Consider the following 144179-nt stretch of genomic DNA (forward strand, 5'->3'; position numbering starts at 1 on the left):
TACATGGGAGAACAGGGGCAGCCAGATACAACTGGGGGGGGGGGGGGCTATGTCAGCTGAGGCGAAGGATGCTTCTTCGAGAGGGAAATGGAGAAGGCCTGGGTCAAGCAGGAGGGTTACCTTTCACATCAGGGTCGCGCCAAGGAAAAGGGTTCGAGGTCTATACATGGGAGAGGGGGTGCAAGATACGCGCAGGAGGGAGGCTAGGGATTCCAATGGGTAAAAAGGCCATGGTGCCTAGAATGGCTGTACATATGTATAGGGGTACGGGTTTTTACTGGCAGGGTGATATAGTCAATAATTTACAGTATCCATGGTGCTCACAAGGAGGGGAGTGGGAGAAGAAGGGAAATGACTGCTGTCTATGTACATCGATTTTTGTCAGATTTCACAGAAGTGCATCACAAAAAGTGAAATACTGGTGGCACTGGGGGCTTGCAAATCTGCCCCACTAAGTTCGACAACTTTTCGTTTTTCATTTGGTGCATGTTATTACTATAGTCACTATTCTGACATACAATTGTTCCATTGCATCACACACGGTGTAATTAACCCAGATATTTAACAGAACTTTCTCAAGTGGCCAACCTTTCTTGGGGGAGGGGTTTAAGGTTCGTTGCACAGAGATGTATGAGGAGTTACTTCACTTGCCGCACTATTTCATTAGAGAAGAATTAATCTGTAGCTTTAGTCCAACTGGGTTCTAACCCTGGGCGTAGTTCGCGTCGTAGCGCTACGCGAAGCTAAGTGAAGTGCACTTTGCACTACGTGAGGTAAACGTAGCTACGCAAACTGCGTAGTGCACTGTGCAAAATGATGTTCGCACTGATTGCACAGTGCAGACAAGCATCCGGCACTGTGCAATCAGTGAAAACTGCAACTTGCACAGTGCAAGTGGTCGTTTTCTGCTGCTCGAGAAGATTTCTAGTTGAGCAGCAGCTTTCTTAATGCGGACTAGTAGTTTCTCATCGCGAGCAGTCGCGAGCATACGCGACCACTCGCAATAAGAAACCTGACCTCCCCGCGTTGAGAATCTCGCCAGGAGGTTTATTTTCCATGCTCCCGAACTTGAACAAGGAAAAAGTCTTGTCGGGATGTCATTTTGCTTGCTCGCGGACGCCAACTTGACGTTGTGAGGAAACAGAAATTTTATGTGGTCAGTGTGTCCCCCCCTCGCACCCTATCCACGTACCTATGCCCCATGTATGTCCATGTTATCATGTAATTCCCTTTCCTTGCCTGTCACAATAATGCCCCTGCATTTCCGTCTAATGTTAGCATGTCAGTTAATTGGCCTTCCATGAATGAAACGTTAATTCTGCACTGAGGCCTACGTTGCCAATGCATCTACATGGTACACGTTCTTAAATATCGAGAAGCGTTTTTGTGGCCCAGCCGAGCCAGGCCCTGAATTCAGGCTCCGAGCCTCTTCTGACTCTGAAAAGCTGAAGTTTAGGTATGCATCCCTGACCTCTCCCTTACTTCCTGCTCAGCCGAGAGGTGCCCAGCCTGGCCTGCCTGCCAAGACGGTATTTTGCCTACAGTTATCTGCTCAGCCTCCGCAAAAACCCATTCCAGTCTAGTGAAGGAGGTAAACATATTCCGCCTGAAGAGCATAGGGCCTAGCCTTCCTGTCTCCATGCAAGTGATTTACTGAACCCGTTGCCATAGAAGGCCCATGCCCCACGCAATACACAAAGAAATATATGCCCACACTAGCATTTAGTGATGAACGGCCTTTTACTCGAGAGACCTTTACTTCAGACAATACATCCTCCAAACACAAGATATCAGATATGCCAAAGGTGCAGGTCGTTCTGACATCCCAGACTCCAGACTCCTCTACTAGTGCTCAAGTCAACTCCCCCCAGCTCTCCCCAGTTACACGTCAATGTCACATCATGACCAGTTGCGCGCACATGTAGGGTAAAGGTTTCTACTGACCCTGCAGACCTCCTCTATGCATCCACCCACCTATGACACATCTATGACTCATCAAGTGCACACCTACGTGTACGCCTCCTTACACGCCTTCTTTCACGCCCATGTGTTCTTATCTCTCTCTTTTCACTTGCTCCGCCTGGAGTGTTCCGCCTACCCTATTCATTCCAATTGTATGGTTTTACTATATATAATGTGTGATGTTAATAAAATGTTAGATATCCCTTCCTGAACCTTAGTGGTGATGGAACCCGATTCTCAATGACTCAAGTCATTTGAATTAAAACCCTTTTGACTCAGATACCACGGACTCTGCCTCTCATTTTATGAGCTATCCTTATTCTTTATTAATGTATAGAAACTATGTCCGGGTAATTTTATTTACCACATAATTCTGGCACCCGAATAGGGACGAGTCCCCTTCCCCACGCGCCGGCGATGTAAGCGCAGCCCCCTGACCCCTTCTATAGCCGTGACGGACCCATTCTGTGCACATCCGCGGGTTTTCCTGCTAACTCCCTCAGGCCCACGGAGGAGATGGAGACTGCGACCTGGCATCCACACGAGGCGGTGAGGATTGCGGACTATCCCGACCAGAGCCCAAGCCGAGAGAGCAAGGTCCGAGGTATCCAGAGGCCCACCTGTTCCGAGGCGCATGCGCAGTAAGAAGCCATAGCAGTCCAGTCCAGTATCGAGTTTCCGAGGCCTTCAGTTTTGCTTCCCGGTGAGTACCGTTATTGGGAACGCATATAGACGGGTTCATTTATTTGAGCCCGGTCAAGACGGGTCTGGGTACACAGATCCGGTACAGACGTGTCCATTTAGGTGGATGCGGTAAAGACGTGTCTCTTTATGAGACCGGTATGACTGTACTGTTCTAGCAGTGCATCCAGTACTTTATGTTAGGATTTTCTAGAATTGTGTTATTCTATGTACTAGTTATTATCTGTTTCTGATGTTTTAATGTCGTGGTATGAATGATTGTTTACAGTCTATTATTGTGCTTATTGTGTTTTCGTTCAAGCTAGTTCAAACATGCCATTGTTTTCGAAATTACGTCAGATAGGAACCAGGAAAGGGATACTTGAAGAGGCAGTTCCCGTTCCGCCTAGGGACACTCCTGGACATTTTATGTACCACAAGCATGGCCTAGATGCCATACTGTACTTAGATTTATGGGTGGATTACACGAAGGATCTGGAAGAGAAATATAGATGGCCTGTCTCAGGGACATGGGATGCTGATTGCATCATGAGAGTAGAGGAAGCACTGTGGAAAAAGAAAGCTAGACAATCCCAGAAAGATGCCATAGAGTTGTGGCTTAAAGAAGCGCATAGAAGAACAGAGAAAGAAATTCAGAAAGCAGAGAGAAGTAGAGAAGCATCAGAAAAAGCCAAGGAAAAAGAGCTACAAGAAGAAGGTGAACGGGTTAAGGCAGAACAATTAGATAGACAAAGAAATGCCCTTATTAAAGGCATGCATCCCATCCTCGCCGAGGGCCTACCTAAAGTGACCCCGGAAGTACCCAGTAACTTGCCGCCACCATTGATCCCGACTAAACTCCGTAGTCATAAACAGACCGCAGCGGACATTTTTCTTTCCTCCTATCTAGACGACGCTGCTCCAGAATATGTAAATGAAAATTTACCTCCTCCCAACCCTATCAATGTCACCCTCCCTACCAATCCGTTTCGCCCAGCACCCGTAGTACAAGATCAACCCGCATTACCAGCGACAGCGCTGGCAGTCAAAGCCGATTCAAGCCTAGGCGACTCAAGTCAAGGAGCATCGGGAGGGGGGCCCTCTAGAGATATACCGCACACACCACCACCGATAAAACGAACACTACGAGATTTAGCACTACAACACACGCCGAAACCAATGACATTAGCAACCCTTAGACAGTCCCTCACTGATTGTATATATGATCCAGTACCAGGTGAGGGCCCAATGCTCATATACTCAATACGATTACGACGTGTTTCAGACTATTTGATTACTCTACCAGGTATGAAGGACCATTTAGACAGAATATACCACTTCATTAGAACGGGGGGAGGATCAGAAAATATACATGAGGCCATGGCAAATAGAAAAGTGGAGCTTCAACGCATGCTCTTACAGTTTTTGGTTAATTGTTTGATCAGGGAACGAGACCAGCCAGATAAAGAAGTAACTAAAGGTATGACGAACTGGAGTGACAATATAGCTATTGGTAAGCATGATACACAGAATAGAGTAGAAAGCATGTACAGGAAAATTCGTAAAGAAATACTTGAGATACACAAGAAAGAACAGGCCGAGAAACAAGCCGAGGAAGAGGATGACGAAGTCTCAGAGGACGATGATGCAGTAATAGGAGAAATGAATAAAATGAATTATGTAGGTGGGCAAGACCGTTTGATAGACCCATACGCCTAGATTACAATAAACGTTCTCTCTCCCCAATACCAGAACGATATTCCCTTGAACACCTATTCCAAGCTACTGAACATGCACTGAAAAAACGAGTAGGTAGTAGCGAACTTAGTACTATGCATGAACAGGAACTAGCCCGGTCAGCAGTTCAATGGGCTTGCAATTCTAACATATATAAAGATGATATAGTAGCGCAAACATTTTTGAGTCTTCCTCCAGAAGAACAGCGTTTAGCTGGTATTTACATGATTCAACATCTCATCACATTGTATGAGAGTCAGCATTCTGATCCAGGTCCCTTGTATAAATTATTGGACGATTTACTCCTAGCAAGATGGAGAGGCCTAGGTACCGAATTAATTAATGTAATTCTAGATCAACGCCATAAGTACTTGACTTTTCTGACCCCGCACTTGATTCCTGTCCCACACCGAGAAAGAAAGACCTTTTACATAGACAGACAGAATCCCCTACGAGAGGTTCATCCCGTTAGAACTGACGCGGGTGTGCTTCAACGAGTATACGTTTACACACCCTTGACGAAAATGGAATTATTGGAAATGAAAAAATTACTGCCCTGTCACGATAAAGACCCAGCAGGGTTCCACTGTGAATTAAAAGACATGCTCCGCATGGGGGAGTATACATACGCTGATACGATTAAAATGTTGAAAGTACTGTTACCAGCAGGCATTTACGAAAAGCTTAAAGAAAAAGAGTGGGAGGTGGGAGAGAAAAAGATTAACTGGACAGAATTAGAAGACGAAGATAATACACGAACCCCTGGTACTGGTCTCGGGGACAAAGCTAAAGAATTACCCGAGCTATTAATACAGGTTTTGCCGAGATTATTAACTACTAAAAAGGAAGATTGGGATGCTATTTCAGCCTGCAAACAGAAACAAGATAAAGACACTAGTGATTTTTATTCTAGATTCGAAAAATGTTTTCTTATTAATAGTGGCCTGAAGACAAGTAGTGAATCGTACCCACATCTTTTTGTGACCAAATTAGTAGAGAATTCCTTGCCCCAGATCAAAAATAGAGTACTGAAGGTTGAGAGTACCTGGCAAGCAAATAGCCCTTCCCAAATGTTACAAATGTTGCAGTACCACCAGAACCGAATTAGAGAAGAACAGGAACACGAAAAGAGACGTATGAAAGACACGAAAATGAAAGTACTAGTTGCTCAATCAGTTCCAGCCGACGGCCAGAAAAAGGGCACGGCACCTGTCAAAGGGAACTGTAACTACTGTAAACAGCCAGGTCACTATATAAATGAATGTGCTGTCCTGAAACACAATATAGCTACAGGCAAGACGAAAGAAAGACCGCGTCCTCCTAGACAGGATCACATCCCGCAGAACACGCAAACTCCACAGAACACGCAACAGACAGTAGCTGTACCCCAACCCATTGCTGCCACACAACATGTCACACAACAAATGTACCAGTATGCACAGTCAGACTACCCAGATTATCAGCAGTACTCATGAAACAGCCTAGAGAGGGAGGTTGGCTTGCCCCTTATCGAGGTTCCTGTAGATCAAGAGGGTCCCTATGTACATAGTTATGTATTGGGGAAAGACAGAAAATTTCTGATTGACACAGGGGCGAGCAGAACTACCATCAGTCATGACCAGGTTCTAGGGGCACCCCTCTCAGGCTCACAGAATATTTCCCTGGGATTTTCAGGAAAGCCTATTGTTAACGAAGTGTCAAAGCCAGTTTCCCTAGAAGTTGGTCCATTGTCCCGTACTACAGACTTGTTGCTTACGAAATCATGTCCAGAAAACTTGCTTGGTATAAAAACATTGAAGGAACTAGGAGCAGTGATTTGTTGTTCTCCGGAAGGAGTGAGATTGTTTTTACGTGATTTTAAAGGACATTATGTGTTGAGAGATTTTGACCCCAGACTCCAGAATGTACCACAGCATTTATGGGCCCAAGGTCCGACTGATGTAGGTTATATGCACATTACACCATACCGTGTCACACTCAAGCAAGGAGTTGTACTGCCACGAATCCGACAATACAAGTTGCCACCTGATGCTGTAGTTGCATTACTGAAAATTGTTGACGAACTTATTGCACAGGGAGTGGTTGTAGAAACTGACTCAAATATATGTAATTCTCCTATCATTCCGATTCTTAAACGAACTGACCCAAATGCACCACCGGTTTACAGATTAGTGATTGACCTTCGAGAACTGAACAAATGCATAATACTGCAGTACCCAGTGGTCCCAGACATTTCTTCACTATTGACTACAATTGATTCCGAAGCAGTGTTCTTTACTGTAATTGATCTCAAGAACGCCTTCTTTAGTGTCCCGATCCATCCGGAGAGCCGATACCTCTTCGGATTCTGTTTAAATGGCCGAAGCTTCAAATTTGCAAGGGCTCCTCAAGGGTTCACTGAAAGCCCCAGTATTTACAGTCAAGCATTGAAAAGACAACTAGACAGTATTCACATGCCTACTGACACTGCACTGCTCCAATACGTTGATGATCTTTTGATCACAGCACGGACAGAACGAGACTGCGAACGTGCATCACTGACAGTCTTATACTTCCTGGCAGAAAAGGGGCATAAAGTGTCCCCTTCGAAGCTACAATTCTGTGTCCAGCAAGTTGTGTACCTTGGTCACTTGCTGTCCAAGAGGGGTAGACAGTTGACACCTGACCGCATTCAGTTAATTGCACATCTTCCACAGCCCAAGACACAAAAGGAAGTACGGGCCTTCATTGGCCTCACTTCTTACTGCAGACAATGGATTCCCCAGTATGCATATCTAGCGAAACCACTCATACAGTTAACAACACAGGAGGCAGCGACTTCGACTGTCCTCCCTTGGACTCAGAAAGCTCTATGTCAAGCACCAGTTTTAGCGACACCATGTTACAGCAAACCTTTTACACTTTTTGTCACCGAATGCGATGGCACAGCATTATCTGTTCTTACACAAGATCAAGCAGGATAACACAAGCCTTGTACTTACTTTTCTAGTACATTGGATCCAGTGGCCCAGGCTCTGCCTGCGTGCCTAAAATCAGTCGCAGCAACAGCTCTAGCAATCAGACAAAGTGACTCCATAGTGTTAGGACATCCCCTGACAGTACAGGTTCCACACTCAGTGGAAGTTCTATTGAACAGGACACAGACACAGCACCTGACCATAGCAAGACTGACAGGATATGAACTGACATTGTTCCAGCCACACATAGAGATCAGACGTTGCAATATTCTGAACCCTGCTACACTTTTACCCTCAAGCACAACAGACCCTGCACCACATGACTGTGTGGATGTAATTAATACAGTGACTAAGCCAAGACAAGACTTGACAGACATTGCATTACCCGACCCAGACCTGACACTTTATGTGGATGGTTCATGTATGAGAACAAGCACAGGAGAGTTAGTGGCCGCATATGCAGTAACCACCGATACTGAAGTCATAGAGACACAACGAATTGACACCCTGTCAGCCCAAGCAGCAGAGCTCGTCGCTCTGACCCAAGCCTGTATACGAGCCAAGAACCTGAAAGTAAACATATACACAGATTCACAGTACGCATTCGGAGTCGTACACGACTTTGGTGTCCTTTGGCAAGAAAGAGGTTTTCTGACCTCTCATGGGGCCAAGATACAGCATGGTCCCCTCATTCAAGCTCTGTTAGATGCAATACACTTGCCTACGGCCATAGCCATCATGAAGTGCAAAGCACATACTAAAGTCACAGACACTATTTCCCAGGGTAACGACCTGGTAGATCGAACAGCTAAACTTACAGCCCAGACTCGAACAGATATTCCAACTGACACGACAAAGACTGAAGTATCATCACTGACAAATTGCATGACAGTCAGGGATCCCTTACAAGATGTACTCGACATACAGACACATGCCACTCCAGACGAAATCAAGAAATGGACTGAACAAGGAGGGGTCCAGACAGATCAGGGATGGATGACAAAAGGCAAGGCAACATGGTTCCTCCCTGACTCCATGGTTCAAGTTATTATTAATACAGCACACAGTCCAGCACACTTAGGAGAAAAAGCCATGTTAGACAGTATACAGAACATCTGGTTCAACAAGCATTTACGTGCAGCAGCGAAACAGAAAGTGCGTACCTGCATGATCTGTTGTCAGTTTAATCCAGGCAAAGGCATTCCCGTGTAACAAGGTGGATTTCATCCTCCTGACCACCCTTTTGAAGTCCTCCAGATGGATTATATTCAGATGGACAGATGTCGAGGATTCAAGTATGTCCTCGTAGTTGTATGTGCACTATCCAGATGGACAGAAGCGTACCCAGTCCCAGATTACACTGCTGTGACCACTGCCAAGCAGTTGGTCCATGAATTCTTCCCGCGATACGGCTTGCCCCGTGTCGTGTACTCAGATAATGGACAGCCATTCTCTTCTGAATTGATGAAACAAGTATCTCTTCTGTTAGGGTACCAGTGGAAATTCCATTGCGTACGACACCCAGAGGCAGCTGGTCTCGTAGAGAGACACAATCAGACTCTCAAAACTAGGTTAGCGAAGGTCTGTGCAGAAAAAGGCGTGGATTGGATGGTAGCCTTACCGGTTGCCCTCTTTTACATGCGTATGGTAGCTCATTCCAGAACCGGATTATCCCCGTACGAGGTGGTTTTTGGTAGACCGCCGAATATGTGGGGTACGCCTATGCCACGTAAAATCACCGATGTTGACAGTACTATGCTGACAGATTACCTGTCTTCCTTGATGTCTGCACTACTTTCTTGTCGTTCACAGGTTGCAGCTGCCTTCCCGGACAACACCCAGGTGAAGTCACACGCAATTGTTCCGGGAGACCTGGTGTGTGTCCGCAACTTTGACCGTTCAAGCCCTCTGGAGCCCCGCTGGCGTGCGCCCAAATTAGTCTTGTTGACGACGAGGACCGCCGTCAAGGTCGAGGGACGAAAAGGATGGCTCCACGCCCATCATGTGAAGCGTTTCCATGGACTTGATTCAGTAAAGGACTCTGAGAACTGTCCCGAGAACATTGATACTAAACTCCCTTTGCTAGAAAAGACTCCTCAACAGGAATATAGACAAAAGTTACGGTCTAGTAAGTCAGACAGCGTTTAATTGTTTAAGTCCCCCTCGGGTGAAGCGGTTAGACAGGTTCCTGACATGTATAAGATCGTAGACCCAAATAGTCAGAGAGATAGGCAAAAGAAAATGAAAGAAAAATACTGCAAAAACTTACGCAGTAGATGCATAGTAACTCTGATCATTATGTTTTTTCTAAGTATATCGATTATATGTATAAGCTTGACGCTACATGTTTTCTTTCCTCCTCTTGGTTCACATATACATTCTTCCTTCAATGACACTGCAGAGCACACATTCAGCGACCTGCCACCCCATGAATTGTCATATCGACTAGCACTGCGCAACAACACTTTTATTCGTATGTTACACCATTCTCACCAGACCAGCAATGTTACGAATTGCTGGGTATGTGGCCGACTCCCACCTTATCAGAAAATGAAGGGAGTTCTGCCTCTCTTTCCTTATCCGTTTTCGCACAATGGTTCGTGCGGAGCATGGTTTGCTTTAATGTCATCACTAGACAGTAAGTCCACAGTTTACCAGGACGATTGGATATGGGGAGACCTGAATACAGTTATGAATAAGGCATGTTTTCCAGACGAAGACGGTCTTCCCCAAAGAAAAGGGACCGATCTAGAAAATGAAGTGTACGAATTAGGGTATGTTTCCCTTAACCTCATGATTCTGAACGTCCAGTCCGAGACCAATACAGGTTCACCGTTTATAACAGTCTTACCAGTGAAAGGTGAATTATGCGTTAGGAAAAATGGTTCAGTGCACCTAGGACACAGTGATTGTAATACTGTGGTCGAATTCAATGATAAAGGAAAGTCTACTTTCAAAGCTTCCCGCCATTCCTATTTCATTTGTGGTCAGACAGCTTATGTACGTCTGCCCTTAGACTGGGGTGGAACGTGTTATATTGCGTTCCTATTGCCACCTGTTTTTCTAGCCCCACCCCATTATCATCGAGATTCCCAACTCGTACATGTAAGACACAAGAGGGAGATCGAGTCCCCAATTGTTGATCAGACTGAGACAGCATGGGAGCAATATACAGATTTCAATAAAGGATTCTTTTTCTTCGTAGGTCCCGTCCAAAACAGTAAATTAATACGCAAATTAACCAGAACTTTGGAAGCAGTAGTGAACAAGACTACTTTTGCCTTAGGTAACTTAACCGAAGAGCAGTCTGCTATGAGACTTGTTGTTCTTCAGAACCGCCTTGTTCTTGACGTCATCCTGGCCGATAGGGGTGGAGCTTGTAGAGTGATCGGCTCCAGTTGTTGTGTGTTTATTCCTAATAACGCACCATCAGTGTATGCAGCAATAACAAGACTCCATAAGATAGCTCATCAGATACACCAGAATCCAGGCACCTGGACTTGGTCCGGTTGGCTCTGGAGTGTGATATCAGCCTGGGGATGGAAAGTATTGTCATACCTAGGAATAATACTGATCATAGTATTCAGTTGCTGTCTCTGTCTGCAATGTGGCCCAGCGATTTGCGGCTTGTGTGCCACTGCTTGTATTCCCCGTCCACATTCATGTTCCCGTGCACGAATAAAAAAAGACGAGCAAATGATGCTATATGAACAAATGGATGGACTCATGAAAATAGATGTATCCTAAAGGGCGCAGTAGGGGACAAGGAGGGAATGAGGAAACAGAAATTTTATGTGGTCAGTGTGTCCCCCCCTCGCACCCTATCCACGTACCTATGCCCCATGTATGTCCATGTTATCATGTAATTCCCTTTCCTTGCCTGTCACAATAATGCCCCTGCATTTCCGTCTAATGTTAGCATGTCAGTTAATTGGCCTTCCATGAATGAAACGTTAATTCTGCACTGAGGCCTACGTTGCCAATGCATCTACATGGTACACGTTCTTAAATATCGAGAAGCACACGTTTTTGTGGCCCAGCCGAGCCAGGCCCTGAATTCAGGCTCCGAGCCTCTTCTGACTCTGAAAAGCTGCAGTTTAAGTATGCATCCCTGACCTCTCCCTTACTTCCTGCTCAGCCGAGAGGTGCCCAGCCTGGCCTGCCTGCCAAGACGGTATTTTGCCTACAGTTATCTGCTCAGCCTCCGCAAAAACACATTCCAGTCTAGTGAAGGAGGTAAACATATTCTGCCTGCAGAGCATAGGGCCTAGCCTTCCTGTCTCCATGCAAGTGATTTACTGAACCCGTTGCCATAGAAGGCCCATGCCCCACGCAATACATGAAGAAATATATGCCCACACTAGCATTTAGTGATGAACGGCCTTTTACTCGAGAGACCTTTACTTCAGACAATACATCCTCCAAACACAAGATATCAGATATGCCAAAGGTGCAGGTCGTTCTGACATCCCAGACTCCAGACTCCTCTACTAGTGCTCAAGTCAACTCCCCCCAGCTCTCCCCAGTTACACGTCAATGTCACGTCATGACCAGTTGCGCGCACATGTAGGGTAAAGGTTTCTACTGACCCTGCAGACCTCCTCTATGCATCCAGCCACCTATGACACATCTATGACTCATCAAGTGCACACCTACATGTACGCCTCCTTACACGCCTCCTTTCACGCCCATGTGTTCTTATCTCTCTCTTTTCACTTGCTCCGCCTGGAGTGTTCCGCCTACCCTATTCATTCCAATTGTATGGTTTTACTATATATAATGTGTGATGTTAATAAAACGTTAGATATCCCTTCCTGAACCTTAGTGGTGATGGAACCCGATTCTCAATGACTCGAGTCATTTGAATTAAAGCCCTTTTGACTCAGATGCCACGGACTCTGCCTCTCATTTTATGAGCTATCCTTATTCTTTATTAATGTATAGAAACTATGTCCGGGTAAATTTAATTACCACAGTTGAGGACTGCGAGCAAGCAAAAAATGACCGCTGCGCTTGTTTGCACTGCACTACGTGCAATTCGCGTAGTGCGAAGTAGTGCAAACTTCGCAAACTACGTGAGCGTAGCGTAGTACTTCGCCCAGGGTAGAGTTGAGAGATCAGCTTTCACGTGATGTCATGGCTGGCTTGCCCCTAAGAGGTAGTGACTAGGGTAGGCATAACTCACAAAATTCCAAGTAGCATAATCACGAAAAATTACCCAAAGATCCTGTGTGAGTACCCAACATTGCACCAGAAGAGTAATTCTGCATTTAGCCCTATTTTCCTAGCGCAAAAAATGGATGGAAGGATGCATTTTGGATAAGAAAAAGCGCTAAATACAACAGAACATGACTAGCAGCCAAAGTAGCCACTCACACTTGCTAAATGTGGCCTTGCTGGAGCACTTTTTCCCCATATTACTCTTAATTATGCAAGTAGGTGTAAGCGCGTTATTATCAGTAATTCCACTTCAAAGAGTAATAGAGAATTTTCCAAAATAAATCTGATTACTTTGGCATAATTGATATCCATCTATGCCTAGTTGAGACAATGCTTTTGTCTAAGCAAAATTGTACTGCACTTATCGATAACAACAATGTGGACTGGCAGGAGCAAGGCAATTGTCATCTTACTGTGTGAAAATAAGAAGCCCTTCACAATAGCTTCCACCAGAGAGGAAGCTTAACCCATTCCCCAGACAGTACTACTTGGAAAAGAGTGGAATTCCCCCAATCTCAAATCAGGCCTGGTATTCTCACATTTGGTTTCTAGGTCCTGGATCACTGGGCCTCATTGAGTCAGCAGGGGTACCCAATTCATAGACCCAAGGAGAAGAGCAAGGCAGCAGTGAGGGTCCTTGTGAGGCTCTAACTATGGCTCAGCCTAAGCCAGCCATGGAAGAGTATCTGCAGGTAAAGCAGAAGCTAGAGAAGTTGGTGAATAAATTCTCAGTCTACAGACATCAGCAATTACACACTGCAGGAACTCAATGATTAATTGAGTGCCCTACACATGGGGCCTTGCAACTACGAGGAGGGGTGAGAGTAATCTGTTTGCCAAAATATGAAATATCAATAACTGCAGAGTACCTGTGGTCAACAACGCTGAAGGCACAAGACTGTTGAGCTTTCGGATATATGTACAAAGGAGACCCTTGTTTCACACCTAAACATTAAAGACTCATAACTCAAGCCATGGCGAAGAGACTACATAATTCTTTAGGTTATGAGTGAAAACAGATGATCAACATTTGCCAATGTGTTGCTGTACTAGGGCTTCAAAATATGGGATAGTGTCACCTCTAACTTATCAGCAATAAACAGCACAGTGGTGGAATAGACGCTTGAATTTATATCCGTCACTAGCAATTTGTCAGGGCCACATTCCAGTCCATCATTAATTGCCCACTTTGTTGCTCTCTACAGAGAACCTTTATGGACCTGGTATGATAGGAACAGTCCATCACAAACTGCAAAGCCAGGTTCCCTAAAGCCAGGGCATTCAAGTACATTGTTTTATTTGCCCACTATGTCGCTCCAAACAGAGACAGCCACCTGCAAATAATATTGGTGCCAGCATTCACTTTATCACTTGAGAGTTGCATTTAAGGAAGTGCAACCAGTAAGCTGTCATATGGTATTTATTTATTTATTTATTTATTTATTTATAGTGTTTTATATAGCGCGAACAAGACCCGTGGGTATCAGAGCGCTTAACATAGGGGTAGGTTACAGATTGCAAATATAATAGAGTTGTACATAGCAAACATACATGAGGTAGATATGTGGCTGAAGGGGGGTTGATTACATTTATATATTCATCAACATGTGCAATTAGCAATAAGAGGTGAGTAAGGCTTAGTATATGTCAAGGACAATGTAGACAAACAATTGTGAGGTAGGGGTTATATAATATCAGATCACACAGCCATGAGGTAGGGTTATATTGTTCGGGTTGAGAGATACATTTATAAGGATCACCTAAAACTGAGGTAGTTATTAAAGTACGGCCAAGGCTTGTACATGGGGACAGTCATTTGTCAGTTCTTGATCTTCCAAATCCTCGAAACAAGTACCATCGTTCTTATAACAAAATGTTTATACCAACGATCAGTGGGCTTCTCTATGCGAGGTATTTACTCATCATGTGGCTCTTCAATTCCTGTTTGAATGATACAAAATTTTGGATCTTCCTTATGCTTGGAGGGAGTGAGTTCCACACTCTGGGGGCAGCTCCAGAGAACGCCCGGTCATATGTCTTTTTCTTTCGGAAGAAGGCTGGTCGCAGTAGCAGCTCCTTGCCGCTTCTAGTTGGTCTGTTACCTCCCGATAGCTTAATTTTCTTTGCTAGGTATCTTGGCGTGTTGAAGTGAACCGCTTTGTGGGTAATACACGCCATCTTCATTTGGATTCTGTTATAAGTTCCATGCTTACTGTGCCTTTAGACTCAGGGGGAAATTTATCAGCCCCTGTGCATTTCTCTTGCACCACACAATGTTATTCAAGAGTGAATCAATGTAAAAAATATATTCCAAGAAGCCAGACAAGGCCACCTTGCGTGGCCCTGAGGGGCTTTATACATATTGAGTAATGCAATAAAACGCAAATTGCTGTGTTGTATTACTTTGTTCAAGGGAACCATTTTCATAGGCGTTGCTTGGGTGTTCCCACACAACTTCCATGGATTTTGATACAACCCCAGAATTACCAGAAGTGGTAGATCTGGGAATGCACCAAAAACCTATGCCTCCACAGGTGAGGTGAAAATTGAAGAAATCTAGTTCTTGTTTTTTCCTCTCTCTACATGTGCTGCATTCTGAAGCATGCATAGAAAGAATAGAACAGCCTCAGGGAATAGTATTTGAGCAGGAAGGTGCCATTTCTTGCACAAAAACAATTGTCACAGTCTGCCTTCAACGCAGCCTTGTGGACAGCTACAAGCGACGCAATGTATTTGTTCTTTTCTATAATCAATAAAATAAATGTGAACAAAAACAATCCTACTTACTTTCATCATGGTGCAATTTTGCCTGGGTTGGCCCTATGCAGCCAAAGTACTTCAGCGTCAGGCAAAAGGCAGTAATGCACTGTATTGACTTAAAACGGTGCATTCCTGCCCTTTCCTGACATGGAGTGCAGTGTAGCAAGGTGAACTACTGCACTGCACTGCATGACTTGTCCATAAATATGGTCTTCAACCTGCACCTCACTGATGCAGCACAAAAGTCTAAACCAGTCTGGGGTTGTTTGGGTTCCATACCTGGAGAGGGCTATATCAGCTCAAGCTGTACTGTTCCTTTTAATCACTTGGAGGAGGGGTTGTCACGGCACTAGCAAAGAAAATAGTGGCAAGACACATGCTTGAAGTTGGTGGAACTACTGGTGAAAGTGGGAAGTGGATTGTAACCTCCTAAGGAATTGTGGCACTTATTTTACAATTTAAACACTGGCAGCTATCTCTCACCACTAGCAACGTAATAGTTTACTCACTATTAAGTTCATTAATTTTGCAAACATTTGATAGGTTCTAGTTCAATATACTAGTACTCAATGCTGAAACTCACATACTTCACTTACATTCTTTTTTTTTAATTTAATATTTTATTGAAAGAAAAGCAAAAAAAAAACACAAAAGTAGAGTCATCATCAAGTAAAACAATCACTACAATACAGAATCCGAGAAAATGGGCAATACACAAAAAGCACATTAAGGATTAGTACCCCGTCGAGGTCCAGCCTTATCCATAGCCATAGCCACAGTGGGGGAACTACAAATCTCGCCTCTATAGACATTCCAGTGTCCCCACTTTTTGACCCATTTCTTAGGGTATTTCCTGGTCTTAAATACAGTTTTTTCAGCCAGCATGCACCTATCCATTTCAGCCACCCAACCCACCAGGAGAGGCTTCCGTGGGGCACCCCATTGCATCACCACTGCACGTTTCACCAACAGAAAACCCAAGGCCACCCACTGGAGCTCGACCTCGGTGAGGTCAGTGGCACCCCACACGTTGAGAATCCCCTCCTTAGGGGAGAGAGGGATGGGTTTCCCTACCGCATCCGTCATTTTGCGAGTCGCCCTGTCCCAAAACTGCTGGGTAATAGGACATTCCCACAGGACATTTCTCTTACATTCTTGAGGTTTATTCCAAACACATGAATTAAGATTGCACTGGGAACATATGCATGATCGAAATCAAAAATTCTATCTTACATAATGACTACAGAACATTCAGGGGATGCCTTCCTGCACAAAAACAATCCTTAGAGCCATAACCCTCTTTCTATGTGTATATTCTGTATTTCTGTGTTTTTTGTCATTGTTTCATTTATTTATCATACCAGTTCATTATTAATTTGTCAGTCAGTCAGTCAAAAAGCTTTATTATGGGTTAAAAACCATAAAAGCAACAATACATAATTACATAAGACTACCAATTGATCACCAGTGAGCAGCAATAGATAGTGTACATAAGTAAACAAGAAGCTTAAAACAATAAATAGTGTTTAAAATAGTAAAAACAAGTAAAAACAGCCCACTCAGAATGGTATTGAAATTCCCTAGTAAATGCAACGGGGTACTACACAGTTAATTAATTGGGGCAGTTTACTGCTTGAGTTTGGCTCTTCTAGAGCAGCACATGGAAAACAGGTATCTGGAGGTCGCAAACACAGTTAACGGGGAAGGGTCGTATTTCAACAATCTATACACATCCCTGTAATCCCTGAAGCCCCTGGACTTGCATAGCCGTAGGATCCATTTGGCTCTGGCCGTGGGGTATGAAGAGCAGAAAAGCAGAATGTGCAGATATGTCTCTTCGGCATGTCCACACACCGGACATAGGCCAGATGCATAATGATCCATTGACCACTTGTTTGTTACTGCCCTTACAGGTAGAGATCCATGTCTAAATTGGACATACAATTTCTTCGCCAGAGGGGGCTGAATATCGTCCAAGAGTTTCTCAAATTGGTACCTATCCTTAACTTCTAGGAAACTGCTTGTCAACCTACCCAGAGATGGTCTTGATGCCATCTGTTCCAATCGGAAGTGGCTAAGTACTGTGACCAGCGTCCTCTTAGGTGTCGTGACAGAAGAGGGTGCGGGGAAGAGCGACAGATCGGCCTTCCCCAAAGCCAGGCATAGATCTTTAACATGCTCTAACCAAGGGATTTTTCCCACACCCCTTAAGGTCAATAGGTAAGTAAGTTCCTCCCGATAGCTTGAGAGCTCAGGTGTGGACCAGAGTCTCTCCAGTACAATAAAGGGCGGTTAGGGATAACTTCATGTATGGGGACCAGACCCAAGTCAAGGCATAGCGGAATCAGCGGTGTGCTCTTTGGGAGTTTCAGCAGACGCCTAATGAAACTATTCTCAGAGGATGAAAGTGAGGAGGCGTTGGTGTGGCCCCATAGCTCTACACCGTAGAGCACCCCACCTCTTGCTTGTGCTTTATAGAATTCTACTGGATCTCCCACGATTTTAGATGTGCACTCATTATGCCACTAGCAATTTGTCATGGCCACATTCCAGTCCATCATTAATTGCCCACTTTGTTGAACTGCAGTTTTATTTTGCCCACTATGTCGCTCCAAACAGAGACAGCCACCTGCAAATAATATCGGTGCCAGCATTCACTCTATCACTTGAGAGTTGCATTTAACCCTTTCGATGCTGATGACGAGCTCAGCTCGTCATCACCCACGGGTGTCGTGTGCTGATGACGAGCTGAGCTCGTCATGGTGCCACTAAAATGGCATTTTCCAGCACAGGGGGGGAAAACGCCCAGCAGCCATGTGGTTAAGGAAGTGCAACCAGTAAGCTGTGATATGTGATATGAGTTCCATGCTTACTGTGCCTTCAGACTCAGGGGGAAATTTATCAGCCCCAGTGCATTTCTCTTGCACCACACAATGTTATTCAAGAGTGAATCAATGAAAAAATATATTCCAAGAAGCCAGACAAGGCCACCTTGCGTGGCCCTGAGGGGCTTTATACATATTGAGTAATGCAATAAAACGCAAATTGCTATGTTGCATTACTTTGTTCAAGGGAGCCAGTTTCATAGGCGTTGCTTGGGTGTTCCCACACAACTTCCATGGATTTTGATACAACCCCAGAATTACCAGAAGTGGTAGACCTGGGAATGCACCAAAAACCTATGCCTCCACAGGTGAGGTGAAAATTGAAGAAATATAGTTCTCCTTGTTTTTTCCTCTCTCTACATGTGCTGCATTCTGAAGCATGCATAGAAAGAAAAAAACGGCCTCTGGGAATAGTATTTGTGCAGGAAGGTGCCATTTCTTGCACGAAAACAATTGTCACAGTCTGCCTTCAACGCAACCTTGTGGACAGCTACAAGCGACGCAATGTATTTGTTCTTTTCTATAATCAATAAAATAAATTTGAACAAAAACAATCCTACTTACTTTCATCATGGTGCAATTTTGCCTGGGTTGGCCCTATGCAGCCAAAGTACTTCAGCGTCAGGCAAAAGGCAGTAATGCACTGTATTGACTTAAAACGGTGCATTCCTGCCCTTTCGTGACATGGACTGCAGTGCAGCAAGGTGAACTACTGCACTGCACTGCATGACTTGTCCATAAATATGGTCTTCAACCTGCACCTCACTGATGCAGCACAAAAGTCTAAACCAGTCTGGGGTTGTTTGGGTTCCATACCTGGAGAGGGCTATATCAGCTCAAGCTGTACTGTTCCTTTTAATCACTTGGAGGAGGGGTTGTCACGGCACTAGCAAAGAAAATAGTGGCAAGACACATGCTCGTAGTTGGTGGAACTACTGGTGAAAGTGGGAAGTGGATTGTAACCTCCTAAGGAATTGTGGCACTTACTTTACAATTTAAACACTGGCAGCTATCTCTCACCACTAGCAACGTAATAGTTTACTCACTATTAAGTTCATTAATTTTGTAAACATTTGATAGCTTCTAGTTAAATATACTAGTACTCAATGCTGAAACCCACATACTTCTCTTACATTCTTTTTTTTTTTATTTAATATTTTATTGAAAGAAAAGCAAAAAGCCCCCACAAAAGTAGAGTCATCATCAAGTAAAACAATCACTACAATACAGAATCCGAGAAAATGGGCAATACACAAAAAGCACATTAAGGATTAGTACCCCGTCGAGGTCCAGCCTTATCCATAGCCATATCCACAGTGGGGGAAGTACAAATCTCGCCTCTATAGACATCCCAGTGTCCCCACTTTTTGACCCATTTCTTAGGGCATCCCCTGGTCTTAAATACAGTTTTTTCAGCCAGCATACACCTATCCATTTCAGCCACCCAACCCACCAGGAGAGGCTTCCGTGGGGCACCCCATTGCATCACCACTGCACGTTTCACCAACAGAAAACCCAAGGCCACCCACTGGAGCTCGACCTCTGTGAGGTCAGTGGCACCCCACACGTTGAGAATCCCCTCCTTAGGGGAGAGAGGGATGGGTTTCCCTACCGCATCCGTCATTTTGCGGGTCGCCCTGTCCCAAAACTGCTGGATAATAGGACATTCCCACAGGACATTTCTCTTACATTCTTGAGGTTTATACCAAACACATGAATTAAGATTGCACTGGGAACATATGCATGAATGAAATCAAAAATTCTATCTTACATAATGACTGCAGAACATTCAGGGGATGCCTTCCTGCAAAAAAACAATCCCGAGAGCCATAACCCTCTTTCTATGTGTATATTCTGTATTTCTGTGTTTTTTGTCATTGTTTCATTTATTTATCATACCAGTTCATTAATAATTTTCAGTCAGTCAGTCAAAAAGCTTTATTATCGGTTAAAAACCATAAAAGCAACAATACATAATTACGTAAGACTACCAATTGATCACCAGTGAGCAGCAATACATAGTGTACATAAGTAAACAATAAGCTTAAAACAATAAATAGTGTTTAAAATAGTGAAAACAAATAAAAACAGCCCACTCAGAATGGTATTGAAATTCCCTAGTAAATGCAACGGGGTACTACACAGTTAATTAATTGGGGTAGTTTGCTGCTTGAGTTTGGCTCTTCTAGAGCACCACATGGAAAACAGGTATCTGGAGGTCGCAAACACAGGTAACGGGGAAGGGCCGTATTTCAACAATCTATACACATCCCTGTAATCCCTGAAGCCCCTGGACTTGCATAGCCGTAGGATCCATTTGGCTCTGGCCGTGGGGTATGAAGAGCAGAAAAGCAAAACGTGCAGATATGTCTCTTCAGCATGTTCACACCCCGGATATAGGCCAGATGCATAATGATCCATTGACCACTTGTTTGTTACTGCCCTTACTGGTAGAGATCCATGTCTAAATTGGACATACAATTTCTTCGCCAGAGGGGGCTGAATATCGTCCAAGAGTTTCTCAAATTGGTACCTATCCTTAACTTCTAGGAAACTGCTTGTCAACCTACCCAGAGATGGTCTTGATGCCATCTTTTCCAATCTGTAGTGGTTAAGTACTGTGACTAGCACACTCTTAGGTGTTGTGACAGAAGAGGGTGCGAGGGGGAGCCACAGATCAGCCTTCCCCAAAGCCAGGTATAGATCTTTAACATGCTTTAACCAAGGGATTTTTCCCACACCCCTTAAGGTCAATTGGTAAGTAAGTTCCTCCCGATAGCTTGAGAGCTCAGGTATGGACCAGAGTCTCCTCCAGTACAATAAAGGGCGGTTAGGGATAACTTCATGTATCAATCAAAGCATTTGTATAGCGCGCTACTCACCCGGAGGGTCTCAAGGCGCTTGGAGGGGGGGGTCTGCTACTGCTCGTACAGCCAGGTCTTGAGTTGTTTCCTGAAGGAGAGGTGGTCTTGGGTCAGGCAGAGGTGGATGGGGAGGGAGTTCCGCGTTTTGGCAGCCAGGTAGGAGAAGGATCTTCCTCCCGTTGTGGCTCTTCGGAAGCGGGGTACGGCGGCGAGCGCGTGGCTGGTTGATCATAGCTGGCGGGTGGGAGTGTAGAAGGTCAGGCGGTCGTTGAGGTATCTGGGGCCTTGGTTGTGGAGAGCTTTGTGTGCGTGGGTGAGGAGTCGGAACGTGAATCTCTTGCTGACGGGGAGCCAGTGCAGGTCTCTCAGGTGTCGGTAGATGAGGCTGTGTCGGGGGATGTCCAGGATGAGTCTTGCTGAGGCGTTCTGAATGCGCTGGAGCCTTTTCTGAAGTTTGGCTGTGGTTCCGGCGTAGAGGGCGTTGCTGTAGTCCAGTCGGCTGGTGACGAGCGCCTGGGTGACCATCTTCCTGGTTTCGGTGGGGATCCACTGGAAGATCTTCCGTAGCATGCGTAAGATGGGGAAGCATGACGCGGAGACAGCGTTGACTTGTCTGGTCATCGAGAGGGAGGAGTCCATGATGAAGCCCAGGTTGCGTGCATGGTCCGTTGGTTTGGGTGTGCTGCCCAGGGCAGGGGGCCACCAGGAGTCGTCCCAGGCGGAAGGTGATGATCCCAGGATGTGGACTTCCGTCTTATCTGAGTTCAGTTTTAGGCAGCTGTTCATCATCCACTCGGCAACGTCTTTCATCCCTTCGTGTAGGTTGGTTCTGGCGGTGTGCGTGGTCGTTGGTGAGGAAGAGGATCAGCTGGGTGTCGTCGGCGTAGGAGATGATGTTGAGGTTGTGTTGGCGTGCGATGGCCTCGAGGGGGCTCATGTAGATGTTGAAGAGGGTGGGGCTGAGAGATGATCCTTGTGGTATGCCGCAGATGACTACGGTGGCCTCTGATCTGAACGGGGGGAGGCAGACTCTCTGGGTTCTCCGGCGAGGAACGAGATGATCCACTCCATTGCCTTCTCTTGGATTTCGATGTTGCTGAGGTGCTGCACTAGGGTGCGGTGGCAGACAGTGTCGAACGCTGCGGAGAGGTCCAGGAGGATGAGGGCCGCCGTTTCCCCGTTGTCGAGCAGGGCTCGGATGTCGTCGGTGGCTGTGATGAGGGCGGTCTCTGTGCTGTGGTTGGCTCTGAAACTGGACTGCGAGTGGTCGAGGGATCCATTCGTCTCGAGGAAGGCGGCCAGCTGTCTGTTGACGGTTTTCTCGATGACTTTGGCAGGAAAAGGTAGGAGCGAGATGGGGCGGTAGTTTTTGAGTTCGGTGGGGTCCGCTGAAAGTTTCTCCAATAGGGTGCTGAGTTCGGCGTGCTTCCAGCTCTCTGGGAAGGTGGCAGTGTCGAAGGAGGCGTTGATGATGTCCCGGAGATGGGGTGCGATGATTGAGTCGGCCTTGTTGAAGACGTGGTGAGGGCAGGGGTCGGTTGGTGATCCGGAGTGGATGGAGTTCATCATGCGGATGGTGTCTTCGGTGTTGATCGGGGTCCAGGCGAGGAGGGTGGTGGTGGGGGGCATTGGTGCGGTCGTAGGAAGCGTCAGTTGTGTGCTGAAGCTGTTGTGTATATCTGCGATCTTGCTGTGGAAGAACGAGGCGAGCGAGTGGCAGAGGTCTTGCGATGGGGTGATGTCATTGTTTCCGGCGCTAGGGTTCGAGAGGTCTTTGACGATGTTGAAGAGTTCCTTGGTGTTGTGGGCGTTGTTGTCTAGTCGTTCCTTAAATGCGGTTCTCTTGGTGGTGTGGATCAGCTGGTGGTGTTTTCGGGTGGCGTGCTTGAGGGTTGTCATGTTGTCTGTAGTCGGGTCTCTGCGCCAGGCTTTCTCGAGGGCACGGCAGTTCTTCTTGGAGCTCTTGAGTTCGGCGGTGAACCAGGATGCTTTCTTGTTTTCGGGTCTGACGGGGGGGGTCTTCCGTGGAGCGAGGTCGTCTGCGCAGTTGGTGATCCATCTTGTGAGGTTGTTGGCGGCTTGGTTGGGGTTCGCTGATCTGGCGGGAGGGTTCTGGCTCAGGGATTTGGCGAGCTGGTCGGTGGTGATCTTGTTCCAGCATCTGCGAGGAGCCTGTTGCGGGTGGTGGTGGAGCGTGCTCCTTCTGAAGCTGAAGTGAACGCAGCTGTGGTCTGTCCAGTGGAGTCCGGTGGCGTGGCTGAAGGAGATGTCCTTGCTGGAGGAGAAGACGGGGTCAAGCGTGTGGCCGGCGTAGTGGGTGCGGGTGGTCACCAGTTGCTTGAGTCCGAGGTTGGTGAGGTTGTCCAGCAGGGTGGTAGTGTTGCTGTCGTTGTTGTTCTCTAGGTGGAAGTTGAGGTCCCCTAGGAGGATGTAGTCAGCGGAGGGGAGGTCGTGCGGGCTGATGAAGTCGGCGATGTCTTCGCTGAAGTGTGTGCGTGGTCCCGGGGGTCCGTAGATGAGGGTGCCTCTGAGGGTGGTCTTGGGGTCGGTGTTTATCTGGAAGTGCAGGTGTTCGGCGGCTGTGAGGGTGTCGTCAGAGTTGGTCGTGATGCGGATGGTGTTCTTGTGGACGATGGCGATGCCTCCTCCTGTTTGGTTGACGCGGTCCCCCTGGGTGATCTTGTATCCGTCCGGGATGGCGATGGCGATGTCGGGCGCTGAGGAGGCGTTCATCCAGGTTTCCATGAGGAAGGCGACGTCTGGAGATGTGGAGTCGAGGAGGTTCCAGAGCTCCACGGCGTGTCTGTGGACGGAGCGGGTGTTGAGCAGGATGCACCTGAGGTGGTTGCTACTGGAAGTCGGCTTGGTGGGTGCGGTGCAGGTCCGGATGCAGGAGAATTTGCAGGATTGGCAGGTGAAGGGTCCGTGGGTGCGTCCTGGGGTGGCTCGGTGGCAGCTGGGGATCCGGCCGGTGTTGAGTGCGTTGAGGGTGGCGGCCTCGTAGGTCCGGCTGGTGGGCTGGCATCTGCGGGGGCCAGGGGTTTTGGCGCTGGGCGCGGTCCAGGGGCGGACGGGCGCAGACGGGCTTACCTTTGGCGCACCTTCCGCGCACAATCAGCGCGCCCGCTGCACGTCAACGCTGCGCGTATGCATGCCCTCTGCCATAAATGGAGAGGGGACCAGACCCAAGTCAAGGCATAGCGGAATCAGCGGTGTGCTCTTTGGGAGTTTCAGCAGACGCCTAATGAAACTATTCTCAGAGGATGAAAGTGAGGAGGCGTTGGCGTGGTCCCATAGCTCTACACCGTAGAGCGCCCCACCTCTTGCTTGTGCTTTATAGATTTCTACTGGATCTCCCACGATTTTAGATGTGCACTCATTATGTACCTTTAGAATGCCTCCCGCTGCTTGGGCCAACTTCATATTTGCCTTGGCTATGTGGGTCCCCCATTCCATTTTATCATTCAGTGTTACCCCTAAGTGTTCAAAAGTGGAGACTCTCTCAAGGGCCGTACCATCCATATGGGGAAGGGGACAGTTCGGGAGTTTAGAGTTAAAGACCATAAATTTGGTTTTAAACAGGTTGATCTCTAGGTTTCTTAGTCTGCAAAGGAGCAGAAAGCCTCTAATGTTGGCTGAATACCTGTTGAAGATTAAGATAACAGAAGGGTATCATCAGCAAACATCAGGGCTGGTATCTTTCGAGCTGCCAAGCTTGGAGAATCTAAGTCCCACGCGTCCCAAAGATGTTTAATTAACCCATTAAGAAAAAGTGAGAAGAGCGTGGGGGCCAACACGCACCCCTGTCTCACTCCCTTTTCCACCGGGAATGCGGCCGAAAGCTCCCCATTCCTCCCGTACCTCACTTTTGCAAAAGTACCCTGGTGTAATCGTTTGAATAAATGCCACAAGTAGGCTGGAACACCCATCTCCAACAAAATGGCCCATAGCTTCTCCCTCTGGAACAGGTCAAATGCAGATTGGAGATCTACAAAGATCAAATACAAACTACCAGCCCCCAAAATCACCGTCTTCCAGAATACCATCTGTAATCTAAACAGTTGGTCAATGGTGGAAACTTTTGCACGAAAACCCGCTTGTAGGGAGGTCAGGATGTGGTGATCGTCCATCCAACACTGCAACCTTATTAAAAGAATATGGCCAATAATTTCTGTAAGACGTCAATAAGACTAATGGGGCAGTAGGGGTCCAGAGGGGATGCCTTTTTATGGATGGGAATGATCTCCGCGCCCAGCCAGGTTAGAGGAATTTCCAAACCCAAGAGTATGGCATTAAAATATAGGCACATGTAAGGAACCCAAACCTTCTGCTCACTCAAATACAGGTCTCCCGGTATGCGGTTAAATCTGGGGGCTTTCCCTGTGGCCAGACTTTTAAGGGCGCCCTGAGTTTCCTGCAGGGTTACTGGAGAGTAATCCGGGTCAGTAGTGATCTTTGTGTCTGGAGCAGATGTAACTAGGTCTGCTATGGTCACAGTATTGGCATGCGCAAAAAGGGGTTTCAAGTGCGCTATCCACACATCTTCACTCAAATTAGGTATTATGGCACTCGAGCCCTCGGACGAACCTGATCTGACCAAGTTCCAAAATGCCCTGTAATCACGTCCATCTAGGGCGTCTTTTATGTTATCCCATCTGCGGGCCTCCCATTCTGCTTTGGACTCCACTGTAATGCTTTTGTAAGCGAATCTAGCCGATCTTGTACTCTCGAATGAACCAGTTTGTAAAATGTGTTGGATGGCAGATAGATAGCAAAATAAATGCAATATTCAAAATAGCAGCGCTAACAGACCTTATGGCAAAATGTTGGACTTATTTGAATCTGTTTAGCGATTTTATCATATATATGCACATCGTCCGATATTTAAAAACATATGATTCATCTAAATTAGAGATGTAAGTTAGATACAGATATATTGTTACTGTTTTAAGTCAGGTATATCATCCTTATTCAGAAAGAGTGAGGGTAAGCAATGAAATCGGGCATTGCATTAATCACAGTTTTAGCAGCTATAGACAATAACATGAAACCAGATAACTTCAAACAGTATGATTTAGATGAGGTATTTCAAGAAAGTCTTCTTTGGGCAGACTACTTTAAATTAAAATTGCACATTTCCTTACCTGTTTTTTTCTGCCGCTTACTCCCCGGTCCACCACGAGTATGCCCGATTGCTGTGGAGGGAGCAGTGGTCTTCCAGTCTATCTTTCTGGAGGTGCCCGTCCGCATCCGACCGGGGCCAAGGGCCACAACCCCTGCCCCTTTTTCTAAAATGGTTAAGAAATATTCCCCCAGTCTTCTATATGGTTTGCGAAAGAGACCAGAAGCTGACTGCATTTCCTTCAAACCTGACCGCCCCATTTCCTCATGCCCCTGCTATAATTTCACCTGCAATTATTTACACAAGAAACCACAGTCACAGCATACTATCACCCGGCTGAATTACATTAAACAATCATCAGATGGGGAACGAACTATCAACACCCAACCTAAAGAGTTTACATTTCTTAACCTAAATTGTAGATCCCTTGCCAAACATAAGGAGGGTATCTTTGATCTTCTTTACAAATCAAAACCTCAGCCAGATGCAATTTTCCTTATGGAAACATGGTTACACGAAAGCTCTGACCCCGATATTGCAGCAGCCCTACTGCCAACCTACAAAATTGTTAGAAAAGACCGAGGAGATAAAACCGGTGGCCTTTCAACCAATACCCCCGATACTTGATGAAGCACACTGTGAAGTGGTGGTGAAGTTCTTCATCGGAAAAGTAGAAAAGATTTAGGCAGAACTTGAGACGGCAACTATTAATAAGGAACAGCACATAATGAAGCCATCCCCCACTCTTGACTGTAACAACCCAGTTGGGCTCCCTGATTCGGGTTCTACTAAGAAAATAACAAACTGGCAACCCTTAGATCCTTTGTCTTTTAATGCTATCTTAAACAGTCTCAAATCAGGCTCCCCTAATGACCCACTACTAGTTAATATTTTTCAAAAACTAAATTCCTCCTCATTAAAGGTCATCACGGAACTACTTAATGCCTCACTGAGGGAAGCCATCTTACCAGCAGAATGGAAACACGCAATGGTTCTTCCCCTCTTGAAGAAACCAAATGTGGATCCAGCTGAGCCTTCCAACTTCCGCCCGATTTCCTTTCTCCCTATTTTTTCTATTTTCTAAGATCCTCGAAAAACATGTGAACCAATAGCTTACACGGTTTGTGGAATCCAATAACATCTTACATGGGTCCCAATCAGGCTTTGGAGCCGGATACTCCACAGAGTCTACTCTCTTAGGAGTTACAGAAACAATACGCCAGTATCTGGGCAAAGAGGAAACTGTGGCACTCTTTTTATTAGACCTGAGTTCCGCCTTTGATACGTTGTCTCATCTTACCCTTTTAAAAGCACTCCAGTCCCTGAGAATTGTTGGATCCGCTCTGGATTGGATTAAAAACTTTCTTACCAATAGGACTTTCCACGTCTTGTCCCCATTGGCTTGTTCCAAGACCTATGCATCTCCTTATGGAGTACCACAGGGCTCGATACTTAGTCCTATGTTATTTAATCTTTACGTCAGCCCTTTAGCCACCATTGCGGAAGAGGCTGGGTTGTCAATCGTCTCTTATGCAGATGACACCCAGCTTCTCTTCTCACTTTCTGCCAATGAAAACTCAAGGTTTTCATCCTTACAGGTAGGGCTGTATACAATCGCCAGCTGGATGCATTCTAACTGGTTAAAGCTAAATGGAGGAAAGACAGAGGTCTTGGTCATGGAGAAAGATAAAGATCTCTGGGGCCTGCACCATTGGCCGCCAGAAATGGGTGAACTACCTAAACCAGTGCAAACTGTACATAATTTAGGCATAGTGATTGATGACTAGCTGACTATGAAACAGCAAGTAGCTAAGACCACATCTATTTGCTTCACTAATTGCAAATGGCTCCGTAAGTATTATGAATGCTGCCTGAATCTACTCAAAGAACGGTTATCCAGGTCCTAATCATGTCGAGTCAGGATTATGGCAACATCCGATATCTAGGAGCGAATAGAGAGTTAGTACGCAAGCTCCAGGTGGTACAGAATTCTGCGGTCAGGCTACTTCGTCATTTACCTAAAACATCCTCCATCACAGGCACTTCGCTTAATCTTCACTGGCTCATGATCGAGCACCAGACGAAATAAAGGCCATATGCTATAGGCATAAGATTAAACTTGGCACAGCACCACATTACCTACGCTCCCTAACCCAGCCATATCTTCCCACCCGCCTACTCCGTTCTTCATCCCAAGCCAATTTCCTAGTTCCCAGATTTAAACTTTTGCGTATGGGCGGACGCTCATTCTCTTATCTGGCCCCAATGCTGTGGAACTCACTACCCTCTCTACTATGCCACGAAGTCAGCCATAAAAGCTTCTGCAAAAGCCTTAAGACATGGCTATTCAACCAGTAAATGCAGTCCTCTCAGTTTGCAATTTGTCCTGGGTGCCGGGAAACCTCCGGGTAGCTGTGCGCCTTATAAATGTTATATATTATTAATAATTGTTAAACAGCATGAGAGATGCACCAGGATTGGTTGGAGTGGGCTGGCTCAGTGCTCCTATAGGCACTAGAGGCCTGTGCCTTATCTCCACTCAGCTGTCTAAGACAGCTCAGGTGGAGAGGTTTTAAAATGCATATGTTAGGCTGCCCATAGCACAATCACAGGCACAGAGTCTGAGGACTGTCTCAATTTGCAGTCGGTCTCACATAGACTTTAAAGCAGCTCAGTGAATACTATAAAATGGTTCAGGCAATCCTTAATTTGTAACGAAAGTGTAACTCTGACTTTGGAGCTATATATTGAGGTACCGGATGAGGAATCCAGGTGGGCCTCATCTTGCGTGGTCACAATGCGGTTTTCAGGGCCTTCCTAACTACATATTTCTGAGTTGGGGTTGACGTGGAGTTCCCAACTGGTTAATTAGTCAATAAAGATGCAATTTTGTCTATATACATGAATGTATCATTATGGAAATTAAATGAAAAAACAAAAATGTATAGAGGGCACAAATTCCAAATGAGGCGTCAAGGCACCATAACAGGAAGAGCTCAAGTGAGACTTGTGGGACACCCCCGCGCCGCACGGCCACCAGCTGCTGCGTGTGCCCCCAGTGCCTGCCTCTGACTCAGCGCCGGCCTCGCTGCCGCCTTGAGCGCTCCCCTTGGTTTTTGCCCGTTTTTGACTGTAATTTGTGCTTGTTTTCCTTCTGTGCCTTAGATCGTTTTCTCACTGCTTTTCCCCCGTTTTTGACCTAAATTGTTGCCTGTTTTGTTGCTGTGCCGTGCTCTCCTCGTGTTTTGTCCTCCATTGTGCCTGTCTCCTTCCTGCTTGCCCGCCTACCTCGCCGATCTCCCTCCCCGCTTCCCGCCACCGCCATAAGCCCCGCCCCTTTCTCTTCTGTTCCCTCCCCGCTCCCGCCTCCCAGCTGCTCCGCCCACCCGCGCACTTGGCCTTAAATGGCGACCGTGCGACGCAGGTGAGTGTGACCCACTTGTGGGACACCCCCGCGCCGCACGGCCACCAGCTGCTGCGTGTGCCCCCAGTGCCTGCCTCTGACTCAGCGCCGGCCTCGCTGCCGCCTTGAGCGCTCCCCTTGGTTTTTGCCCGTTTTTGACTGTAATTTGTGCTTGTTTTCCTTCTGTGCCTTAGATCGTTTTCTCACTGCTTTTCCCCCGTTTTTGACCTAAATTGTTGCCTGTTTTGTTGCTGTGCCGTGCTCTCCTCGTGTTTTGTCCTCCATTGTGCCTGTCTCCTTCCTGCTTGCCCGCCTACCTCGCCGATCTCCCTCCCCGCTTCCCGCCACCGCCATAAGCCCCGCCCCTTTCTCTTCTGTTCCCTCCCCACTCCCGCCTCCCAGCTGCTCCGCCCACCCGCGCACTTCGCCTTAAATGGCGACCGTGCGAACGCGCAGCGGTCACGCGCAGCGGGCGCGCCGATTGTGCGCCGAAGGCGCGCCAAAGGTAAGCCCGTCTACGCCCGTCCGCGCCTGGACCGCGCCCAGTGCCAGGACCCCTGGCCCACGAGGAGCCCGACCGACCCGCCTGACGTACTCCACCGCCACCCTCACCGCACTCAACACCGACCGACTCCCAGAATGCCATCAAGCCACCCCGCGACGTACCCACGGACCTTTCAGCTGCCACGCCTGCAAGTTCTCCTGCACCCGGACCAGCCTCGCACCAGCACCCGCCAAGCCGAACACCAGCAGCACCCACCTCAAGTGCATCCTGCTCAACACCCGCTCCGTCCACAGACACGCCATCGAACTCTGGAACCTCCTCGACACCACAGCCCCTGACGTTGCCTTCCTCACGGAGACCTGGATGAACGCCTCTTCAGCTCCCGACATCGCCATCGCTATCCCAGAGGGCTACAAGATCGTCCGGAGGGACCGAAACGCCAACCAGATGGGAGGAGGCATCGCCATCATCCACAGGAACACCATCCGTCTCACGACCAGCACCGACAACACCCTGACCAGCGCCGAACACCTGCATTTCCAGATCCACACCAACCCGAACACCACCCTCAGAGGCACCCTGATCTACCGACCCCCTGGACCACGCACACAATTCAGCGAGGACATCGCCGACTTCGTCAGCCTGCATGCCCTCCCCTCCGCTGACTACATCCTCCTGGGAGACCTCAACTTCCATCTGGAGAACAACAACGACCGCAACACCAGCACCCTGCTCGACAACCTCGCCAACCTGGGACTCAAGCAACTGGTGTCCACCCCCACCCACCGCGCCGGACACACACTCGACGCAGTCTTCTCTTCCAGCACAGACATCGACTTCAGCCACGCCACAGAGCTTCAATGGACGGACCACAGCTGTGTCCACTTCACCTTCAAGAGAACGACGACCCACCACCACCAACAACAGGCCGCCCGCAGAAGCTGGAACAAGATCACAGCAGACCAGCTCACCACCTCCCTGAGCCAGCACCCTCCAGCTAGCTCAGCGGACCCCAGCCAGGCCGCCAACAACCTCACGAAGTGGATCAGCAACTGCGCGGACGAACTCGCCCCACTGAGGACCCCGCCTAGCAGACCCGGCAGCAAGAAGGCCCCTTGGTTCACCGACGTACTCAAGAGCTCCAAGAAGAACTGCCGAGCCCTCGAGAAAGTCTGGAGAAGGGATCGGACACCGGACAACAGGACCTCCTTCAAGCTTGCTACCCGGAAACACCACCAGCTGATCCGCGCCGCCAAGAAAACAGCATTCAAGGACAGGTTGGACAACAACGCACACAACTGCAAGGAACTCTTCAACATCGTGAAAGAGCTTTCCAACCCCAGCGCAGGAAACAACGACATCACCCCATCGCAAGACCTCTGCAACTCCCTCGCTTCATACTTCCACAACAAGATCGCGGACATACACAACAGCTTCAACAACCAACCAACGCACACCATGACCGAACAACCACCCCCCACCACCACCCTCCACGCCTGGACCCCGATCAGCACCGAAGACACCATCCGCACAATGAACTCCATCCACTCCGGATCACCGACCGACCCATGCCCTCACCACGTCTTCAACAAGGCCGACGCTGTCATCGCACCCCACCTGCGAGACATCATCAACACATCCTTCGACACCACCATCTTCCCTGACAGCTGGAAACACGCCGAACTCAGCGCCCTACTCAAGAAACCAACAGCGGACCCCACCGACCTCAAGAACTACCGCCCCATCTCGCTCCTCCCGTTCCCAGCCAAAGTCATCGAGAAGACCGTCAACAAGCAGATGGCCGCCTTCCTCGAGACGAACGGATCCCTCGACCCCTCACAGTCCGGCTTCCGAGCCAATCACAGCACCGAGACCGCCCTCATCGCCGCCACCGACGACATCCGAGCCCTGATGGACAATGGAGAAACAGCGGCCCTCATCCTCCTAGACCTCTCCGCGGCTTTCGACACGGTCTGCCATCGCACCCTAGTACGGCGCCTCAGCAACATCGGAATCCAGGACAAGGCGCTGGAATGGATCATCTCCTTCCTCGACGGAAGAACACAGAGAGTCCGCCTACCACCGTACAAGTCAGAGGCCTCCGAAGTCATCTGCGGCGTCCCTCAAGGATCATCTCTGAGCCCCACCCTCTTCAACGTCTACATGAGCCCCCTCGCGGCCATCGTACGCAAACACAACCTCAGCATAATCTCCTACGCCGACGACACCCAGCTGATCCTCTCCCTGACCAACGACCCCACCGCCGCCAGAGCCAACCTGCACGAAGGGATGAAAGAGGTAGCCGAGTGGATGACGACCAGCCGCCTAAAACTGAACTCAGACAAGACGGAGGTCCTCATCCTGGGCCCCTCACCCTCCGCCTGGGACGACTCCTGGTGGCCTCCCGCCCTGGGCACCGCACCCAAACCGACAGACCATGCACGCAACCTGGGCTTCATCCTGGACTCCTCCCTTTCCATGTCCAGGCAAGTCAACAACGTCTCCTCGACGTGCTTCAACATCCTACGCATGCTACGGAAGATCTTCTGGTGGATCCCCACCGAGACCAGGAAGACCGTCACCCAGGCCCTCGTCACCAGCCGACTGGACTACGGCAACGCCCTCTACGCCGGTACCACCGCCAAGCTCCAGAAGAGACTCCAGCGGATCCAGAACGCCTCAGCCAGACTCATCCTCGACATCCCACGAACCAGTCACATCTCCGGACACCTGAGAGACCTTCACTGGCTCCCCGTCAGCAAAAGAATCACCTTCCGCCTCCTCACCCACGCACACAAAGCCCTACACGACCAAGGCCCGAGCTACCTCAACAGCAGAGTCAACTTCTACGCTCCCAAACGCCACCTCCGATCAGCCAACCACGCCCTCGCCGCCGTCCCCCGCATCCAAAGAGCGACTACAGGAGGAAGGTCCTTCTCCTACCTGGCTGCCAAGACCTGGAACTCCCTCCCGACCGACCTGCGCCTGACCCAAGACCACCTCTCCTTCAGGAAGAAGCTGAAGACCTGGCTGTTCGAGCAGTAGCGGCACCCCCCCCCCCCCCCAGCGCCTTGAGACCCTACGGGTATGTAGCGCGCTTTACAAGTGTCATTGATTGATTGATTGATTGAGAAAGGCCCAAAATGAAAATAATCTCATGAAAAGCACTGACAAGCAGTTAAAGAATTAAGAGACAAGTCTTAAATGCTTTCCGAAAACTGTTATGTTCCTGCAGATCACTAATATCAGTTGGAAGGGAATTCAAAAGTTTTGCTGCAGCCTTGAAAAATGCCCTATACCCCCCTTGGTCTTCTTAAATTTAGGAACAACCACAAGATTATAGCTAGGCAAGCGAAGATGTCTGGTAGGAGTATATCTCTCAAACTTCTTAGTCAGTCCTCTGGGACCAATATTTTGCCCTTCCCTATGAAAATGCATAAGGCCTTAAAGGTAATGTGTTTGTTAACTGGTAGCCAATGAAATTTGGAGATCTCTGCTGAGACTGATTGGTATTTGGGAATTCCAAGTATCAAACTTGTGACCGTATTTTGAACTAACTGAACTTTAGCAGTTAGAGATTTATTGATCCCAAATAAAGTGCAGTGCCGTAGTCTAGCCTATAAGAAATCACAGCCAAAACGTCCTGCTTGCATCCTTCCAGAGAGCAAAAAGGAAACATCTTCATCAGGGTCCAGATAGACCATAAACAAGTAGACACTGTACAGTTAACCTGATGGTTGCAGCAGCAATTCTCGAAGGACCTTAAGTCCTGGCTCTTTGACTGAACCACAGACATTTCACCCCACCCAGCGCCTTGAGACCCTCACAGTTGAGTAGTCGCACTATATAAGATTACAGATTGAATGATTAATTGATTGATTGAATGATTAATGGTCAAATGATATCTTGGTATTCACTACTACACTTAAGATTTCTGGCTCAGTCTGCTGGGCTAGGCAATGCCCCCAGTCTTTTTTGCTACCAGGAATTATTCCTGATGGAGGACTGGTTGCCAAAAATCAAGACCTCAGTCTGAGGTAATCGGTGCTCATACAAGTCGCTAATGCTTGCTTGCAGTTCTTTAAGTTGGTAGCCCTAACCTCAATGTCCTTAGTGAGGATAGGATAATGTGTGTCTAACCAGCATAGGATAGGGCCAGCAATTTCTACATTTCGTCATTCACTCAATACATTTGACAAGTAGTTTGAGATTGGTGCTTGCTCAACATTTTCAGAAACCTTTTCAGAAACCCCAAACCCAACAACTGTTACCAGACTTCCGTTGCTGAAGTATTACTGCCGACCGTTAGAAAATGATCCAACACGATGGGTATGCAGTTCCTGACAGGTGAACGGATCCTAGGAGTATTAAGTGTCAAACAATGTACACTGAACGTGGGGATGTAAAGGAGAATGCCTCCTTTCGGAATAAGTGCCCCCACACACCCAACCAGCTAGGTGTCATTCTTCTTCATAGGGCGGGCTCCCCGTCAGGTCGGTGATGCAATACCTGACGGGCTGCCTATGAGGGTCTTTTATTCCATGCTGTATTGGTGCAGTTGGTGTGAGGGGATTGCAGCACCGTCCTGATGAGGAGCACCCCCATTGATGAAGCATGACACCTAGCTGGCTGGGTGTGGGAGGGCACTTCTTCCGAAAGGAGGAATTCCCCTTTCCCTACCTACCTTCAGTGTACGTTGTTTGACACTCAACCTAGTATCTCTTCCCCTGTCAGGAAATTCATATCCATCGTGTTGGATTACTTTTGGGCACCTATGCTGGACCTTTATAAAAGCCCACAGTCTCTCCTTTTTTACTTGCACGTCAGAAAATGATCTCATCCTAAAGACAATCAGCTTTCAGTGGGACCAACCATCAGCTTCATCATAAATTACTTTTTCAGATTTCATCATACCCAATAAAACATTAGACCTAACAAAGACTTATTAACAGTTTAAAATAACCCTCAAAATAGCACTGTTTACAACAACAGTTTAATTTAGCGCTACATAAATAAAAAATGACCTACTTTCTAATAGAAAAAAAGTGTTTCATGCGCAGGCAATAATATCCTATTCATTTTCGCTGTGGAAGTTGCGCTGTTTATGTTAATCTAACAAGGATGAGTCAAACAATCCTCATGGAAACCAAGGGCCTAATAACGGTAAAAACAGACCCCAGAGCTCGGTGACACACAGGCCGCAGGAACACACACAATGACAACAACATGACAAAGGCCGTGCTCTTTTCGGGCCCGTACAGGGATCCCCCGGGCAGACGGACACTGTAGTGTTGCTGCCAGTGGGGTGTACCACTGCAGCAACACGCCCCCTCACACCGTCCATTCCATTGTTGCCCCTAAGGCGTCTAAGAGCTTTGGTACAGCCCTTACGTGAGCGTAACGTGAGGCTGTGAATAAAAGCCCGGTAAGCCTGGGCGTGGTCAGTTGGCTACTAACCACAAACGTAGCCTGTGTGTCCGTCTCATGCTCATTTCTAGGCCCCAGGCTATAACCAGCTCAGGACACTACATTGGCGACGAGGCGGTGGCCCCATCGACCCCACCGCGTGCTTATCACCAACGCGCCTTGTCTTCGGCGCCCCCGCTGCCCCGCAGCCCGACCCGAGCACCCTCGCTCGCAGCACCCCACCGGACTCACCCAGTCCGCCTCGCGGAAGCAGCGGCCCCGCCTACGGGCTTCCAGCGGCCCACGCTGCCCGCCGGCGCTCTCGCCCGGCTCCCGCCTGGCATCGGAGCCGTCCTGCAACCGCCGACATCACTGGGACAGGCGTCCCCCCTCAAGGTACGAGCACCGACGTGCCCCGCAGCCCCTGCAGCCTTCGCGCACACCACGGCCTTCGCGCCATTGAAGACGCCGGCCCAGCGCGACACCCCCGGTGTTTCCGCGCATGCGCGTTACGCGCTTCCGACGCTCCAGGGCTTCTTCTCACGCGTCTAGCGTGTCCTCGGCCCCGCAGGCCCTGCATTACCCCACGCTTCCGGCAAGCCAGCGCCTGGGTACATTTACTGAGTGCCAGTCATCCTCTCACGTCGCTGTAGCCTCACCACTGCTCCCCTGCCGGCCCAGCGCCTGGACCTCCTGGTGCTTCCTGCTCAAAGACCTCGTGGAAGCCACTCCGCCTTCCTTCCTTGCCTACTAGGAGTGCCCGGACGCCCCACAGTGCCCTGCCTCAGCCACCATGGCCAACGTACCTCCTCTGGAGCCCTTCTCCATCACAGGGACGCCCCCCTCGCAGGCTACGCGATGGCGCAAATGGGTGGAACGCTTAGAGAACTATTTCATTGCAGCTGACATTGCAGTAGCACGGCGTCGCGCCATGCTGCTACACCTAGGAGGGGAGGCTATTCATGATATCTCTAAGGACATCACGGAGGGAGACCCACCTCACACCTACGCCACCCTGAGGGATGCCATCACGAGGTACTTCGAGCCTTTCACTAGCGCAGACTACGAACGTTTCCTACTCCGTCAGGCTCGCCAGCTCCCTGAGGAGTCAGTTGATGTGTTCTACGCGCGTTTAAAGAAGCTAGCCAGCACGTGCAGTCTCCCGGACGCGGATGACGAAATTCGCGCCCAATTCATCCAAGGGTGTTCTTCTCTAAAGCTGAGAGAGAGAGTGCTGGAAACAGACGCCATGCCCATGCGCGATATCCTTGCTTTAGGACGCTCCAAAGAGCTCTCCAAGGCTCGAGCAGCCCACATGGAGCCAAGCCCAGCAGTCAAGATCAAGACTGAACCCGTGTGCGCAGTTAAGTCACAGCGTCCGGACAACCGGACGAGATCTCAGAAAAAGGACCCACCTCACCAGCCTTCCCGCGACCGATCGTGCATTTGGTGCGGAGGGGTCACCCCACACAAAGGCGCCTGCCCAGCCCAAGGAAAAATCTGCAGCGCATGTGGGAAAGCCAACCACTTTGCAAGCGTCTGTCTATCATCGCAGCGGAAGAAACAAAGCACCCCACCCAGGAAGGCACGACAGGTTGCGCCACTACCGAACACTTCCAACAGCAGCGACATGGACGACGACGAGGAAGACGCCGCGTCGGTCCATGTAGTACGCATGCTCAACACCCTGGCAGCCACGTCATCAAACGAGCCCATGTGCACCGTCCAGGTCCACAGCCAAGCACTCAGAGCCCTCATCGACACCGGCGCCACGATAAACCTGATGGCAGCTAGCGTGTACCAGTGCCTGGAGGATGCCCCCACGCTCCACCCCACCAGAGTGCAGGTGTTTGCCTACGGGATCAGGCGCCCCTTGCGCCTCTGCGGTGTATTCCGGACAACCGTGTCTCACAACTCCACGCAGCTGCAGACAAAAATCTATGTATCCCAGGAAGGTTCAGGATTTCTCCTCGGTTGCAAGACCGCCCGGGAACTTGGACTCATCCACTTTGCCCTAACAGTACAAGCACAGGGTTTAGATCACCTGGTCGCAGACCACTCCTCACTGTTTGACGGCATTGGATGTCTACGAGGCCCTCCCGTCCGACTCCACATCGACCAGTCAGTAGCCCCCGTAGCCCTCCGACACAGACGGATTGCGTTCCACCTCCGGCCCAAAGTGGAAGCTGAACTTAAGATGCTAGAGCAAGCCGGAATCATCGAGAGGGTTACCGGACCCACTCCGTGGGTATCCCCCATTGTCGTGGCCAAGAAGCCGAAACAACCTGACGCAGTGCGGATATGCGTGGACATGCGCATCCCCAACCTGGCCATCAAAAGAGAACGTCACCTGACTCCGACCATTGATGACATCATCGGGGAGCTCGCAGGATCCAAATGGTTCTCCAAGATGGATCTGCGGTCAGGATACCATCAGATCCCGCTGCACCCGGATTCGCGTCCCATCACGACATTTTCCACACATGCTGGCCTGTGGAGATACACAAGGCTCAACTTTGGCATTTCGAGCGCCGCCGAGGTGTTCCAGAATATCATCCACACCGTCCTCCAAGGCCTGGACGGAGTTCTAAACGTGAGCGACGACATCCTGGTGCATGCCCCGACCCTGGAAGAACACCTCAGGCGGCTCCAGGCCGTATTCAACCGTCTACAAGAGAGAGGTTTGACACTCCACAAGGCCAAATGCGAATTCCTGCGCAAGGACATAAGCTTTTTCGGATACAAGTTCTCCGACCAGGGTGTGGGACCTGACCCAGACAAAGTGCGAGACATCCACGATGCGCCAGCGCCCACCTCCATAACAGCGGTCCGCAGCTTCCTGGGCATGGTAACATACTGCGGACGCTTCATAAAGGACCTATCCGACCTGACAGGACCACTCCGCGACCTCACTAAGTCCAACACCACCTGGAAGTGGGGCCCGGAGCAACAAGAGTCTTTCAACAACACGAAGGCAGCCCTGTCAGCTGACACGACACTGGCCTACTTCAACCCACGAAACGAGTCACAACTGCTAGTGGATGCCAGCCCCACTGGTCTGGGTGCCGTCCTATCACAACGGCAGTCATGTGGAGAATGGGCCCCTGTAGCATACGCCAGCCGTACCCTCACACCTACGGAACAGCGCTACTCGCAAATTGAGCGGGAGGCCATTGCCATTCTGTGGGGGTGCCGCCACTTCCACATCTACCTCTATGGCCACCCTTTTTCAGTAATTACCGACCACAAACCTCTCATACCGCTTTTCCAAGGCTCCTCCTCCCGCCCACCGCCAAGGATCGAGAAATGGGTGTTACAACTGCAAGAGTTTCAGTTCTCCGTGGAGTACCGGCCCGGCACACGCAACCCTGCCGATTACCTATCCAGACACGCCCGGCCCGTCACTGATGCAGAAGCCGCCGAGGCGGCGGCCACTGAGGAATACGTTCGGCTAATCATCGAGAGGTCGAAACCCCGTCCCATGTCCCTTGAGGAAGTTTCCAGGGCCACCAAGGATGACGACTGCCTCCAAATTGCAATCCAAGCCGTCGAGTGTGGAGACTGGAAGGCACTCCAGAGCCCCGCGTCCTTCCGCACCTCTGACGCCCAAGCTGTCCTGAAAGCCCTATTCCTGATACGACATGAGCTGTCAGTCTCCACCGAAGGATGCCTCCTGAGAGGCCCCCGCCTGGTCCTACCCAGCAGCTTGACCCATCAGGCAGCCCTGCTAGCACACGGATCGCACCAAGGGATCGTCAAGTCTAAGAGTAGGCTCCGGAGCAAGGTGTGGTTCCCCGGGCTGGACAGAGCAGTCGAAGAAGTAGTCCACAGGTGCCCGGTGTGTCTGGCGACAAGCCTCCCCAATCCTCCAGCGCCAGTGGCAACCGAGGAAGGCCCCACCTCCCCGTGGGTACGGGTGAGTGCAGACTTCGGCAGCCTCCCTGGAGGAAAGTACATGCTGGTGGTGGTGGACGACTTTTCCCGCTACCCGGAGGTGGAAATCGTATCGTCTACTGCAGCCTCAGAAGTGATACCAAAATTTGAGAAAATAATTGCCACCCATGGCCTCATGAAAGAGGTCCGCACAGACAACGGCCCGCCATTTAATGGCAACGAGTTCACAGACTATCTCCAAAGCCAAAATGTGAAACACAGACGGATCACGCCAAGATGGCCGCAAGCCAATGGAGAGGTCGAGAGACTAATGAGGACACTGAATAAGACAATACAAATCGCAATTGCTGACGGACAGTGCCTGGAGTTAGCCATCTACCAGTTCCTCTGGGAATACCGCCTGACCCCACATTGCACCACAGGCATCTCCCCAAGCCGACTCTCTTTCAACCGTGCCATGGCAGACACCATCCCACATCACCCAGCATGGGAGCTCACCCCAAACCCGCCGAACCGGTCCATGGAGCAGCGCACCAGAACCAACCAAGAGGCATCCAAGCGGAGACGTGCATCGGACAGCTCGATACGAGTAGGAGACAAGGTTCTAGTGAAAGACCGCCACCCCGGAGGAAAGTTCCGCCTGCCGTTTGAACTACACCCATGGACTGTAATCGAGATCAAAGGAACCATGGTCACTGCTGTCAGGGATGGAGAGTCAGTCACAAGAAACATCTCGTTTTTCAAACAAATACCAGACCCTGACTCTGATCAGGACGAGTGGCAACCAACCTCCCAGACACCTCCATCAGGACCGGACGAAACTGGCGCTGCGACGGCTCATGCCGAAGATATCACCCTGACGACTCAAACCCCGGAGAATACTGAAGAAGAGCCCAACGTCAACGACAGCAGGAGCACAGAAGAGCCACTCCCAGCAACAGGAGAGGGCCGGAGCCAAGCAAGATACAGCCTGCGTCCGTGCCCCAAGCCCTCCCAGAGGTATCGTGACTTTGTGGCCCAGTGCTGGCGTTGAGTTGATCGAGATGGCTGACCCCGCCGAGAGTAAAGTAAGACTGTTCCATTTTTGTTTGATCTTTAAAGTATTTGCAGTTGCCATTTCTGTGCAGGGACTGATCCAGAGACTTTGAGTGGACTTTGTTTGCGCTCGCAACCAACCCTCACAGCATGGTTTGCTGACCGGATAGACTTTTGAACTGTTGAGTGTTATTTTCCTGTTTTGTTTATTTCTTTCCCCAGGTAAAGGAGGAATGTAGTGTTGCTGCCAGTGGGGTGTACCACTGCAGCAACACGCCCCCTCACACCGTCCATTCCATTGTTGCCCCTAAGGCGTCTAAGAGCTTTGGTACAGCCCTTACGTGAGCGTAACGTGAGGCTGTGAATAAAAGCCCGGTAAGCCTGGGCGTGGTCAGTTGGCTACTAACCACAAACGTAGCCTGTGTGTCCGTCTCATGCTCATTTCTAGGCCCCAGGCTATAACCAGCTCAGGACACTACAGACACCTGCTAAGGATTCCCGGAGCCATCTTTCTTAACGTGGTGCTTTGGCACCTGACGCGGTACATGGTGAACTGCGGTGTCCTTTTAAATGATATAATGCGATTGTATTTTCCAGCAGTCAGGGGTGACGCACTTAGCTCGGTGAAATGTCGAGGCGGCGGAGGAGTTGACATTGAGGGCGGTCGGGCTGAAAGCTGCTATTGGACAATTCTTCGTACATTTTCTCTGAAAGTTGTTGATGAATGCGCACGTTTGAGCGACTGGCACAGTAAGGAAAGGTGAACGAGAAATAATCAAATAAAAAAAATCACTATTTGCCAGTAAAATATTAGAAAAGGATAGGAAATCCTGCCTACAGTCAATCTCGCCTCTGTTGATATGATTTAGGTCCTTTATCCTGCCAAAGTCCTCCTAGCGATGCATCTTCACAAGTGAAATTCAGAGCACAGCGAGGACCGAAGCGGGTCCGGCTCCAAGCAGCGGGCTCCACCGGAACACCTCAACCCCGGAGGAGGCGGAAGCTGCATTGCACAGATGCTGTGGGCCGGGTCTGCCCCGACACATGGGGCCTCATTTATGAAAAGTGACGCATCGCTGCGTGAAAACAGCGATGCATCACTTTTCATTGCGCCCTCCTTGCCACACCAATGATGCGTCATATTTACAGTATGACGCATCATTGCGCAAGGAGTTACAGATACGTCAGTATTTCTGACGTATCTGTATGGCGCAAGTGTGACGCACGGCCTCATAAATGAGGCCCATGGTCTCTGACAGAGCTGGAGGAGATCTGAGACAAAACGCTGAAATAAGAAAACAACAAGCCGCAACTGCAATTAGAGTTACTGCCGGAGCCAGAAAAACATCTCTCGTTTGTAAAAAATCTGCACGGGTTTTGCGTGGATTATTTGTAGCTGTCAATCATTTCTGATTGGGCGCACGTATAAAGATTGGCATCTAAAATACTGTAACACAATCATATGCTTCAATACTATAGTCGCTCAGCAAGTATATTGCGAAACTCAACCTGTCTGCAGTATCCTGCCTTACAGTGCCCCCTTACCTCCCCCCCCCCAATCTTCATATCTTCAGTTCTCCAGATCCCCAGCAATGACAGTATGGGACAGTTTTATAGAACAGTACCCTTGGGGAGTAACAAAAACATCTCTTTGATGACCTCAAGGGCATAGGATGGCAACAGGTACTTCCTTCAAGTGAACACACCTTTCCCAGGACTCGCGAATATAGGTCCAGTTGACCTCTCCCCCCTTCTCTCAGGAAATACTGCGCTTAACTATCATTTAGAACATTTGCAAAGAAATAGCATCCAGGGCACAATTAGACCCGACCTTCGGTGGAGGGTGTGCTAACGCTCCCAGCAAAGTGTCCAGACAAGCATTTCTAGTTATGATGTCGCAGCTACCTTCCTAGCCCTTATATGAGGAAAAATACATGGGAAACAGTGCAATTTAAACATATTGGACAAATCTAATAGCATAATAAACATATTTTTAAGTAGAATTGACACTGGTACTAGCTTTCAGCTCATTGAAAGTCCATAAAAACGCTCCTGCCCCATTGTTGACTGTAGATACAGTTTTAGTTTACCCAATCGAATGTGAAATATTCATGGGAAAGGCCGCCCTTATGTGCAGGCCTCAAAATATAAGGCTTGGAAGCAGGGCTTAATTTGAGCTGGTAGTTGCAGGTGGACCCACTTGCACTCATTTTCAGGGCCCCACACATATTTTTCCTCATGAGAATTTGTTACAGAACAGGAGGCAGGAAAATGCAAAAGGTAGACATGAGGAAGAGAAAGATGGCAATACTGTGACAAAGGCAGAAAGCAAAGATGAGTAGTAACCTGCAAGAGTTAGAACGGCAGGAAGTTCCCTGTGATGGATGAAAGTGGCACACAGTCGAATCACGTCTAGGCAGCCTTGGTATTCTGCTCTCACAACATTTGAAATCGCTGTGTACAGTCTCCTGAACAAGACTTAGGGTCTCAGCATTTATTATTTTGAACATTACAGGCTGCTTAGTGGGTACAACATCTTACGTTTGGGGTGTGTGTGACTATAAAGTCTCACATTCAATTCCCAAATACTGTTCCTTCTTTTTGAGGTACGACAGTAATTGGGAGTTTTAAATGTCATGTCAGTATAAAATAGCCACATTTGTTTTTCTCTACCGCAAGGTCCAGCTCTCCTCTAGGTTAACATTGGGATTGCTATTTAAATGTAATTACACATCGGGAGCAGATAGAACATTGGAGTTAGGTGTTTTGGGACTCCCCAGTTTCAAGACACATCTTTTTGTAAAGTTGTTTTTTCAATTGCTGGTCTGAAAATACCACTTTTAGAAAGTTGGCATTTTCTTACTTTACCATTCTTTGCCTCTTCCTGTTTATAAATACTTTTTTGGTTAGGGAGACAGCTGGGCTTTGTGCATTCCCGCTAGTCAGTCTCACAAAGGGAGCTGGGGTGTGACATTTGCATCCTGATGGCCCATCATCAGGCTGAAGGGCCTTTCAGAGCTAGATTGAGAGGGAGATGCTGACACTTGCAACTGAATAGGAATGTGCTTTTTGCACACAAAGAGCTGCATACCCCTGTGTAATGTGTCTGGAGCCAGAGTAGGAAATACAGGGAGCTTGTGAACGTTTGGGTATTAGTAATTGATCCCTGACACCACCAAATCAGAACTATCCTGGGACCAAGGACATATTGCATGGAACAACTGCTGTGCTGCAGGAGGGACTGCCATTTTGCTAATTCGTCTTCTGTGTTGGCCTGCTGCCTGCTGATTTATGTACCTTGGGAGGGACTGCCACTTTGTAACTTGTTCTGCTGTGTTTGCCCGCTGCCTGCTGCTACTCGCCTGGGAATGAGAGGGGCTGGACCTGCTCTCTACATCCTTGAATCCTAAAAGTGCTCCTGGCTTGCCTCTGGTTTTCAGAAATCTAAAGGTCACAACGGATTTACCACAACTCTCCTTGTGCAGCTGGGCTCTGCAATCTGTGAGTCCTACCCTTGCTTTGAGGTCCCCTCTCCAGCCCTGTGCCTCAGAAGTGACTTCTGCAGCTGATTCTTGCAAAAAGCGACACATTATCTTGACTGAGTCAGAATTTCCTCTGAGTGGCTCGAAGTCGACAAAAGCGCCATCCAATATATCTCTACAGTGGGACCTGTCTGTGTCCAGTTGCCAGCCTGCCATCGATTGCGGTTGGCCCAAACTTTGACTGTGCATCGGTTCCTTGCGACCTCACGTAACCTTTTGACCACCATTGACTTCTAAGCAGTTTTTTTAGATTATTCTTTAACAAATTCATACCCGACTTCTACTTATTGGAATTATGTCATTTTGGTCTTGTACTAAACAGATGCCAAATTACTAGAGGGTTACCACAGGTTAACTTAGGTTGTGTATCTGACTTACCCTGACTAGAGAGGTGGCCTCTACTTGTACAGGGTGCATAACGCTGCCAACTAGAGACCCCATTTCTAGCACACTAACTCACAAACACATACTCACACACACATTCTCACATAAACTCAGTTTCACACACTCTCACACTTATAATCACTCTATCTCTAGTACCTTTTCATTCATTCTTTCTCTCACACTCATAGACATACAAACACATGCACACATACACACTGTCACTCACACTCCCATTTTTCAATCTGTTTTTATTGTGTTAGGAAAGATTGCCAGTTTGCTTCTGCTATACTTGTCTAGTCATTAGTGAAGTTTAATAAAAACACATCCTCTATATACTATTAAAACTAAAAACATATTGCTGTGTCAATTTTATCCAGAAATACCTTGCATTTTGGGATTTTCAGACCCAATTTACAATGTAAGAATAAAACTATATGTCCCTAAAGGAAGCATTATGGTGAATGGAAAGGCAGGGCTGGCTGAAGGTGTCACGTGATCCCCAGTCCAGCACCATACCACAAAGTCTCAGCCCTAGACTCCCTCCTTGCGCCATCCGACTTGCTCTGTCCACTCTCCTGTCTTGCACCAGCCCTTTTGTTGCATATGGAATTAGTAGGCATCTAGTAGTATGGTATTCTGTGGATGCCTTTGTAGAAATATGTGTGTATTCGTGAGAGTTGTGTAATTTTTATATGTGCAGCGTAAGAGGTATGCTACTGTAGGTGCTGGTGAATAATGTGAGTGAGTGCATCATGAGTGGTCCGAGTATAGGGTAAGAAATGTGCTGATGAGAATGTAGGGCTCATACCATCATCACCATCATCATCATTATAGAATATCACACAGGAATTGGAGTTTCTAATACATATAATGTATACATTTTGCCATTTCCTCCCAGATTTCCACTCAGACCTACAGTGCTCCCACCTTACTGGCAATCCTTATGGTAACTCCTGTTACTGACCCCATCAAGATTACCAGGGCACTCACAGTTCCTAAGATGAGTTAGAGTTAATTTTATTGGAACATATATGAGGAATGTGGAATGGATGTCTTAAGCATAATTAATCATTACATATTTAGAGATTGATATATATTTAGAATTTGGGGAGACAAAGATTAAACGTGCAAGAGGAAACAAGAATATCCTCTAAAGCAGAACAAAGAGCACAAGTAGTTGTGCAAACAGCAAGAAAGCAGCAATAGTGGCTGGGGAACTTTGAAGCAATTTGGGTTGTAAACTTAAAAATGCACCTAACAAACAGGCTGTTGACTTAAAGGGACCTTTAAGGGTTTTGCGTCAGATACATGTAGAAAACTTGGAGCATGTAGGGCATTTTAAAGTGCAATGGCAATTCGTTCAAAAGAGACAGATGTTACAGGCAGTTATTGTACAGAACCTAAGAAATATTCATGGAAAAATTCACAAGAACTGGCGCATCTCTGCATTTCAGCAGAGATGCCTCAGCTAAATTGACTGAAAAAAAGCCTTGTGCCACCATGGATGCATCGCATTTACAATGTGGCACACTGTGGCACAAGGATAGACAGATGCGTGATGCATCTTTTGGCGGAAAGGCAGCGCATTGCTGGAGTCATGTTGTAAGCACAACGCAACTCAAGCAATGGTCAGGAATGCCTATTCCCATCATGCTGCATCTCTCTTTATGCCTGCTGCAAGCAGGCGCAAATTTTTTATGCAGTGGCGTCATAAAAAGTGACTCAGTGAAATCACTGCGTCACTTTTACAAGGCTTCCTTACGGCGGAATGACCCCCCCTGCACACATTATACCTGACGCATGTATAATGTTGCACAGGGCTTTACAACGTGACGCATCTCCCTAGATGTTTGAGCGGAGGAAAAGCACCCCACAAAGAAAAGCCCAAGGCCAGAGCTGAAAAATAAAATAGTAATGAAGTGTACTAATTAGCATTTTGTTTTTTTTTAAACTGTCCCATCCCGAACTGAGTGCCAGGATAGGGTGAGGCCAGTGCTGCAGAGGGACAGTAGGGAGCTGTATATCTCTTTGGCATGTTATCTTGCGACCGCTAGTCAGACATGCATATTTGAAATATTCTCTAAATTAGTTGTTCTAGACAGCTGGGTCAGTGTAAGTGCAGGCCTCCAATGCTCTCGAGAGAGCTGAGTGAGACAACTCCCTAGTATCCTGGTGCTGTTCGAATGCTGGTGAGAGTAGCACTAGGATTGGTTAGGGGAGTTGGCTGGGTCTCGCATTGGAGCCTGCCTTTAGAGAATACATGAGGAGGAGGACATCACGTCATGCAGGGAAGTAAGTGTATTTTATTTTATTATGTATTTAGTCTCCCCCCCTCTTCCAAACTGCCTCTGTGTATCACTCCCAATTTCCCTGTACCTGTAAATCTTCCTCAGCTCCCCTGCTTCTTGTCCCCCATTCCTTCATTATTCTCATAGTCTCCTCTGACCACCTATTTCTTACTTTCCACCAGTCGATACTGTTCATTTTGCCACTACTTGCAAAAATGTGACAGTACTGGAAACGCCAATAGCGTTGAATTGCCAATTTTTTAAAACTTTTATGATCACGGAGTATAATATTTTGAACTGAAGTTCCAAACTATTATTGTACAATTATCAGTACTTAACCCAGTTGTTTTTTAAAATATCGATCTTAAAATCAATATGCCAAAATAATAGAGCCATAATAGCAAAAACTAAACATATCATGAGGATAATGGGTACTGGTACTGAAAGACCTGTGCATACCTATATGAACTTACCTCATTTATATTCATTGTTATGGGTATTGTAATTACAGTATTTTGGCATATCAATACATCAAACTCAATATTCTGGAGCCATACCACCTATGCCTCTTAAACCCAGCCTTGAAGGCAAAAGCACTCAATCACATAATCCTCCAGAAAAGAGACAAATTCAGATCTTTATACACAGAAGTCATTTTTAGGTCGAGCAGTCGAGACCTCTTGAATATACTTTAGTATATACCTACATGTGTATGTACTTTGTGGGCTCTGGTTAGGTCGAGCATTCAAGACCTCTTGTATATACTTTAGTATATACTTATATGTGTACGTACTTTGTGGACTCTGGAGTTCAGCCCTAGTACTTGTCTGCTTCCGCTTAGGCACCATTTTTTCTATTCAACTGCTTCTATTTAACTGTCTTGATAGACAACCACCAGTAGAGGTCATTAAAATACCAGAATTGCTTTCTGCTGGTTCAACTGCCTCTATTTAACTGTCACGATAGAAAATGACCACTAGAGGTCAGTAAAACTACTAGAGTTGCTTTCTTCTTAGGGACTCTATTTTTTTTATTTTTCTGGCAACTGCCTGTATTTAACTTTCTTGATAGAAAACGACTAGCAGAGGTCAGTAAAATACCAGAATCACTTTAGCATTCTCTAGATTCTTGTCCATAGAAATTGTCTTCCATCAGCACCTGTAGACAATATTATTTTTTTCAAATCTTATGTTTCAGTGATGTGCCCACTAAAAGCCCTAATTTATATAAAAAATAAAGCTTCCATTTACCACTAAAAGGCAATATTTCTCTCCATGTGTTACCATACCTGGCGTGTTATGCAGATTGGCGCTTACTTTCCCTCCATGTTAAAGAACAGTAGATGTTGTCAGCACCCAGACTAGTGTGCTGCAAAGTTAAATACGTATAAGGTCCCAAAGCGAGACCAATTGCATTGCAAATGCTTGTTTTTTAATTCTAAAAACGTACTCTGAAATGTATTCTGAAGGACAGCATGAATGGCAAGTTGCGTGCAAATGATTAAATGATGTTATCTCCTCATTGTATGTTGCACTTGTAGGAATTATGAATATTTAAATATGCTCTTAACTGTGCAGCAATGTTGTGCCGATTCCGAACATCTATCAGTTCAACACTTCTTGTTCATTGTAAAGAGTGTCCTTCAGTAATGAATATTTTATCAATTTAATAGGACAGCTGGAACTATGAAGATTAATTATGATATAAAAGTCAAAAGCTCAAAAGCAGATCTCGTATATGTAACATATGGAAATGACAAAGAAAGTGACAGAGTTTTTAAATTATCTTCGGTAGGCAAAGTCATTATTAGAAATAGTTCCCCAGTCACATGCTCTAAAATCATTTGACAACCATGAGATCTTTGCCATTGGCAACAATATGCCGTTCTCTACACCAGTGCACATAACAACTAGTAATTTCCTCATGCTGCTTCACATTTATGAAATATTTAAAAATGGTTTGAGGCAGATACATCTTGCAAGATCCTTTGTACAATGTGTAGAATTTTCGGAATTTAATGTTGAGAATAGCTCGCTCACAAAATGCCTGAACAACACACATTTTGTTTTTTGGAGTTTTATATAGTGCAAACTTGACTGAAGGTATAAGATCGCTTTACATAAGCACCTGTTGCGTTACACAAGTACACTTTTTATTTTGTATTTTCGTTAGGCACGGGAAGATTAAGAGATTTGCCCAAAATCACAGGATGTTGAGCATCCTTGCCGAGAATCGAACCCGGTTCCCAATATTTGAGGTCGAGCGCCCTAGCCGTTAGGCCCATAAACATCAGCTGGGTGGCATAAGTGCAGGGGGTGTTACCAGGGTACAGGTCCGAAACAAGCATTTATAATGCAATGGTCTCTGCATTATTAAAGGTAGAGCTATTGGCATTGCTCATGACATTTTTTTTCATTTTTATTTTTTAAACATAAATAAATGGAATTGTCATTTACAATGGCAATAGGTGTGCATTAGAGAGTAGTAGAGAGTATTCACGGACACAGAGCCACACACACAGAACGCCACACATACACAGAGAGCCACACACACACATAGAGCCCCACACACACACACACACAGAGCCCCCCACACACACACAGCGAGACACACACACACACACACACACACAGAAAGCCACACACACTGCGAGCCACACACACACACAGAGCCCCACACACATATACAGAGCCACACACACAGAGCGCCACATACAGAGCCCCCCCCACACACAGATCCCCCCACACACACACACACAGCCCCCACACACACAGCGAGCCACACACACACACAGTGAGCCACACACACACAGAGCCCCACACACACACAGAGCCCCCCCACACACACAGAGCCCCCCACACACACACAGAGCAACACACACACACACAGAGCCCCACACACACACACATAGCCCCACACACACACGCAGAGCCCCCCCACACACACAGAGTCCCACACATACACAAAGCGAGCCACACACAGCGAGCCACACACACACACATACAGCGAGCCACACACACACAGAGCCCCACAAACATACACAGAGCCCCACACACATACACACAGAGTGGTCGGGACTAGGACAATGCAGGTGCCTGTCACAAATCGGAACCAGGTAACAGAAAGCAAATGGCATTGGTTGGTTAAAAGCACAAGTTCCAAGTCAAATTCAAAGGTCAGAGCCTAAAGGGTAAAAACATAGGTCAAAGGTCAGGATAAATGAACATAAACTTATACCACAGATAAAATAGAACGTGGGAGGCCCAAACCGAAAGAATCAAAATCCAAAAATGTTCTCAAAGAAAGGTGACTGCTGAAACATTGGTAAAGGCAGCGAGTGTGGTGGGAGAGACATGGGAGGGGCGCGTCTAGGGGCCCGGGAGGGGCTGGCACAGCGCAGATGTCATTGTCATCTCGGAGTTGCAGTCTCAGACCCCAGCAAGATGCGGAGAGGGCATTATTGGCAACTGGGAGAGGCATCATTAAAGGAAGACCGTGGCTGTCCTCACTGGTGCCAGGCTCTACCCACACACACCCTCTGCTCGGGGGGCAAGGTCCGCCCAAGACGTGCAGCGGCGCCGCGCCCTGCTGCAGCAGTGCCATGTGTCCCGATGCACCCGGGCACCGAGACATGCAGACAGGAGACACTAGATGCACACATGGTGGGTGGGGGGCAGGTAACACATATGGGGGGCTGGTAACACAAAGACAGGATGAGGGAGGAGGAACAGTCAGGGAGCTCATGGACTAAAACACAAGGGGGGCAGGGGGTGCAGGAGAGAGCAGACAGACGATTCATAGACGGCATAGACAATGAGTGACACCAGTGACATCAGGCGTGAGTGTCCACACATGAGGCTTCAAGGATGAGGGAAGAGACAGGAGGCATGAGGGCACAGACAGGAGGAATAAAGTCAACAAGAGGCAAGAGGGCACAGACAGGAGGCTTGAGGGCACAGACAGGAGACATGAGGGCACAAACAAGAAGCATGAGAGCACAGACAGGAGGCATGGGGACACAGACAGGAGGCATGAGGGCGCAAACAAGAAGCATGAGAGCACAGACAGGAGGCATGGGGACACAGACAGGACGGATGGCGGCACAGACAGGAGGGATGGCGGGACAGACAGGAGGGATGGCAGCACAGGCTGGAGGGATGGCGGCACAGACTGGAGGCATGCCGGCACAGACTGGAGGCATGGCGGCACAGACTGGAGGCATGGCGGCAGAGACAGGAGGCATGCGGGCACAGACCGGGGGCAGAGGGCACATACAGGAGGCATGAGGGCACAGACAGGAGGCATGAGGGCACAGACAGAAGGAATGAGGGCCTAGACAGGAAGCATGAGGGCTCAGACCGGAGGCATGAGGGCACAGACAGGAAGCATGAGGGCTTAGGCAGAGGGCACAAACAGGAGGGATGAGGGCAGAGACAGGAGGCATGAGGGCACAGACAGCTGGCATGAGGGCACAGACAGCTGGCATGAGGAGGCATGCATGAGAACCCAAAGTCTGGAGTCAGGAACGAGCAGGCAGGAGACATACACAAAACCCACCGCCAAAGAGGAGAGAGTTAAAAGGAAGCAAGTCAGAGGAGGGTTCACACTTACAGGTAGACAACAGGGAGGAGGTGACAGGACAGACATACAGTGAGCCACAGGACGGACAAGACAGGATAGAGGAGGAAAAGGTCAAGGCAGCTGTACACCCTGAGATAAAGGGAACAAACAGCAAACACCAGGAAAGACGGAAGAAGAGGAGGCAGGGTGCCTGCTACCCAGAAGCACCCACAGGGGTCGTGCCAGGCCACACACACCAGCAGGGGCATCGGCGGGACACAAGGCCCGGCAGAGCAGGGCACACACCCGGGCAGGTGCAGCGGGACCCCCCCCAGACAGTGACAGCTCAGCCCACAGCAGGACACACCCAGGCAGAAGCAGCAGATCACACAGTCAGGACCCCCCGGCCGGGCACACCGGGAGTGGGTGACTTACCGGGGGCTTGGCAGTCGGCGCACACGTTGTTTCCCGGCCTCTGGATAAGCTCTTGTTCCTCTCATCTGCCATGGTGTCCGCGGGCGGCTGGAGGTGCCCCACTCCCCTCTCTGGTGCCTCCTACCTCCCGGAAGACTCTGGGCACAGGGGCTGAGGGCAGGCTGCAGGCTCCTCTCTCAACGCGGCATTACCTGCAGCTCCGGAGTGTACCCCAGCCGGAGCCCTCCTCCTCAGCCATTCAAAGTGCAGCTCACTGCTCAAGAGCGCCGGCTCTGCTCTAGTTCCGCATTCCTGGAGCCCCACGTTGCATAGAGCTGTCGTCAGCGGTGCGGCCAGGTAGAAACTCTTGCAGATGATCACCATGAGTCAGCGCTGCTGAGTCAGTGTGATGTCATAGCAAACCTGCGCTAAATGCCCCGCATGGTGCCTTCCTACCCACAGAGCCACAAGGGTCAGTCAAGCAGGGGGCAGGGGAGCAGCGCCATATTTGCAAAATGCTTACCAACTCCAAAGGGTAATAAAAACAAGTGAGCTCCGGCTGATCACCACATTCTTTCTCTGAGGTGAGGCAGAAATGCCTCGGAGAAAGCACCGTCATTTTGGGATTCGGGGGCGTGGTTTTCTTTCTTTCCTCTTCCCATTGTCTGGAAGCTAAAATTCCAGCCAATGGGAAGAGGAGAGAACGAAAACAAGAAAGAAGAGAAAAAACACGCCCTCGAATCTGGAAAAGACGGGGCTTGAACCGAGTGATGCCCCTCTCCTCCAATGGCTGGACTCCGTTTAGGAAGCCAGCCAATGGAAAAGAGGGGCGGGTTCAAGCCCCCTACTAAGAAACATTAAATCTCGGGCTGCGTGAGCACTGCTGCGCAGTGCAACGCTAGTCCGAGACCTAAAAAAGAAGTGGCGGGACGCTGACGTCACGACAGGAAGTGACGTCAGAAAAGGTGGCTTGCACCATCAGACTCATTGTTTCCCCTCGCTCACCCCTTAGATGAGATTGCATCAGAGAAGCCAACGCGTGAACAGCGTTCTGAATGATCCGATCTCGCCCCAGAGAAGCCAAAGAGTGAATGTGTGGCTCCATTTGCTCCAGTAATCGAGCTCCTGGTTAAATAGGTGGGGGAACCCGCGTGGTACCCTGACTCGAGCCCTGGGTGTTACATGCCCTGTCCGCGTTACTGTATCTTTTGCACGTGCTTTGTTAGGGTGGTAGGGTGTTAAAAACATTTTCCTTGCTTCCGTCACTTGAGGATAGCCTCAAAGAGTACTCAGTACACCACTGCAGCAGATCCTGAAAAAGGGCTCACACCTGACACATGGACCTGAGGAAGGACCCGATTGCTCATTTTCCGGCTTAGACTTTGGTGAGTTTTGTTCAACAACACAACCTGAGGAAGGACCAACCTGCTGTCAGAAGCAGCAGACATGGCAGGGGGCTTAGACGCTTAATTAATAGCACCACCAATGGGGTAGACGTTTCAGAGGATTTAGCCACTCCACCCATGTAAGAAGTGTGATTAAGTCGCGAGGAGGGAAAGTAAGACGTGTGATTAAGTCGCGAGGAGGGAGTTGTCTGAGTAAACACAAGAAATAATTTAAAGTATGCACTAGTGAAAGAAAATTAAGGATAAGAAAGTAGGGTTCATTATCTGTATAGTTTCATCCCTTTGTTAACAATGAACACACAGATTAGCTTAAAATGTTACTCACGAAAAATAAGGCAACAAAAACCTAAACATTTTTAAAAGCATGGCAAACATAAAAACATGCCTTAAAAAAGACTATGTCAGATTCACAAACAAAATCATACATTTACACCCAAAATTGTAAATGTATGCCTTTTGGGAATTTACAAACATGGTGGTATTCCTGTACATCTGCAACAGTCACAGCTTTTTAGGAGTAGTACTGGGAATGGTCATGTGACATTTTCCTATTTCTTCCAAATGGAGTTCTTTGCACCATACAACTCTGCATTGTAGCAAGCAATCCGCTGTGCATATTCATACTTGTTTTTTTAAGTTTGAGTTTATTAGGAAGCAAAGTGGGAAATGAAAAAACAATAAAATGATAAATTAATACATCAAAAGATAAAATAGTAAGCGATATACAAAACATGGGAGTAAGTGAAAAATGCAAATAAGTAATATAAATGGAAAAAACATTGTAAGCATAATAATACTCAGGAAAAGAAACAGAATTACAAAATATATCAATCATAAAGGAATACTAAATCAACAAGAAAATAGAAGGCAATGTGGAATTAGGGTGGTTTCTGTACATCATCAGATCTAGCTCTAGAAGTAGTGGTTGTGGAAGCGACTAAGGATAAGTAAGTGGTCAATGGAAGCCAAAGAAGGTCTATTTTGATTGCCAGTGAAATAGGAGAAACGTAAATAGTGTCAAGCCGATGATGGAAACAAACCGCGATCCACCAAGAGGGGACAGTGACATTACCAGCTTGTTTCAAATGAGAAGTTATGAGATGGAAAGCGATAGCTAGCAAAAGGTCCATAATTTTGCAGTGTTGTAAAGATTGGGGCAAAAGGTGGGAAAGAGTACCCAGAAAGATGTGAACAAAAGAAAAACGGACCTGAACATTAAAAAAATTCATAATTTGGGACCAAACACGTTCCCAAAATTGAAGAATAGGAGGACATTCGAATAACATATGTTTTAAATCAGCAGTAGGACAGGGACAAGACCAGCACGTAGAGGGTGTATGTGGTGAAAAAGTGGATATCGTCATTGGAGAGAATAAGGTCCGATGATAAATAAAAAAAAGGGTTTGTGTGATATTAGCAGCTCTAGAGGTCTTATGAATTGTTTACCATATTTTGTCCCAAAGAGGAACAGACCAATCTTGTGAAAACTCTTTTTCCCAAGCTGTCTCAGCCTTCGTTTTGAGCCTATTCAAGGATAATTGAATGGATTTATACAGAAAGGAGGTGGAAGGAGAATGATCTAATGAAGAGGATATGTTTTTAGATAAAGCAGGTAAGTCATTGGTAGCGGGTAAAGATTGAAGCAAATTGAGATTGTAGATCAGAAAAAGAAAGAGGGTGATTATCAGATATAAGTTGAAAAATCCATTGTATACCTTTAGAATACCAAGACTTCCAGTAAATAGAATGATTGTGAATTTGAAAGCGTTTATTATGCCAAATATTTTGGTTATGGGTGGAGAGGATAGAAGGACAGGAGGAGGACATAAAAGGAATCAGGAGATTTCGGGATTGGGAAATGACCGGGGATCGGAATAAAGCCATTTTAGATGTGAAGGATAATAATTCTCGAAAATCGAAAGATGTAATGAATATAGATTCTATTCTTACGAAAGAGGGGGGTGAAAGAAAGACATTGGAGATCCAACGAGCCGTTTGTTTTAAGAAAAAGCGCAATGATAGGTTTTGAAATCAGGGAATCAGAGGCTACCATTAGGGTTGTCCTTCTTCAACAAGGAAAGAGCTATACAAGAACGTTTACCTTTCCATAAGAATTTAAGAAGAATAGAGTCAATTCTTTTAAAATAATAGTCGGAAATATGAATAAGATCCATGGAGATAGTATACAATATAAGAGAAGATAGCATCATTTTGATAGAGTCCAGACGGCCCCACCAAGATAGAAAAAGAGGATTCCATCTAGTAATGGCAGCATTCAGTTTTTTATTTATATGATCAAAATTTAGATTAAGAGTATCAGATAAAAAAGGAGCGAACCAGATTCCTAAGTACTTGATCATGGAGGTTGCCAAGAGAAGCCCGAATGTTCAAAAAGGTGTTTTTGGCATAACGTATTCAAAGGTAAAATTTCACACTTGTCCACGTTGAGACGATAACCGGAAACTTTAGAAAAGGAAGAGAATTACTAGAGAGAAAGGAAGAGAGGATTGAGGATCAGAACAATATCAAAGAATATCGTCAGCATAAACTGAAAGCTTAACCTGATGGGAGCCAAAACGAAAACCAGTAATATTATCATCTTGTCGAATTTTTGTTAAAAAAGTATCCAAAGGGGACAGTGTGCATCTCTGCCTGACTCCTCTGTGTAACGAAAAGTAAAAACAAAAATTGATGCCTGAGGGCCAGAATACAGCAAAGAAATAAAAGTAAGAAATGTGGGCGGGAAGCCGGCCCATTTTAAAGCATGATACATAAAATCCCAACTAATTCTATCAAATGCTTTCTCAGCATCTAAAGAGACAGTTGCCAGGGGATGAATTAATGAAGAGGCTTTACTCAGAACGTTAAAGAAGACACGTGAGCTATCAGAAGAAAGTCGTCCCTTGATAAAACCTGATTGTTCTGGGCCAATAAGGTCAGGCAAAAGAGGGTCCATTCGAAAAGCCAAAATCTTTGCAAAAATGTTGTAATTAGTATTGACCAAAGATATCGGTCGGTAATTCTTGCAGAGATAGTGGTCCTTACCATCCTTAGGGAGCAAACAAATCAAGGCTTCTTGAAAGGTACCTTTTGAGGAGCCTGATTCAAGAAAAGATTGAAATAAGAGAAGATGTGATAGAAGAAGTGAAGCAAAATGATTATAAAACTCAATGGTAAATCATCTGGACCAGGAGCTTTCCTGTGTCGTAAAATTGAAACTACATGAGAGATTTCGGCAAGTGAAATGTCAGATTCCAAAGGTCCAAAATCGACATGATTAGAAGGAAGAGGAGGTATAGATTGAAAATAAGAAAGAAGATCCGCGGAATCCTGAGTTGATTCAGGAGTGTAAAGGTGTTATACAAATTCATTTAGAGCATCTTTATCTTTAAATAAAGAAACACTATTAGAACCTTGAATAGACTCTACTTTAGTTTGTTCTTTCCTTACTTTCAAAATATTGGCCAATAATTTCCCCATTTTATTTTGACCTCCATAATAACAAAAACTACACTTTAATAGAAAATTGGGGGCAGCATCAGTAGTTATTTTCTTGAAAGTAAGTCTGGCATCAATAGGATCTTTCAGAGAAGATTCAGTATTAGCATGATAGTATTTATATTCAAGTTGTTTAATTTTAGTGAGTAATTGGGCAGATTGAGCCTACATGTGTTTTTTCTTCTGTGAGACAAAATTGATAATAAAACCTCTAGCAGCCGCTTTGAAAGAGTCCCATACCATAACGAAGGAAGAGTCAGGGATATGATTAATGGTAAAGAATTCAGTAGCAAAATCGTAAAATTTTTGACAAAAAAGGGGATCAAGGAGTAAAGAATTATTAAATCGCCATCTTCCTGTGTGTGAAGAAAATTGAATGAGGTCAACATCAACAAGAACAGGGGCATGATCAGAGAACCAATTTCAGAATGTATGGCATGTTGAGCTAGCGATTTACTTAGGAAAATATAATCAATACGGGATTTGGAGTGATGGAAGGGAGAATAAAAACTATATTCTCTAAGGTCAGGGTGACATAATCCCCAAATGTCCACTAAGGTTTTGTGATGTATAGCTGTGGCGAATTGAGAATGCATTCTCGATGGGGGGAATTTAACCTTAGAACGCCTATCCAATATGGGGTCAAGAAGTTTGTTACAGTCACCACTAAAAATAATATAATCATCATCAAGTGAGTACAACTTATCAGATATAGCAGGCCAAAATGTTTTATCAGCACCAGTGGGGGCATAAACATTAAATATAACTATAGGAATCTCATCAACAAGTAATTTAACAATCACCCAACGAGCATCAACATCACATTCTTGATGAACAATAGAAACATGTACCTTTTTATGGCATAAAATCAGAACTCCATTCTTCCTACCTGCAGCAGGAAAGCTGAAAACATGGCCCACCCAACATCGCTTCAGCTTTAAAAATTCGACCTCAGAAATATGGGACTCCTGGATGAGAGCAATATCTGCTTTTAATTTGGCATGGTGAGTTAACACCCGTTGCCTTTTAATTTGGTTATTTAAACCTTTAACGTTCAGGTGACAACCCGAAATGTGAGTAAGTGAAACAAAGTGTGAACAGATATTATGCTTACTAAGGCAAAAATAAAATATGCTTCAAGGAATTGGAGAAAAAGGTAGAATATAAAGTAGACAAGAAGAAGAAAAAATAAAATTGCAAGGAAGGAAAAAGTGAGATGATAGAAAATCCGAGTAGAAGAGAAAGCGAGGAAAGAACAAAGAGGAACAGAAGAGAGAGAAAAAGAGAAATATTAAAAGGAAAAGAAGGAGATAAGGAAAGAGTAGACAGTACAAGTCAAATGAAGACAACTGAAGAACATACCTACAGATACAAAACAAAAAACAGGGGTGACGGCGCCAGAAGACGGCGACGACAGCAGCAAGAGAAAACACCACTGAACTTCTGCTGAGATACATCAAGACTTCATAGGACAATAGGGACATAAAGGAACGGATTAAGCGGATGCAGTACCTAAAAAGAAAGAAAGGAGAATTAATATAAGTGGATCAAAAGACCTGGATAAAGGGAAAAAACATGAGAGTAAAACAAATATGGCAGAAACATATTAGGCAAGACAACATGCAGAATAATACCCTATTAACAGTCAACAGAGGTACATAACAATGAAACAATTACAAACAAGAGTCAGAAATAAGGAGTTAAGGAACTCTTCAAATGTCCATGACATCAGCTCCATGATGACGAACGAACTCTTGGAGGGCCACTGGATCTTCAAATGTCGTAGTCTTGTCTTTGTAGGTAACCTTGGAAAGGCAAGGGTGTAGAAGGCTAAATCTAGCATTAAGAGCACGTAACTGTGGACGAAGATCAAGACATTTTTTCCGGCGACCAGCTGTAACTTTGGCCACGTCCTAAGAGAGATACAAACGATGACCTTCCCAAAAATTAGCTTTTAGACTTGGCGGCTGACAAGACTTGTAAGAGATCAGTATATTGTAGAAACAGCATAATAACACCACGAGGTTTAGTAGAAAGTTTCGGTCCAAGTCCATGTGCTCTTTGAATGTTGAAGGAAGAAGAAGCTGGTAAATCCAAAATTTTCAGAAGAAAGGATTGGAAGAAGGTTGTAGGGGTGGATCCTTCTGTGTGTTCCAGGAGATCATAAAGTCGGAGATTATTTCTACCGTTACGATTTTCCAAATCCTCTGCTTGTCTTTTAAGAAGGGATATATCCGACTCCAGAGCAGAAATGTGAGAACATGAAGCCTGAAGAGACTCTGTCATTTGTTCCACAATAAGAACTCGGGAGTCTAAGGAGGACCATTTATCATGTAAAAATTATAATGTCTTAATAGTCTCCTCCATGAAGGGCTTAAGGGAGCGTATCTCTTCAAGAATTAAGTCCATAGAGGCCGAAGTTGAAGAAGAGGAAGAGCCTGGAGAAGGAGGGTCTTTATTTGGACGTTTAGTGTAAGTTGTTGTTGGTAATTTACACATGGTATGAGTTTTAAGGATAGTACCAGAAGTAGAATTGGACTTCTGTGAAGGTAAATCTTCCATATTCTGGAAATTTGAGTCAGAGTCAGAACCCACAGTAGGTTTAGTGGAAGCAGAGTGTTTAAGATTACGTAATTTCCCCAAATAAATATATCAGAATATAGTGTAGACAGGATTCAAGCTCTTACAAGCAGAAAAACATTAAGGAAAATGTAAAAAGTGAAGGGTCTGCAAATGAGCGCTGAAATGCTGTAACTTGATGTTGGTGACAGGGCACTGTCACCATGCCACCAACTTGTGCCTTAGTAAGAGCATTTTGAGTCAGGAGGTGGAATCATAACACACTTTTGTTTGACTTCACTGTTCACAGATAATCAGAGGAAATAGCAGTTCAGATGAGCTATAATGAGCATATACTGAGTTTAGCAGAGAATTTCAAAAGCAAGAGCAAGTATTCCGCAGCATACCATATGCAGACTGAAGACAGGATTCCGTTCCTCTGCAGAGATCTCTCACATGACCTATGGCATTGATCAGCATGGTGCCAGCAACTTCACAGAAAAATGACCTATAACACTGAGTAATAAAGTCAAGCAATGTTCTCTTTTATATGTCACCGTCAGGGAATAGGCCAGCGCATCTTAACACATGAAGAAACATTATTGCCTAGGCGGAGAGAATCGACGTTGTAAAGCAGACAAAATGGCGGCCGTGTGCTGACAGAAAAAGTCGTACTGGATTCCAGGCCCAACAAGCGACGGAGCGGGGAAAAAAGCAACCGGGGAGCTCACCTCATCATGAGGTAATGGAATCTGGTCCTTTTCGCTGATAATTCCAGGAACTGCCGCACGGAGAATTCCGAAACCGGGACTCGGTGACGGAGCTCCGCTACTACGCCTCCATCTTGTGCGGCGCGCAAGCCGCGCCCCATATATTCATACTTTTTAACTACCGGTGGAAAACATTTTTCCCAGGTTAAATGCAGTATTCTTCATGGGGCCAGGGTGTAATTTTAATTCTGCGACCGAAATTGGAGAATGTTGGTGGAGTTCCCACCAAAATCACCAACTGCTTGTGTGGTGAACTTTTTTTCCATTCGAGCAACAAAATGACAGGAGCAACACAAGGCTTCCGAACGTGAGCTTGCACGCACAATCAAGATATTGCATCCTCCAGAGTGATTTCCAGTTGTTAGGAGGGCGTTTTTAATGAGATTTTATGAATAGAGGTGGTCGCAAGTGGTCGTGGTCGACTGCATCTGAGTAGATTTTTGACTTGAGCAGCTGCAAATTCAACTTTAAAATTTTTATGTTGCTTTACCTTTTACCAGGAAGCAAGTGCCACAGAGACTCCAGCTTCCTTTTCCTGTCCAGAAGGCTCCTCTCACTGCTTTGTTCACTCTTCATTTGGATTTGGAGGGAAAGGATCGCTCTGCTGATAGGAGTCCCTGCTCCATACATAAAACATTCGATTGTAATTTTTTGGGGGGGAAAAATCAAGGAAGTTAAAGACATTCTAGATAAGTGCGTTTTTATGATGGAGGGCATGCACCAGTACCTAGCAACCTTTTACATTGTTTCTTACATTTCTAAATTCGATTGTGGGTGGCCTGGAGTTGCAGTAGGTGCCTGTTTGCATAACTTTATTAGTTTTTTTAAGCAAAAGTGTTTGCACATTTTTGGGAGGGCTGAGGGTCTGGGTTTCAAGTACTTTTTCTCAATTATATACATTCATCTAGTAGTGTGTCATCTACTGCTGGGTGCGAAGTACACCGATTGTGCAGCACATAGAGTGCCCTACTTGACCCAGAGCACCCAACACATTAATAGGGCATAGCCCTTGTCAGGCTTGCTACCTGCTGTCAACAAGTTGGGGGAAAGAGGTTCTGCACCTAAAATAGGAGTATGTCCACCTCCACCTCACTAAGGATAGTGCAGGGCTGCACTCCCGCCCGTAGCGATTGCCCACAGGATGTGCAAATGGTGGACGCTGCTGCAGTCGGCGCTGCTGCAGTAGCAGCAGCCTCGCTACCTGCTTCTGCCATAGTGGGGTTCGGGATGGGAAGGGAATTTAGAACAGGGCAGGTTAGGGAAGTAGAAAAAACAGGAAGTACATAAAGTGACTACAAACACACAGAAACATAAAATAAAACCAGAAAGTAATAAAAATAAGGTAAAGAAAAGGTGGCATTGGGAACAGAATGGGGTGTATTGGGTTGCATTTGGCCTAAGACTAGGAAAAACATGAGGGAAAGTTAGGTAAGAGCCAGCTGGATAAAACAAAATGGGTAAGAGTTGGGTACTGCTTGGTGCCATTTGTGCTAATTCTTCAGTGTGTAATGCGCTACCGGCGACAAGATTAGAGCAAGAGCAGCACAAGGTTGATTTTCCACCCTGTGGCAGAACTTCTTGGAGAGTTTGTATGTATCCACCGGGCATAATCTCCACAGTTTTGAAGTAATCCCTTTTACTTTCAACCCTGAAAGTGAAGTTACTTAAGCTTTGTGCTGTTGTAAAGCTCATCTTTGTTGCAATAGGAAGATTACTAATTTCTCGCGCAATCTGAAATCCCAGTTAGTTTCCTAGATTGGGAAGAGAAGTATCACAAAGAGTTCGAGAGAACAAAGAGTTTAGAAGCTCGAATGCTCAGTGTATGGGTCTAAGTGGGCTTGTAGATTTGAGAGTGAACCTTAACTTAAATGGTGAGTCAGGTTAAAGGTTTATGCCAGTGGAGACAGATGAGGTTCTGCAAGTGTAAAGCAAGTGTTTCTAGCAACTTTAAATGGAGTGGAGGAACTGTGAGTTTGGAGGGGTAGGGTCACCACCGATTTACAGTGGTGATACTGCTCTCCAAACTCTAAATTACCCCATCAGTAGCCTATCGGGCCATTGCACGACGACTGATGTTTGTGTATTATAGCTGATGTAAATGATTCATGAAAATGCATTTACAATTACAATTGCACATTTTCAAGCCCAACATGAAGTCTCTTCTAGGGCTAAAATGCCAGGAGGGAGCATCTTACTGTTGAAGCTTCTGACGTTCTCCCTACAGGAATCTTTAAAGGTCAGAGAAGGTCAATGTATTGTTCTTTATAGTAGGTTGTGATGACGCCGGATTCTTATCTGAACTTATAATTTTATTTTACCAACCCTAAGAATTATTCATCCATTCTTGATCTTTTTGTTTGCTAAGAAGTGTAAAGGGAAGAAACTCTTTTCATTTGCAATTTACCAATAACCAAATAATCTAATTTAAGAAACTACTGACTACAGAAATAAAGTTGTAGGGGTTTATTCCAAAGCCAAAAACAGTTGGATATGCAACCACCTCAGCAAGAGGTTAAGAATATAAACAGGCACAAATGCAAAACATAATCCTACACAAGGGCACTACTGCAAAACATAATCCTACACAAGAGCCTCAGACCACCCAATATGATAATCAGGGTGATCTCCAAAAGCATGAGGCAACAATGACAGTCCCTACTTGAACTTATGACTGCATTGACCTAAAAGAAAGAAAGATCATTAATCTATCGCTATACTAAAAACTAAAGTGGCATCCCTTTTTAGCATAATTCTCAGGCAAAAGGATAAGGTATCAGCAGGGAAGACTTCCTCTGAAGTACACTCACTTTGCAAAGGTAATTAGCCAAAGCTACAGAGCTCGTTCTATGATGCTCCTTCTCGCTTCCCTTCTAGCCCTCTTCTGCTCCACCATCGGGGTACTGTCCCTAATACAAAATCCCAAAAACAGTGAACACGCCCAGGACACACCCCTTCAGGCAGGTCTTCTTTCAGTGGTTTTCCATCGAAACTCTGATTTCATCCAAGAACCGCTGGGTCGACCTTGAGTTCCAGACACCATCTTCGCTTAAAACATACTGTCTGCATTCCAGTTGGCTCCTACCATCCTTACTCTTAAAACAAAAGGGTTATTCTGCCTAACGAGGCATGTGTCCTTGCACCTGCAACTGGAAACTTGTAAGCAACTCAAGATTGCACCACATAAGTTTCACTGTCTACTTTTAATTAAGGAAAAAGAGCCTTCCCAGAGAAAATACATTTCGGGCTTACATCTTTTAGCTAAAATAAGAAATCACAAATGGACCTCTTCTTGTACTTATATGCAATCAGGCCTTTGTGTATTTAAACACACATTTTCTAATGTCACGTTATAAGCATTACATCTGCAATCATCTAATGCACTATTTTTCATTTCATGTATAGGCAAACCTACATGTGCAACTTTAATATGGTGCATGTTAATCCTAATGCATCACTTTACACGTGAACTAACACACCTTACATTATCTAAAGCACATTTCCGATTAAACTCTACTCTGATCTACAAAAACTACATGGTTACATTTCTAAACATACTAACGCAGTTTCAGTACTATTCCTCTAATGATCACACATTAATACCGTCCTTTAAATATGCGGGTGCTGACTATCAGTGATTATGATGCACCCCTACAATTTTTAAGAATAACATGGCGCTCTATCAGTCGCATGCAAAGTCAAAGAGGTCTCCATAGTGATCTTGGTCTACACAATGACATTCAATCCATAAACATGTCATTAGTACATCCCTACAAGGGGTACTAGCTTCTCCTGTTGATCCACTATTAATTGGAGTAAATTGGGTCCTATTGTTAGATGGCTCAAATGGTAAATTAAGCAGCTGTAATGTTTCCCACAGGTATACAGCTATGTGTTGCTATTAACACTTTGTCGTTATGCACCCAACATCGATTGAATTCCCCCATTTGTTAGCTGCCAGTAAATCCTTTACTAGGATTGCTCAGTAGCTTATAGATAGGAGATCCCACTGTGTACTCTCTGCATTAAAGCTAGAACAATTGCTCGTCATGCAGCAGAATCTGTGTACACTTGAAAAGAGGAGAAGGAAAGTGGTACAGCATACTCAGTTAAAACTGAATGGCAGAGTTCACAGAGAACGAAAACAAGCAAAAGACACACTGGGTCTAGTCAGACACCGAGAGAAAGGAAAAAGGGACTGTAACAATAAAACAAAGTCTCTGTTTAAATAAAACAGCCCAACAAAACAGCCTTCTCTGTTGGAAAACAACCATCTCTCTGGTCGCAGCATTGGTGGCCAGAGGAACTAGGACCTAGTCCAGTACCAAAAGCCAAGGTGAAAAATTTGGGATTGTGGTTCAATGAAAATCTCTCCTTCTCTGAGTAAATTTCTGCTGCGGCCGGTACATGTTTCAGCATTCTTAAAATGCTACGTAGCATTCTGGACCTCCTCCCCCTGGATACTAAGAGAACTATTGTACATGCTCTGGTCATGTCTCGCCTTGATTATTGCAATGTTCTGTATCTAGAGGTGACTGCAAAAAACCTGAACATCCAGCAGAAGGTCCAAAATGCTGCAGCCCGGCTTATCTTTAATATCCCAAGTAGGGCCTCAGTGGGAGAAGCTTTGAAGGAACTGCATTGGCTCACAATCCAGGCCAAAGTCTCCTTTAAGGCCTTATGCTTCAGTCAGAGTATCCTTAGGAAAAGGGGGCCGCTTTTTCTACTCCCCTACATGACCGGCTACCAGCCCACCCACAATTTGAGATCATTCGGCAGTGCAAGAATGACAGTGCCCTTGACGCCGAAGGCTCAGCCTGGTGGGAGATCCTTTGATTTCCTGGCAGCCAAGGCATGGAATGCACTTCCTTAGGATCTGAGGACATCTGAGTCAGAGTCTATGTTCCGTAAGAAACTGGAAACCTGGCTCTTCAATCACCCTTCGGGAGGTCTAAAACAACTCTGTGCCTCCTCTGTTTGGAGTTCTTCGTAGGAAATTGGTTAGCATGGGAGGGTTGCTGGGTTTCATTGATGTCCTAGCGCGGGGACACTCCATTTGAAGTAACCATAGTGCTTTACAAGCTTCCTAATAATAATAACAATAATAATAATAATAATAATAATAATAATAATAATAATAATAATATTAAAGGAGAAAAAATCTCTCACCCACTCTAAAGTGGCATGCTTCACCATTGAGTTCTTCCTCACACAACTAACATGGGTTAGTGTTGTGATCTACAACTTTCACAAGGTTGGAGAGGAGCACTTGATGTTAACTAAGGGGATATCCCTATTTTTCATTTGTGGTGTAGGTGATAGTAAGCTTAGTGTTCTGAAAACAGTCAACAGATAATGTATATAAGCCTCTGGGTGTACTATATCAAAGTCTTAATCAATGTCCCCGATGGGCACATTAAAACAGCAGAGGTAGGAGTTTTTACTTCACCCTATGAGCCATATTTTTGATCCAGTTTTCATCACTCTTGCACCACACATGGTGGTGCAAGAGAGACACACAAGTCATATTTTTTGAGCCATGCAAAGCCACTTTGCGTGGCTCTTAAATATGGAGTAATGCAATGCAGTGCAAATCGCTGCATGGCGTTAATCTGCGCTGAGTAGGTGTTCGATTGGGTGTGGCATGGTTATTCCTCGCTGAGGACACATAATGAGGAGAAATATGTGAGCTGCATTCCTCAGCACTTATAGGATGAGGAAAAAGCCTCTCAGAACTGATTTGTGGAGGAAGGTGCCCCTTACTGACCAAATAAAATCCTGCCTACAACACAGGCACCTTTGACCCATGGTGCAAGGGTGCCAGCTTTGGCATAGGCTACAAACAAATACACTATCATAAGTGGAAAGGACAGGAATGTGCTGCATTGTATAAATACAGCTCATTCCTGCTGTAAAGCAAAGTGACTTTCTGTGCTGCCCTGCACCACTAATCTCATAAATATGGCCCTAAGTGTGATAATGGGGTCAGCATGTTTCTGTCATTCTGAATGACCCTACAAGGATGTGTATGGCAATCCTCAGGCCCTATAGTCTAAAACCTTACGCCTTAATTTAAACAACAACACAAACACTAGGCCACACAAAATCTGGCTTGACCAATGTTATTAACATCTGAAAAACAGAAAAACAAAGAGACAAAAAAAAATATCAATGGTAAAGACTAATCATTCAGGCTGATGTAATCACTTGTGCTCGTGAATCAAATATCTATAATCCTTCTGGGCCATCACAATACCCAACGAGTAGTATCTTGACGAGTGTGGTGTTTCCGCACTCGTGGTAGAGACAGCACATAAATAGATAGGCAGTCGTAAATATATTATTCATACATTTCTTTGTGAATTGCAAAAAATGTAATACTTACACTGAGGTGTAAGTTTTCCTTTGTGAATCAAGCCCTAAGTGGTTAAGTAAAACTCTTGATACATAATAAGGTTGTAAACACTCTGGGATCAAATTGGTAAATGTTTTTATGAAGATGGAATTAAGACAGGAAAATGATTTATGGTCTATTTGAGGGTTGTCATGCACACTCATACATACAGTACACGTTAGTGCCACCATTGAAGGCAATAGTCACACCTTGCAGGAATTTATAGATGTGACCCCTTCTTTCAAAGCTATATCTTCTGAAAAATGTGCAGAGAAAAGTGGTGCATCTACCTCTAATGTTGCATATAAAAGGGTCAAAAAGATCCGACATCTCCACATGCGCCTATTTCCATGGAACGGCTTCCCCAAAGAGATTAGAACACTCAAACGTTATATGGAAGAAATAAAACAAAAACATCAGAAATTGGATGATTAATGGGCTTTAATTGATGATGGAGTAACCGAAGTGGGACGCAGAATTAGTGACTTACAAGCTGTTACTCAACATGCTCAACATCTTCAAACTGAAGTAGTGCATCTTAAAAAACAAGCTGGGGAGCTTGAAACTCACAAATGCAGGAAAAATCTGAATATTACAGCCTGACAGAGGGCCTGGAGGGTGCATATCTTATCATATATTGTTCTTTCAGAATCTTCTGCCCAAGATTCTTGATCTACCAGAAGACGCCAAACTCAACATTCAGCAAGCACATCATCTTGGTCATCCCTGCAGCAATTCTCATTCTATATGACCCAGAGGGATTACTTTTCTTTTGTTAGAGATCTACTCAAAGTCATTTGAGCTGCTAAAAGCAAAGGTTGAATCTCCTCGTCTGGTAATCTCTATTTCTCTCAAGATGTTGACAACTCTACTGCATATAGAGGGAAATGATTCCTGGTAACGTGACCCATTTTGCGCTCTGTGGATTCCAGATTTTCGGACTGAATTAGATCTTGTCCGATCTGGTCCTGCCCAAAAATGTTCGATGGGTTCACCACCCTCCCACTTGGTGGGCTGCTAGATCTATTTAGATGTTAGCGTGTCCATGGACAATACACTCCCTGAGTGCTGCAGACTTCACAGGAATTTTCACCCGTGGCAACAGCATAATAAGGAGAAGCAGCAGTCGGCGGAAGTACAACCAAGATAACTGCCAGGCCAAGCACTATGTGGCTTTCAAGTTGAGGAAACTGAGGCATGGATACCTCCTACTTTGTGTTGGTGGAATTGAAGGAAGACAGGTAGAAACCTACATTTTTTTCTGTATTCCATCTTGAATTCATCTTGAATCCCATTGTCCAGGTCTCCTGTTTACTGCTACTACATGCCCACAACGCTAATCAACTCTCTAGTTATTGGAATCTAAGGTAAACTTCCTTCACTTGTCTTACTCTGAATAGTGTGTTGACAATTGTTAGGAAGAAGGAACAGACATGTATTGACACAAAAAAACTAATGTTTATGTGGTGGTTGTGGGTGTTGTGCTTGTAGTGCTTGTGGGTCTGCATTCAAAAGAATGTGAGCGTTGTTTGTGTGCTATGCAATATATAAGAAAAGGGGCATAACACATTACCTAATTTTTGAAGCATATATGTGTATTGACAGATAAATCAGTAGTACTTACCAGTCTCCACTCCACCAAGGACTCAGTTTGTTAAAAAACTGCAGCGAGGTCAATACCAGCACAATGGTGACATCTAAATAGGCTCGGGTATTAACATGGGGGTTGTACCCAGCTATAGTCTCTGGGACCTGGGCTAACTAAGTGATAAAAGGAAGGGGTCCCAGTTACATGTACACAATAAAGCACAATTTGAAAATAAACCAAATAAACAATTATTTTGTCCACATTGTTTTAATCACAATGGGAAAGAGTATAAAAATATACAAGTTATCCAAACACTCTAGTGGTTCCACAGTGTCCCAACTGGGGGAGGAGGAGGTGAAGAAAGTGGGTGATCGTGTGAGGATATAGTGAAGGAAGAAGAAAGATTCTTGCAAAGCAGTGTAATCAACATATAAATCTCATTTGTCCATGTTACATATTTTGTACATAGACCATGACCATAAGGTTCAAATAAACATTACAAATGAGCATACTTCAGATAGTTCAATCAATGTAAACAATAGGGCATGGAGTTGACGTTAAGGCGGATAGTTGTCGACGTTTCGACCCTCATATGTGCAGGTAGGAGTGCTATTCTTGCTGCGGGGTCTTCATCAGGAGGGGATGGAGGGACACTTAACCTAATCAATATAAAATATATAATTTAATATCGGGCACGGGAAAGAGTATCCCTGAATATATTGAACACAAAGAGGCACATCAACCCACGATACGAGTAGCGGGTTAATAAATTCAAAAAATTCAAACAAACTTGTATATTTTTATACTCTTTCCCATTGTGATTAAAACAATGTGGACAAAATAATTGTTTATTTGGTTTATTTTCAAATTGTGCTTTATTGTGTACATGTAACTGGGACCCCTTCCTTTTATCATCTAAATAGGTTCAGCAAAAACTCGACAATCTGATGGTGATACAGTATTATTAGCCAGCAGACGAGTCCGGCGCCTCAATGACGGTATGCCGCTTATGTGATGGGAAACAGTCTGTTGATGTGGATGACAGTTAGGCCAGCACACACCTCGGGGGGCGGGATACTATCAGCTTGGTGCAGTACTTCGAGGGATGATGGGACACCAACAAGATCTATATCAGGCCCTTGCTGTCTTCAAACCATGGGGCATATTTACAAGCTGTTACTGCAACTGGAGCGTTACTGTTTTTGATGCTTCAGTGTTGCTGTGTACGTTATCTACTGCTGGCACATATCTAGAAGCCCACGCAAAGCCACTTTGCACAACTCTGCGCTGCATTGTAAATAGGGTCCTCTGTGTCAAGGGGGCATGTCATGGTTATTGTTGTGGGTGTTCCCATGAAAGCACAAGGAGATGATGGACGGAGTGCTGAAACATTTTGGACACTCACCCCCACTCACTATTAAATGTGGGCAGAATCCAACATTGTTCTTTAGTACACTTCGCCACCCCATTTCAGACCCAACCATATGAAAATCAGTCTTGACCCTGCTCCTCATTTAACCGGTCCAGCCAGAACTGCCGAGCCAGATCCAACCTGGACTAGGTTTCGGAGTAACACCCTTCATCAGCCAGGCTAGCATGAATCCAGTGGCAAACCTAGCAGGGGGGGGCTTGTTTGGGCACACCCTGCCAACTTAGGGCAAACAAATCAAACACAAGGAGATGATGGATGGAGCACTGAAGCTATTCAGACAATCACCCAGAGTCACTATTAGTACCTCAATTCACAACCCCAGTTCAGACACAGCCATTTGCAAATCAGTCTTGATCCTGTTTCTCATAGGATCATTTTAGCCTGAACTGCAATGCCAGGTCTTCCCTCGACCGGAAACACCATCTTGGGTTTTGTTTCTGGATTACACCCATCATCAGCTAGGCTAGCTTGAATACAGTGGCAAAGTGAGCAAGGTGTTTCCATGCAACGCCCATGGCTTTTTCACACTGTCCCAGATTTACAAGGATTAGTAAATCTGAGGCAGATCCAAAGAATAATGCCTTTCCTGGGAAGACATTCAAGTGGCGCAACAAGGAGAAATACTTTTATTTCTCCATGCTTTTACTCTGTCTATGTATGCTGCAAAACACCATTAATGATTGTTTTAGTGTAGGAAGGTATCCCTGCAACACAGTTCCCCATGAAAGGGTGCCTGCATTGGCGCACAGCTGCTGTTTGTGTGCCGGCACAGGGGAGAGCACATGGGTGTGCTGTTTTCTTGTAAATATGGTGCACCCCTGAATTTTTTAAATGACACAGTTTGGCGCAGCAAAATTACTTGAGGTGCCAACTGCGCCATTTAATTGTAAAAATATGCCCCACTGTTTGTTCAAAGTGGCATACAATAAATAAGACTATGAATTACGAAGATCCTGACTTACTACAGACATTTTTAGATACCTATTGAGTAGTTCACATGGATGCATCCGAATCTTCTTCTTCACGCAATTTGCTATATACATTGTTGCATTGTTGCCATACCTTATAGGATGATTAGAGCGGCAGACCCTGATGCAGAGGTGTAGCCCGGGACCAGGGTTCAATTCCCCGCCTTGGCGGGTCTTGGGCTCAAAATTCCACGGACCTGATAATTCTCGCCTCGGTGCCTATTCCAATCATGGAGTCCCACTCTGCAACTCTGGGCAATAGTTTACTTAATCTCCGCATCGGCCCCCACAATGCTAAGGATGCCTGGCCTCCACCTTGAGGGTGCCCAGGAGTGGACGCCTCACAAGGAAAGCCAGGATGGGTTCCACAGCGGTATTCGTACAAGCGCCTTGAGACCCTTGCGGGTGAGTAGTGTGCTATACAAGTATCCATTTACATTTCTACATTTTTTAGTGCTGATATTTACCTGTTTTTAAAAACTTTCTTGTGGTTATTATTTGATATGCTTTTTGATTTCATTATATTTTTATTTTCTCTTAGATAAGTTATGTGTTGTACCGATGTCCCTTGTTGTCTTCCTATCCTTTGATCTGCCTTAGACCTGATCATTTATCCGGTATTTGTAAAGCGTAAACTAATCACACCTAGGGGTCTCAAGGCGCTGAGGGCCATTGGGGAGGTTAAGTGAGCTACTGTCGCAGAGTCACAGAGTGCTGAGTTGACCTGCCACGTGTGATTGAACTGTGAGCCCGTGCATTGTAGTCTGCAGCTCTGGCCACTGCATCCCAAGATCATGTCATCTTCTTCCTTTAAATTCTATCACCCCTGAATATGTGTCTGTTAATAGGAATGTTGTGCTTGTTCTTTCGATGTTTTTCTTTTCTTTTGTTAGGATGTTATTTATTCCTATCTTTTTTTTACTTTTTCTCTCTCCTGCTTTCCTGTAATTGTTTCCCTCTGCTTTCAGTATTTACATGCAGAGTATCTAGTGCCATATTGCAACATATTGATTTATTTGCTGTCGTTCTTCATATCAATTCATTACATCAAATAGGTTTGTGTAGTAATGAAGGTCCATGAAGAAAGGATATAATTCAAGAAGTCTTTATTGTAGATGACAACAGGTAGGTAAGATCTTTCAAGGAGCCCCACCAGGAGCACCCTGTGTGCAGCTCAGCCCATTCTCAAGTGTCGCTGTACAGCACACCAGCTCCCAACATTCTGAGGTGCATCACTAAAAACCAACATTCCAAGGAGCACTCAGCACAAACACACTGGCTGAGCAGGAAGAGTACATTGGATAACATTACCAATATGCTGGCATATAAATATCTCCAGGATAGGAGGAGTAAACAACATAACCAAACAGATGCAAGATACTACATATCCCCTTTCATTTTAACAGAACCACAAATCCAATATCTGAATAACAAATAGCGAGAGAGAACCAAGTAAGAGATAACAAGGAAGAACAGCGGAGGAACAGACAAAGCGTAAAGGAAAGGAGTAAGCAAAGCAGCGTGGACAGGTGGAAGAAGACGAGGAGGAAGAAAACGAGGAGGAAGTAAAGGGTTGGGCGAAAAACAATGGAGATAACCGAAACTCACAGACATAGAAAAGGTGAGAGGAGAAAACAAGAACCAGACGATGGAAACAACAAGGGTCAGAAGGACACAGATGCACCAAAGATTAACCTCCGAACTCACCCACTGGCCAGGCAGGCAGGAAGGGAAGGAAAACAAGGCACATTGCAAACTGGACACAAGCCTACACACAGACACAGAGACGCCTACACACAGAGAGTATCTCTTCCTGAAAAGGGAAGAAATAAAATAAAAAATAACAGGAGAGAGGCTGGAGACAAAGCAAGACAGCAAGCAATGTAAGTGCAGAGACCAAGGATGAACATAGGTATGACATCACGAGGAAAGCTGGACACAATGGAAAACAGAAAAGAGGCAATGCAGAATACATACAGTATAACTAATACTTCCCCCCATTCTCAATAAAAAAAATCCGATATAAGTGTAACATAGCGTTAAACAAAACAGCACAATAACTGAATGTAAAAAGACAATATCAGCTGATGGGAATGTTACCCCTGACCATCCTCTACTCGACTATGACCCATAAGACGCCATGTATGAGGGTGAAAATGTAAATGGGACTGTGACCCATGCTACGGTGCCATGTGTAAGATTAAAAACAGTATGTGACCTATGTAGGCAAATGTATGTCTGCAATTGGGGCTAGTACCATTCCCATCCCTGTGTAGGAAAAAAACATAATGTGAACATGGAAATAGAAACATGAACCCTACGAAGGTAAGTACCCAGGGTCCATACATGAAAGATGTAGTCCATGTATGCAAAAGTAAAGTGAGAAGAAGGGACATGTGCCCTTAGCCATCCCTGTGAAGGGAATAGTGAAATGTGAAATGTACACATGTGAAAAGAAGACTGAACCAAAAGAGGCAAGTACCCCGAGTCCTTGAACGTAATATGATGAGCGAAGAAAAAAAAAACTACATTTACCAGCAACCAAATACAATTGTGCATGTGGTGAAAGCCTGGCAAACCATATAATAAGTTCAAGTAACAAATCGCAATATTTATACTGTGACGGTAAATGCTGGTGACCACCGTAGTGGAAGAGTGTATCTTTGAGAGGCGGTAATGAAGCCTTGGCAGTACTCTTTAAAGATGCACAAGATGTGCATACATCCGATGTGAAGCATGCTGAACAAAAAAAATTACTTGCATAACCCACCTGACGTCTCCATATACCGCGCAATGAATAGCCAGGTAGGTGTAGGGGGTGGAGGCAGAGTTGTGAGAATGACTGTAAATAAGCCATGAAGAGGTAACGTGTGTGCGCTCACTTGTAGAAACTTCCCAGCTACTCTCACCTCATGGAATCGGTGGCGGTGGACTAAGACAGGTTGCTGCCTTAGCTGAACGGGCTGTTGGGGTCCATGGATATTGAAGCACGAAGCGCCTTCTCCGTCGGTATCCCTCCGATTGTACTGCCTGTTTCTCTTTAAATTGGCAAAGAAATAACCAATTCAGAAGGAAAACAACAAATAAAGCATGGTGGCACGTTGGATGCATGAGCGCCGGGAGGCTCCCCTCGTACACATGTGTCAAATAGAATCATGCAGTCAGAAATGACGAGGAAGATCACAACTACACAGGCGATCCTTCGGGAGCACCGTGCTACTCCAACTGTAGGGTAAGGAGCGTGCAAAGATTTCATCATTTTAAATTGTAGCGCAATTGCCAAACTGACAAACAGGCCACATTGAATAGACGTACCTGATGAGGGAAAAAGTTACGATAGTCAAGTCAAGTCAAGTCAAAGAATTTATATAGCGCTCTACATACCCAGAGGGTCTCAAGGCGCTTGAGGAGGGGTGGGGAATTACTTGTCAAATATCCACGTTTTAAGTTGCTTTCTGAATGCTAGGTAGTTTTGGGTAAGGCGAAGGTAAGTGGGAAGTGAGTTCCAGGTTTTAGCTGCCAGGTAGGAGAAGGATCTACCTCCCATGGTGGTTTTGTTGATGCGGGGTACAGTGGCAAGGGCTTGGTTGGATGATCGTAGCTGGCGGGAGGGGGTGTGGAGGACAGTCGTGTGTTGAGGCATTCTGGTCCGATTTCGTAGAGTGCTTTGTGTGTGTGGGTTAGGAGCCGGAAAGTGATCCTCTTATTGACGGGAAGCCAGTGGAGGTTTTTCAGGTGACCAGAGATATGTTCTTTACGCGGGATGTCTAATATGAGCCTGGCTGAGGCGTTTTGGATTGGTTGGAGTTTTTTCTGGAGTTTAGCTGTAGTACCGGCGTAGAGGGTGTTTCCATAGTCCAGTCGGCTCATGACCAGAGCGTGGGTGACCGTTTTCCTAGTTTCGGTGGGGATCCAACGAAATGTTTTTTTGAGCATGCGAAGAATGTTGAAGCAAGATGAAGAGATGGCGTTGACTTGTCTGTTCATCGAAAGTGAGGAATCCAGGATGACGCCCAGGTTCCGTGCGTGGTCTGTCGGGATGGGTGCTTTTCCAAGAGCTTGTGGCCACCAAGAGTCGTCCCATGCAGAGGGGGAGGTACCTAAGATAAGGACTTCTGTTTTATCTGAGTTCAGTTTTAGACGGCTGTGTTTCATCCATTCGGCTACTTCTTTCATTCCTTCGTGTAGGTTAGTTTTGGCGGTGCTAGGGTCATTGGTGAGTGATAGGATCAGTTGAGTGTCATCCGCGTAGGAGATGATGTTGAGGTTGTGTTGGCGTGCGATGGCCGCGAGGGGGCTCATGTATACGTTGAAAAGGGTGGGGCTGAGTGAAGATCCTTGTGGCACGCCGCAGATGACTTCAGTGGCCTCTGACTTGAATGGTGGAAGGCGGACTCTCTGGGTTCTTCCGGTGAGGAACGAGGTGATCCATTCCAGTGCTTTTCCTTGGATTCTGATGTTTCTGAGGCGCTGTAGAAGGGTGCTATGGCAGACTGTGTCGAAGGCTGCGGAGAGGTCGAGGAGGATGAGGGCGACTGTGTCTCCCTTGTCCAGTAGAGTTCGAATGTCGTCTGTTGCTGCGATGAGGGCGGTCTCAGTGCTGTGTTTTGCTCGGAAGCCGGACTGTGAGGAGTCGAGGGATTTGTTGGCTTCGAGGAAGGCGGCGAGCTGGTTGTTGACTGCTTTCTCGATGACTTTGGCCGGGAATGGAAGGAGCGAGATGGGGCGGTAATTTTTGAGTTCAGTGGGGTCCGCTGTGGGTTTTTTCAGAAGGGCGCTGAGTTCAGCGTGTTTCCAGCTTTCTGGGAAGGTGGCGGATTTGAAGGAGCAGTTGATGACGTCTCGGAGGTGCGGTGCTATGGTGGAGTCTGCTTTGTTGAAGATGTGGTGAGGGCAAGGGTCTGTGGGGGATCCTGAGTGGATGGAATTCATCAGGCGGATGGTGTCCTCAGTGGAGATAGGGTTCCAGTCATTAAGGGTGTTCGAGTGGGGTGAAGGTCCAGTAGATGGTTGGGAGGGCTGGTCTCCGGGTTGGTTGTCGAAGCTGTTGTGGATATCTGCAATTTTGTTGTGGAAGAATGAGGCTAGGGAGTCGCAGAGTGCTTGAGAGGGGGTGATGTCGTTAGAGTTGGCCGAGGGATTGGTAAATTCCTTGACGATGTTGAAAAGTTCCTTGCTGTTGTGGGCGTTGTTATCTAGTCGTTCCTTGAAGGCGGTTTTCTTGGCCTTTCGGATCAGTTGGTGGTGTATGCGGGTGGCGTTTTTGAAGGCGTCCTTGGTGCTGGTGGTTGGGTCTTTTTTCCAGGCCTTCTCAAGGGAGCGGCAGAGTTTCTTGGATTTCTTAAGATCAACGTTGAACCATGAGGCCTTCTTGCTGCCAAGTTTGCTTTGTCGCTTTTTCAGTGGTGCTAGGATGTCGGCGCTGTTGGATAGCCATAGGGAGAGGTTGGAGGCGGCTTGGTCGGGGTTTGAGGAGTGGGCTGGGGGGTTTAGAAGAAGCGATGAGGAGATCTGGTCGATGGTGATTTTGTTCCAGTTTCTTTGCAGAGTTGGTTGGGGGAGGTTGTTGGGTTTGGGCTTGTTGTAGGTAAAGTGAACGCAGCTGTGGTCAGTCCAGAGGAGAGCCGTAGTGTGGCTGAAGGAGACATGATTGCTGGAGGTGAAGATAGGGTCGAGAGTGTGACCTGCGATATGGGTGGGGGAAGTGACCAGTTGTCTAAGTCCGAGGTTGGCGAGGTTGTCCAGGAGGGTGGTGGAGTTGCGGTCGTTGTTCTTTTCAAGGTGAAAGTTGAGGTCTCCCAGGAGGATGTAATCTTTGGAGGGGAGTGCGTGTGGAGTGATGAAGTCCGTGATGTCCTCACTAAATTGTGCGCGGGGTCCTGGTGGTCTGTAAAGGAGGGTGCCTCTGAGTGTGGTCTTGGGGTCGATGTGGATCTGGAAGTGAAGGTGTTCAGAGTTGGCGAGATTGATGTCAGAGCTGGTTGAGATGTGGATAGATTTCTTATGGACGATAGCGATTCCTCCTCCTGTGTGGCCGGTACGGTCCTTGCGTATGATCTTATAAACTTCTGGGATGGCAATGGTGATGTCTGGGGCGGAGGAGGCGTTCATCCATGTTTCTGTAAGGAAGGCAGTCCAAACACTGTCTAGCATAAATCCAAAGCTGAAGGTACAAGAGGAGGGAATTGTACATTTTGTAGAACTGTTTAACTTCTATTATGTTAGCATTACCTGTTGATTATTATTTTTTCTTAGACAATTTTCGTTAGGGGGCTTGGCTTACCAGTAAAACAGCAGAGAATGTTATACCATTTAGCCAAACTAAATACAGATGTGGCCTTGCTACAAGAAACTCATTTAGTATGTAGTCAATAAACTTGTCTTGGATTTGGTGGGTACAGTCTTCTCTCCTCCTGGAACTGGTCAGAAAATCTTTATTGTTAATTTATGTAAAACATCTTTGAATATTCAATTAGTTTGTCACTAACATGTTGAGGAGGGGAGATAGATTATTGTAAAATATTTTTTTAACAATGTTCATATCATTATTTTTGATATTTGTGTCCCTAATCAATGTGATAAACATGTTTGGCCTGTAATTGTGCAAAAATTGATGCCTATTTCGGAGGATTTCCTTATTTTGGGTGATGACTGTAATTCAGTCATGGGCCCTTTCCTTGATCGGAATTCGAAGATCACATTTGTCCCTTCTAATGTACATAAATAATTCAGATCTTCCATTTACCATAGATCTCTGTAACTCAAATTTGAGAGAATGTACTGTCTTTTCTCCAGGCCATTCTTCCCATTAGGAATTGCTAGCTTTTTCACCCTAAAAGCTTATCTCTGCATCTCATAAATTAAAAATGAGCTCAATCTTGATCCCTGATCATGCATCAGTTATTATAGATTTAGATAATATCCATGGTGGTAAAGGTAATATAAGATGGCAGTTTAATAACTCTCTTCATTTAGATGTTTCCTTTTCTCAATGTTTTGAATCATTCACTCAGGAATTCTTTCTTTCTAAAAATACTCCTGCTATATCTCTACAGCTTCTTTGGGATTCTTTTAAAGCTTTGGCTAGAGACTTCATTATCTCATATGTGTCTAAACATTGTAAACTTAACAATCAAAGGTCAACTGATCTATTACAGCTAATTAAACATTTAAAGCACCTTATCTAAATCCAAACCACCCCCTGATCAATTACTTAAAGCTACATTTAATTTTAATAGGCTTTCTATAAAAGAGGCACATTTTATTTACTTAAATCTAGTGTAAAATACAATGGAGGGCAAAATATAGCGGGCAAATTCTCAGCTAACTATCTCAAAGCTCAAAAGGAACGTCTTAGAGTCGATTCCATTCTTCACAAGCACAATACTCCTCTCCTTACTGATGTTGATATCCTTGAGGAATTTAATCTCCATTACTCCACTTTCTATACTCCAGACTCGTTCCCTTCCTTTTACTCATTTCCACAATAGTACTCTTCATTTCATAGAGAACATGACTCTTCTAATGACTTTACCCCTCTTGAGATGGTGATTACCACTAGCGAAATTCTTAATTTAATTAATTCATTCAAGAAAGGGAAAGCTCCTGGATGCACCTTATAGATTCACAATTGATTTTCATCTTCAATTTTCAAATATTCTATTACCTAAACCTTTCCTGTTATTCTCATTTTTCATAAAAAATCACTTGGCAAAAATGACATGTTAAGATGCTTTAATTTGTCTTTTCCCTAAAGAAGATAAGGATCCCAAACTTGACAAGAATTATAGACCTATTTCCTTCTTTTACTTGGATTATAACATTTTTGCAAAGCCTATTGCAATCCACAACTGATAGGTCAAGAGCAAACAGAGTTTGTTAAAGGCAGAAACTTAATGGACAATACCCAACTTTTTCTAAGCACATCCAAGCCACATGCTTAAATGGTTTGGTTTTGGTCCATATTTTCTTACTGTATTTTATCGTCTATACTCTTCTCCATTGGCTATGGTTCTTGTCAATATTCTTTTAGCAAAATCCTTTTAGCAACATACAGAAGTTTAGCATGGCTGTCACCTTTACTATTCATTTTATCTTTTGACTTTCATGTTAAAAATCTCACAAAATTCGGAAATTACGGGGGTCCAAAATGATGATCAACAGGTTAAAATGTCGGTCTGGACAGATGATATCCTAATGTTTATATCTAATCTCAGTTCCTCTTTACCATCTTTCTATGAAGTAAGGATGTTTTTTATATTTCAGGATATAAACTTAACATTAATAAACGCAAAATTCTTCCTCTTACTAAATTCTGCTTTAATCAAGAATTTATATATTACACTTTTACCTGGACTTCTCAGAAAATTAAGTACTGAAGACTATGGTTTACTAATAATTCTGGATATCTGGTAAAGTAAATCTGGTTTACTAAATATTTCTATTCATTTAAAGTTAGTCACACAAATTACATCTCTCATATCTTAATGGAACCCTATACTCTTGCCATGGAGGGGCAGACTAACCTCATTCAAATTGTTGTTAATACCTAATAGGAAAAACAAGCTGGTAAGTGGCAAGGCTTATTGTGCGCAAAAGGTTGTCAAATATTCCCCTTAAATCAGGTACAGACTATTTATATAGTGTGCTCCAAGGACGAGGACAGCCACTCATACCCCCAGGATAGGACCAGCGAACCAGTCCAATAGAAAAAACAATAAATTGTCCTTTGCACAACAACATGTGTATCACAAAAAGTCCAATCAGCCTTCCTTATTCACGATGATTTTATTCTTGATGTTTGATAAAATCTTCTCCATATCACATATAGCCAACACGTGTTTCGTCTGTTCTGATGCCTCCGCATCTCTGATTTCATCAGGGCTAATAAAAAGTCCATCCAAATCCTACTCACAAAATCCACCGTAGTTCATACGTCAAAGGCTTATATTAAGCAAACTTATGTACATCAGTTTCTTGAACTCCTCATCCAGAACAAGATAGGTAACCACACTGGGTTAGCTGAATCCAGAGCAACAGAGAGGTCTCCCCAGCCAATTCTACTGGCGTTAATACCTAATAGCCTCTTTAACTTAGCTAACTTACCCATATGGATTCCACGTCAATATTTTAGATCTATATACCACATCTCGAATATATTTTTATGGAACAATAAAACACCTCTTATGTCTCTTGCTAGCCTTCAACTAGCTACAGATTTGGGTGGAGTTACCTTTCCAATCATGCTGCCATTTTATCAGGCTGCTTTCTTTCTCAAAAAATACAGATTTTATTCATAAATAATCTTACACACCCTCCTCCTTTATGGGCGGAACGTGAACATTTCGTTTATTACTCCATTTTCATTTGCCGAACTTCTGTCTTTAACTTGGAAACCTTCCTTTCTTTCCCACTCTAAACCTAAAACCTCTTTAGATCACTTCCATCCGTCCAAAGACAGAGACAGATTTGTAGAATCCTCCTTTCGGTATAACAAGTTGATTACTATTAAATTCAAAACAGTTTTTGGGAAATCCTGGAGAGCTAAAGGACTCGTATGCGTTTAACAACTTGTTAATGGGAATACTACCCTTCCTTTTCAGCATGCACAATCTCTCTTTAATGTATCAAATGTCTTTGCTCCAAAATATCTTCAACTTACAGGAATCATCTCACAACTTGTGTTATCTCTTTCCACCATTACCACTCCTGGAAGACCCCAATTGCATCTTACCCATCTTATCTTATCCTCTCTATCAGCAACTAATATATACAGAGCTCTTCATGCATCCACTGTTGCATGTGCTAAGACTTCAATGGGAAAATTATTTTAATGTCTCATTGAATAAACTCTGGATTATAATATATAAAACATCTAGAGCAGGAAATAGTATTCAAACACTGATTTATGTACAATAGACTTTTTTTTTTCAACACCCACATCTCTAACTAATATCAATCCAACTATTTCTTCTGATTGTTGGTCATGTAAAACTTCTGCAGCTGATTTATTTTATACTCTCTTCACACTTCCTCATGTGCAACAGTTATGGTTAAATCTGAGGTCTTAACGTCATGCTATTTTTCATGGCAATGTACCTTTTTCTTATTAAGAAATATTTCTAGTTAGTCGATTAGAAGAAAGGAACACTTCTCCATTTCCTGCAAATATTATTGATCTGATAATTGCTGTTGCTTTTCAACAAATAACCAACAAATGGAAAGAATGATCTGCTATTTCTTTTCAAGTCTGGGGATATGGTGTTTGCTACAATCATGGATTAAACAGAGCATATGATCACCCTTTAACCATGACCATATGCAGAGACACTCTTTGCTTACCAGTCGCATAATGTATAGACTCATCTGCTGAAGAAGTTACTATGCCTCATTGAACTTTCCTGTACTTATGTAGAACTTGCTGTTTTTAAGTCTACAATGCACAGTATTTATTCAATTTCATATTATATCAACAGAAATGAAATATTAATAGTTTTTTTATATACTATGCACGCTATCATTTCCCTCTCACCCTTTCTTCTTTCTTTCTTTTTTGTTTTTCTCCCTTCTCTCTTACATTAGAGGTCAAAACACAGGTAAATGTCACACCGTGTGCCCTATCACCACTGCACACTAACGAAGAATGGCAGATACTGCTCCCCAAAATGTAAAAGCACCCATTACTGTAGTGGTATTCGCAAATCCAGTGATCTGATATTTTTTAATGCATTCAAGATCCCTTCACTCGGATCAGCATATCAACAAATTGTTTGAGAATTCAATTATTTTTTTACATGAAACATGAAAAAATAATGTAAAGTGTATCCAGTGCAACTGTGCATGACTAAAGTCCAATCACAAAAAACTCTGTGAACATGTGTGCTGGACGTAGGACACAGCCGTTGTGAGAGGGACATGCTCATTGGCACATCTAGAATCAAAAACACATAGGAAACTTCAAAATTTGGAATGCTGGAAAATAAAAACACATTATTTCTATAATCTTTTGCTACTCGTATTTCAATAATAAAGTCCATTGCAAGATGAGCATGTTGCTACAAATAGAGACTTACATACAGTGGTGGCTGAAAAGTTAGAAGGCAACATTATAAACAAAGATGTCTTTTGAGATCAATAGAACCCCGCTGAACCTTCCTGCCGTATTTTGAAATACCCACCACCCTAACAGTATATTTTCACAGAAATTGCTGACAATGAAACAACAAGAATATGTTTGTCAACACTGCTTGCCAGGTGGGCAGCCATGGCAGTCTAGCTAGCACAGAGGGCCTTGTTATGACTTTGGAGGTCCTCCTGTGGCACGCCACTGCTCTGCCAGCAGGAGTACTACTAGGGCTGTGGTGCGCCCACCCACCGGATTCAGTGTTGAATCCAGGTTGGGCTGGAGTTGCTGCAGCAGTCTCATGGCGGTGAGCTGTTAGGCTCATAGGAGAACCTAGCATGCAGGTCACCACCGTGACAGTGCCGACTGCACGTTGCTGCACAGTACGGCAAGCATGTCACACCGTGCGGGAACGGGTGTGTCCAATTACAGGGGGTCACAAAATACCCCCCCAAATGAACCCATAGGTCCAGATACAGAAGGATCCCCTGTTAGGGCATCCTTAGCTGACTCACTGCCACCCTTTTCATAGCGTGCTCACCGCTGTGAAAAGGGTGGTGAAAAGGCAACACGTAATATGCTTGGCGGCTCCAGCAGAGGCACTGTCAGCATGTCCAGGCCAGTTGCAGACTGCCGGCCCAGCGGGATCTCGGATTCTAGTGGAGCCGGCAGTCTCATGGCAGTCCAACTGCCGCACTCAGAATACTTTGTGGGGACCCATAGTGGGGTGTAGATCGGAGTGACACCACGAGTACGACGGTCCTGAGCTACAGCAGCTGACCTTGGCCTTCATTTTGTAACATTCTGTGTATGGCAGTCAAAACCCTGTAACCAGTGCCTGTTGCTCTTGCAGGGGCAGTGTTCCCAACCCTCTGAGATCAGGTGGAGTGGGCACCTGGAATTACTCCCATGATAACCACACAAGGAGACCTCCGCTCCGCCCGTGGAGTGTGTGGAGATTAGCCTCCTCCGTGTTCCATGGAAATGCAGAGAAGGCAAATCTCTGCATACTCCACAGTGGAGTGGAATTGGCCAGCTTCCCCCCACCCCCCTATAATAACAAGTAAATCTACATTACTTACTAGTAAATTAAAACCACTTACCTGGCATGCGGCATCCCCGGGCTGCCCTCCTCCTCTTCCTCGTGTCTGTGGGTGATCCTTAAGAAAACTGGGCATGCAGGCTCACCGTGGATGCGCATTTCTTGCACGAAATGTGCATGTGTGGACGCACGCGCATGCACAGTTTTCTCAAGGATTAGCCAGACGGCGAGGAAGAGGAGGGCAGCCCGGGGACTCCGCATGCCACGTGTTTTATGGCTTCTAGATGCTTTGGATTGCTTCAAGGGATTACTACTAGATTTGTTTGATTTTTGTCTTTTTTCGGGGATATTTGGGCAATATTTTTCCTATGTTTGGTGGATATATTTTTTTTTTTACATGGATACAGGGAAAGCACTGCAGGTACAAAACAGTAAGCTTTATTTATATGTTTTCTTTTGGGTTACACATCTGATATTATACTGTTTGTGTAAACATTATGTGCTTGTTATGTGGAATTGTTTGATTTATGTGTTGTAATTATTTTATTTGATGATTGAGTTAATTTCAAATTTTCCTCGTTGGTGACAGTTTCATTTTTATTAAATAATTTACATATAATTTTAGTATATCAGCCTTTATTACATTGGAATTTTTATAATATTTTTTTACTGATGAAAGTAAATAATGTATTTATTATTTTAAATAAACAGTTGGTATGTTGGTTTAGAATTTGTCATAGTTTTTAAGGACTTTGGTAGGTTATTATTCATTTCATAAGATGAATTTCACTATAATTTATAGGTCATCTAAACCTTTGTTATTTATGAAGAGTTTGATTTTGAATTGTAGCTGTTTGTACATTCTTTTGGTTTGTTTTTATGGGCCTCATTTATGAGGCCCCTTGCGCCATCGGAACTTCACTTTTCAGGAAGTTCCTTGGCGCAGTAGCCTGCGTGGTATTTATCAGGCAGCAGTACGCCAGTTTTTGTGGCGTACTGCTGCCTGATAAATATCAGTCCCTTTAACGCAGTGTTCTGCGTTAAAGGGGCGTGCAATGGGTGTTGCTGGGGGCGTTCCCAGCAACATCCATGGCCTTTTGACACTGCCCCAGATTTACGAGAAATCGTAACTCTGAAGCAGTGCCAAAAGCTTAGGCCTCCCCCGGGGAGGCGTAAGGGAGGCGCAACAGGGAGAAATGTCTTTATTTCTCCTCGTATTTCCTTTTTCTATGTGTGCTGCATTCTACAGCACACATAGAAAGAGGAAAAGCCTCTTGTGATTATTTTTGTACAGAAAGGTTTCTCTTCCTGTACAAAAATAATCTTCCCCGCAACGCAGGCACCCTTGCACCATTGTGCAAGAGTGCCTGCGCTGGCGCAGGCAGCCCATTGTGCGCTGGCGCAGGGGAAAAGGACAGAAATGCGCCGTATCTTATAGATATGGCGCATTTCTGCCCTTTTCTTTTGCCGTAGGGAAGCGCAGCAGGAAGGACTGCTGCGCTTCCCTACGGCAAAAAGTCATAAATGAGGCCCTATAAGTTTAGGGCAAATTTGGCAAGCTGATTGCTCCATTCGTAGTTCTAGGTAGCTTTGCTCTGTTTGCAATGCTTCTATTAATTTGTAGAGTGTAGGTTGGATTCTGCCTAGTGTGGATTGGAAGGCTCTGTGCCATCCTAACACTGCGTTTTGGCTTCCGGTGCCAAGGTGCTGTCATAGACATTCCACCATGTTATTCTGAATGTGGATCGGCACCTGTGACCGTAGCGATGCAGTCTGACAAACCAAGTGTCTTCGAAATCATCCATTAGGATTCTAAGTTTGCCTTCATTTTGTTGTTAGAATGGGCTTTCTATTAGCAACGGGCCTGTACTAGCATTTTATTTTACTTTCACAGACAATTGGGCTGTTTTTAGAATAATTGACACCTACTGAAGATTTTTGGAGGTGTCTCCATATACTCTAATTGAAATGATACTAACAGCCTTGAATGGGGTGTGTGGGGGTACATTTTTAAAATGCTTTGAATCATGGCTTGCTCAAAGACAATGATTTTTTGGGTGTAGCAGTTATTTGTGTTATGTTTTATATAGTTTAAGAGGTCTTAGCAAATGCTGCTTAATTTATTTGGTAGTAGGGCAAATGTACAAGGGATACTTGTGTTGTGGTACTCACAACCTATGGTGTATATCTGAGTGAATGGTTTGGGACACTTTTTGAAGGTCCTATCCAACATCCACATTTGACATTGCCTGAGATTTACTAAGGGGATGATTAAGAGTTTGGCCATCTGACGCAAGACCCCTGCGTTCATGTCCCCTACGGCACTGCTGCACTGGCAATCTCCCGCCCACCGTATTACCAGTTGTGGTGTCTGAAATGACGACTACGGCCACGGTGATCTACCCATTAGGACCGCAGCGGTCTGAAAATTTGGCGGTGCATCCACCAATGCAATCAGGTCTGTAATTGCAGTCTCCCAGTGGAAGTTAACACACGGCAGTTACCCAACAGCAGTTGACCGCTGTGGTACTCATGGAAAAAAAACAGCACAACAGTAACCATTGAATGGGTTTAAAAACGACACACTTGGGACCATATTAAGCATTTTCATTGGTTTGCGCCTGGCACACCTTTTAAAAGCCCTATTACGATGAATGTGCTGTCCCAGGGCAGCTGCAAACTCGTGCTTCCCTGGGGCAGCGCATTTATGTGAAATCACAGAGCTGCTGCTTGCAATGCATTTTCACAGGGCAGATGGAATAGAGATCCCCTTTCAGGTGTGTGCTGTCAGTGACTGCACCCGGCTGCAAGGGGATGTCTGGGGGTCCATAGGATCCCCTCCCCCCCTCCTGACAGTAGCTAGAAGGTGGCACACTGTTAGTTCACCCCCTTAGAACTCCTTTGCATCTGCACGGGTGTCAGTAATATGGTGTGGGCGCAGAGGCAAAGGAATTCCCTTATTTGCATAGGGCACACCGCTATACAAATGAAGGAACAACGCCTAAAGGTAGCACCGGCGCATTAAGTGCGCCATTCCTATCAGTATTACTGAAGGGTATGCACAAGCGCCTGAACCCCTTTTTATAATAGCAGAGTGCCCCTGGGGAATGCAAAGCAGACGCAAACAGCGATTGCGCCCCGGGGCACATACTGTAATACTGCCCAATGGGTTTCGGCAAGTGGGCATCCCTGCAAAGCACACTATAAAAACACACCCCATCCCTGTTCAGCATCTTTTGCTTCACAACTGCAGCACAGCAAGACAGGCAATCGTTTTCTCTGCTACCCATTTTCGTCTTCCCATTTAGAACTCTCCAACATCTGTAATTTTTGTTTTCCACCTTATTACCTCTATCACTTGTTAGTTTTTAAGTCATATACTCACTCACATTTTATTTTGTTACCATGCCTGGGAAAAAAACACACTTTACTGAGCAAGAGTTGACAACCATGATGGATGGTATCATCAAAGTAGAATGGACACTTGATACTACTTAACCATTGGTTAAGATGGAACACTCTCATAAACGCGGTGTTAGTAGTGCGGTGTATGTTTTTCTTCCGCCCCTCACACGCGTTATGGCATTTATCATCGAGTGAACCAACAACGTGCTATATGCCAAGCCTCAACCCGAGGCAACCTCTGGCGCTAGTAGCAGTGTCCAGAGATAAGGGAAGGGGATGTGGGGCACCCAGAAAAAATTATAAAAAGCATATACTGCACCAAAAGTTATTTTAATAAAAGGTGGAGTATCGCTATTAAAAATAGTTGTGGTATAGTTTGAGGTCGAGTTAATGGATCTCTTTATACCTATTTAAAAAATAGCGTCAACATGTTTCTGCTCCATGTCGCCCAGCCGGGTCTACGGAGCATTCGTCAGGACAAATACAGAACACAAAAAACAAAAAGTAGGTAGTGATTACTAACACTATTTGTGTAGTAATATTGTACTAAATTCTCGTTTATTCGACAATTTTCTGAAAAAAGGAGGGGGAAAAAATTCTATATTAGGAATTACTTCTTACGGGTGCATATATAGCATTCATGTGATCTCTCAACATTTGTGGAGGATTACTTAATGTGAGTAAAGAAAAATAATAAGAACTGGTAAAGTGCTCTGGGGAAATACGTGGTGTTTTTAGCTTCTTAGGAGGATTTACTTTCAGTTACTGTTGGTGGTCTAACATTTAAAAAAGGGGGCTGGCCGTGATGTTAAATAAAGGCTTTCTTAGTCAGAAACGTGTAGGGCAGCCTGCTTAGTGTAACGTGAATTTTATACGATGAGGGTCGTGATCTTAACAACGTAAAGTACGTACATAGTACCATGGCGGTAATCTTACCTATTATGCTGATAGTATTCAGCTTCAGTCAGGTGGCAAAGGGACTCTCTGGTCCCAGACTGAAACGAAAAAGTAGTAAAGGGGGGGCCTTCAGGCAGTGTTCTTACCTCTAGAAAGGTCGAGCGCTTACCCGAATCTGAACGCCATTCTTACCAGCGCATGGAGAGTTCCCAGGACTTGTGCTGTCTCTGCCCCCGGATGCTAGGTGACGGTTTCCTGTTACTTTTGTAAGTTGGGAAAGTCATGGAGCTAGAGAACAGACTATACTTTTGCTGGCGTTATCGGCAATTATAGATTTAATTTTTTAAATGAGGTTAAATACCGGTCTAAATGGTGTAGAACGATAAGGTTTTTGTTAAAATAACCTTACATTATTTGTCATTAGGTACCAACCGAAAAGTTAGATTCATCATTAGTTATAGGGTACTCTTTTTGTACGGTGGATCCTGTTGAAAAGGTCACTGCTTTTTAAGGATCATGGGGCATTTATGTTCCTTGTTTTATGAGAACTGGCACCAGGGAATGTTATCATTGAGCCCAAATAGATGGGTTTTCAACCGGTTTACCCACCGTTGTTCTTTTTCAAACAAGATTCGTGTAGCATTACAAGGTCTGGCTGTCAGTTTTTCGAGAACTGTCCATCTCATTTCTTCGCAGTCATGATTCAGATCGACAAAGTGGGAACAGAGCTTTGTATTATTCTTTTTGAGTCGGATGTTGCTTTTGTGTTCCCCTATACGGATCTTGACTTTCCTACAAGTCATACCGATATATTTCTTGTCACATGGGCACTTGATCATATAGATCACGTGGGACGAATTACAATTCGTGTGTTGTTTTTGTGTCCAGACAAGGGAATCAGTAAGTTGTAGTGATTGCGTGGTTGTTGTTAATTTACAGACTTGACAGGAGCCACAGGGATAGTGTCCTGTGATAGGTGACATTTCCAGACGCCTTAAATCTGTGGGTTTGATCTTAGGTAAGGAAGGGCGGGTATGAACCAGTAGATCTTTTAAGTTTTTTGTCCGCTTGTTGGCGAAGCGGGGCTTTGGCCAGGTGAGTTTTCCAGTGTTTAGAATGGGCCAGTTTTTATTAATGAGTTTTTGTACATCGTATGTTGCAGGACAAAATGTTGTTACGCATGTAGCAAGATCTTGGTTGGCTTCTTTGTTATTGACTTGTAGAAGGCAATCCCTCGGCTGGTTTTTGGCTCTTTTGCAGCATTTATTGATAGTAGCAGAAGTGTAGTCCCGTGATTTTAATTTTTTACACAGTTCTTTCGATTGTATTTCATAGTCAGTTTTTTTGCTACAGTTTCTTTTGAGTCTTAAAAACTGGCTATATGGTAAGTTGTCCCTGAGAGCTTTTGGGTGATAGCTTTTATAAGATAAAAGGCTATTCTTTGCTGTCGGTTTTGTGTATGTTTTTGTTTCCAGTTTTCCGTTTTCTGCGAAGATTGTAAGGTCGAGGAAATCTAGCTGGGTTTTACTCATGGTATAAGTGAAATTTAGCCACTTATCTCTCTCGTTTAGCCAATTCATGAAAAGTTGTAGATCTTGGTTGTTATGCCAGATCAGAAGGATGTCGTCTATGTAACGTTTCCAGTATAAAATACTGGAAACGTACGGGTTGGTCTCATTTAGGACAAAGTTGGTCTCGAAACGACTCACATACAGACCCGCTACTGACGGGGCAAAGGAACTACCCATAGATGTTCCGTGGGATTGAAGGTATAGGTCGCCATTGTACTCAAAGAAATTTTCTGTAAGTGCTAAGCGACAGCACTCCAAGACAAAGTGTCTGGGTGTTCTATAGGTCCACTCTTCCATGAATAGTAGGTCTTCTAACATTTGGAGAGTTTCTTGCTGGGGGAGGCTGGTGTACAGTTGTTCTACATCCAGACCTACCAGTACCATAGTATCTGGGTCGAATGTTTTGTCTGATAGTTGGATGAGTAGATCTCGGGTGTCTTTAAGGTAGGTGGGTGTTTTTTGCACCATTGTTTTTAGGTACTCATCAGCGAATTTGGACAATGGTTCTAAAAGAGAGCCAATTCCCGAAACTATGGGGCGTCCAGGAGGGGGAACTCTGTTTTTATGAGTCTTGGGGAGAGAGTAAAAGAACGGTATTTTTGGTTCTTTTGTTATTAAGAAATCAGCTTCTTTTTTGGAGATCCAAGAGTTTGTTTCAGCCTCATAGACCATCATTGCAATGGTGTTTTGGAGTCTGGGGGTAGGATCTGTTAGTATTCTTTTGTAGAATTTTGTATCTGCCAAAAGTTTGAGACATTGTTCGTCATATCCTTGTTTGCTTAAAATGACGATTCCTCCCCCCTTATCTGCAGGTTTGATGATAATTTCTGTGTTTTTCTGCAGTTCTTCCAAGGCTGAGCGTTCCTTTTAGATAGATTTTGGAAGGTGTGTTTTTTTGTTTTGTCCAAATCGTCTATTCCTTTCAACAATGCTTGTTCGAAGGTCTGGATTTCTATTGGAATAGCACTGTTAGGTGGATTAAATTTGGATTTGTTACGTAATGACGTGTCTCCCTCATTACGATATTCTGTGCCCGCAAAGAATGATTTTAACTTTAGCGTTCTACAGAACTCGGAAAGTTCACACTTCAATTTGAAGGTGTCTAGTGGGGGAGTAGGGACAAATCCCAGGCCTTTGTTCAAGACTCTTGTTTGATCATCTGTTAGGACTACGTTGGTCAGATTAACAATCAGTTGTTCTTGCTCGTACTCGGTTTGGCTGTTGCCATGCTCCTCGTTTGTATGTTGCGTTGCTGGTCTTGCCAGTTGACGTTCTTTTTTCTTCCGCGGGATTGGTTCTGGCCTCTCCCTAAAAAAGGCTGTTGAGGATGGATATTCTCGTTGCCGGCAGTGTGTTGATTTCCCATTTGTGGAGGCAGTGGTTGCATGCTGGGGTTGTAGGGGTTCATCCAGCCTGCATATGGGGGAATGAAGGGTTGGAAGTATGGCATATGGTTCCCCTGATAGTATGGTCTTTGCCATCTATTGTTTCTCCTGGGTCGATGGTTCCGGTAGTTGTAGCGGCCTCTTCTGGGTGTAGAATCTTCTGATCCTGATTCTGAACCTTCTGAGGTGTTCCTATCTGATGATTCGTTATCTGATCCTGCATTGGGGCCTGTATACTCTTCTTTTGTATACGGGTGCATGCGTTCCTGGCTAAACTTCTTGAGATCTTTTGCAAGTTTTTGGAGTTTGTTCTGCATGAGGTATTCATGGGTGTCATTCATTTCTTTTGTTATTTCCTCCAGCCTCTTTTGATATATTGCCGGGTTAATGGCTTTCTTTAGTTCTTCTTCGCATGTTTGTATCTGAACCAAGAGAGCGTCGGACAGTCTCTTAGCTGTCTTGACTATTAGAACTAGGTAGTCCAAAGTACATTTCCATGAAATGGATGACCAATCACGACGAAATGCCAAGTCGTGCAAGAAAATTCTAGGGGCATTGTTGACCCATAGTCCTCTTGGGGCTGATTTGGACCTCAAATATTCTGTCATTATTATGCCATGGATGGCAGTACGGATTTGTTCTCTCTTCTTCTCACTGAGACTTTCCCAGTGGTCTGTTTGAGCCAAGGCTTGCGTTAAGTCTGTGTTTTGTAGCAAAGATTGGCCTGCTAATATTTCGTTTATATCTTCTCCAGTGAAGCTTAATCCCACGTTATCCTCCATTGTTTTTTCAGTTCTTGAATAGTGAATGTACACTTGAATTGAGTGTTTACACTGTTGGTCACGATCTCCCGCAGCTGTGCGCTGCTTCAGAAGTAATTAATCAAAGGTTGGGGAGTAGGGTAGACGGTCCATTCATCACCCCAGTAGTAACAGTATAGTTTATCAAAGGAAGAATGGACACTTGATACTACTTAACTATTGGTTAAGATGGAACACTCTCATAAACGCGGTGTTAGTAGTGCGGTGTATGTTTTTCTTCCGCCCCTCACACGCGTTATGGCATTTATCATCGAGTGAACCAACAACGTGCTATATGCCAAGCCTCAACCCGAGGCAACCTCTGGCGCTAGTAGCAGTGTCCAGAGATAAGGGAAGGGGATGTGGGGCACCCAGAAAAAATGATAAAAAGCATATACTGCACCAAAAGTTATTTTAATAAAAGGTGGAGTATCGCTATTAAAAATAGTTGTGGTATAGTTTGAGGTCGAGTTAATGGATCTCTTTATACCTATTTAAAAAATAGCGTCAACATGTTTCTGCTCCATGTCGCCCAGCCGGGTCTACGGAGCATTCGTCAGGACAAATACAGAACACAAAAAACAAAAAGTAGGTAGTGATTACTAACACTATTTGTGTAGTAATATTGTACTAATTTCTCGTTTATTCGACAATTTTCTGAAAAAAGGAGGGGGAAAAAATTCTATATTAGGAATTACTTCTTACGGGTGCATATATAGCATTCATGTGATCTCTCAACATTTGTGGAGGATTACTTAATGTGAGTAAAGAAAAATAATAAGAACTGGTAAAGTGCTCTGGGGAAATACGTGGTGTTTTTAGCTTTTAGGAGGATTTACTTTCAGTTACTGTTGGTGGTCTAACATTTAAAAAAGGGGGCTGGCCGTGATGTTAAATAAAGGCTTTCTTAGTCAGAAACGTGTAGGGCAGCCTGCTTAGTGTAACGTGAATTTTATACGATGAGGGTCGTGATCTTAACAACGTAAAGTACGTACATAGTACCATGGCGGTAATCTTACCTATTATGCTGATAGTATTCAGCTTCAGTCAGGTGGCAAAGGGACTCTCTGGTCCCAGACTGAAACGAAAAAGTAGTAAAGGGGGGGCCTTCAGGCAGTGTTCTTACCTCTAGAAAGGTCGAGCGCTTACCCGAATCTGGACGCCATTCTTACCAGCGCATGGAGAGTTCCCAGGACTTGTGCTGTCTCTGCCCCCGGATGCTAGGTGACGGTTTCCTGTTACTTTTGTAAGTTGGGAAAGTCATGGAGCTAGAGAACAGACTATACTTTTGCTGGCGTTATCGGCAATTATAGATTTAATTTTTTAAATGAGGTTAAATACCGGTCTAAATGGTGTAGAACGATAAGGTTTTTGTTAAAATAACCTTACATTATTTGTCATTAGGTACCAACCGAAAAGTTAGATTCATCATTAGTTATAGGGTACTCTTTTTGTACGGTGGATCCTGTTGAAAAGGTCACTGCTTTTTAAGGATCATGGGGCATTTATGTTCCTTGTTTTATGAGAACTGGCACCAGGGAATGTTATCATTGAGCCCAAATAGATGGGTTTTCAACCGGTTTACCCACCGTTGTTCTTTTTCAAACAAGATTCGTGTAGCATTACAAGGTCTGGCTGTCAGTTTTTCGAGAACTGTCCATCTCATTTCTTCGCAGTCATGATTCAGATCGACAAAGTGGGAACAGAGCTTTGTATTATTCTTTTTGAGTCGGATGTTGCTTTTGTGTTCCCCTATACGGATCTTGACTTTCCTACAAGTCATACCGATATATTTCTTGTCACATGGGCACTTGATCATATAGATCACGTGGGACGAATTACAATTCGTGTGTTGTTTTTGTGTCCAGACAAGGGAATCAGTAAGTTGTAGTGATTGCGTGGTTGTTGTTAATTTACAGACTTGACAGGAGCCACAGGGATAGTGTCCTGTGATAGGTGACATTTCCAGACGCCTTAAATCTGTGGGTTTGATCTTAGGTAAGGAAGGGCGGGTATGAACCAGTAGATCTTTTAAGTTTTTTGTCCGCTTGTTGGCGAAGCGGGGCTTTGGCCAGGTGAGTTTTCCAGTGTTTAGAATGGGCCAGTTTTTATTAATGAGTTTTTGTACATCGTATGTTGCAGGACAAAATGTTGTTACGCATGTAGCAAGATCTTGGTTGGCTTCTTTGTTATTGACTTGTAGAAGGCAATCCCTCGGCTGGTTTTTGGCTCTTTTGCAGCATTTATTGATAGTAGCAGAAGTGTAGTCCCGTGATTTTAATTTTTTACACAGTTCTTTCGATTGTATTTCATAGTCAGTTTTTTTGCTACAGTTTCTTTTGAGTCTTAAAAACTGGCTATATGGTAAGTTGTCCCTGAGAGCTTTTGGGTGATAGCTTTTATAAGATAAAAGGCTATTCTTTGCTGTCGGTTTTGTGTATGTTTTTGTTTCCAGTTTTCCGTTTTCTGCGAAGATTGTAAGGTCGAGGAAATCTAGCTGGGTTTTACTCATGGTATAAGTGAAATTTAGCCACTTATCTCTCTCGTTTAGCCAATTCATGAAAAGTTGTAGATCTTGGTTGTTATGCCAGATCAGAAGGATGTCGTCTATGTAACGTTTCCAGTATAAAATACTGGAAACGTACGGGTTGGTCTCATTTAGGACAAAGTTGGTCTCGAAACGACTCACATACAGACCCGCTACTGACGGGGCAAAGGAACTACCCATAGATGTTCCGTGGGATTGAAGGTATAGGTCGCCATTGTACTCAAAGAAATTTTCTGTAAGTGCTAAGCGACAGCACTCCAAGACAAAGTGTCTGGGTGTTCTATAGGTCCACTCTTCCATGAATAGTAGGTCTTCTAACATTTGGAGAGTTTCTTGCTGGGGGAGGCTGGTGTACAGTTGTTCTACATCCAGACCTACCAGTACCATAGTATCTGGGTCGAATGTTTTGTCTGATAGTTGGATGAGTAGATCTCGGGTGTCTTTAAGGTAGGTGGGTGTTTTTTACACCATTGTTTTTAGGTACTCATCAGCGAATTTGGACAATGGTTCTAAAAGAGAGCCAATTCCCGAAACTATGGGGCGTCCAGGAGGGGGAACTCTGTTTTTATGAGTCTTGGGGAGAGAGTAAAAGAACGGTATTTTTGGTTCTTTTGTTATTAAGAAATCAGCTTCTTTTTTGGAGATCCAAGAGTTTGTTTCAGCCTCATAGACCATCATTGCAATGGTGTTTTGGAGTCTGGGGGTAGGATCTGTTAGTATTCTTTTGTAGAATTTTGTATCTGCCAAAAGTTTGAGACATTGTTCGTCATATCCTTGTTTGCTTAAAATGACGATTCCTCCCCCCTTATCTGCAGGTTTGATGATAATTTCTGTGTTTTTCTGCAGTTCTTCCAAGGCTGAGCGTTCCTTTTTAGATAGATTTTGGAAGGTGTGTTTTTTTGTTTTGTCCAAATCGTCTATTCCTTTCAACAATGCTTGTTCGAAGGTCTGGATTTCTACTGGAATAGCACTGTTAGGCGGATTAAATTTGGATTTGTTACGTAATGACGTGTCTCCCTCATTACGATATTCTGTGCCCTGTGAAAAAGAACAACGGTGGGTAAACCGGTTGAAAACCCATCTATTTGGGCTCAATGATAACATTCCCTGGTGCCAGTTCTCATAAAACAAGGAACATAAATGCCCCATGATCCTTAAAAAGCAGTGACCTTTTCAACAGGATCCACCGTACAAAAAGAGTACCCTATAACTAATGATGAATCTAACTTTTCGGTTGGTACCTAATGACAAATAATGTAAGGTTATTTTAACAAAAACCTTATCGTTCTACACCATTTAGACCGGTATTTATCCTCATTTAAAAAATTAAATCTATAATTGCCGATAACGCCAGCAAAAGTATAGTCTGTTCTCTAGCTCCATGACTTTCCCAACTTACAAAAGTAACAGGAAACCGTCACCTAGCATCCGGGGGCAGAGACAGCACAAGTCCTGGGAACTCTCCATGCGCTGGTAAGAATGGCGTCCAGATTCGGGTAAGCGCTCGACCTTTCTAGAGGTAAGAACACTGCCTGAAGGCCCCCCCTTTACTACTTTTTCGTTTCAGTCTGGGACCAGAGAGTCCCTTTGCCACCTGACTGAAGCTGAATACTATCAGCATAATAGGTAAGATTACCGCCATGGTACTATGTACGTACTTTACGTTGTTAAGATCACGACCCTCATCGTATAAAATTCACGTTACACTAAGCAGGCTGCCCTACACGTTTCTGACTAAGAAAGCCTTTATTTAACATCACGGCCAGCCCCCTTTTTTAAATGTTAGACCACCAACAGTAACTGAAAGTAAATCCTCCTAAGAAGCTAAAAACACCACGTATTTCCCCAGAGCACTTTACCAGTTCTTATTATTTTTCTTTACTCACATTAAGTAATCCTCCACAAATGTTGAGAGATCACATGAATGCTATATATGCACCCGTAAGAAGTAATTCCTAATATAGAATTTTTTCCCCCTCCTTTTTTCAGAAAATTGTCGAATAAACGAGAATTTAGTACAATATTACTACACAAATAGTGTTAGTAATCACTACCTACTTTTTGTTTTTTGTGTTCTGTATTTGTCCTGACGAATGCTCCGTAGACCCGGCTGGGCGACATGGAGCAGAAACATGTTGACGCTATTTTTTAAATAGGTATAAAGAGATCCATTAACTCGACCTCAAACTATACCACAACTATTTTTAATAGCGATACTCCACCTTTTATTAAAATAACTTTTGGTGCAGTATATGCTTTTTATCATTTTTTCTGGGTGCCCCACATCCCCTTCCCTTATCTCTGGACACTGCTACTAGCGCCAGAGGTTGCCTCGGGTTGAGGCTTGGCATATAGCACGTTGTTGGTTCACTCGATTATAAATGCCATAACGCGTGTGAGGGGCGGAAGAAAAACATACACCTCACTACTAACACCGCGTTTATGAGAGTGTTCCATCTTAACCAATGGTTAAGTAGTATCAAGTGTCCATTCTTCCTTTGATAAACTATACTGTTACTACTGGGGTGATGAATGGACCGTCTACCCTACTCCCCAACCTTTGATTAATTACTTCTGAAGCAGCGCACAGCTGCGGGAGATCGTGACCAACAGTGTAAACACTCAATTCAAGTGTACATTCACTGTTCAAGAACTGAAAAAACAATGGAGGATAACGTGGGATTAAGCTTCACTGGAGAAGATATAAACGAAATATTAGCAGGCCAATCTTTGCTACAAAACACAGACTTAACGCAAGCCTTGGCTCAAACAGACGACTGGGAAAGTCTCAGTGAGAAGAAGAGAGAACAAATCCGTACTGCCATCCATGGCATAATAATGACAGAATATTTGAGGTCCAAATCAGCCCCAAGAGGACTATGGGTCAACAATGCCCCTAGAATTTTCTTGCACGACTTGGCATTTCGTCGTGATTGGTCATCCATTTCATGGAAATGTACTTTGGACTACCTAGTTCTAATAGTCAAGACAGCTAAGAGACTGTCCGACGCTCTCTTGGTTCAGATACAAACATGCGAAGAAGAACTAAAGAAAGCCATTAACCCGGCAATATATCAAAAGAGGCTGGAGGAAATAACAAAAGAAATGAATGACACCCATGAATACCTCATGCAGAACAAACTCCAAAAACTTGCAAAAGATCTCAAGAAGTTTAGCCAGGAACGCATGCACCCGTATACAAAAGAAGAGTATACAGGCCCCAATGCAGGATCAGATAACGAATCATCAGATAGGAACACCTCAGAAGGTTCAGAATCAGGATCAGAAGATTCTACACCCAGAAGAGGCCGCTACAACTACCGGAACCATCGACCCAGGAGAAACAATAGATGGCAAAGACCATACTATCAGGGGAACCATATGCCATACTTCCAACCCTTCATTCCCCCATATGCAGGCTGGATGAACCCCTACAGCCCCAGCATGCAACCACTGCCTCCACAAATGGGAAATCAACACACTGCCGGCAACGAGAATATCCATCCTCAACAGCCTTTTTTAGGGAGAGGCCAGAACCAATCCCGCGGAAGAAAAAAGAACGTCAACTGGCAAGACCAGCAACGCAACATACAAACGAGGAGCATGGCAACAGCCAAACCGAGTACGAGCAAGAACAACTGATTGTTAATCTGACCAACGTAGTCCTAACAGATGATCAAACAAGAGTCTTGAACAAAGGCCTGGGATTTGTCCCTACTCCCCCACTAGACACCTTCAAATTGAAGTGTGAACTTTCCGAGTTCTGTAGAACGCTAAAGTTAAAATCATTCTTTGCGGGCACAGAATATCGTAATGAGGGAGACACGTCATTACGTAACAAATCCAAATTTAATCCACCTAACAGTGCTATTCCAGTAGAAATCCAGACCTTCGAACAAGCATTGTTGAAAGGAATAGACGATTTGGACAAAACAAAAAAACACACCTTCCAAAATCTATCTAAAAAGGAACGCTCAGCCTTGGAAGAACTGCAGAAAAACACAGAAATTATCATCAAACCTGCAGATAAGGGGGGAGGAATCGTCATTTTAAGCAAACAAGGATATGACGAACAATGTCTCAAACTTTTGGCAGATACAAAATTCTACAAAAGAATACTAACAGATCCTACCCCCAGACTCCAAAACACCATTGCAATGATGGTCTATGAGGCTGAAACAAACTCTTGGATCTCCAAAAAAGAAGCTGATTTCTTAATAACAAAAGAACCAAAAATACCGTTCTTTTACTCTCTCCCCAAGACTCATAAAAACAGAGTTCCCCCTCCTGGACGCCCCATAGTTTCGGGAATTGGCTCTCTTTTAGAACCATTGTCCAAATTCGCTGATGAGTACCTAAAAACAATGGTGCAAAAAACACCCACCTACCTTAAAGACACCCGAGATCTACTCATCCAACTATCAGACAAAACATTCGACCCAGATACTATGGTACTGGTAGGTCTGGATGTAGAACAACTGTACACCAGCCTCCCCCAGCAAGAAACTCTCCAAATGTTAGAAGACCTACTATTCATGGAAGAGTGGACCTATAGAACACCCAGACACTTTGTCTTGGAGTGCTGTCGCTTAGCACTTACAGAAAATTTCTTTGAGTACAATGGCGACCTATACCTTCAATCCCACGGAGCATCTATGGGTAGTTCCTTTGCCCCGTCAGTAGCGGGTCTGTATGTGAGTCGTTTCGAGACCAACTTTGTCCTAAATGAGACCAACCCGTACGTTTCCAGTATTTTATACTGGAAACGTTACATAGACGACACCCTTCTGATCTGGCATAACAACCAAGATCTACAACTTTTCATGAATTGGCTAAACGAGAGAGATAAGTGGCTAAATTTCACTTATACCATGAGTAAAACCCAGCTAGATTTCCTCGACCTTACAATCTTCGCAGAAAACGGAAAACTGGAAACAAAAACATACACAAAACCGACAGCAAAGAATAGCCTTTTATCTTATAAAAGCTATCACCCAAAAGCTCTCAGGGACAACTTACCATATAGCCAGTTTTTAAGACTCAAAAGAAACTGTAGCAAAAAAACTGACTATGAAATACAATCGAAAGAACTGTGTAAAAAATTAAAATCACGGGACTACACTTCTGCTACTATCAATAAATGCTGCAAAAGAGCCAAAAACCAGCCGAGGGATTGCCTTCTACAAGTCAATAACAAAGAAGCCAACCAAGATCTTGCTACATGCGTAACAACATTTTGTCCTGCAACATACGATGTACAAAAACTCATTAATAAAAACTGGCCCATTCTAAACACTGGAAAACTCACCTGGCCAAAGCCCCGCTTCGCCAACAAGCGGACAAAAAACTTAAAAGATCTACTGGTTCATACCCGCCCTTCCTTACCTAAGATCAAACCCACAGATTTAAGGCGTCTGGAAATGTCACCTATCATAGGACACTATCCCTGTGGCTCCTGTCAAGTCTGTAAATTAACAACAACCACGCAATCACTACAACTTACCGATTCCCTTGTCTGGACACAAAAACAACACACGAATTGTAATTCGTCCCACGTGATCTATATGATCAAGTGCCCATGTGACAAGAAATATATCGGTATGACTTGTAGGAAAGTCAAGATCCGTATAGGGGAACACAAAAGCAACATCCGACTCAAAAAGAATAATGCAAAGCTCTGTTCCCACTTTGTCGATCTGAATCATGACTGCGAAGAAATGAGATGGACAGTTCTCGAAAAACTGACAGCCAGACCTTGTAATGCTACACAAATCTTGTTTGAAAAAGAACAACGGTGGGTAAACCGGTTGAAAACCCATCTATTTGGGCTCAATGATAACATTCCCTGGTGCCAGTTCTCATAAAACAAGGAACATAAATGCCCCATGATCCTTAAAAAGCAGTGACTTTTTCAACAGGATCCACCGTACAAAAAGAGTACCCTATAACTAATGATGAATCTAACTTTTCGGTTGGTACCTAATGACAAATAATGTAAGGTTATTTTAACAAAAACCTTATCGTTCTACACCATTTAGACCGGTATTTAACCTCATTTAAAAAATTAAATCTATAATTGCCGATAACGCCAGCAAAAGTATAGTCTGTTCTCTAGCTCCATGACTTTCCCAACTTACAAAAGTAACAGGAAACCGTCACCTAGCTTCCGGGGGCAGAGACAGCACAAGTCCTGGGAACTCTCCATGCGCTGGTAAGAATGGCGTCCAGATTCGGGTAAGCGCTCGACCTTTCTAGAGGTAAGAACACTGCCTGAAGGCCCCCCCTTTACTACTTTTTCGTTTCAGTCTGGGACCAGAGAGTCCCTTTGCCACCTGACTGAAGCTGAATACTATCAGCATAATAGGTAAGATTACCGCCATGGTACTATGTACGTACTTTACGTTGTTAAGATCACGACCCTCATCGTATAAAATTCACGTTACACTAAGCAGGCTGCCCTACACGTTTCTGACTAAGAAAGCCTTTATTTAACATCACGGCCAGCCCCCTTTTTTAAATGTTAGACCACCAACAGTAACTGAAAGTAAATCCTCCTAAGAAGCTAAAAACACCACGTATTTCCCCAGAGCACTTTACCAGTTCTTATTATTTTTCTTTACTCACATTAAGTAATCCTCCACAAATGTTGAGAGATCACATGAATGCTATATATGCACCCGTAAGAAGTAATTCCTAATATAGAATTTTTTCCCCCTCCTTTTTTCAGAAAATTGTCGAATAAACGAGAATTTAGTACAATATTACTACACAAATAGTGTTAGTAATCACTACCTACTTTTTGTTTTTTGTGTTCTGTATTTGTCCTGACGAATGCTCCGTAGACCCGGCTGGGCGACATGGAGCAGAAACATGTTGACGCTATTTTTTAAATAGGTATAAAGAGATCCATTAACTCGACCTCAAACTATACCACAACTATTTTTAATAGCGATACTCCACCTTTTATTAAAATAACTTTTGGTGCAGTATATGCTTTTTATCATTTTTTCTGGGTGCCCCACATCCCCTTCCCTTATCTCTGGACACTGCTACTAGCGCCAGAGGTTGCCTCGGGTTGAGGCTTGGCATATAGCACGTTGTTGGTTCACTCGATGATAAATGCCATAACGCGTGTGAGGGGCGGAAGAAAAACATACACCGCAGTACTAACACCGCGTTTATGAGAGTGTTCCATCTTAACCAATGGTTAAGTAGTATCAAGTGTCCATTCTTCCTTTGATAAACTATACTGTTACTACTGGGGTGATGAATGGACCGTCTACCCTACTCCCCAACCTTTGATTAATTACATCATCAAAGTAGAGCCACACATTTTTAGATGTCTAGTCCAGCATACTTTTCTCCATAGGAAAATAGAAATGTGGGACAGGATAGTCAATAGAGTGACTGCTGTTGGTACCACTCTGCGAGTACAGGCTGACAATAGGACAAGGTGGAACTAGATCAGGATAAGGGTGCGTACCAGGTACAGCAATCACCATCCGGACACTCAGAGGACTGGTAGTGGCCCTCCCAGAGAACCATTATAACTCTCTCCCTGGGAGGAGGAGGTCTTGGCCATCCTGCATTCTTAGAGCTTGACAGGAATAGTTAGGTGAGTGGACTTTGGTGAGACAAATTTGAGCAACTGCAACAATTTCTCCATTTCTTGTTTGCTCTCAAATCTGCTTTTGCTATTGTGTTCTCGATCTACTTCCCTAACATGTAATACCCGAAGTATCTGAGATGTTGGATTTTTTTGTGTCAATGTGTATTGATGCATGTTAGAGCACATGTATCCAACTGCATGGCATTCCACATGTTGCAATGCTGTCTGTAAATGAATTACCATCAAAATATCATTGCTGGACCCATGACATGGGTTAAAATGTAAATCTATGGTCCATTCAAAATGAATGCTGGCAACAGGTATGGTACAATAACCATTTGTCAAGTATTGGTAAAGTGAGATTGAAGTGACTGCAAATACCATGAGACTTTATAACTGGAACTCTAATCAAGTTGCTAGACTCTTATTGACCCTTCTTGCCTGTCGTCCATGTTACTACTGATCTAAACTTATCATGCAGCTTACCATTTGTTAAGTCTTGGTAAGTTCAGAAACAAAAGCGACCACTACTATCATGAGGCCTTTTCACTCCAACCCTAAGCAAGCTGCTAGACTCCTTTTGCCCCATCTCACCAGTCTTCCATATTACTACTGATCTTCACTTATAGTGGAATATGTTGCTTGATGGTTTCCTGGACCCATCAACTGAAACTATTGATGTATACATAACATAACAATGGTGTACCCATAATATATGTGTGACATGAAGGAAACCCAGCGGATTAGGAGTACGAGGTGACCCCTTGACTCCGCACTCCTCACATGATGAACAATGCTAAATATACAACCAAGCTGGGTTTTTGTCTGTATTAGATGCCACTAGGCCTTGAAATTGACAAATGTTTTGACTACATTGTGTTTGTAGCAGAGTTTATGAGATGTCATGTCTATCCCTAAAGCCAAGATGCCACATATGTGCACATCTAATGAGCTGTTGAAATCTATAACATCTACTGCATGTCAACAAATGCGTAGCAAGCAACTTCAACTTCATGCAACTATTAATCTCTATCTATTTTGTTCCATTCTAGGTCCTCATCTATTTTGACCCAAAAAACTTGGCTGTAGATACCTTACTTCTACCAGTAACAATGTTCTGTATTTCTCAACAGGTTGTTCCACCACTGTACCAGCAAAGACGTTGGAAAACGAACATAGTACCTCTCCACCCCAAAATGGAGGCCTCAGTGACGACAAAGTGCCTGAATAGGTGGACGAGGATGACAATCCTGGCCTAGCTAGTCAGCCTGGGCAGAGGACAACAGTGGAGCTCACTGTGCCCATGACAACACTTTCTGCAGCAACAGCTGCAACAACACAACCACTGCCCCCAACCTGTGCACCAAGCACTGTCAGTCCCATCCTGTGTCCCCCAAACCTGGATTCTGAGATGGCTAATCCCATCCCAGTCGCAGAGGAACCAGGACCCCATGAAAGGGTTGCAGTCTGTGCTAAGGACAGAGGTCATTGGGGGTAGGTGTTGTGGGAGGATAACTGTTGGTCCGCAAAGTGAGTCCACTTAGTCTACGGACACCAAGCTGCCATCACCCAAGTGTTGGGACCAGGACTCCCAAAGTGTCAAGAGCCAGGTATTGACAGACATCTGGTAAATGAAGGAGCTGCAGAGGAACATAGACCGGGAGTTTGCGCCATCCATACCGAGGTGGCTGCCATTCACAACAAGGTGGCTGTCATTTACACTGAGGTATCCAGCCTCCACCCTGAGGTGACTGCCAACCACACCAAAGTGGCTGTCATTTACACTGTGCTATCCAGCCTTCACACCGAGGTGGGCAGTATCCACACTGAGGTTGCCTCCCTGGTTGGAGTGCTGTGGGACATCAACATCGCCTTCTGCAAGGCTTTTTCACTGACATCTACCCTTCCTATGGTCCAAGTATATCAAACCATCAACATATACTCTAGCTATAGGAAGGGAGGCCTTGTCAGAGGAGGCCATGCCTGAATGTACTCCCGTCTTAGCAGCTCCAGCTCCCACCTCTGGCAAACCGAGGGGACACCCATGCAAAAATCTAGGAGCTCAGGATGGCATGACACCCACCACCATCATGAAGAAACCTTGCCCCTAACCTCCTCTCGTGTGTGCTACACATTCAATTTGTTGGATTGTTCCTGCCCACTTTTTCATATCTGATGGAAGAAATATGTTAGATTTTGCACTCCTGACATTTTGAACTCTACTACAATTGTTTCATCCACCATGACTGAAGACTTCACTTTTTGTTTGCATTGTGTATTTTAACCCCTTCCATGCTGGTGACGAACCCCAGCCGTCTCGCTCTGCGGCGCTCGTGTGCTGATGATGGCTGGGGTTTGTCACGGCCCCGCCCTATTCTTTTGTTTACCGCACAGCGGCGGAAACGGCCCAGCATGGAAGGGGTTAAGTTAATTTTCTGATCTTATCCTTATTCACTTAATTAAAAACACTTCACCAAAACTTTGTCTCCTGTTGTCATTCTAACATTAAACAATGTGAATGCACTACCATTTTAATTTTGAAATACCCACCCTATGGCTATGTTGTATGTAAACAATATTCAACTCTGGATCATTACCAAGTCACAACAGCACATACATATGTGTCTGGTTTGATAACATCTTTATTCCATTATTCTAATCAGAGATGTACTTTATGTCAGAAACATAGCAAATAAAACGTACCTCAATTCTTTTGTGTCATTAATCAGATATACAGTTTCAGACCTCCACAGCATGGAAGGAGTGAGATACATCTGATAATATCATCTATAATAGGCTACGTTAAAATAGGTCTACATCATCAGCTGGTGCCATATTGCCTACTCACAAACTTAATCCCACATTAATTAAACAAATAAAGAGATACATGACTGCACAACAGTTCTGACCACAGGGTTAGAACTGTTGTCACAAACAAATGTCAGTGATGTGCCACAAGCACTTAGACCTACAATGAGAATACACATGCACAACTACATACAGTTCATATTAAATCAGGATTTAGCAAATATAAAGTCAGATTTGCATGATTTCGGCCCACCACTATTTTGTGTTAGATCACATGATGGCACAAATATTGCATTAGGACCAATGCACCACAAGGAACAAGTTCAATTGATGTCCATCCTATCGCAGTGCAAACTATCTTGGTACCGGCTTTGTACACCCAAACTCTGTGACTGACATTCCCAGGACCAATCCATGTCCACTTCGTACGTCTGAACAGCATCATATACCTGCTAATGTCACATCTCTGAAATGTCCAAATAAAGATGACCTGGAGAAGGTGCCTAAAACAGACCAACACAGAGAGATTAGCTAGGAAAACATACATATGACACACATCACATTGTCAACTTCTAGAGAACACAGTCCAAGACAACATTTACAGCTGAAAAAACCTCACTACAAGCATTGAAAGAATAGTCAAATTCATCACATATCATCTTCATTTGGCATTTCAGGGTTACCACATGTTGGGTCTTCATGGCCTTCATCCTCTAAAATGTAAGGTCCGTTCCCTTGCAGGGCCATGATGTGGAGTTTGTAGCACGCCAAGGTGACCTTACACACCTTCCTGGGTGAGTAGAGGAGGGTTCCCCCAGTCTTGTCCAGATATCTGAATCTGCTTTTCAGGAGCCCAAAAGCCCTTCACTGGTCGCTGTGTTCTTCCATGGTACTCATTAAAGCAGACTTCCCATGGCGTAGGATTCCTCAGAGCTGCCAACAACCATGGCCGCTTGGGAAATGTGGAGTCTCCTACATGGAAGCTAGACAGAAGGGCATCATTTAGTTACACACTTTCAGGTAATACTACCTGATATCACCCACACAAAGTTAGGACAGATCACACTTACCTGCAAGCCATGCCCTCTCCGGTAGTAGTTGTGACACCAGTTGGGGTATGGGGCTGTTCCGCAGTTTGAAGGACTGATGTGCAGATCCTAGGACCTGGGCACAGACATTTGAGATGTTCAAATCTGATAAGCAGACAACTTGCACATTGATAGAATGGAAGTACATCCTGTTATGGTACACATGCTTACTAGCTTGTGTTAGTACTAAGGCGATATGGGTGCCATCAATATATCTAATTACATGTGGAATGTGACAGAAATCTGCCTTAACAGTGGCTAAATCCTCACATCAGGGGAACTATATGTAGCTGGTCGCATGTCTCAAAAGTGCTGTTAGCACCTCTGTGAGTACCAGAATGAACATACGTTGTGACATTCCACCTAAAATAGCACAGTTAATTGAAATAAGCCTGAGGCCGAAAATTACAAAACTGACATGAGTTTAACAAGTGCTTTTTTTGATGTATGATTATTGATGTGAGGTAGGAGGTCAGGCTCCAACTGAAGACATATATCCAGGATTTGTTGATGATTCAAATGGAACTTCCTGGTAACATGTCGCTCTTCCACGGCCTGTAGGCCTCGAAATGGGCGGTACACTGGATCCTGACATCCCATCCGTCTCCTAGGGTAAGTATGTGAGGAGAAACACAAAAACATATATTCCTCACAGTGTTTAGAGTAACATATGTCAAGAGAAAAGCAAAATTCATGAATCTAAACATTAATGCTTCATGAAGCATTAAACATTAAACATTTTACATCATCATTGTCATATCTTCAACAACCCTCAGTCATCTCCAAGGTGGCCTTCACAGGTCTGTAACAGAACTGTGCACCTCCTCATTGCTTCTGACATGGGACAAGGTTGTAGGGATAGTACAGGTAAATTGTTGCTGCATTTTGCTCATCATGGACATAAAGTTTTCCTTTCTAAAAGTCAGTATTGTTGACAGGAGTCAACTATTTAGGTCACCTACTGTCAAAGGATGTTTGGAGGCTGACTCCTAAGCCTATCGGACTATTGTTAAAATGCCCATTCTACAAACTTAAAAAGATGTGCACGCTTTTGTCGGTATTACTTCATACTTTTGGAAGTGGATACCTAACTGCTCATTACTAATTAAACCTAACTAATTAAACCTCTGCTTGCATTAACAACGAAAGAAGTGCATGAGCCTTTGCTTTGACACCTAAGTATCAGCAGTCTTTTGAGCAATTGAAAACTGTACTTTGTTCGACTCCAGTATTTGGCACCCCTAATTACAACAAACCATTTTTGCTCTATGTCAACGAGATGGCTGGTTGCACATTCTCTGTTCTAACACAGTAATTTGGGGATAAACAAAGACCGTGTGCCTATTTTTCTGCTCTGCTTGACCCTGTCGCAAGAGCCCTCCAGAGCTGTCTGAGAGTGGTCGTGGCTGTGGCCACTTCAATCAGACAATCAGCTGGGCTCGTACTCAATACTGACCTCACAGTTATGGTACCCCATTCTGCGGAAACACTTTTGAATAAGACAAAGACACAGCACCTCACCAGTACATGACTTACTGGTTATGAATTGACATTGTTTGCCAAACACATTATGATCAAAAGATGTGCCAAGTTACTTCCCCTCCCTTCTGAGAATGATGCAGTTGACAAACATGATTGTATCTTCTGGACGGAAGAAGAGATGAAAGGATGGGTTGACTTGACTGATGTCCCCTTATCTGACCCCCAAGGGGAACTATATGTCGATGACTCTTGTTTTAAATTACCAGATGGCACCACAACTGTAGCCTATGCTATCTCTACATTGCGTACAGTAGTAGAGATATTGCAGGTCCCATATCAGTCAGCTCAAGCAACTGAGCTTGCTGCCATTATTCAACCTTGTGAGTTGAGTGAAGGACTGACTGTCAATATTTAGAGTGATGCTAGATAAAATAATTAGCAGAATGGCAGGAAAGTACAGCAGAGTTGAATGAAGAAAGATGTTGGATTGATAAATCAGGGAAGCAGAGATGGATGTTACCGGATTCTTATGTTCTTCCCGTGATTACTATGGCACTTGGTCCGGCTCATATTAGTGCTAAAGGCATTTGTAAGTTGCTAGATCCTGTATGGCAGAAAGACAATATCTCCAAGACAGCCAAGCATTTGGTGAAATATTACATGGTTCGCATGATGCATAATCCTGGGAAAGGTACCCCTACATCACCTGGTAATTTTACACCACCCATTTCTTCTTTTGAAGTCCTTCAAATGGACTATATTGAATTAGAGAGATGTAATAATCTTAAGTATGTTCTGGTAGTTGTATGTGCATTCAGTAAATGGGTTGAGGGTTACCGCAACAAAGATAATACAGCCGTTACGACTGCAGACGTACTCCTGAAGGAGCTCTTTCATTGTTTCGGCTTGCCCTGAGTCCCAAACTGAAATTGGCAAAAATACAAGAGACGACAGGGTTAAAATGGCCAGATGCTTTACCATGCGTTAGCAAATTTGTCAACAAGAACAACTGCGCATTCTAGGACAGGAATGTTTTTCAAGATGGCCGGCTGAGGAGGAGCTGCATTGGGGAGCTCCTGGTTTTGGGATCACCTTCGGGTGTAAATCCTTGTTAAACCAGCCAGCCTTCCCTACCTTCCGTCCACCTTCCTCAACAGGAACACTGACACTCACGACACATGACTCCAAATCGGAACAACAGGAACGTTTTTCTTACCGCGATCTACTGTCCGGTCACTGGGCAGTTCAGCATGCGGCGAGTCTGCAGGAGAATGGAGTGCTGAGGAGCGGAGCGGAGACAAGACGTCGGACCACTGACACATCTTCGAAGCCGGTTGCGGTGTGCCGGGGAAGCAGGTCCGGAGGAAATTGATCTGTTATCCAGTGGGGATGAATTACGGCTTGAGAGTGCCGCGACGGGGGTCCTGAAGCAGTGCTCGTCACGGGAGCGGCTTTTGCGGGAACAGGATTGGAGCAGGGGAGCGGAGCGAGGAACAGCGATTGCGACACCGGAGCGGCATGAGGAATATTGCTGCGTTACCGGAGAAGCTGGCACTGGTGAGGAGCATGGTCACAAAGGATGGACTAGCGACGATAGGTGAGAGAAGAGAGAGCCACTATAAAGGATCTCGATCTCCCAGTCGGTGGGCAGGACAGGGAAGGTCCACTGCTGATTTCAAACGGCAGCCAGGGAATACGCTTTTTAAAACCAAAGCGGTGAGAGCGCTTCAGCCTGCCTGACCCTAAGATGGCGGCCAGATCAGACAAAAAGTGACGAACTGGCAACTTGAGACTATCTATGAGAGATAACACAGAGAGAAAGGAATGTCTCAATCCCTTACAGGAGGAGGAAAAGAAAGCTGATAACTGGGGGAAATAGAGAAAGGACTATCGAAGCTTATAATTATAATTAAGGGAAATAGAGAAAGGACAATTGAAACGGTGGTTCATTTTGGATAACAAAAGTTATACCAGAATATCTAAAGACACAGCTTATCAAGAGAGAAATAAATGGAAATATTTTATCGACCGTTAGTAGGAAACCCCATTATCATTGTAAGAACTACTGAAGGAAATAATTACTACAAGGAGGATAAATAGGAAGAAGGGACCTTCTGAGAATCACCTGAGGAGAGCCACTTTAAGACCACTTAACGTGGAATTAAGATGGATGATAGGCACCTAGCTGATGCTGGCTCCAATGCCTTGAACATTGAATACCCCTCTAAACTATCCAAAGCTGCTGCAAAAAAATTCAAACACAACACCCTAAGAAAAAATCCGGACAAACTTTTTTACGACCCTTATTTTAATATAGCTAAAGGCATAATATTGAACGACCTGATATTCTACACAAAGAAATCAGCTCAATGGCGTATCGCCATAACAAAAACCCTCTTCATAAAATCTACGAAAAACATCCCATACGGCACAAAAATAATGACAGCACCTTCGTTAAGATGCAGAGCAGACTTATGCATAACCATTTACAAAACAGTAATAGTGCTAATACAAGCTGGGAACAACGAACTAAAGAAGTTTAAAAAGATATTTCAAATATTAAAAGACTCTCTTGAGGGGCCAGGATACCCACAACACCAGTCACCAGCAGGAGACACCCCTGACAATAACGCCTCTAATACGACCAAGGACGCCAATAGGTATGAAGGCCTCCTCGAACAAACAAATAGCCCGAGAGATATTATCGAACAGGCCTCGAGATTACCAGAGAATGAGGTTGAAGGGACAGAGGGAACCATTAATCAGGCAATTGTAGAGCATGACCAGCGCCGAAGGGAAGATCAAACGCCACCACCAAAAGATGAGACATCACGTCTAGAGCATCCACCGACCCAGAGTGAATCACGCGATATGTACCGGGAACTGAAGACATCAGAAGAAACCAACACTATGCCTCATACCCCTAGCACAATACTAGAGAACTGTAGATTCTCGCCAACAAAAACTTCACCTCAGGCTTCACCACCAGATGATGTGACATCAAGTCCAGATTGTCCACGGACCCAGAGGGAGGCATTATATGTGAACCGGAAACTGAAGATAACAGAAGAAACCAACACTCTGCCACATACCTCAAGCACAATACTGGAAGTTGGTAGACTCCCCCCTACAAAAACACCGCCACTGGCTGCACCGAAACCTGATACCACTCTTGTCAACACAAATAATCTAGAAACCAACAATATATCAAGGGAGAGAAAGAAAAGGACTGTGGCTCAGAGTACTGATCTAAAACAGATAAGAACTGAGTGCAAACCCCGGATAGTCAGGACAAACATACTTAAGAAATCGACCCGAAATCAGAATGATACTAAAGATCTCCAGAATCTGGTTAGCAACCTCGCACTAGAAGCTAATAACACTTCCCAAGCAATTAGAAGAATCCTGGAGATAACGGCAAGCACCCACTCTAAGATCCCGAATATCCAGAATGTCTTATACGCCTCAAATATAATGTTTAATGGGAGGGCCTTGGCACTAGCTGACAGATTGAATCAACCACATAGGACGAAATCCTTGACGCAAGATGAAATACTAGGTTTACTCCAAACATACGAATCGTCTGACCCCGGGAGGGAGGAGAAAATCAAAACAGTAGCTATCGATTCCAACAGAACATCCAGAAAGAACAACAGAAAACCCAACCTCCTCAATCTACAACAAGTCCAGTTACCAACAACTGAATCCACGGATAGGGACGTCAGTAACTCAGGGAAATCCCTGTCGTGCCTTCTACTCAATTGTCGATCAGCAATAAATCATGCATCAGATATAGCAGCCCTCATTATCAATAAGGGAATTGATCTGGCAATCCTGACTGAAACTTGGTTAACGGAATCATCTGCTCCAATCATGGATCTTTTAGTACCACCTCAATATAACATTGTGAGACAAGACAGACCAATAAAAACAGGAGGAGGTATAGCCTGCATTCACAGATCGGAGATTGAGGTCAAAGAGATTCAAGCTGACCCCTTAGAATCATGAGAATACCTAGGGCTTAATATAAAAGCGGCAAGCAATCAAACATGCAACTTGCATGCGTTTTACCATCCACCAGGTGACAACGCAAAGTTCACAGAGGAATTAATGGAGATCATAACTGCTTACCCCAGTACGGATGTGAATAATATATTCCTAGGCGATTTCAATCTACACTGGGACGACCACAATGATAAGCTGGTCAATAAGCTTAAAGATTTCCTCGACGAGCTAAATCTAACTCAAGCATGCTCGTTACCTACACACTTGAAAGGATGGACATTAGACTGGATTATTGCAAGAGACAAAAATGCTTTGATCCGTTCTATAGACCCGTGTGATTGGTCCGATCATCATGCAATATCATTTACGATACCCACAGTGAGAAAGGGCACGACGGTGCAACCCCTCAAGATCAAAAAATTGACCCGTGGCACGAAAGAGGCTAACATGGAGCTACTGGTTGAAAGATGTGAGAGAGACTTAAAGCCACCTAACCATTTACAGAATGTAAATGAGCTTACAGATCACTACATGACGTCAATCGAAAATATTGTCAACAACACCATGCCATTAAAATTGAAAAGTGTCACAGAGAAGACAAAAAATCCTTGGTTTAGTGGAGCACTCAATGAAGACAGAAGGAAACTGAGAATGGCTGAAAGGAAATGGAGACAACACCCCTCATTCCCGGAGCTGAAAGCTCTAAGAAAAATCAGAAACCAGTATTATAAAAAGATCATCAATTCCAAAAAGGAATTCATCCGATCAGAACTGGACAATGCCAAAAACAGACCCCGAAAACTCTTTGAAATCCTTAAACAACAATCAAACAAGCTAGCTAAATCCTCTCATGAGAATACAATTACTCCGTTAGGCTGTGAAGAATTCTCCACATTTTTTACAGAGAAGGCAAAAGCACTGGAAGAAGAACTCACAAATGCGGCAACCACTTTACATCCTCTGCCCCCGAACGATGACATCCAGTCATTAGAAGGTACAAAGACCAAAAACGAGGCAAACGGGGACACATTCAAACTATACGACCAGTATAAGATCGCCAAAACGCTGTTAGATATTAAACCTAATAACCACTACCAAGACCCTCTTCCCGGAAAATGTGTAAGAGATATCAGCCACATTTTGGTTCCAGAATGGACCAAAATAATAAATGCATCTCTATCTCAAGGGATTCTCCCTGACTGCTTGAAAACAGGACAAGTGGTTCCCATAATCAAAAAGCCTACAGCGGACGCAACAGATCCGAATAACTTCCGCCCAGTGACTAACATCCCTCTTCTGGCCAAACTAATCGAGAAATGTGTGCAAGGGCAACTAAGCCAACACATCACCAAATTCTCCCTACTAGACGACTGCCAATCAGGATTCAGAGCAGGACATAGCACGGAAACGGCTATACTACATATTGTGGACGACGCGCTACAAGCCCTAGACCAAAATCGAGCATGCCTACTGATTCTCCTGGACCTGTCATCTGCATTTGACACGGTAAACCACGAAGCCTTACTGACCAGACTTCGAGACAGGATGGGACTAACTGGAAATGTGCTGAATTGGTTCGACTCCTTCTTACGGAACAGGACACAAAGATTCCTGGTCAATCATTCTACCTCAACTCCATGTCCTAACACAATAGGAGTCCCACAAGGATCGACACTTTCTCCAGACCTGTTTAACCTATATGTTGAACCACTGACAGAAATTCTCCGCGAATCACAGATATCCTACCACATGTACGCGGATGATACGCAAATTTACATAAAGGTAGCCTCCATTGAAGACATTGATCGGATGAACAAGTCCTTAGGAAGAGCGCTGCAATGGTTATCCACCAACCACCTGAAGCTAAATGCTCACAAAACAGAGTTCCTACTAATTTCGCCACCAAGGTGCCAGTCGGGAATAAGGGAATGGACCAAACTATTGACTGCACTAAACTGCACCCCAACTCTGGTAGAATCAGCTAAATCGCTTGGAATCACCCTAGACGAGAACCTCGACATGAAAGTTCACATTAATGCAATGGCTAAAAGTGCCCGCTTCCACCTTAACTACTTAAGGAAAATGAAACCCTACATCTCTGAAATTGATCTAAAGTTAGCTATCCAATCTCTTGGTATTTCTAGGATTGAATACGGCTGCTCCACCTTAGCAGGTCTACCAAAAATGTCAACAGCTCCGCTAAAAGCCTGCCTCAATGCAGCGGCAAGACTGATCACAGGATCAAGGAAATTTGATCATATCTCTCCTCACTTGAAAGCATTAAATTGGCTACCTTATGAAGCCAGAATCTAAATGAAGTTAGCATGTATAACCCACAAAGCGCTTCACTTCAACACTCCTAGATATCTAGCCAAGAAAATTAAGATATCTGGAGGTGACAGACCAGCTCGGAGTGCCGTTGGTCTACTATTGCGGCCAGCCAGATTCCGAAAGAAAAAGACTTACGACAGAGCATTCTCTGGAGCGGCCCCTAGAATCTGGAACTCTCTTCCTCCAAGCATCAGGAAAATTCGCAATATTGCATCATTTAAGCGGGAAGTGAAGAGCTTCATGATGAGCAAATACCTTGCTTAGATAAGCTGCCCCGACCTTGAGCTGCTCTCAGAAGGAGAAGCTCCAACTGGAATAATATCAAAGCTATTTGGTGACTCAAGACTTGAGATTTATATAAGATGCAGAGATACTCTTACCTAATGACCTGAAGGGCAATGGGATAACATATCTTAACTTGGTATATGGCATATGATATAAGCTTAGCCTTACCCCACATCTTAATACGAATTGCATGGTACCTGTGCTTCGCATATATACTATTCTCTCATATTCATATCCACACTATCTACCTCATAACGGCTCTGTTTTCAGAAAAGGTTAACACTTGTTAAGCCAAAACTTTACCATCGCCTACCTCACCCCGGCTAGGAATATGGGCATATGATATAAGCTTAGCCTTATCACACCTATTAATGCGATTTGCACATGTGTTTTGTTTTGCATATATACTGTCCACATAATTGTATTCATTCTATTATATACCTCAGATCTGTTTGTTTCCTATAATGTCAACATTTGTGTTGGTTATCTATTCCGATGTTAAGCGCTCTGACACCCACGGGTCTTGTTCGCGCTATATAAAACTCTACAATAAATAAATAAATAAATGTTTGGAGCCTGGCAAATGTCTGGGGCATTCCGCGTCCTGGTAGGCTTTCAGATATTGAGTACCCTGTGTTACTTGATTACCCTGGCCAGTTAACCAAAGGTTTACGTTCTTTTCACCAACAGGTGCAAAAGTCCCTACCTTCTGAACCAGAGGGACCGGCTATGATATTCAGCCTGGAAACTAAGTTCTCCTGAAGAATTTTCTGCTCAAGAAAAGTCTGGAGCAGCTCTGAAAGGGACCTGAAGAGGTTCTGTTGGTGACACACACAGCTGTAAAAGATGCTGGGCAAAAACACTGGGTGCATGCCACCCACTGCAGAAGGATTCCTTTACCTCTACCCTAAGATCAGTGGATTAAGGATGGCCTCGCAGACTCAGTGTGCGAGCAGGTGCCCAAGTTCATACCAATCAGTGATGCCCTGCTAACATGGATGCAGACGGTTAAAGAAAATGAGAAAGTGTTGAATGAGGCAGTTTCTCTAGACGTGCAAGCTATCAAAGAGCCTTTGTTCACTAATCACACAGTGCTTGGGGCTACCAGGTACAATTTGCGCCTTCGGCTGAGGGATACAGAATCTAAGGAGAAAATAGATTAGGGACGGACTGCATAAAATAGATTGTACTGAATTGTGGTACCAACGGAATTAGCTGCAACTAGTGTAGAACGTTTTGGTCACTTTATTTTAGTTGTATAAACATTAGTTAGGAAAGACTGAAATATACTCTGAAGGTATATCATCTTGATAGACGTGGGATATGAGCTTAGGACAGAGCAAGCTCCACCACCGGTGCTCAAGAGTGACAACGTCTTGATGGACAATAGGAGTCTGTACCAGTGAGGCTTGGACAGACAATGGGTACTTGTGTATCTTTTGCATTTTGGCCCCTTTTATCAAACGTTATGCATCCCTTTGTTAGAAAGGCCGTTGGCGAAGAGCAGCCAATGGTTATGATTACAATGTGCCTTTGCGCAGCAAGGGTAAAGATATTTCCCCGAAAAGAAGTAAAAGAACAGTCCCAAGTAATGTATTCCTAGATACACCTAAGAGACTTTTCGAAGCAGGAACACCTTGTTACTCCACTGAATCTGTCACTCAATCAATCAATCAATCAATCAGAAGTTTGTTAAGTGCGACAACTCACCTATAAGGGTCTCAAGGCACTCGCGGTAGGTGGTGTGGGGTACAGGATCCATTCCATCAAGGAAAGGGGTCTGTCGAAAAGCCAGGTTTTGAGGTTTCTTGCGAAGGTGGGGAGCGATGTTGTCTGTCTGGGCGTTCCAGGCTTTGTCCCTGAGGAAGGAGAAGGAGCGGCCTCCCGATCTGGTCTTTCTAGTGCGGGGGACAATGGCGTAGGAGAGCTGGGCTGATCATAGTGTCCTTTGGGGTATGTGGAATTTGAGTCGGCTGTTCAGGTATACTGGTCCAGTGCTGAGGAGGGCCTTGTGTGCATGGGTGAGTATCTTGAAAGTGATTCACGCCTCGAAGGGTAGCCAGTGGAGTGTGCACAGGTGCTGGGAGATGGGACTAGTTTATGGACTGCATACCCATTGTCACTTGCAAACTATATATATACTCGTACACCACCATTTACAGAAGTTAATGAACTTTTTGGTTTTGGCTATCCAGGTCCTTGTCTATACTATAAAACACAATTGGGAATGGGTTATCCAGGTTGTGATAAGAATACCTATTGTGATAATCTCTATATGGGGAAGCAGAATGTCACATTGGTGGGTTGGCATTATAAAGAAATGGTAGTCACTCGGGAAGCAGATTATTATCCTGCGTGTTGCCCTATTGTGAATAGTACTGACACATCCTTGTATATTAACTGTAATGGAATAGTGCTGTACAAAAATACAATGCTTTTGGTGAATGATAAAGATCCGAGTACTTTTGGAATGAACACCAGATATGCTGCAGTAGATTATGAAGGGCCGATTTATGCACATCTTGGGTTTTACATCTTGTCTAATGATACCTATTCCAATGTTCATAATGGTACAGACGATGTAGCTCTTGAGATGGTGTTGCCTTTAGGCTTGCCTTCTAAATATGCTAAGCCTAATATTTAGTGGGTTAACAGAACTTTGACCAAATAATTATGTGAGAGAGTGTCCAATATAGAGGTCAATAATTATAGTAATGGGATCACTTTTGGATACATTCTTTCTCCATATTTACATGTGGTAGAACTGCTATGGCCAGGGGTGAAAAAGCAAGAGAGTGTTTTGGATGCAAGCTGCAAATTTTGTCTAATACCAGAGTATCAGCCTTGCGTGATATCACCACCCAATTGCAGAGTATGATGATATATTCTGAACAGACATGCATTGGACTTTATTCTAGCCAAGAGTGGTGGTGTATGCACACTAGTATGGCATCAGTGTGTAGTTGGGATCAAGAATATGCAAAAGAATATCACTAAACACATCTTAGACATCCTCAAGGATGTCAAGGGAAGGTAAAGTGGTAATTGGAGTTGGTCTTTGTTAGAAAAGAGGTTTCTGGTTGGCTAGGGCTTGCCCCTAAGACAGACAGAAACCACCACTCTAGTCAGGGCAAGGGAGATACACGCTGAAGATAACCCCTGCTTGGTAGCTTGGCACGAGCAGTTAGGCTTATCCCAGAGGCAATGTGTAAAGAGTTTGCCCAACACACACCCACAGCAATGACACACCAGGCACATCACAAAAGAAACTCCACAATGTTCTATAAAAAAATAGCCTTTGTATTACTCATAAACATATTAGAAGGTAATCACATATGTACACTGTATTCCATGGCACTAGATATAACTTTACAGGGGATTATACACATGACAGGGCCAATTGGGCCACTGTCATAACTATTAGAATGCAAGTAGGAAAAATAAAAACAATCAGCAACTACTGGTACTAGCACTTATGCATAAACCGCATTAGGCATTTACATTAGGCATAAACAAATTGTGCATAATTCACATTAGGCAGTGCACCATTATACCACTAACAAGGTGCATTCATCCTCTTAAGGTCTTGCGCCCCCCAAGGTTCTCCCAGGTCAACTGGCCTTCCTCGGGGCCTGTCTTGGGCTCCCCCGCAATGCCCTTTGTGTACAAAGTCATGGCTCCAGGCTGCTGATGCAGCACTCCATTTACCACCAGGCTGTCACTGCAGCAGGGTACAGGCCCAACTGGCAGGTACCAGAAATAGGGGTGCAAGGGTGTAACTCACCCTTGTTTCTCCTGAGACACAAAAATGCCCCCAACATTGCAGCTGCCGCGCTCTGGCTGTACAGCTGTGTGCACAACACTAGACACCAACAGTGCCTTGTGAGCCCCACTCACCGGGGCTCTTCTGGTGCAACTAACAGGCACGATCAGGACAGATGCGACCGGCAGCCGCAGGCACCACCAGGTTGCTTGGGGAACCCCTATTCACTGGGGCTCCTCTACGAGGGTAGGTTCGGCACCCGCTGCACTTCCTCTCTCCTCTTAGCACCACGGAGGTCAATCAACCAGGAGCAAAGTCTCCGCCGACCCCGTCTCTCTCGTTGTGCCACAAGTGAGGCTCTCTCCAGTACTCTGAGAGCCCCGCCTTGGACCAGGCAGCCTCAGCCTGTCTTCTGCTCTGGCAGCACTTCCTCACTGCTCTCGGCGTTGTGGGCCCCCACAACCAGGCAGGAACTTGCCTGACTTCTGGCCTCCACAGCCCTGAATGCTCATGGAGGCGGAGTAGGCTCCCACTCCACGGTGAGGATTTGCACGGCCACTGCCTGAATTCCAGCGGTCCGTACCACCTTAAGGCAGCACGGTGGAATCCCCACGCCCGGATTCCCTCTGAGCAATTTGCAGCACAGCGCTTTCAAACGCCAAGACCCCTGGGGCACTCCTCACGCCCGGGGTGGTGTGCGCCCCCCTCTGGGGCTCTGGCCACTTTAGGACGGGGAGCGCAGCCCACGCTGCACGGCACAAGTGCTCCTTCGGTCCTTGGCACCAAGCAAACCAGCCCGAAGCACCCACAAGGCGCCAAGTTCAGAGGGACAGAGCTGGGCAGGCAGGCCAGCATGTAGACACCCCAGGAAGCAGCAGCAGAGACCCACAAAGGTTCCTCCTTGCCCAGCAGTCCTTCAGCTTCACAGCTCCAGGTAATCACACTGACATTGGGTCACAGCCCCAATATTTATACCATCATTGTCTTTGTTCTTCCTCCTGAATGGGGCTCTGCGCCTCGTCCAAACCAGTTCTGGGGGGGGGGGGGTCAGTCGAACATTTCTTTACAGTGCTCACACACCCTCATTGTTAGGTTAGTCTCTGCCCCAGACACACCACAGGGGGGCAGAGCCAGCATTGTACAAGGCAGGCACAGACCTATTTAGGGTCAAGGGCTACTCCTCCCACTACTCCAAATGCAGATCTACCTATTCAGCCCAGCGCTTCCTCACCCAGCCCCTCTGGAGCCACTGCACCTCGCCAGCCCCTGTCATTCCAGAGCCAGACATGCAATACACATCAGGCAGGCACAAAGACACATATCACACAGAAATGCCCACTTCTAAAGTGACAGTTCTAAAATAGTGATAATAAATCTGCGCACACCGTTATACCTTATTTATTACCACTATACCAAACATACCAAACTTGAACAAGCTACTCCTCTCATATCAGGAATTACCACTGAATCACTTATCAGGGAATCCCCAATGCATTCCCATGAGAGGGCAGCATCACAGCAGTGAGAAACCAGAATGGCTGTTTGACATTACCAGGACTTGCCAAACAGTTAAGGCATATGTCCTATCTTTTACCTACAATGCACCCTACCCATAGGGCTAGATTGGGGACTACCTTAGGGGTGACTGATATGTAGTAAAAGAGTAGTCACAGAAATGGCACCCACTTTATGTCCCAAGTCACAGCGGCAGTAAACAGTGCACGCAGCCCCTGCAATGGCAGAGGCCTGAGACAGGTTTGAAAGGCTACTTTGGTGGGTGGTGCAATGAGCGCTGCAAGCCCAACAGTAGCATTTAATTTAATTTTTACACTGGACAGCAGTGATGAAGTGCCCAGAGTCCTAAAACCACCAACACAATGTCTGCAAAAAGACTAGGAGGAATACAAAAAGTTCAGGGATGACCCTGCAAAAAAGGGCCAAGTCCAACAGTCTTTATTTGGCAGTTGGGGCTGGATTCTCGAGAAGGTGATATACATGATTGTAATATTGGTGCTTTTTTCTGCCCTTATCCAGTGTCTCCCCTTCTGTTGTTCTTATTGCACCACTATTCTCACCCCTAGAAGAAAAATATAAATTCATGATACCAACGCTGCAATTATGGTACAGAAAGAAATAGACGACCTCATGAACATAGACGAGGGTGTTTTTGAGACTTCTTCCCTCCTTACACTCTCCTTTCCCGATACTAAGAATATGGAATGCTCATAAGGAGTTTTCTTCATGGTCTCCAGTTTTTCTGTTTTTCTATCTTCCTTGTTTCTGCCTGAAAATGTTTTAGTTCATGCTATAAGGAGGGTCTGTTAGAATATAAATATTCATGTTTGCACATTGGCCTATGTAAGTTAGCTTTTGTGGCACCATTTTCTATTCCGGCACCATTTTGAATCATGATTGAAACTAATCCTCGCTATTTCTGAGAAAAGGTCCCTTATGTGTTGTTTCTGCAGTGCTGGGTTTTGCTTCATAGACTTTTCATATAAGTGCATACTTTTCTTACTAGATAGAGGCCCTCTCCCACTTGCCTGGTGGCGGTTGCAAGGTGAAACAACCTTGGGTTGTATTAAGTAGTTTGCGATATGAGAACCAGAACCTATTTTTTTTGTACTTCACTGTCCAGCTGCATCTGCATGGAAAATTCCACTGTGGGTGTGCCTTCGCCCGGTCATCAAACGTACATAACAGACGTGATCCATGCAGGTAACATCGGCGGGGGGTGGGGCTGCATTGGGGGGATTTCGAGGAACCATGCAGAGGGAAATGTAAGTATTTTTTTAATTTTCCCTCTGCATCGTCCCTCGAAATCCCCCCCATGCGGCTCTACCGCGCCACTGCTATTACCTGCATGGACCGCGGCTAGTAGAAAATGTAACTTTATGCTTGTTGATTTCAGTCCCTCTGCAGCTCTCCTAGTGACTGGGCAGCGTGGGCTCCGCTCTGAGTGTATTGAATAAACTGTTATTGGTTTGTATTCTCTACTGTCTAACCTACTCTTCATTTAGTAAGGAAGGCTGAGAGGTGGTCATTAGTGACCCGGGTGACCCTAATCGGGCCACGTCCTTCAGTTGCACAGCGAAAACCAGCTTCTTGCCTGTGGCTGTATCTGGGCAACAGTAACAAATCCAAATGCAGCGCGTGGCAAGGACTCCCGGCAGCAAAGACGCATCCGTAGAAACAGTTGCTAGTACCGTCACAATGTGGCCCAGGTGCACAGTAGGCTCTCCTTTCCTGGCTTCTCCTTTCCTTTCAGAGTGAGGGGCAGGATTGTCAGCCGCCCAGCAGGAGGTGGAGCCAGCATTGTGGAAGGCAGGCACAACCCTATTCAGGCCCAGGTGCTATCTCCTCCCACCACTCAATTTGCAAATGCAGTCATTCAGCCTAGGGCCTATGGAGCAAGATAGCCTTGCAGCAGAGAAAAACGAAAATGGCTGTTATTCACTACCAGAGCATGTCACCTGCACAAGTACATGCTCTACCTTTCACATACACTGCACCCTGCCCAAGGGGGTACATTAGGCCTTCCATAGGGGTAACCAATGTGCACAGAAAGGGAAGGGTTAGGCCTGGTCAGTGGGGACACTGCCCAGGAGGATATGGCAGTTCACAGACTGCACACGGGCACTGCAGTTGCAGGCCTGAGACACCATTTTAGGGCTACTCATGTGGGTGGCACAATTAATCCTGCAGGCCCACTAGTAGCATTTGTCATCACCAGCCCTGGCACACCCAGTGCACTTTACTAGGGACTCTTGGTGATACAAATATGCCAATCATGTATATCCAATCACAATAACAATTTACACAGGGAGCACTTACACTCTGACACTGATCAGGAGTGGCAGAGTGTCCAAAGGATCTAAACCAGCAAAAATGAAATACAGCACAACATCAAAAATAAAGGAGGTAGAGGCAAAAAGACTGGGGAAACCACGCCAAGGATGCCAGGACTAACACTACCTAACTAGGAATGAGACCAACAGCCAACTCCTCACCGAGGTCAGTGTCTTAGTGTCTCAGAGCAGTCAAGCTCTAGAACTCTTCCCTTACTTCTAGTCTTTGTGTGAAGACAAGAATGCAGCAGTGTGCTAGTGGGTGAAACACTATTCTAATGACTTTAAGGAAGATTTCCATGTTCAGGACAGTTTGAGTTTGAATTTAGAATTGGGAGTTGGTAATGATAGTTTGATTGGGGTTGTTAGTTTGTGAATGATAATGAGAGTAATGATGTCACTTCCGTTTTCATGGGCAGCTATTGCTTTGTACTATGTAACATATGTATTATAGAACTGGCAGGTTTGGTATCCCTGGAACGTATATACAATCCTATTCGGTACACATGACATTTCTGTCTCTCCTGCTCACTCTCTACCTGTATCCTCTTCATCCCAACCCTCACACCTACCCCGTCTTACTCTCCTCTTTCCACTCACCTCTCAACCTCTTTTCCTTCATTGAGTCATCATTCTCTGTCATTGCCTATCCTGCTATGTTCCTGTCATGCTCGTTTGCCTCCTCCCTTTCCTCTCCCTCCATGTTTTTGTGGGGGTCCATCCCTATCCGCCGTTTAAATCTATGGTGAACTCCTCCAAGTCAATCCCTCCTTTGCATCACCTTCTTGTTTTCTCGCCGTTCTGCTTCTCACCCACCTTTATTTCACCCGGTGTGTGTTCATTTTGAAGGGGATTAGCTAACACCTTCAGCCAACTTTTTCGATCTAGGATCATATTTCTCCATCACTATCTACATCTTCACACCTTGTGTGCTCGGACCTGCTCCTGTGCTTCCTTCCTGGTCCTGGCTTAAGTCTTTCCTGCTGATCTCATTCTGAGTAGTTCACATATTTCGGTCAGTGATTCCTCTCCCAAAATCAAAGATATTTTGTAATACTATTTTGCCCACTGAATGTGCATTAGGTTTATATTTTCTGTATTTTAAAACCTTTTTATGACTTTTTTTTACAAATTTCAATTACAATTTTAATTTATTCATATCGATTAATTAAAATCATTACATGAGTGCAACTGTGTTAAACAATTACACATAAATACAGTTTGCCAACATTTAAAAAAAAAAGCTTATAAGAAGATGTAACATACAATTAATAATGTTTCTAAAAAGAGTGCTTCGCCCTGCAAACAATGTTTCAAATTGTTTTAGGATGGAAAAATAAACGTGAATCCATAAAGTGTATCAGAAAAGAAAGTGCAAAGTGCAGGCTGGTTGATCCCTGTGTGGTTGTGGAATTCAAGAAGAACAGGAGTGTACATCAGGGTGTTAGTCTCGACTGGATTGATTCAATTGCCCACAGAGATGAATACGGATGATAGATAGTTCTGGGCAGTCCCATTGTGTGCCCTAGGATGCAGGAACTAGAAGGATTTCAATATGGCTCTTGCAGTAAAGATTTCCTTTGTTAAGGTGAGTTAGTTGGGGCTTATGTGTTCTTCACTAGGAGTGTCTCTGTTCATGATTGTTTTCTGCTCCCTGGGCTGGGCCACTCAAATGATGTAGGTACATTGCCCTAACCCTGCAAGAGATTGTAAGGTGTTATTAGTGAAGCACACGTTGGATGCCTCCCTGCAGCGTCTGAGGCCATTGCCTCAACAGAGGGAAATTAGGAGGCGGTCGTTGTCGAGGTGTGAACAGCAGCACAGCATATGTAGCCAAGTCTCAAGATGGTAGTCGCATAACCTGCAGGATGATATCCCCTCCCTGCATGCTCAAAGCAGGTTAAAGACAGCAATTGGAAATGCTGGCAGCTTCATGTATGTGATTTTATTTCGAGTGTGAGGACATGGTGGGTATTTGAAATATGGTTGAGCTTTACCCTTAATGTAGAAGGAATCCAGAGCTGTGAAGAGCGGCTTGTGTTGTCTCTTTCGAATGAGACTTGTGTTATTTGCGCATTTATGTCTTTTTCCACATTGACCTGGTAATGCTTGGATTGGGTAAATTAGTTGTTTCAATCTTCAGAGTGCTGATGGCTTGGAGCAGCTGTGAGTGCCATGAGAAGCGCTCATTTGCAAATATTGTTTGCAGTTGAGCTTTCAGGGACAGGGCTGGGGCATGCAGTGTTCTGATGTAATATTTCATTAGATAACCTAAGCAGTAGAGGTCTATGTGATCATGCAGAATTGGGTTGGCTGTTGGACTTTGTAGTTTATGATTTAAGCGACTCAAGCTGTGGATAAAACAGGCTCTCTTTGACTTGAGATGTTTGAGGTGGACCCTGGGTTTGCCCTTCCGTTGAATCAGACACCCAGGTAGTTGTACCTGGTGCATGTAGATATTCATTGCTTACCAATTTGCCATTGCGTGGATTTCTTACTGGGGTGTTTGCCAAAGACCATTACTTTGGTTTTTGACAGGTTCACCTGGAGTTTGTTCACCGTGTTCTACCCATACAGGGCATTGCAGTCTCTCTGTAGTTCTGTTCTTGTTTGGTCCATGATGGTGATGTCCTCTGCATATTGCATAGTCTGTAGGCATAAGCTATTCTTGGCGTAATTAGATTGTACCTTCCAGATGTTTTGGCAGATCAGCAGTATAGAGATTCAAAAGTAGCGGGGCGAACACACAGTCTTGTTTTTATCGTTTATCAGGATTTTGTTAAGTGCACAGATCATCCGAGGGTCTCAAAGCGCTAGCCTAACCCAAGAACATGAAGGAGAAGAGCAAAGGGAGCTGACAAAGAGATGCAAGATCAAAACAGCCAGGGTTTCAGAATCTTATGACATTTTCTATGGTTGGTTTCTATAGGTAGACGCAAAGGGAGTGAGTTCCACTAGGAGGACAATATATGAAAAAGATCTCCTGCCATTCCTGGCGGTACGGATCTTAAAAGAGATACGAAGATGTTTGTTGGAGGACCTGAGGGTTCTGGTGGGGTTGTTTCAGATCAGTTTTGTTGCAAGATAGTGTGGTAAATTCCCATAGATGGTTTTGTAGTGTAGTTCCTAGTTTCCCACTAGGCCCTGCGCATTGGAATAACATAAACAGTAGTATCGACGTGGAACTGCGGATATTCCAGGCCTCCACTGACTATGCTAAACTTAATTAGGTTGTGTTACCAACTAGCTCAGAGGTCACTGGAAACTTTCTTCTCTGCATAGGAAGTGATCAGCTTCCTTGGCACAGACAAGAAGGGATTCAGCTTTCCAACAACCGTGCAACATGACAACTTTGCTCCTCAGATCAAGAGTCAATCTCTAGGGTCGTGTGAAACAATAGACATGTATTTCACTCAGTCAGTCTAGTGCAGTTTACTTTCACGAGATGTAGAGAATAGAGAGACGGGCGTTTGTCAATAAAGGGTTAACATTTATTGAACAGTCTTTCTTCTCGTACAAGAGAAATGTATTGCCACAATTGCAATAATTGTTATTATAAAAAGTACGTACAGTAAGATAAGTATTGCGAAATAGAACTGTAAAAGCATTGATATGGTTTCTTAGCCATACAATGGTTTAAAAGTAATAAAACATATATACAGTCATATATACATTAGGCTAACATACTCAACTGGTGCTTCTAACTAAGCCTACCCCAGTGTGCCTGACCTAAGCCTAACACGTGAAAGGGGAGTAAGTAAGTAGCTTTAAGTTAAGTTGGTTTTGCCAAGGTTTGTTTCAAGAATTCTCGTCTAAGGGTTTAGTCAACACCATACCTCTGAATAGAATGATGGAGGATTGGTATCTCCTTCAGGGGTCTCTCTCGATATCCCAGTCACCCGCGAGGGTAAACCGGAAACGCCGTGGCTGGATTTCTCTGCACGAGAAAGGCAGCGGCTTCTCTTCAGCGCGTCGAGGAAGGAGGGGGGACAGCGTCCGCGGGCAGCTGGAATCTGCTGGATGTCTTCGCAGGGGGACGGCTGTTCAGCTCCTTAAGCGTACTGCACCATAGGTCGCGCTTTAGCGGCGATAATGGTATCAGCAGCTTCACCACCACAGGATAGCAGGCTGCAGCGACAGAGTCTAGATTTACCAACACGGGGTCGTGCAGGCAGCTGGCTTCAGTAGCTCGTACAACAGGCATTGCTTAAGGCAACGTTGGTAATATTTATACCTGACAGGTGCCGGGTTTGGCGCAAGTTTGCTGGACATAAGACGTCAATTAAAGATGTCACTAGGAAGTGATAGTTATCAGTTGCTCATTAGAGTTCTATTACTAATCAAAACATAGCAAGCGGGGATTTCCAGGTTTGCTGAGTTTTTATCTTGTTGAAGAACTCGGAGTGTTATCTAGGAATATCAGATAGTGACTACTGCTCTGTCATTGCACTAATTGGTCGCAAAGGAAGTGGCAGAGGGAACTATGCTGGAATGTGGCTCTGTTCGTGTGAGGCCAGAGATGACTTTTCAGAAAATCGCACTTGAACGGTTATGCCAATATAGGGAATAAATGGATTTATAGCCGAATAGGGGCATAAAGTCACAGTATCGATCAGGAACCTAGATAAACACGCAACACCCACTCCACGGGTTAATGTCCATCAAAATTACTAAAACTAAAGCAATTAGATGTATGTGTAACATTGCCCACCCCAAAATACATAAATGCATTCGAAATAGGCGTACTTGTAATACATGAAGTTAGGTACTGTACGTTTTTTAAAGCATAGTAATCATTCAAAAAATTATTGCATATGAAATCAATGAACGATTATGCAAAAGGAATTACACATGAAGTATCTCTGACAGAAGAAAAGGCGAGATAAATCATCACATAAAAATGCATTGTAATAACATGTGTGCTAGAGGCTGGTGTAATGTTGTTATGTCTCTAGATGTGTTTAGAAATAGAAGTGTGAAGCTTCTGTTCTCTAAGAATAGTTTTTACATTAAGCAAAGAATTGTTCGTGCCAAAAAAGGGTCAATATTAAAAAAATTGTCCGAATCAAAAAGTTATTGCTTGAACGGGGAAAAATAGCTTTCCAAAGCTCTTGGCAGTTTTTGTTGATCAAAACTGAAGGCCGAATTCAGAGTTCATGGGAACGCTGTGTGTCGGAAAACTTCTTAAAAGTTATTGTTTCTCCATGGGTGAGAACATCGTATCAGACAGGCTCTCAAAGAATTGGTCTACAAAATCAGGTGATAGTTCAACCAAATTAGATAGCGCTGTAACTTGGCAGGTGTGAGAATGATTGCTGTCATCGAAGGCAGGGCCAGCAATGCTCACAGAACGTTGTACCTGGATGATGTTGCTTTTGTCACTCGCTCCACTGTTACCACTTGGCTGTAGTACAGGAGTCTCCACGAATGCCGTCATCAGGATTGGTAGCCGCTGGGGACAACACAATGCGTGAGCCGTTATTGGACTGAGCAAAGTATCGACGTCCATTGGTACTGCTGATGGAAGTGAAAGACAGATGTCCAACACGCATTCATCGCCGCAAAGCATACACCGTAGCACAGGTAAAATGCAATTTTGCCATATCGGTCTGAATGAAAGGAACCAGGTCATGTTTAGATCTCTCAGCCTGGCCAATCCAAGGACGTTAGTTATCCTGTCCCGGTAGCGCATTGCTAGGATTGTCTCTTCCATTCCCATGGGAGCTATGTCTGAGCCGAGGCTTGCCATAACGTAGCAGGAGGGTCAAAAATAGAATCCCTGCGATGAGTCCCAAAAATAATGGTATGCCGCCAAAAATGGAGTGCACAAAATTAGGAAAGATTCCCAAAATTGCCTGGAAGGGTGTTAGCAGTCCCGTAAAGACTGTCTTAAATATGCCTGGGATGCTTGTAGCACTAGACATGTTAAGGAGTTGGCTGAACATTTCTACGAAATGCACGGGGCAATTTGTTGATAAAAGGTCATGAATTTCAGTAGCTGTCCTTGCAACTAGAAGATCATACGTCTCTTTAGATGACATTATAGGCACTGTTGTCTGTAAAAGTACAGATTTCATTTTGCTTAATGTATCAATTCGTATAGAATAGAGATTCAGACGAGGCCAGATGGGAGTCACTATGTCTGGAGGCCCACTCGGGAATAATGCTTGCATACAACATTTGACCATGGAAGTGACTTCTATTAGATAACTTTTCCCTGGCGTGAGGCCACAACATCTGTGATCCGTTCTAAGAATGTAACTCCCGTTTGCGAGTTGCATAAAGAAGGGCTCTATCTGAGTTGCAGGTGTGACTAGCTGGTGGCATGAAAGGTTGTTTGAATTTCCATCACATGCTCCGTGTAAATTAATACCCTGACACAAAAGTATACCGCTTAGTGAATGTTTACTATTTTCACCACTAAGAAATAAATTTTTGTCACTGTCACTATAGCAAGAATGAGTGTATGGTAATTTCCATTCGGACTTTACATATCCTTTACCCAATTGTACATATTGGCCAGCAGGTATGTACTCAAGGCACTTTTTAAATCGGAAAGTTGTTATCGGAATTGTGATAATTCCGTGTATTATCCATTCAATGACAGGACTCTCTGACATTGTCAATGGTAATCTCTCGAGTTTTTCGATGCTCAGGATTGTATAGTCTGCTCCTTTCTGTGCCAAACTGATCTGTTTATCAGTAAGGTTAAAACTGGAAAATAATGACGTCGTGTTGATTAAACGCCAAGGCACATAGCCTGACCGAAGATTTTGCAGCGTCCAGCCTAATTCTATAATAGAACGTAATTGATACTGGCCATGTTGTAACATTAGCAAATCTCTGTCTATCACATCAAAGGCAGAGGATACATTATTGTCCAAAGAATATATTCTGGAAGACAGAGTCGTTAACCCATTGTCTACCACAGAAAGTGATTTCTCCAAATTAATACGATCAATTTCTCGTATTTTTTCAGCAGTTTCAATTTGCTTTACTTTCCAAGCCTCGTTGTAAGCAGCATAGATACTGGTCGCTATGAAACGCTTCTGACGCTGTTTGCGTGGTCCAAGAATGAAATCACGCAAATCAGGACCATCTTTTAGTAAAGACAAGTGTTGCTTAATTTCAGCCAGTGTGGACGTGGTTAGCCATTCAAGGCAGAGTTTCCCTACACTGTATGTTGTTATAATCCCTGGATGTTGTCTCTGGGAATATCTAGGGTCTAATCTGGTCATTTTTAACCCCTGTGTTTTATTCAGGAACCTATCTTGACAGCCATTTGTGTCTGTAGGCCAGATTAACCACTTTTTCCAATCAGGATGTGTTCTGTTGAAATGTAAAATTTGTGACACGTCTAATTCAATATCTGTGGTTGCATTTTCAGGTATTGGCTTTGGTATAGACGGTGTTTTAAGGTCTTTGATCTTAGCTAGGCCAAGACAAGATGTTTGGTGTATTGTGTCATTTAAAATAACATTTGTTCAGGTATCATGCAGGTTCTAAACAGTGCTTCTATGCCTTGCACCTGCCAATCTTTTGTACCCCAAATTGTTTTCGTTTCAATATTATTTTTCCAATAATCAAAACCAAATGTCATCATTTTGTCATAAAATGCTTCTGAATATATCAATTTAGAATTTGTCAGCATTGTTTTCATTCCTGTTTTATCTAACAGTTTGTAATAAAACGTTTCTGCATCACTGGTGTTAAACCCTGAGAAGTATTTGAATTTCTCAAAAAATGCTTTAGAACTGCTTTTAGGTGGTGTAGCACAATGTTCCCATTGATTATACATAAAAACATTTCTAGGCTGTGCAGATTTATGCAAATAATGATCCCCATAGTGGGTGTAACAGAATAACTGCTCATAACTAGATGAACCTTGTAAATAATCATGATCTGTGAATCTAGCTGACATTACTAAATCAGACATCATGTCATTAATACTGTTAAAGTCCCAATCATCAGAGAATGTACTTGGTGTCACAAAGTCACTTAAGGAAACCTTCAGTTGATGAGGATACTTCAGGATTTCGACCGGACCATAGATCTCATAGTCTGTTTTCTCCCATACTACCCCACCAGGTATTGGAATTGCTGTGACATTTACTGTTGACAGTTCTCTTTTCTTCACGTGGGATGATCTGTGTGGTTCCAGGACTAGGTTGATGTTCTGACTTGCTGTGTCCATTCAATTGTAATGAACTTCCCTAAAATTAAAACTAAAATTAGGCATAGTAGGAGTATGAATACCCCTGAGATAATCCAAGGCTCAATCAACGGTGAATCCAGATATAGTTCTTTGATTTGTTGAAGGAGTCCTGTTGTATTTTCTTTAGAAATCTTTTTTGTTTCTGGCATCACTTCGGGGTCGTTTAAATCTTCAGAGAAGTTGTCGAAGTTGATGAAATAACCAGAGGCAGTTCTGCCAATTGACGGGATTGTTCTTTCAATCTGTCTCTCGGTAGCACTTTCTGATGCCACATCATTGTAGACTGGTGTTGTTTCTTGACGAACTGTTTCAATCTGTGTTTCAAGAGGCACGAGTTCCATGGCATTATTGCATAGTCCTTCATTGTGCACTGCAGGCTGATCGAATGTGATTAGTCTTTCAGTTTGAACCTCTTGGATTGTTGCAAGTTTGGGTATTCTGTTGTTTCTTGGGAGTCCACTGGGCCTACTGTTGATTATAGGCCACATGCTTGTGGTTTTACCAGATCGATAGACACGACTCTGTTCTCCTTTTTACCAGCAAGGGGCGGTAGCACAACTGATCTTGTTCCGGTGACTGCCAAGACAGGTACTGCTTTTCTGTAAGAAGGCCCAAATACCTTCTTCACCGCGATCTTTTCTCTGACTAGATCCCCAATCTTTGGAATCCAGACAGGCCTTGCTGGGGCTGTTGCGGGTGGTGCCTCGTCAGTGGTACTTGGCTGTTGCTTTAACTTTATGTTGCTTAATGATTTTCTTGTTTCATTCAGTTCCTGTAAAACAGCCAAACGATCCTTTACATCAAAGTGCGTTGTTTCTTCTTGTACCACTGACATCTGACTATCGAGGTCCTGAACACGCATTCTAATTCCGAACAATAGTTCGTATGGGCTGAAACCTTTTAGAGAATTTCTTGGCATGTTGTTAAGACTAGTCTGGACACTTATTAAATGTTTGACCCACCCAGCGCCTGAACCTAATACCTTCGCTGTTATAGATTGCTTTATGTCACGGTTTTTTCTTTCTACCACACTGTTCCCTTCCGGGGTATGACGGACAAGAATACCGCAACCCAATTCCCATGCCGGCCATGGCCTCCCTATAAGCTCGAGAGCTGAAAGCAGGACCCTGGTCAGAATGGAACGTGGTAATTGCGTATATGCCGATATTGACTCGCAAATCTTTTATAACCGTTCTAGCGTCAGCCGAGCGCTGGAGGCCTCATTTTTTAAGTGCTTTTCGTCTTAACTGTTAATAGGACGCAGGATGGGGTGTAGGCAGCGTTACGCTCTTTCTGACTGGTAGCCGCTAGCAAGGTTCGCTACTGCGATCCCTATTACAGTTTTCACAGTTGTTTGCATATATTTGGTGTTCTACACTCATTCCCGGCCACCAGAATACTGATTGTAATTCAGTCAGTGATTCCTTGATCTCTCTGTGCCTTAGACCCAAACCCATGTGTGCGTCTGCTATTACAAATATTCTCCTGTTCATGTTTGGAATTACTCTGTCCCCCACTCCAGGGATTCGAGCAAAAGGAACGGAGTTTGCATCGATTATGTATGCATAATTGAGTGGATAGTTTACGGGTAGTGCTGCACAGTCGCCTTTTACGGTCGTTTTTACTGCTAGCATGGTTTCCCCGTCTATGTACTTATCTGTACGCTTTTTTGTGGCTACGGAAGCCGCTTTGTTGCTTCCGCTATGGCTGTATTAGCCAATGAATTCCCTGCAACGTGAACGCCATCACATTGAAGACTCTGTGCGTGAATCACGTGAGTCTTTTGTAGTTCTTTGTGTAAAAGAGCTACCTCGTTCCAGAGCAATTTATGCTTTATTGTGGCACCTGTGTCATCTTTGTAGTCGTTTTCAATCCAACTCTGCAGTTTGTTATTGTAAGAGTTGACGCAAAAATGAGAATCGCACACTATAAGTGTTGGGAATTCACGTTCTGCATTTTCGAGCGCCATCTTTAAAGATCTGATTTCAGTTCTCTGAACCGAACAGTTTCTTACAGATTCAGTTTTTGTTACTTTCGGTCTGAATTCACCGCACAGCCAACGACCTTTAATAATCGCACATGCTGCATCGTAGGATTTTCTCTCTACGTTGAAATGCTGTACAAAGCTATCTGTATAGATTATACAGGCATATTGTGGGAGAGGCAGAATTTCGATTGGCAGAGGATATTCTTCTTCATACTCTAAATCATTCAGTTCTTCAAATTGCGGGGCGAAATAGTATTTCACGTCTTCCGCTCCTAGAGAATCTATACACTGTATCCATTTCGGATCCAGTGACACTGTAGGCAGGTTTACTGGGCTGAATAGCCCCTCGAAGGCGGATTCCGCTGTAAGGATATTAATCCGTTTGCCGTGTGCTAGTTCTCGTTCATTTGTTAATGCGATTTGCACTGCTTTCACAGTTCTTTCTGTGTGACTGAATGTTTTTTCTGCTTGTGTGTACAAGTGAGATTTAATTGAAATTGGTACCTTTTCTCCCTCATTGGAGGTCAGGTACGTGAATCCGCATCTTCCTGGGATGACTCGGATTACAAGATCGATCGTGTTGTCACGTGTATCTAATTTTGTTTTTGCTAACATGTCTGTTTGCAGTGATCTCAAAATTTCTGTGTGTTTTTGAGTCCAATTGATTTGTTTAAAATCAGGTTTAATTAGTTCGTAGAGAGGTTTAACCCTCTCTGCGTAATTTAGAATGTAAGTTCTTCCGAAATTCAGAAAACCTAGAATGGATTGTAAATTCTTCAGCGTTTTTGGAGCTTGGAGTACAGCGCACTTCTCTAAGAAGTTGTCCGCTAGGCTTTTCCCTTCACTTGATAATTCGTACCCTAAAAACAGTACTGTCAGATGGGCAATTCGGGACTTTTTAAAGTTGAATTTGTAACCCTCTGCTGCGAACCCAAGTAAAATGGTGTTCACTCTTTTCAAGTGAGTATCCAAGTCGTCGTCTGTGAGATAAATATCATCTACGTAAGACAATGCTTCATCATCATAGATTTGTAGTAACTCTGTTACCCTAGCTGAGAATAGTCCTGGGCTGTTCTTGAACCCCTGTGGGAGTCGACAGAAATTTTTCTGTGACCCAAATGCGGAGAAAGCGGTCAAATATCTGCTTTCTGGTGCAATGTTTTGACAAAAGAAACCATTAGAAATGTCTAATGTCGTTTTATATTTTTTCCTAACTATGTTATTCATTAGGGCTGCACTATGCGAGTTTTGTACTGCAAAAGTTTTGCAACATGTATTAAGATGTCTGTAGTCCAAAACTAGACGATATGAATTGTCTGGCTTGGAGACAGGAAACAAAGGATTGTTCATTTGAGAGGTGCATGTTTCAATCACCCCCTGGTACTCAAGTTGATCTAAGATCTCCCTGACTTGTTTTTTAGCTTCTTGCTTTATGGGATACTGCCGTTGGGCAGTTGGTTCACTTTTTAATTGGATTTTGTGAGGCGGTGAATCCTCATCCCATCCTACATGATTTTTATATAATGCAGGTGCCTGGGCCACTGCCCATTTCCTTGCATATGTATATTTTTTGTGAATCGGTATGTGATTCGAGAAGGCAGGCATAATCACTTCTTCGCCACGAGGGCACTCCCTGACAAACTCCGGGGGCCAATCTTTTTCAGCTAACAGAATATCATAGCCTTTTGAGAGCTTATCCCAAAATAGACCCTTAATTTTCCTAGTCTTATCACCCTCTATACGCAATGTTATTTCGTATATTTTATGGGGCTCGCTAAGTCTGGAGTCGGCAGTTTTAACCTGAATGTATTCATTCGTGTCCACTGTCTCCAGATGACTCATCAAGATCTTGCGCGCTATACTGATTTCTGCTGCACTGTCCAACATTGTCAATGCCCACTCCCCGTTTTTCAACTGTGTCCTCAGTATTCTCGGCATGGTTGATTACCCTAATACTGGCTACCTTCTTTTTCTGAAATTGAGATTTTTTTACTCTGAGCAGGTTCCTTGTCTTTGGACTTGGTGTGCTCTCCTGGGTCTGACCGTCCTCTTCTTTCCGAATTCTGTGGAAAAGATCGAGAGGGACGTGTATCAATACTTTGATATCTATCAGGTTTTTTCAGATTATCCCTATTTCTAAGGTTATATCTTTTCTCAGAGGGCTCCCATTGGGGAGACTGGCGTTCTCGAGTCGGAGTTCTTTCCCTCCGTCGAGGAGACCTTCCTCTGGACTGGAATACTTTTTCCTTGGGAGTGGATTGTTTATTTCCATCCCAGCTCTTTTTAGGAGTGTTTAGATTATTTTTAATAAATAATTTTTCAGGATTTTCGAGCAGTTGGGGCTTTACCGGTTTTCCACCCAAGCTGTCTCTACCTAATTCTTCATAGCACTTTTCTATGATTTTTGCAAGCTCAACAGGATCTTTTATATCTATTTCCTTCAACTTCTGGCGGATCGCCACAGATGCTGCTTCTCCTCTTATATTGGCTAATAATATAGCCGAGACCTGCTTGAAGTCTTTCAGTAATTTCATACCTAGATTTAAAGCGGGCTCTGGACCGAATTCATTTTGAATCTGTTTTAGCACTTCTGGTATTACCGCCATAGACGGAACACCGTGTGTTTTTGTGTAAATGGAAGCAAAGACTGTACCCCAAGTGTCACAGTCCTCCAAGTGTGGTGCAATTCCCATAGGAAGGCAGATGGTCAAGATTCTGTGTTTCTCAATAGGGGTAGTATCAGGAAATACTGCCTCTATTTGAGTGATTTTCTGTGCTAACCAGAAAGGAATTTGTTCCCGTTTTACGGGTGTTTTACCAAGACATGATTGTATGTTCTGTGGTGTGATTTTATTTGTGTTCCCCTGATGAGGGGTCAGCTGTGGTGTATTAACAGCTGGTTGGACTGTTGCAGTCCGCATTACATATTGGACTAATTGCCTATGTATTTTTATTAATGTTTTTAGCTGTACTAACAGCTCTTCCTTAGATATTTTTACAATGTCAGGATGTGGTGTGTAGCTGGCTAGAACCGGCCACGTTGCTCCTGGTCTACCTAGTGGACCGAGCCTAGTAATGTGATCATTGTGTTTTAGGGCGCCATTAAACCAGAGCAGGTGCTCTTGAAATTTAAGTGGAATTTCAATCTCCTCGAAAGGAGCGTACTCTTCCGGAGGTTTCTCTATTTTGTAATAGTGAAACTCTTTTGTTATAGCGTTTACCGCTGGAAAGTTTATCCATGAATAGAATACCTCTGTCTGCCGATACTCGTGAGCCTCTATCACGAAAATTACTGTACCACCCTGAGGTGTCAGTCCGTTTACTATAAGTTTTGAAGTTATAGATTTTCTTAAATGTGCCGGGATGATTATTGCATCCGGGTCTGTGTATTCGGGACCTTGCTGAGTCGCATCTGCTGCGGCCCCAGTGGTTCCGTTATTTTCTCCTGGCATTGTAAAAATGCGAGGTTTGCAGAGTAGGTCTCCAAGGAGACAAAGATTAGATGCACAATATTTTGGAACACTGTATCCTTCAACGTTGAATAAACCAGAGCTTTACATAGGAATCTCTTCCTACTAAGGTCGGGCGGATTTTAACCTTTCACCCACTCCAGACGTCTATTGGAGTATTTACGGGAGAAAGGGGTGTGAAATATGCACGACTGAGTTACTCTAACTGTCTTGCGTTAGTTTATCGCCTTACCAAACGTTAGGGCGCCATGTAGTGTAGTTCCTAGTTTCCCACTAGGCCCTGCGCATTGGAATAACATAAACAGTAGTATCGACGTGGAACTGCGGATATTCCAGGCCTCCACTGACTATGCTTAACTTAATTGGGTTGTATTACCAACTAGCTCAGAGGTCACTGGAAACTTTCTTCTCTGCATAGGAAGTGATCAGCTTCCTTGGCACAGACAAGAAGGGATTCAGCTTTCCAACAACCGTGCAACATGACAACTTTGCTCCTCAGATCAAGAGTCAATCTCTAGGGTCGTGTGAAACAATAGACATGTATTTCACTCAGTCAGTCTAGTGCAGTTTACTTTCACGAGATGTAGAGAATAGAGAGACGGGCGTTTGTCAATAAAGGGTTAACATTTATTGAACAGTCTTTCTTCTCGTACAAGAGAAATGTATTGCCACAATTGCAATAATTGTTATTATAAAAAGTACGTACAGTAAGATAAGTATTGCGAAATAGAACTGTAAAAGCATTGATATGGTTTCTTAGCCATACAATGGTTTAAAAGTAATAAAACATATATACAGTCATATATACATTAGGCTAACATACTCAACTGGTGCTTCTAACTAAGCCTACCCCAGTGTGCCTGACCTAAGCCTAACACGTGAAAGGGGAGTAAGTAAGTAGCTTTAAGTTAAGTTGGTTTTGCCAAGGTTTGTTTCAAGAATTCTCGTCTAAGGGTTTAGTCAACACCATACCTCTGAATAGAATGATGGAGGATTGGTATCTCCTTCAGGGGTCTCTCTCGATATCCCAGTCACCCGCGAGGGTAAACCGGAAACGCCGTGGCTGGATTTCTCTGCACGAGAAAGGCAGCGGCTTCTCTTCAGCGCGTCGAGGAAGGAGGGGGGACAGCGTCCGCGGGCAGCTGGAATCTGCTGGATGTCTTCGCAGGGGGACGGCTGTTCAGCTCCTTAAGCGTACTGCACCATAGGTCGCGCTTTAGCGGCGATAATGGTATCAGCAGCTTCACCACCACAGGATAGCAGGCTGCAGCGACAGAGTCTAGATTTACCAACACGGGGTCGTGCAGGCAGCTGGCTTCAGTAGCTCGTACAACAGGCATTGCTTAAGGCAACGTTGGTAATATTTATACCTGACAGGTGCCGGGTTTGACGCAAGTTTGCTGGACATAAGACGTCAATTAAAGATGTCACTAGGAAGTGATAGTTATCAGTTGCTCATTAGAGTTCTATTACTAATCAAAACATAGCAAGCGGGGATTTCCAGGTTTGCTGAGTTTTTATCTTGTTGAAGAACTCGGAGTGTTATCTAGGAATATCAGATAGTGACTACTGCTCTGTCATTGCACTAATTGGTCGCAAAGGAAGTGGCAGAGGGAACTATGCTGGAATGTGGCTCTGTTCGAGTGAGGCCAGAGATGACTTTTCAGAAAATCGCACTTGAACGGTTATGCCAATATAGGGAATAAATGGATTTATAGCCGAATAGGGGCATAAGGTCACAGTATCGATCAGGAACCTAGATAAACACGCAACAGTTTTGTGGACCAGGCAGTTGATCTTAAAGAGTATATGTTTCCTGATACGAAGCCAATAGAGAGCTCTCAAACTTGGTGTTGAGGGGGATCAGAAGGGTCAATTTAATACAAGTCTAGCAGCTATGTTTTATAGCACCTGTAGTTTAGTGAGAAGCTCTGTATTAATGGAGGCCATTAGGGTGTTTCCATATTCTCGCCGACTGATGATTAATCCTTGAACCAGCGACATCCAAGATGCCATTGGAACCCATTGGAAGATCTTACGGAGACTGCGCATTAGTCCATACAGATGCCCGCCCCATGATTAACATGATCAGTCATGGAGAGGTTGTTATCAATCATCACCCCAAGGTTACGAACCACCGACTTGGGAGATGGACAGAGGCCAAGATTCGGAAGCCACCAATCGCTCGATCACAGGGTTTGAACTTTGCAGAAGAAGATGATTTCCATCTTGGTGGCGTTAAGTTGCAGATGATTAGTTTGCATCCAGATGTGAATATCAGGCATGCACTTCATGAATCGGAGTTTGGTGTCCATTGGATCTGGGCCAAGCATGATTAGTAGTTGTGTATTGTCGGCATATGACAGAGTGTCGAAACCATATGATCTGATCACTCTAGTTAGAGGTGTCATGTACAGATTGAAGATAGTGGGGCTTAGAATAGAACCCTGTGGGACACCCTTGTCTATCACTTGGCTGCGGGAGACAAAAGTACCAATGTTTTCTTGCGAAGATCGATCAGTTAGAAAGCTCCTATGTCAGTTCAATGCATTGCCCTTGACTGTCATCTCCCATAGATGATTCGCAGGCGTACAGTGGAAGATGGTGTCAAAGGCTGCTGATAGATCAAGAGGAATCAGAATGGCTCACTGACCAGCGTCGAGGGAGAGTCTGATGTAGTCGACTGCCTCTAACAGAGCAGTTTCCATGCGGTGAGCAGCCGGAAATCCAGATTGGGAAAAGTCCAGTAGTTTACTACACTCTAGGAAAGTTGTGAGTTGTTTGTTAATTTGGGACTCCAAGACTTTCCCCAAAAAAGGGAGTAGGGCTGGTAGTTGTTTGGTTCCTTGGGGTCCAAGGTAGATTTCTATAAGATAGGCTTAACCATGGCCGCCCTCTCTTTTGTGGGAACCATTGAGCGACATAAGGATAGATTAAAAAGCTTAGTGAGGCCTGTGAGAAGAGCTGGCCTAAATATAGACAGAATGTGGGGAGAGAATGGGACGGCCGGGAAGCCTGATTTGATCTTAAGGAGGGCAGTACTAACTTGCTCTTGTGTAAATTCAATGAATTCATTTAGGGAAGTTAGATTGGAAGTATGATCACAGACGGACTGATGGTACAGACGTTCACATGCCTGGTTAGGAAAGAGACTGTGAATGTTATTGATTTTTTCCTCAAAGAAGTTGGACAGAGTCCTGTGAGATTGGTTGTTCAGACTGACAGGAAATGGGGCTGGTAAATTCTTTTAATATTTTATAGAGTTCTTTATGGGAATTGGAGGCCTTTGTTTGCTGGAATTTTTGCAGTCACTATGGTAGCACTGTTTTTAAACCTAACCCATGCCTCCTAATACAGTAACATTATGGGTTTAAGAAGTTGGGGGTATATCCCTCAGGAATTTAATGTATGCCATAAGATTTTCCGGTCAACTCCATCGAATGCCGCGCTGTAGTCCTCGAAGCAATCGAATAGAGGTGGTTGCTTATCCTGTGTGGCTCTCCTGGACAGATAGTTCAGCGCTAGTATGTTATCTGTAGTTGACAGTCTGATCTAAATCCTGACTGGGTGTTGGGGAGTACACTGTTTTTAGTTGCCCAGGATTTCCAGTTCACCCAGTAAAATACGAGCGTAGGCTTTGGCGTTGAGGTCCAGTAGAACTATCAACCAATAGCTGGCAGGCTTCATACTATCTCTCTTTTTGTGAATTGGGTGTGAGATTCATCCTTGCCATGTTGGCGGAATTGTGGCTGTGAAGAAGGCCTGGTTAAAAAGCGGTGTGAGGATCCCTGCGCAAAATGTTTGGGGCGATTTAAACAGTGCTGCTGGTATTCCGTCGGGTGCTGGTTTCTCATTTGTCTAATGGTTTTAGTAACTGCAGCTTCTGAGATTTCAGGGTCATGTATGACCAGGACATTTGATGTCATTGTAAAGCACTGTGCTCGTGTTTCACCTGGCTCTGAGCTGTAGAGTGTTTAGAGTAATTAAGCCATATGCTGTCTACTCCTCCATTCCCCTTAGGCTGGTTGTGGTTGCTGAGTTGGTTGATGTTCTTCCAGAATAGGGCAAGATTTTTCTCTTTGAGGAGGGAGATTTTTTTTTTGCCATTCTGCTTCGAGATGTTTGGTTCAATGCTCCCAGGCTCTTTTCTTGTGCTCCGCTCAGAGGGCTTTGAGGTCTGGGCCCGGGGATGTGTTGTTGCCTCTCCATTTTGAGTTTAGGGCCTTTCAAAGATTCCACTTACCTGCCAGCATCTCCTTGACCTCTTGGTACCGAGCTTATTATCAACTGAATATGACGCTGCCATGTGTAGGAGGCCGGGGTACCCTTCAGCCTCAAATGTAGGTGGCTAGGAGGTCAGCACAGTGTTCTAGGAGTGTCTCACATATCATATGATTTATGTTTTGTTTTACATGTTTTTAGTACACCTTTCTGTAACTCGACTTTATATACTCAAGCTGTTTACTGTAAACCTACCCAGCAGAATGACCAGAAATCTGCACTAGTTACATTGCCACTGAGAATGCCATGTGACTTTGCTAGTTTACCAATGCATAGTTAAGCACAGAGAAAACATCTACAATACAAATGCAGATTGAAATGTAAATTCACATTTTTTTATTTTCAATTTTTTTTCACCGCGTGGAAACCATTTTACGCCAATGGAGAAATCCCTCGCCCTTGAAGTTTGGGGTGTTCCATTCGTCTCCTTACCATGAAAGTGAAGTAACCGGGGACTTGAGGAACCCCCACTTAAGCAGCTAAAGCGAGGCTGACACTGAATGCCATGGGTTGGTGAAATGGGTCACAGTAAACATTAGTTTCTTGTTTATTGGCCTTCTCTGTCTGCAGATCTAGAGGCAATGTGTTAAAAAATAATACTGTAAAGCAATACATGACAGACGGTTTATGGAGGCAGGCAGACTTGCAAAGGAATACAGAAAGAAAATGGATAAAATCATGAAAATAGGGTTAAAAAAAGAGGGTCATATAGAAAAAGTAAGCATAAGAGAAAGGTATGAAAGAAAAAGTATTGGTAAAGGACACAAAATGGGTAAATAGAAAGAGGAAAGAAAGAACGGGAGGAAAAGGAAGGATGAAAGGAAGGAAAGGTAAAGGAAATAAGGAAGAACATGTAAAAAGGTTGAAAGCTGAAAAGGTGAGAGGATGGATGAGAGTAGCAGGATTGATTAGTTATAGTGTGAATGAGTGGGGAAAGATGGGGAAATGGAAAGGTGGATGGATGAATGTATGCATAGATGTATATGTGCCCCTGTGACTTATCCTATGTGGGTAAAACTCAAAGAAAAATCAAAACTCGCATTATTGAGCACAAATGCAATATCAGACTCAATAATCAGAATTCAACGGTGGCAGTTCATTTCAATCACGCTCACCATAATGCAAGTCAGTTGAAATTCTGTATTTTGGAAATGGTGGCAACCCTTCCAGGGAGAGACAATAATAACGACCTGCTAAGAAGAGAAGTATTTTGGATCAATTATTTGTGTACCATACAGCCGAAGGGACTGAATGAACGGATGGATCTAAATTGTTTCTTGTAAATTCACATTTAGAGGAGTCCACAAATATTCATTCATGATTTATGAACTGTTTTTGATATGTTTTTGACACTTTTGTTTATACACATTGATACATGTACTGTTTTTAAAAAAATGTCGACAACAACTGAACATCAAGCATGCCCTGTGATCATATCCATTTGCAAGACTATATTTAGCACTATTAACACCCCAAGGCACCATCCACTTCGATAGGAACACACGATGAACCATTCGGGTATTCATGTCATAAGGAAACGGCTCCGTAATATCTTATATCAGTAAACGAGATACCGATAGAAACTTAGCGTTTTACAGTAATGTTTATTTCTTTACAGCTTGAAAGCAAAAGTGAATCTTTCAAGGTTAGTACGATACCTTTAGAAATGGGCTATGAGGTGCAACAGCAGCGATATTCACACTAGAGACACACCGTGCACAGAGTAAAACCATGGGTCATAAGAGGCAGATAAATTGGGTATATATGATGCATTACAGGAACAGGCATTAACATGACTAAGCGTTGCTTTTTAATTATGTACATCATATTATTTTTATTTACTGAATACTTATTTTGACGTATAATGTTTCCAGATAAAGGAAATCCCCTGAGGAAGAGCTTTACGCTTGAAATGCATTGGGCCTAAATACCATGTGTAATGAAATGTAAAACATTGAGAAATGAAACATAAAGAATTAAAAACTCGCTAAAAAGAAACGTTTGGAAATGAAAATAAAATTTGCAAACAGCATTTGAAAACATTGAGTAATAATTGAGTGAAAAATAAAAGGAGTAAAAGGAAGGAGTGCTCCCTGTGTCACAGGAAGCACACGTCAAAGTATTGTATTAATCAAACCTGAAAGCTCAGCAGGCTACCTACCTATGCACCAACGACAATTGTGAAAATCAAACAAATAAACAACAACAGTCAAATCTAGAGTGCGTTACCACACCCCAAATATTTGAGATAGATTTATATGTGGACATATTTATGGGTGATTCTGTGAAAGGATTGAAGTATTTATGGATGAATGGTCGATTAAAGGGTGATGGTAACTCTCCTAATTAGGGAAGGATTTACTTGCCTCCTATTCTCTGTATTAGCAAAGTTATAGTTCTAGTGTGTGGGGGAGGTAATTTACTAGCTACTCCCTTGGAAGTAACACCTCCCTTTTTCCAGGGAAAATCTCCAGGGTGGAGAGGACTTGGAGAAGAGTTTGTAAGTGCCAACACACTCTTAAATGTGTGGATGTTCGCAAGCTTTCAAGTCAAACCAAGGAGGGCACATTCATCAATGTATGCAATTGTGATATCATAATTGCGATTATTAAGCAATCGAAAATATGGAATCGCAATTACCTATGCATGTAGGTTTCGCAAAAATATTAGCGATTCCTACATATTCCTTAAATGCAAATTGCAATTCACAATTAAGGAATAGGTTCCCATTCATTCTGATGGGCCTCTGGGAATTGCATGCGCAATTTGCGGGTACCAAATAGGTACTCGCAAATTGCTCATGCAATTTCAAGGGTACAAGGGGCCAAAAGACCACCCTGATGCACCCCCTGAAATTGGCATGTGATCACATGTTGCACACAGACATGCCCCAATGGCATGTCTGTGTGCAACATGGCACTTAGAAAAATGCACTTTTGTGCATTTTTCTAAGTATTTGCAAATTAACATCAACTTGAAATTGATGGTAATTTGCGATTCTATGTTGCGAAATCGCAATTTTGAAGTGCATCATGCATTGCATTTAGGGAATCGCAATTTGCGATTCCCTAAATGCATTTGCAATTTAGGTAATCGCAAAATTTGTGATTCCTCAAATTGCAAAATTGCATTTGGGTTGATGCCTGCCAAATGCAAAAATACTGGTCGTACAGGGGCAGATTCCGCTAATCTGCCCCTTTCCAACGGGTATTTTAAATGATGCATGGGCCCCCAAGTCCTGAATCTTCCCTTCCTCACTGTTGTGTCTTCTTTACTACTGAGTAGTTGTGCTGTACAATTACACATTAATAAACCCATTTATGGCTGACGGACATCCTTTTGTGGATAGCTATCATGTGTAAACTTTTTACCCAAAATATAACTTTACTACCATAAGTGGACTTGTAAGTATTTCCTACAGCCAAGGACGGACTAGGGAACCAATAGAAGAGCAGTCAGAAAATGATCAAATCAGCCCAGTTCCCTTCATCTCCTCCTTTATCCATCCATCCATCCATCCATCATTCCACTCACCCACCTATCCATTCTTCCACTCATCCATCGACCCATCCTTCCACCCATCCATCCATCCATCCTTCAACCGATTCATCCATGCATTCATCCATTCATTCTCTCCCCCTTCTCTCCTGTCTCTCTTCTCCTTCCCTGTCTTTCTCTCTCTCTTTCTTTTAAAGTCTCCCTAAGCCTTCTACAGTGTATCTACTGGAGCTGTGGCACGTGAGAGAGGCACCTGGAGTGGCTCTTCGCTTTCAAAACCGTTTTCCAAGGTCTCCAGCCCACATGAGAAATGCCCAGTGGGAAAAAAAGAGTTATTCGACCCTGGCTGTGGCGCAGACAGCTCAAATTCATACGATTCTGGAAAAACAAATCCACGCACCTTCAAAAGATCTGTTAGGAAATCGGAACGTTGCCATCTGATTAGAATAATACCATTCCTTCCAGGACACAGACAGTATTGGTTCTGGACTTCCTGCCTCTTGTCAAGGATTACACCGTTCTCCTTGATGTCTCCCAGGTGCATTTAGGGCCTTGCGTGACGTACGCAGCCTGTAAGCTGCCCTGACAGCTTACAGCCGTTGTCATTTCAATAAATGCAGAGTAGGCACTTCCTTGTGTGTGAAATACAGTTGCTATGGCTCCTTGGGGGCGTCTCAGCCGCTGCTGGCTTTAAACATTAATGCGGTGAAAATGCGGTCTTTAGCAAAGATGACTTTCAATGCATTCCAGCTCAGCCAGATTTATACTGAGGGGCAGATATATGGCTAAGCGCACGCGCACACAAAGGCTCATGTGACCACTTAAGAAGGGCTGCGCATTCACTCAGTCCTTTGCGCCAGTAACACCAGCTTGCATTCAAAGGGGGAGGGGTGGAGTGGGGGGGAGACAAGGGGGCCACTCTGACCAGGGACAAACCCCCTCGCTGGACCAGAGAGGTCACTCACTGTGCTTGTATCTTTATCAGTGACAGAACATTCAACAGGTCTATCATTGACTCGCATGCAGAGTGTGTGTGGTCCAGGCCATGTTATGGGCCCTGAGCTGTGCTTTGCATGCATTGTAGATACATGCAACGTATCGATTTATTGAGGGGTGAGAGTTGTGGGTTGAGACAGTGAAATCTTGGTCAGTGCATTTCAGGTGAGATGTTACATGCAAGTGCAGAGTCCAAGGGCTTGGCAAAAGAATGTTCGAAGTTTGGCACTAGCGGAAGGTCAAAGGGCAGACGGGTAGAAAATGAAGAGAAAGTGTAAGCCTGATTGATGTCTGCGGCGATTTTTGTGTAACTGCCCTTTTGTGATTTAGGCATTTGTTTTGAAGCTGTGAGGCATACACTAATCGAAGTGAACACAAGAATTTAGGATTATTATTGCTTAACATTTATGCACTTTGACAATATATACATATATATCTTCAAGCTAAGTAGAAATGGGTTAAGAATAATAATTCTTATTTATTTATATTTTTATTTGAAGAGTTTTATATGGCGCTGGCTAGACCCGAAGGTATCAGAGCGCTTTACATGAGGACAAGTGAGTTACCAGTTACATGAGGACAAGTGCAATACAAGTTACATCAGTTACAGGGTAACACAGTACAGCGGCATATAAAAGAAATGTTTACGCGGTCGGAGGGATGGGGAGGAAGGGAGACACAGCAGGGAGACGTGGAGAACGATGCCCAATGTCCGGCTGTGTAGGTGACAGCTGAGGGGTGAACCTAAGCCGATCTCCGCTATAGCTGTCTATGCAGCTCCACCGGGCATCAACCATATCGCTCGGTCGCGGGTGAAGGTAGGGGTAGACAAGGGGTGCATCACCAAGTCCAATAAGAAGAGAGAGGTGTCATTGGCTCCAATGGAAGTGGTGAAGGGCGCTGGTCGCTCCGGTGGCAACAGGCATCATGGGGACAGTCGCAACCGCAACATGGAGGAACCAGGGTCACGGACTCAATGCGCCCAAAGGCATAGCTATATAAGGCGGGGAAGCAGATAGGTTTGGGCATGGGGACAGTCACAACCGCAAAATGGAGGAACCAGGGAAACGGACTCAATGCGCCCAAAGGCATAGCTATATAAGGCGGGGCAGCAGATAGGTTTGGGCATGGGGACAGTCACAACCGCAAAATGGAGGAACCAGGGAAACGAACAACATGATCCATAGGCAAAGCTATATGGGGTAGCATATGGGTCTGGGAGTAGGTAAGGTTTAAGGTGGTCGATCTGTCCCAGGAAATCCAAGATGGGGAAGACCACAGGGTCATTCAAGGAAGCAGTTCTAGGAAGATAAATTATAATCTTGTCAATATTGTATTCGCTGATATTTATGCTATCATAGTTTTGGACAACAGGGGGTGGTGATGGACAGAGTTTCTGAATTAAGCAGAATACTCTCACCCAGTCAAGAGATCAGGGCTTAATCCAACACCGTTTTTTAGCTCACTGCACCATCCCAGCTCAGAACCTGGCTATATGCAAATTAGTCTGTC

The sequence above is a fragment of the Lissotriton vulgaris genome, chromosome 2_1, assembly GCF_964263255.1.
Source record: "Lissotriton vulgaris chromosome 2_1, aLisVul1.2, whole genome shotgun sequence".
Classification (NCBI taxonomy): Eukaryota; Metazoa; Chordata; class Amphibia; order Caudata; family Salamandridae; genus Lissotriton; species Lissotriton vulgaris.